General features: G+C 33.7%; 1 protein-coding gene across 1 annotated transcript; it reads right to left on the reverse strand.

Moving 5' to 3' along the window:
- Positions 1 to 6,860: 6,860 nt before the first annotated feature.
- Positions 6,861 to 88,790, reverse strand: LOC129220318 (pituitary homeobox x-like). Its single transcript, XM_054854718.1, has 3 exons — positions 88,547 to 88,790; positions 64,488 to 64,735; positions 6,861 to 7,394 (listed from the first exon to the last, which is right to left on the reverse strand). The coding sequence occupies exons 1-3, from the start codon at positions 88,788 to 88,790 to the stop codon at positions 6,861 to 6,863; spliced, it is 1,026 nt and encodes a 341-aa protein (XP_054710693.1).
- Positions 88,791 to 144,179: the final 55,389 nt, after the last annotated feature.

The raw sequence follows: 144,179 nt of genomic DNA on the forward strand, positions 1-144,179 counted from the left end.
GGCAACGCCGGGTAGTAGACTATTTTATGTAAAAAGCGGATTGTTATTGTGCATAAATATTTCCGATATAGTCTATCAGATGTAATTCAGTTTAACGTGAGTAAAGATTATAGTTGATAATGCATATATTTTCCCCTTTTGTGCTGACTGAAAATGTACTCATAACTTGTATCATTGATAACGATTATTAACGTTGATGAGGTGTTTTGGCAAAAATATGTTTTACTGGTGTTTTGCAAACCTTGCTTTACGCGCATTTATTTATTCCTTAACGCGTTAGAAACAAGTGTCAGTGTACTACAAAAGCATCAACTGGACTGCTCTTACATTTTTTAGGTAGCCCGTGCAACGCCGGGCACGCAGCTAGTACATACATTAATTCCTGTTTCATTAAATTATTAATAAATAATTTTAGTGAAACAGATGCATCTAATAATTTATTATACAATATTAAATGAGGAAATGTTATTTAAAAAATGAAAAGTGTTCAGAATTAATTCCAGTAGTGTAAATGTACAGCTTCATTTCATTAAAATTATACATATACTTTTTGAGATTTATTTTAGAAGAAAAATGTGTTTTTTGAGATGCACATGATCCTATCTTATGTTAGTTGTGATAAGATAGGTGAGTCGAAGGTGGCCAGTGTTCTTAAGTTAGACCATTCACAAAAAAAATAGAATAAATTTCATTTTTTGTCACTAATTGGTGGTACTGCATAGTACAAGATGAATCTGCAGTTCAAATGGCTAACTTTGAAGATATTACTCTGATGGGCCGCCATTGTATGCGATGATTTTACTTTTGATTAGAAGTAGCTCTAATTCCCAGGTACGAAGTATTTCAATTTACAAGCGCTTAAATTCTTAGAACTTTGAGTTAAGATACGTTTTCTGAAACACTATTTCTTTCTCTTTTCTTTTCTCTTCTATAACATTCCCATTAATTCCATTTAACTCTCATAAGTAAATTTAAGTGATTTATATTTTTACTTCATTAAAATTGGGACCATATACATGTTCCTAAGGACCTGAATAAAAAAATATCAAAGTTGGGGTTTAGTAAGGGTATTTTGGTGCTCTTCCGTACTTATAATAATTTTTACATAACACATTGTTCATCTCCGCTATCATTTTTTTTCAAATGCAATTAAGGAATTATAACGTAGGATTGAAAAAAGGTTTATTGTAAACTTTTCTTTTTAACTTTATTGTAATTAAACATTTTTTAAACTTAAACATTGTATTACTATTCCAGAAGTAAAAATAGCTACCATGCAATTTCACATTTTGAAAGAGGTTTCAACATATGGACCGCATTTGAACATTATGCTCTAAATGTGGCTCACCAGCTACAATTTCTGAAATGCATTATAAAAAAATAGTTAAATCTTATCGTTCATAAAAAAAAATGCACATGATATGCATTGTAGATTAAAGTAAAATTCAAAAGAAAGCATTTGTTTAAACACGCTTAATCAGAAAATTATGAAAAATCAATATAGCTTATTTGCAATTTTTTTCAAGTACTTTATTTATTTTTTAAGTTTATGGTTTTTATTTTAGTCATTTTTGTAGATGTAATTTTATATAAATAAACTTCTAAGGTATGAGATTTTTTTTATCTCAAATCTAATTTGAGATTTGACTATGGTAAATAAATTGTTAATTCTTAATAATTACATTACTAAATGTAATGCCTGAACATTTTAAATCCGTAATGAATTTTGCTTTAACCTAATTTATTTCAGTTATTTCTTTAAAAGCGAGTTTTAAGTTTTATTTTTTTTCGCTTTTATGGATGATTTTTATCTAACCAAGATTTAAAAAGAAACAACAAATACGTGAAAATCCGATTTTATACTAAATATAAACTTTAGCGTTTTTTTCTGTGATTGCAGAATTTCAGTTACAATAATTTCTCATGGAACCTCAACTATCTCCATATTTGGTTAGTATTTGTGGTAAAATTAAACAATTTAGAATTCCCCACTAATTTTATGCTGTAGTCAACTTGTTGAGTACTAATTAGTTGCGTGCCACATAAAGTTGTTGAAGGAATTGTCTTCATTAGAAGCAGTCATCAAGGTCAATCAAGTCTTGATCCGCTCTTAATTTACAGTTTTACTCGAAGTTTCACAATTATTCGGCAGATTTTTGGAAGAAAAACATAATAAAGAAAATAACAAGTTCTAAACGAATACTTTTATTCATTTTTATACACACAGGAATTTCTGAAGAATGATACACAGCATACTGGTGCATATTCTGTTGAAACAAAAACAGTGAAAGCAAAAACCTTTGGTTTTCCTGACTAAAATCATATTTACATGATAATGTATGATTTATTTAGTCTGATATGTTTCTTTTGGTGGGCGCTATGCTATAATAAGTACAATCTAGTATAACTTTATAAGAAGCAGTGACCATAAGTTACTCATGTACATTGACATATGTTACACTATGAGCATAAGTCAATGTAATGAATAATATATGCTCATAATGTAGCATATGTCTAGAAAGAAATGTCATAATAAGTAAAAATTATTGATTGTTTAATTTTTTTTACATAATATGAGTACATGTATAATTATAAAATAGTACTTTAATTATTTCAATGGTTTGTGTGTTTTAGAACTACATTAATTAATTTAACATTTTGACATTGTATTAAAATGTGTAATTGTGGTTATTTAGCAGACGATTGGAAATATATTATTTGGCAAACGACTACAAACTAATGCGTTTTGTACTACAAAAAAAGATCAACCAAATGCTATATTTTGGAAAATTAAAACCTTGCTAATATTTCCACGAGTTTACTGAAACTTCCTGACTCAGTTAATTTTTTCTGCTAAGATCTTCAGTTTGACTCTGTTAGGCAAAGTGATTTTGAAGTGGTCAAGAGTATTTTAGTCAATTTAAAAATTAATCTTCAAAAGATTTACTAAAATTGTTCTTTTTATTTAAAAAAGTAGAAAGAAAACACACATGTATTTTACAAAAAGTTCGCCTTGTTAAATATGTTTCTCGGAATTTAAGAAGGAAGAGCTTCATTACATTTGACATAAAAGTTTATAAACACTATGTGAAAAAAAAAAGAAATACGTTTTGTCAGTCGTGGCATTGCTCCGGAAAATATTCATTTTACTGCATAGTACTAATTTTTAGAACAACAGTTCCAATTCCAAACCAAAATATATAAAACAAAATGCGAATTCTTATGTTATAGCGCATGAAACAAATGCGCTATTGATTTGTAGAGACAAACTGATAAAGAAGTATTTTATGGTACACTGCTTCTATATCACTTTTCTTCGTGGTTCAAATCCACTTCCTCAAACAGTTTCATAGAAAAGAATCTTAAACGGTAAAAATGATCACCACGAGAACAAAATATTACAAAAGATACAAACGTTTATTGCTAGGATAGTTGTAAAATATTCATTGCACTAGTTGACTAGAATTAAAATATTGGCACTGAATGATTTCATGTTCAGAAAAAGAAATAATGAACGCTGTTGTACAAAAGAGGTGCAGGAAACACAGAAACACGTTTTCTTCCGTTTTTAATGACTCTATTACATTGATATTTGTTCGGATTTGTTATCTTTGGATGACTTGATTCTTAATAAGTTATTTGCTTGAAGTAAGATTCAGAAATAAGATAGCAATAAACAAACAAATAAATAAAAATACGAGTTCTGCTAGAAAAATAGCCTAAATGATATGAAATGTTATGTTTCAGACTTAACGGGAGTAGTTAAATCATTTAGTTATTAAATATTTACAAATGAGTGAAATAGTACAGTTCAAACTTGAAATAGGCAAATCATTCAGTCATTAAATAATTTGCAAATTAGCTTAATGTTATGTTTCAGATTAAAGGCGAGCAGGCAAATCATTCAGTCACTAAATAAGTACAAATAAGCCGAAATAAGTAGACTTGATTATAAATATATCTCTTAAAAAGAAGCACAAATAGTGTGGCATTAATTCCATTGAATGATTCAAAAATAGTTTAAAATTTAAAAAAAAAAGAAAAAAAACGGGACTTATTACAGCTAATAATAATTTTAGTTTAATTAATAGTTTTTAAAGAGTCAGTCAAAAGAAATAATATAAAGTTTTGCTTTCAGAAACACTTTTAAAATCTAAAATATTGTTTATTTTTATAAAAGAATTAGCAGTTGTTTATAAAATACAATTATGTAACTGAGATCACAAAGAAACTATCGATCAGTAGTTGAATTTTGTAAAGCTGCAGCAATATCAAAAACGTAAAGCAAATGTTTTATCCCTTATTTATCATTATAAAAATCTAACTCTATGGCAAAGTTTTCAAATTTTAATCATAATTTTTTGATAATCTCTTAAGTAAAAAAAGATAACTTTCGAAATTGAAAGGCTGACTTCTGAGTTTTTGATCAGGTTCAGGTTTTTGAGAGAAAAGGATATTATCAGTGATGTATGTTTATCTAACACTTGAAAATACGCATTACTTCAACAGATATTTTCTAAACCGTTTTATATTTCACTTTCTGGAAGGGTTATTCTCAACTGAGTATAACCTAGATAACGTAAAATATAATCTTGTAAATTTTAAGAACTTACTATCAATAAGATCTTCGCCAATGTTTGTCTTAAAGAACTGTAAATCACATTGCAATATTGAACTCTAAAAAACCTTAATTATGACACAGTCAAAAATAAAGCAATGTACCAAAATTTAGCCAAATGAACTGCCAAAGTGGCAGTCTGCATAATGTTTTTCTTATGATAAGAAAAAAAAACGTGTATTTTGCTTGGACAACCTGCCCTCGACGATTTTGAAGTTTCCTTTAAAAAAAAAAAAAAATCTGCATTTAACGTTGACGAGCGTTTAACCACTGATACATAGTTACTTTGTAATTGCCATTTAAAAGCACATTATATTACTTGCAACCAAATGTGAAAGAATTTGTACTATAAAGAAATTGTTCAACATTTTTTTTAGAGCTGGAAATAAAAGTACTACCATCAGTGAGGAACAGGTTTCTGTTAGTAGACTTCTGTGCATGGTGAAGAAATGCATGTACAATCGAGGAACATTGTGGATTTAAGAAAAAAGACGAGTAAATCTGTAACATTTCACACAACATTAACTTTCCGTGTTCAAAAAATACTCCAAATTATTTACAAACTCAAATTGTTTTAGAGTTCAGTTCGCACTCAAGTAGTTGGTGTCAGTGATGAGCACATATTTGATATTCTCAGTTGAAAAGTTGGCAGACGAGTCCAAAGATTGACATGATTCAAGAAATATTTTACAAAAGACCTGGTTTTAAAATACACTCCAAGGGATTTCAATGTAAATAACACTTGCTTCTTTTGCTTTTTTTTTCTTTTGCAGTTATGTCATATGAATTTTTTTTAAGTTCAATTATTTCAAATGACATTCCAATCAAAAAAATCGTTGATCTTATTTTAGTTGAGACTTATTTTCAATGTGATACCTTGAGTTAAGGATCTGCAGTTGGACCAAAGCTAACCTGGCACCATTGTGCCCGGTTAGATTTGTCTCATCTATAGATCCAGTTTCCTTTATGGTTCATTAACTCACAGATATAATATCTGAAATTATGTATCAATATTAAGTACCGCGCAAAACGTGACTAATTTATTCTTCACGTAACTTTTAAATTTGAGGCCTAAACTTGTTGTCATATTAAAACCAGTAGTCTCAAGCACGGTACAATAAGCAGATTTCACCAGGAAATTTATTCCAGTTCATTTTCTTGAAATCATCCATTCTTGATTCCCAGTGTCTGCCACAAAAGTTTATAAGAATTTCTTGGTAAAAAATTGTCGAACTCACTATCGGCAATTAAGTTGTAGTTCAATAGAGTTCAAGAACATTGAACAAGAGAAGATTGTCACAGGTAAAGAACATAACGCCCATGGGTTGAGCAGGATGAGTCTTTGGAAAACAGCATTGCTTCCTAGGTTGATCAAGTTCACTTGACGAAAGGACGATTAGTGAATTAGAATGCAAACAAACAAAATAAAAAAAAGAAAGAAAAAAGGAAAACTTTTCTAATTTCTGTATCTAAACGGGCTATTTAAAATAATCTGAAGATATGAAAAGCGACGAACGATTTTCTTGAAAATGTTAAACTACGAAAAATTAAAAAAAATGCATAATATCATTTTTCTTTAATGCAGAAATATAAAGCATTGTTTAAAATAATTTTATGTTAAAAGAAACATCCTATGTTCCATTATTATTACTATTATTATTATTTGGTTTTGATCATCACAAAAATCTAAATGTGATTTAATATTATGTGAAAAATTATTCCAATACCATTTTCAAACAAGAGCTCATTTTAAACTTTCACTAATGGTTCAACAGATATCGTATATTACCAACAAGTGTGGTAACTTCGATTTTTCAGTCTTTTTTTATGTTCTATGAATTTGCTTTTGGAAAACCAGTCCGGTGATGAGACATAAGTTGTGCCCCGGTGAGATGAAAGATGACCTGGAAGAGAAACAGGCCACTTCATTTTGTAACAGATGGAACAGCGAGAACGCGTTAACAGTCAAGTTTTCGCAGCTTGCGCGTTTTTGCAGATCGTACTCACTGCAAAATGAAGTGGTCTGTTTCCCTTTCCAGTTTATCTGTGCTATCTCTTCGCGGTATAAACATACTGCATGTTTCCAGTCTCATTTGGAATTGTTTAGACTTTTACTGTGCAAAAGTGTTTTGCGCTGTCGAAAGGTACATCGAAGCATTCTGCCAAATCACTACATCGTCAGCTATCGTCATGTGAACTTTTCGTAAAAGGAAACAAATTGACGGTCCACAATTTACGTGCGTTAGACGGTGGTTCTGTCCACAGTGGCATATTGACAAGGGGAAAGCGTTGGCGTCTGTCTAGGGGACATAGGGCCATAGGATCCGAACCCCCCTGCCGTATGCTGCTTCGCCTTGAGACGCAACGTCGCTATGCTTGACGTCATGGTGGAGCACTGTTCACGGTACACGTAGGGGCTGGGAGGGGCCGCGTAGGGGCAAGGGGCCCCTGCCGTCACGCTGCCCGTGGGCATGCTGACATTGGGCACCATGCTCGCGCTGGTGGGCACTGATGCGTTGAAGCATCCCATGCCCTGGCTAGGGCTGACGAGGGGGTTGACGTTGACGGAATTGAGTCCGGGCCAGGGGAAGCTCTTGGCCCCCAGTGGGCTGGGCACCTTGGCCGCCCAGTTGTTGTAGGTGGAGTAGCCCGAGTAGAGCGTGTCGTCGAAGGGTTGCATCAAGCCGTTGAACTGCGTGCTGAAGCCGTTCTTTAGTTCTGCTGCAGCATTTCGCTCCCGTTTCCGCCATTTGGCGCGACGATTCTTGAACCACACCTGGAAGCAAGGGAAAATGATTTAATAAAAATAAATAACTTCTTTATTTGTTCGTTATGCATGAACACTTTATATAAGGCACTGAAAAGCTAAGGTGTGTAAGAACCAAAATTAATAATTTGGAGATAGCCAGTGCAATTAGTAGAAACTCTCATCTGTTTTGAGGTATTATTTAGTAATATTAGCTCTGCAAATGCTGCTATACAACATGATCTTTATCTTTACTTATAATAAAGCTGGAAGTATCTCTGTCTGGATCTCTCTCTGACAGGATCTCTGTTTTTCAGGATCTCTGTGACTGCGTTCGGCCAATTTTCATGAAATTTGGTACAGAATTAGTTTGTAGCATGGGAATGTGCACCTCGAAGCGAATTTTCAAAAATTCGATTTCGTTCTTTTTCTATTCCAATTTTAGGAACGGTTTCCCGAGCAAAATTACCATAAGATGGACGAGTAAATTACCAAGTTATCATAACGTGGAACCGTAACATGGGCAAGCCAATTGGCGAGAAATTCATCATACATTATTTGTAAATATACCGGCGAACCAAAAAAACCTTTTAATTTTCTACTACGGGCAAAGCCGTGCGGGTGCCACTAGTTTTAAAATAAAAGTTCAAAGAAATTCTTCCAAGGGTTTGCATATAGCACCCATTTTCTTTATGTCTTTGAAAAGTCCACTTACATCTCTTTGCTTTTCACTGTCTCATATTATGTTAATTACAGCAAATTATAGATGCTTTTTCCCTTTTTTAGTTTCGTTTCTGTAATCTAGGCTTATAAATAAGATATTTTCTTCTCGGTGACTTATTGGTAACGAACAATACGTAACGATGTTGATCAAAAACGTGCAATTGTTTCCATGTAGCATTATTTCAGCGAGTTGCTTTTTCATTTTCCGTTTAGTTTCGTTTTCAGCACCGTGCTGCAGAATCAAGGATTTCTTCTAAAAAAAAATAGCCTCAGAAAATCACTTCTGTGGAAACTGGAAAACGTTGAAATCACTTCAGCATTCTTAATACATGTGTGAACGTGAGAATATTTTTGGGCCATCCCTTTCAAGCACGATGACCTTAAGCAATTCAACATTAGGGTGTCTAGTAATGCACATGCCACGTGTCCTCATTGTATCCACGGATAATAAGCTCTATATATTTTTTCCCAGATGATAAAACACTAGGTTGATGTTTAGTTAAGTTTGTCTGATCAATAAGCCGGCAGGACTTTCCAAAGTAGTACTATGCTGATAAAATAGTCAATCGTAGTTGTGCTAGCGTTTGCTACTTTCGTTTTTGAACGTCAGTTACTGCTCATTTTATTTAAAAACGTGGTGGAAAGGAACTATGGGTGTTATACCTTGGCGTAGTACGCATAACAACAAAAACATTTCTGATCAATAATTTAACTACAACCGTTAAGAGATGCTCTTTGTTTTCACTTTATGATTATTGTCTTCTGAAAGTTTTTCACGAGCTCTTAAAACTGTTTTGCTGATTGTTACGAAGGAAAATGTTAAAAATAACTAACATTGTTGATCATACTCATAGGTGCCCCTTTCTTGACGCTTGTCCTAACTTGAAAACAATAGTAAGAGTTACTGACTTTCGTAATTTAAATTCAAATTAGCATCGCAACATCGTAATCTTATTAACGTATACGCACCAGTTCGATGAATTGGCTAATTAAGTAATCGTAAGGGTGTGTAAATCAAGTTCTGAATTAATTCTGGGGAAGAAAGCAAAAAGGATGTGGATGGGGGGAAAAAGTATCGACTGTACATCCGAGAAAAATTTCTTTTTTAAAAGTCCGGCATTTATCACTAGGGAGCGCTGCCACCCGTGGTGTTCTGCTCGTCCATCACCGACAAACTGTCGGCAGATCTCTCCAGAATTATCTCTTTTTTAATATTTATTCATCCTTCCCAAAAAGCGATCTGGCGCTCCTCTTTTGTAATTTTTTCTCTGTTTAGTTATTTTACGGCCTGTCCTAAAATACTTTTAAATCCCCCCGTTCGTTGAAGTTATGTATAAAGTTAGAACGCCTATCGAACACAATTGATAGACAGAAGAACGCGACTTAAATTCTCATTAGAACGCGGGAGAGATGTGACGTCATTATTGCAGAGCAGTTGCCAGATCCCCCGACTTGAGATTTGCCGGAGAAGAGGGGTAAAAAGAAGAAGAAACAACTTAAGGCTCGCTCGGTAGCGGAATGTATAATGGTCTCTTTTCGTTTGCCGCCAGCGGATGAAGGCTTAAGGAACCAATAGTTTCGAATAATGGCTAGCAGCAAGCGAGTTTGAGAAATGGAAAGGAGATATAATGGCACATCTCAGCAGCCATCTGTCATTGATTCCAACTGATGTAATGGGTTTTGTGCCGCTCCTTTAGAATAATCTTTTTGGAATGTTTTGCTATTCGCGGATTTTTGCGACGGTGGGGAGCATTATTTTGGATTATTATTATTATACGCGAGGTAGCGATCGACAATTCGCGTATCTGGATCGCGTCGTTTTCATGCACTGTTTTGATTTATGTGCGCATTATGTACTGCGTCATCAATAGATATCTGTTGCGGAAATGGCAACTCATTTAGACGCTTAGATCATTTGGCGGAATATTGGAAAATCATTTTGCCATAAACTAAAGTCACTCATCTTTTGGCAATTTCAAAAGGTCATCAATGAAATACGATGTCGTTTAAAAACCATGATAGTAAATAGCAATACTTTGAAAACCATGGTATAGTTGTTTAATTTTAGTTTGCAATTTTTATCAAATATCTCTTTTCTTTTTGAGAAAGTCTAAAAAGGAGTGTATTATTTTATTTTCTTGGTGTTTAAAACATTTTCTGAATATAGTTTGCATTTTTAACTGGTGTTTAACGTGTAAGAAAAGGAAGCAATCAAAACTCAATTTAAATGATCGGTTTAACTTCCTTAAACCTTTATGAACTCGCTAACATAATTGCTTGAATGCTAATTTTCAACTCTAAAAGTTTCCAAGAAAACGACATAGAAAAAAAGATGGACTTTTGGAAAGTAAGTTCCGTTTTGGAATAAAAGGAAAACATACACAGCATACAGAAATGAAATTTCTTGCATAAGAATTTACCACTTCGACGTAGCCCAGGTGATTTTCTAGGTATTTGTCATAGCGTGGTACATGTTTCTGTGCACCCTTTTCGTAGAATGTGCCGCCTGTGCAGTCAACCATGAGATAACATGTTCTTTCAGTCCGTCATCGCTGTTGTATCGCTGACCGCCAAGATAAGATTTCAAATGGCGAAGAAGAATGAGTGAATGAAATGAAAGTCGCTGAGAGCGAGGTCGGGGGTTGACCGGAGGATGGTCCAAAAGTCCCGACCTAATGGCTCCTACAGTGCTTTGAGCAGTCATTTGACCAGGACGGTTTTGATCATCCTCCTTACAGTCCTGTTCTCGTTCTTAGCGACTTTTCTTTATTTTGGTATTTGAAGTCTTTTTGACGGTCAGCGGTACGACAGCGATGACAAACTGAAAGAACATTTTTGACTACACAAGTGGCACATTCTAAGAAGAATGTTCACAGAAACATTTACCACGCTATGACATGCCTGGAAGATCACGGGACCTATGTCGAAAAATAGTGTAAGGGTGGTACATTTTTGTGCAGTAAATTTCTTTGTTGTATCTATTGTATCTATAAATTTCTTTGTTGTACTATTTATTATTATTATTTTTTTAATTTCAAAACGCATCTTACTGTCTAACCACGGATTGTATGGAAAGGCAAACATCCGGTTTACACGCGGAAATGGAAGCATCTATTAGTTTTCAGGGATGTCAGATTTTGCAGATGTATGTTAGCCTCTAAATAAAGCAGAGTTTAATATCAAATGAGCGAAACACGCGCATAAAATTTTTATTTTTCCCCTCATTCAGATGGAGTCGCCTTAACTGGATGTTTGCCAATTCCATACAATCCGTGGTCAAACAGTATTTTCCTTACAGAGCAAAACCAACAAGATTAGCACAAAAGTGTAAATTTGCACAAAAGCAATGTCTCGAAAGTCTCTTCTGCAGTGCTAAACTCAAATACCGTCTCGAAAGTCTCTTCTGCAGTGCTAAACTCATACCGTCTCGAAAGTCTCTTCTGCAGTACTAAACTCAAATACCCAGAATGTTGATAGATTCTGCTATAAGAAGTTTGCAAAGAAAGTGCTTCCAAAACCTTAGAAACGACTGCTTGCAATGAGCTTATTACACTGATCTGGCAATCGAGACTGAATTCTTCAAAACTATCAACTAGCAAGACTTCACCAATCAAATTTGTCCAGTTTGTGATGACGCACAATGAAATAGAAATTTGATTTTTCAAAGGTTTTAAATGTAATCTTTTTGCACAGTAAGTTTGTTACTCTCAGGATAAGTTTTAAATTTAGCTTTACATCCCAAAATTACATATCAAGCAAATAACGTAATTCATAATTTTGTCACTTCAAAAAATTCCTTTCAACAGCTTGAGATACAGCTTCCAATGACTTTAAAAACAGGTCAAGTTGGGAGGACTTCAGCCGTAGTAAAATATTCATCCAACTATGAATGAGGTCCAACTGCCAAGTAACATAATGAATGAATCGCTGAGATTATCATGACTTTTACTAATCTTTTTCACCAAGCGCCATCACCTGTTTTCTTTAAAAGTCATTCCTATAAACATAATCCACTCTGCTGTTATGTTCTCTCAAAATATGGCTGAATTTTCACTGAAGTTTTGAAGGAATTCGAACAGTAGACAAAATGTTTTTACATCAATATTACGAATAAGATTTTATGCAAACTTTTACAGAACGATTTTCATTTTCTAGTTATGAGAAAAGTAGTTTAAGTTTTCGAAGAAGGCAGAGACAATGTAGAAGAATTCCGAGCCAGACTTATTTGATACATTATATACATTTCTCTGACCCTGCTTATCTGCACTAAATGCAAGCATTCAGGAAAAACTGTTTCGTAAAAGATTGCTTTAAATCGAGCTATTGCTAGCTAATACGAAGAAAATTCATTTCAGTTTTTCTTGATAATAACATTAGCAGATAAAAGGGAAAGGGATGAAAAAAGTAAACGAAACCACACGTACAAAAGCAGTAAAATGAAAACGACTCAGAACGAAGCATTGAAATTGTTAACGTTAAAGGCTTTAAATATTTGTTTAGAGAACATGGTTTTTGGCTAATGCCCCTCTCCGACAAGTAGAGCTATGGCCTTGAACAAGTACATTTCTTTCAAGGGAAAGCAATCAGTAAGAAGAGGCATTGTTAGGCGTATTTGGACTACCATTGCAACCCTTTTATTGGCGAGAAAATCCTGTACCGCTTGCTAATAGTTACGTATACTAATATTGTTCGCCAAATGGGCATACACTGCCTAAATCCGCAATTTCTTAAGCCTTTTTTCTCATTCCTACTTCAAGTAATGTAATCGTTGAATCGGTCGGGCAGCGGAGCTCAACTTGCCAGAGGTGAACAGTACGAGCCGACGCATCAGCTTAAGATTAGCCATTTTGGATCGGAGCGCGTGTTTGAGTGGTTGTCATTTCTGGCGAGTAATCGCGTTTGGTGATTGTTCACTGTGAGCAATTATTAGCGGCACGTGAATTGTTTATTAAATAAAATATTATTTTTGGCAAATTTGACGAAATCCGTAACTTTGCTGTCGAAACCCAGCAGCGCAACAATGAAAAATCCGATCCAAAATGGCTAAACTTAAACTGATGCGTCGGCCTATCTATATAGCGGCTCTTGTTTTGGCGAGATGAAAATAAAATTTGAACATCCAACAGAAATGTCTGTTGTATTAACATCATTAATTGGGGCTTTCGGAATTATTTTGAAATCCATCTAGTGGAAACAATTAGCCTAAAAATGTAGGCTAATTGCTTATAGGCCTATATGTTTACTAAACAATTAAAATTAACGAAATAAAAAATAATTAAAACAAAAAAGTTATTTTAGTTGTGTACAAAATATAGCGGAAAGTCAGATAAGTCATTTGGAATCGTAATATATTCCACTCGAACCAAGAAAATTGCTTGTTGCTTTTGAGAAAAAGTGCCAAATAAAGGTTTAACAAGCATAACTCATAATGCGCATACATGAGCACATCCCCGCTTTCTTTTCTTTCTTTCCTTTTTTCTTTTGTGTATGTGTGTGTGAAATACGTCATTTTCAGTTAATTTATGCAATACTATGCATCAAGCGACTAAATAAATAATACTAGTCCGTCACATTAATTAGTGCATATTAAGTGAGCATCAGACCAGACGACGAGACAAAACGCTTGAAAACATCTTTGCACAGTTCAATTCTAAGGTAAAAATCTGTTCCGCACGCAGTCTCTGATTGGAAACCATGTTTATTACAGAACCCCTGCTTCTGTGCCAGATCATGTTACGGGCTATCTTTAAGTTTTGTCAAGCTTAAGAATATGCAGAGATTGACCAAAACTGTAAATTCTTAGGAGCTTGAAAAACAATTTGGACGCCAGACAAATTATTTCTCCAAATTTATTAGCAAATTCAGAGTTACGTGGCTTATGATAGAGTCTTGAACTTAGGCGCCCAGGCGACCTAGATCCCTCTCTTTGTTGGATTCTGGAAATATAGACATACAAATTAATTTTTATGTCGCTTTTTTCACTCAGGCCCATTTTTATTGTACCCCCAAGCCTCCCTATGTGGGGCCTTGGCTAACTACATGAAATTTTATTTCTGACCCCTTTTTGTTCAAAACACATATTTATACGGTCGACTCCCGCTACAACACGATCTGACTTACGCGAAAGGGCTATAACGCGAGTTTTTCACGAGTAAAGAATTTTAGAGCTAACGCGAATTCCTCGTCGACAACACGATTTTTTTTGGAGGGGGAGAAATATTGGGTATCAGCTTCGTTATTGGTTACCAAATATTGATTTCGTGAATGTTATTACATCCCTTTAGCATCACTGACAGCAGCGAAAGTTCTCATACCAAACTACTCTACGTATCGCGTTATTAGTGCATCAAATAACCATTCAGCATCTTTCTTTTTTTTCATTCTAATTATTAAAGTTAATTAAATAGAATGACGCCTTCGTGCGCTGTCTCACCCAAAGTTTGAAGATAGGAAGAAAAAGAAAGTTCCTGCCAAAAAAAAAAGGGTTAATATTCTCGATATGTTTGAACAACTACAAAACGTCGACGGTAGCATGAAAATAAGTATGAGTGAATCTTTTATAAGTACAATTAAAAGTCAAAACAACAGAACTTGGAACTTAGACTTCAGAACTTAGTTTCAATATTGAATTGCAGAGTAGTGTCTAAGCAAAGTGAATATGTATTATGAAAATGGAAGCTGCTCTTGTACTGTGGATTAAAGAGTTCAGGAAGAGAGGCTGTTGTCATGAAATGGAAACATTATAAAAGACAAGGCGAAGCAATCGTATTTAAAAATGTATTGAAAAAGAATGGAACATAAATCATCACTATCTTTATTTTTAAACTCATGAATATTATTACTGTATCTACTGTACAATGTTATAGTGCAGCATTTTATTATTACTACATACTATGCGTGCCGTGTTGTTTTATTTTACGTCTTTCCCTCCCATTGCATCATTTCCATCATTCATTTTGTGCAACTTTAAGTATTTTATGTTGAATAAAACGGCTTTTTTTATTTTTTAAAAGCAGTAAAAGTTCAGTTCTTTACGGAAGAAACTAATGTATAGTTGAGGAATACTTTAAAGCAAGGGGTGTTTAACAAGTGTGTAAAAGAATTTGTTGTGTTTCTAAGAAACTGTATACGTAACATTTCTCTACAACGCGAAATTTCAACTTACGCGAGGAGTCTTGGAAAGCATCCCTCGCGTAAGTCGGGACTCGACTGTACTTAGAAATACCCCCGCCATTAAATATCAAATAATATAAAATGCTGCTTTTGAAATGTGAAATAAAAAACAAGCTAAGTCAATATTAAAATAAGCAAACAAAATGAAATTCTCCGCGTTTGTATCTATCCAAGTAATTTGCTCATTATTAGGTGTTTCTTCCCTTTAATGTCTTTTTTACTATGCCACATCTAATTCCGAAATTCCTTATGCCACCGACACATTTAACTTTCCCGTCTCCTTTTCCACCGCCAAACCCTTCTCCCCCTTTAATAAACCATTAATTCGCATATTAAATTCTGCCACCATTCGCCTCAACCGGGATTCGTCAAATATTCATGTGCGTGCGATTCGCTTTTACAACCGTGCCTGCTAATTAAAATATATCGTCTGCGGCACATGAAAAATTTATCCGCACAACTCTGCAACACTCGAGCGTCTATTAAAACCGAGGACGCGTTATTTTAAGCGGATTTATCAGCAAACGGGTATTCCCCCTTTTGTTCCACAAATCGGGAGGCGTAATTCTGGTAATAAATTGCGTTTATTGCCACCAAGTTAACATTCGATTACTTCGGCGCAAGCGTTACAAATTACTTTCCGCGAAGAACGCCGTTTTAAATTATGTATATACTTATGTCGAATCACGGCGGTGAATATACGAAAGTAGTTATGAGTTCCCCAAGTTTTGCCGTTTTTAAATAAATAATGGGTCTAAGATCGTATATTTTTTTGCCATCGTTTTATGAAAAATATATGGTGATTGAGTCGATTGTTTGCAGATGAAAATACGAACTATAATTACAAGTCACATTTTTTTTTTTTCGTAACTGTGTGCTATTTTGGGAGAGATAGGAATGATATATGATTTTGGTCATACATTTAATGAATAGTGTGAATTTTTGAGCAAACAGTTTTTTATGTCATCTGGTATCTTTGGAGCAAGTTTAAAAACAAAATCGTAAGGGCTGTTACCACTGGCACGGCCATAATTTTTTTCATGGAGAACAATATCGATGAAGAATTTTCTAGAACTGTCCTTGTAACTCAGGAAAAATGTGCACTCAGTTTTAATTAAAAAATTTTCCCAGGAATTTAACAATATATAATGGAGGTTCATAAATTCTTCTCGCGCCTTCAAAGAAAGGGTCTTTAACTGTTGCATCCGCAGATGAAGAGAATGGATCGCGAATCCAGTCATACTGCTCTATGGTAGTATTCTTGAAATAGTGCTTAATTTTGTCCTGAAGTATGACTAAATGTTCTGCCGCCTCATTAAGCAGCTTTTCTTCCATGCCATTTCCTTCACACACTATGTTGATGGTCCGTTTGCACATGTCCAATGACCCACGATCTAATTCTTCTCTTCACAGCTGAATTTTTGATTTGAACCCGTTTAGCTTGTCCATCACACATGCAACCAAATTCTCTCCTTGTCCTTGCATTTACCGATTCAATTCGTAAAGATGTTCGGAATTGTCAGCCATGTACGCTAGTTTTGCCAGCCAATATTTGACTTGGAATAAACTGGCGTTCTGGATTTCGTTTTTTAAAATCAAAAATTGTCGTACCTCGTCCCTCAATCCAAAAATTCTTGATAGTACCTTACCACGTGAAAGTCAGCGAATCTTTGTATGTAGAAGTCGCAAAGCAAGGAGAAATTAGAGAATTTAGTCGCCTCGATTTTATGAAATTCACGATTTTCACGACGTCAGCCAAAGTTGACTTCAGCTCATCTGGTAAGTTTTTTGCCATGAGAGATTCACGATGGAGAAAACAGTGTATGGTTTGAATGTACGATTTTTCAGTTTTGACAGGAACCCTATGATAGGTCCTGTCATTGCAGCAGCTCCGTCGGTGCGATGCGAACACTTGTGCAATTTTGCCAAAGGATCCCGTTGCTTTTCAGATATTCATCTGTAAGGCGGAATATCTCATCACCAGTTGCACGTGGAGGAAGTTCTTTGCAGAAAGATACTGACCTTTAATGCGTCCCTCATCATCAAAACGCATAATGTCTATGAGTTGTGTACAGCTTCCGATGTCTGTTGATTCATCAACTTGAAATGCAAATTTTCCAGTTACTCGTAATTTCTCTACCATTGTTGCTTCTATGTCACCCGACATGTCATCAATTCGTCTCCTGATAGTGTCGTCAGAAAGTGGACCACCTCCTCTGCTCCGGGTCCTAGCATTCCCCATAGAAACGTTTGCGCTGGCTTTCATGAAAGAACTTTGCTTCGAGTTCTCTTTCTGCAATCGCTTGAAGTAACCGATGTCTTTGCCCACGTAAGACGGATGTTTAGTAGACAGGTGACGTTTTAATTTGCTAGGGACCATCGCTTCATTTGAAAGTTTTTCCTGTAAATAAGACACTCAGGTCTTGGTGATTTTACATCCTTCCCTGGACTGCCTACTCAGCGACTTAGCTTTTTTACTTGGAGGTCCTGTGTATCAGTACATTCAGTCGCAGATTTAGCAGCTGATGGGCCTTCTCTAACCAAGAATTTTTCCATATCACATTCGTAATTAAAGCGGAGGCTTTGCGCCAATCCTAATAACACACTGAGCGTATGCAGACAAGCCAGAATGCCATTGCTGGTGAATTGAGCGTGAATAATTTGTGTCTAAAATAATAATTTAGCCAATAGCAAACATTTTTGCTAATTTGCTTTTTATAGATTAACAAAAAAAAAAAAAAATCTTCAAAAGCAATACATGTCTGATCATTGGCGCCAACCAATGCAACAGGTAAAAGTAAAGGCAGCTGCACTCTTCGCTTTACTCTCTAAATTGTTCAAACAGCAATTACCGAACATATTCATTCGTCCTAGATTTTATTTTTTCAGTTTCATTTTTTTTCTTTTAATTTCTATTTTACTAAGTCTCAGAATCGAGCTTTGAGAAACTACGATCAAATGAAATTAGTTTTGGAACTAGAAAAGAGGAAAACAAAAACTAAAGCTGAGCTTAAATTTTGGGTGGGAGGGCACAATCCCTGCCAGGATGACGGGACGATACTCCCTTTTGCGAAAGAATTAGAAAAAATTCTGTATAATTAGTTGATTTCGTGGAAATTAGAAACCGTTTTAAGAAACTGAAAGTAATAGGATCAAGAAGTTGTAAAGAGGTGGGGCAGCAAATCCCGCCTCTAACCTTGTTAGGTATGTCTGATTGCACACGATCGACTGGGTGAATTGAGAAGTTACAGAACGATACAAAAGCTATTCGGTCGTTACTTTAAAATAAAATACATCAAGGTTCTTTCTTTTTATATAACTATGAAAATTCAGCGCCACACCGGTTGCGAAGCCCTGATCTAGAGAACTCGGCACTCGATAATCGAAATTACAGTTCAAGAATCGTAGTTTTAGATAATTTCTGGTGATACATATTAGAGGGAAGAGAGATTCGAAGCTCAATCTGAAAACTTTTCGTAATTGAAGCTCTAAAAATGTTATTTTAGCCCACCTTCGATAATGATAGGGAAGACCACCTTTCGGTCCACATTAGATCAGGTTTTCGGATCAGGATGAATTCAGTTCGAAACGGTTTGATGAATGTTTCTTCTAAAGTCAAGTGAAATGTTATTCTAAATTAATCGTTCCCTCAAAAAATAAAATAAATGAAAGGAAAAAAAACATCATGAAATTGACAAGCCCGAAGTCAAAGAAAACGGATTTACAATATGAGAAGATATACTCCTAAATGTTTGTAGACAATAAAAACCAGCTTTTTTTTACAATCCACTTTAAGAGCTTTGTTTTCATTGGGTTAGTAATTTTAGATTGCGATGCTCTCAATTCCCTAAAAAAGCGTTTTTCCCCTCCTCCCGATGACTTTATCAACTGCTTACTCCTTGAAATATTTCGTCAGCTCCAAGCGAACAGCATTGCCTCAGAACACGAAGTCCAATCGTTTTTTATCAGCAGGAGCTGCACTACTCAGATATGCACTTTCCGGCCATAAAACACAACGCTACATCTGTTTATTCTGTTGACACGTTCGGGAAGATGAGAAAGTGACTCTATAGTTGTCATAACCTTGTGACACGTCCGAAACGCTGTATATCATGGACGGAACGTCGGTCGTAAACGCGGTAGCGATAAACGCCGCCAGTAAATCATTGGCGTTTTTTTGTATTTTCATTAGATGTCCCTTTTGCTAACAGTGATTTTTCACACATCATCCTAGTAAGTGGCATCGTTATAAACTTTCCGGAATTTTATCATCCTGTGTGCCAACTATTTATACCCTGGTATCGTTATTATCGTTGCACTAGCAACTTGTCCCAATTCTTTAATTCTTAACTTCGATGATGTTAAAAGTTCACAAAAGAGGTAGTTGTTATTCCGCTATGATGGAAGGTTCGAACTCACATAACTGATGCGTAAACAATATCCATTTGTTGAACTATTCAAATAGGACAGGACTTCTCCTTTTGTAAGGTGTCAATAAGGTAAAACGAAGAAAACTTCCAGGACAGTATATAACTTTTAAATCTATGGATCACATGAAAACTTAATATGTCATGGGTGTATAGCATATGTAGGCCTGGTAGTAGAAACAGCGTGACGCTGTGACGTGTGTTGAAAAAATCTGCTGACTATTTCTTACTTGGGAGAGTAAAAAAATATCATTTTTTAAAGGATTTTTTTAAATTTCTTTTTGTAAATTTGTGCTGCATTTTTTACTATAAAATCCACAACCGGGTGCATGTACATGTAATAGCAACTTATTTTACAGCATTTTTCTGTGTAGATTTTGTTTTTACGATTGAGAAAAATGTTGATTAATTTTTCAGACAGTTTTTTTTTTTTTTTTAACCTGCGTCGTAGTCTGCTGAACAAAGTTCTGCTTCTGGATAGAAAGGTATACAGTGGCTCCTAAAAGTGTTCGTACACCTGCGACTTTCAATGAAATAGGCCCTTATCCATTGGTTAGAATTAATATTTCGGAATAGGTATTTTATTATAAGATCTATGATCTATTTTTAACAAAACTACATGAAAATTTTTAATAAAACATTAAAACCTAATTTTTTAAAAATCAAAAACCAAAAAGTGCCGGAAATTTTATCTCACAAAAGTCTTCGTACACTTTGAAAAAATGTCAAAAAATTAGTAAATAATCTAACTTTTTACTAAGTTATTATTTAGCAGAATATCATGCAGTAACAACAACAGCTTTTAAACAACTTGGAATAGATTTCATAGTTTTTTCTTTCTTTTTTTGTGCAATTTCTGAGTAAGTGTTCAGCTACACTACGAGTCTTACTGTTTCTAGTTCGCTTTTCGTTTCAATGGTGTATTTTCGTAATCTAGCCACCAGATATCTCCAAATATGTTCCATTAAATTTAAATCTGGTGATTGAGGAGATATGTTTAAGCTTAAGGTTAAATTTTGAGGCACCAAACGCGAACGTGTGCTTCTTATCGTTATCTTGATTAAAAAAAAAAACAAAGTTCTTTCCGATTACCAAATTTTGGGCTAATAGTTTAAAATTATTTTTTAAAATATTTATATGAACAGCATAATTCATTATTTCACCAAAAAATTCTAAATTTCCAAGTCCTGATGCTGAGATGCACCCTCACACGAAAACACCTTCACCGTCCTGATAAACTGATCCAACTATGTTCTTAAGATTAAATTCCTCATTTTTTTCCTCCCATTTACAGTTATACAACAATTTAACCTAAAATATTGAACTTATTTTCATTTCTAAGTAAGACGTTGTGTTAAAACGTTTTGAGCTTATTTATCATTGATTTTACGACGGAAAGCGTAAGCTTACTGTTTTTCCCACGAACAAGAAAATTTCTGCGGGAAGAGGTCCCATTTAATCCAGCTAATCAGAAACCTTGGCGTTAAATTTTAGGTAAAAATTAAACGTGAAATGTTTCATTCAATTCTGCAGAAACTTTTTCAATTCTGAAATGTGTATTTTTCATGTTTTTTTTTTTTTTTTTTAACTGTAAAACTCCGATCACGCTTTGTTAACTTTGCCAGTTGACCTTTTCTTACCCTGTTTTCGATCCGATTCTTGTCTTTAAAGCAATTTATCAAGCACTTCACTATAGAATGGTATAAGTAACCAATTTAGAGACATTTCAAACCAATTTACGGCTACTGTGAAGGAAAAAAATCAAATTTCGAATCGTGTTTGTTGTTTTCTACGCATACCTGCCATTTTAAAATAATAAGCAGAATATTAGGGAATAAATACAGAAAAAGTTAAAGGCAAATGACTTTACAGCATCATTACAATGCAAAAATAATAAAAAAAACCACATATGATAATTTTAATTATGAATTTATTCGAAAATATTTCAGTATACGAATACTTTTGTGGCGTTTCTTTTCTCTGTCTCTTCGTTTTTTGACAAATTTCAAAAATAAAATCTTGGCAATATTTTGAAGAAATCTACTGGATTTTATTCAGAATGGCATAGGAATTTTGTGAAAAAAAAATTGGACTTCATATTCGAATTCAGTTTTGCGTTATTTTGGTTTTACTACAGAACTTCAAGGTGTACGAACACTTTTGGGAGCCACTGTATATGTCATATATATAGGTATATACGCCTATGACATATGTGCTTCCTATTTGTCATGGAGGTACATAATGGGGGAGGATAGAGGGCTATAGATACAGTCCCCAAATTTCCCAATCGGCTCATTGCTTTAAAAAAAATTTCACGTCCACCAGTCCTTACACCATTTAACAGCTATTATGCTGCTGTGGGCGGGTAAATTGAAATACCTGCAGAAATGAGTTTTTGAGCTATTTGAAGAAACGTGTTTTGAATTCAATACTTGGAGTCAGACTTTTTCAGCGGTTTGTTTTCAGTTGAAACCAAATAAGCAAGCTTGTACAATAAAGCTAACGTACAATAGATGACAAAAATGCAAAAAAATGAAAAATTTGCAGTTACTGACTTTTACCCGCCCACGGCAGTAGTTCTCGTGCTATTTTTCTATATGCGCCTATGATATATGTATATGTCACTTGGGTGGGGATGCTCCATTTGATTTTTTAGAGAGGGTAAGGGATTTTTTTCCTTTTCCGAAGCTCTCCTGTTGATTGGTACTTTGTGATATATGAGGGGCGTACTCCATTATTGCTACTGGGGGGAGGGAAGGCATCCCTGTATTTGTTACTGTAAAAGTCCGAAATATGGTAAATGTTGTCATTCGTCAGTAAATGTCAACCGTCGCAGAGTAAATGCATCGGCGAAGGACAGAATATTTAGTTATATTTTTACTCATTAAACAGTGAATGTCGTCATTCATCAATATGTCTTTTCTAGTAACATATAATATTTTCCAAATTCTAACCATGTTAACAACAAAAATACTGCACAGTACCGAACCACTATAAGTAGAAAACTATCTTGATGGTTGTTGGCTATGATAAGGAGAAATTTTCGACGCGTGAAATGCATACCACTTTTAAAACATGATCAATTCAACATAATATACGCAAATGCAAAAACTCATCTTTAAACTTTTAACACTTTAACTTTAAACATTTAAAGCTGAAGTGTAAAAAACTTTACATCTTTAAACTTTAAACACTTAATCTCTGCGGCAGTTATGACTATTACCAGGACGACAATACAAAATGTGTGGTGCGAGTTACTCTGCGTTATGGTCATCACTGCCGTTTGTATACCATCATTGAGCTAGTGAAGATACATGAACAAGGCTATAAAGTTGCCCCCAAAGCACTGCAAAAACAGATGAAAATCCCGCATATTGTAACACAAACAAAAAAATATTTTCTGGTTTTGCCGCCATTTCAAAAGTACTGCATTCCAATTATTACCAGGTTAATGCAATACCAAATCTTGATGAATTTGTAGTTAAACTCATATATTCGTCATTGTTGCTCGTGAAATATTTATGGATAACGTTTCGAAAACGAATAAATCATTCGTAATAGCCATGTATTGTGATGCATGAGAAACAGTGTATTTTTTAAATAGGAATGGTTAATAATGAAGTGATTAGTAGTTTTCTTAAGAAAGCTGTTTGACATTAAAGTGGGTGTTATTTTCTGTAGATAGGACTGTCTTACTTTAATTTTTTGAAATAGAGCTGTTTGTCGTCAAAGCAGCGAGTAGATTTGTTGATAGAGCTGTTAGTCGCTAAAGCAGCGAATAGGTTTGTTGATAGAAATGTTTGTCGTTAAAGCAACGAATAGATTTGTTGATGGAGCTGTTTGTGGTTAAAGCAACGAATAGGTTTGTTATCAGAGCTGTTCGTCATTACAACATCGAATAATTTTGTTCGTAGAGCTGTTCGTCGTCAAAACAACGAGTAGATTTATTGATAGAGCTGTTAGTTGTTGAAGCAGCGAATAGTTTTGTTGATGAAGCTGTTATTAGTCGTTAAAGCGGAAGAGATTTGTTGATGGAGCTAGCTGTTTGTGGTTCAAGCAACGAACAGGTTTGCTGATAGAGCTGTTTCAAATTACACTATCCAGTATTTTTGCAGTAAGAGCTGCTTGACATCAAAATGACTAGTATTTTTTAAGATAGAGCTTTTTGCAATAAAACATAGGCATACGGTATTTTTGTAGTTGCTGTTTAACATTAAAGCGACAATACGCGTTCGGTTAATTTTCTTGCTGCATATTTTAGAGCACATTTCTAAGACTCATTTTAAATTAAAACGCAACAAAATTCACTTTTTTATGCTTGAAACAAAAGGACTGTACTGAAATAAATTTAATTCAGTTGTACAAAAGTATCCTCATAAAGTAACGACTTTAAATGAAAAAGGGAAGGGATATAAAGAATGCTCAAGCAAGTGCTTGAAGAAATCCCTTTATCGAAATTTCCTCCCAATATCAGACCGATCTCAATCAAAAAACAGACACGAGCACACATACCTACCGTTCGCTGGGGGGGGGGGGGGGCGAATATCCCTAAAAATCGATGCTTGCTATCTATTCCATCCAGTTACCATGGCAGCCATCTCGAACGTGACAGGGCTTATCGGACAGAGCTGTATAATTTACGATAGCCCCCTCTCCCTCTTGTAGCTTCCGTATCTCTTGCTTACTAGACCGCTTTGCTAACCGCTTTATAGAGATAGAGGTGCATAAATGTAAGGAAACATACATGAGGACAGAGTCGTTCTTGCTGATTTGTTCGGTTAGGTAACAGTTTATTTTCAGGATTATTAAGAAAAATGTTTTTCCTGTTGTACTTTTAGAACGTGTCTGAAGGATGCGATTGTTATCTCGACTTCGCAAACAAGTTTTTCCAAAGAAGTTTTATCCCAACTTGGACATTTGCATAGATTACTTGCGCGGGTTTTATGTTAATTTCTTCATTATCTAACCAAGGGTCGAAGTCTACAAAAGTATATAATTTACTGGTGCATTTTTTAGATGAGTTATGACTTCTGATGAACTAGGGTGCGAATGTACGGGATCGTTTTTTGAGGGTCATCATGGGAACCATGTAGTGACGAAAATCAGCATTTCTGCCCATTTTTTGGCAAGCTTTTATTAGCTTTATCTACGTCTGTTTATTTATGTATGCTTGCAGCGGAATCTTTCAACTCATCTTTTACCCACTTCCGCTTTTTGAATTCTTTTGAAATTTGGTAGACGATCTCAAACCTAGTGACAATGCAATATTCTATCATCAAATTAATGAATTAACCTCTAGTTATTAGTTTATTCCATTTTTAAGCAACATTTTTGTATAAATGGGTAGTAATATGAGGATGAAAAAATGCTCCCACGGTGTTAGAATTATATAAACTAATAAAAAGTCCTAATTTTTCTGCATAAGAGGGTATTAATTCGAATTCTCCGAGGTCATTAGAACGTGAACTATAATTATTACTTCCTTTTACAAAAAAGGAAGTATTGTATTCGCGAAAAAATTTTCACTCAAAAATCGCCCTTAATTTCCATTTTGCTCACCCCCAAATGAATGTTGAGTTTTTTTTTCGATTCGACCACATGCGGAAAAGTGCCTAAGAATGTATAGACACGCGAAATATCCATTTTGACCATCACCGAGGTAATTACAACGACTTTTCTCGTGACGTCTGTATGTATGTGCGTATGTGTGTATGTGCGTATGTGCGTATGTATCTCGCATAACTCAAAAATGGTATGTCCTAGAAAGTTGAAATTTGGTACATAGACTCGTAGTGGGGTCTAGTTGTGCACCTCCTATTTTGGTTGCATTCGGGTGTTTCTAAAGGGGTCTTTTGCACCTTTTTGGGGGGAAATCATTGTTAATTTCGATGCAAACTCAAGTGGTGTTATAATTTGGCGGTCACTTGGCGATATATCGCCAGTCTTTTGGTTGCCAAGTTTTGTCGCCAACTTGGCGAAAAATTTGGCGATTTTTTTTTTTTTTTTTAAATCTGCTTTCAATGTGGCCATTGCTAGTGATATTTAAAGAGTTAGAGAGAGAATCCCATTAAAATTGCAATAATAGGGAAATAGCATTAAATTGGTGTAAAAGGAAGTCATGTGATGCACACATCAGCTCGTTTTTATATAATTTCAAGCTAAAATGTGGATGAGCTTTCAATTAAGAATAGTGGTCATTGTTAAAAAATACTTTTATTAAAATTTATCTCAATTTTTAAAAATGTATTTAAATATGGTTTTTGTACACATAGTGGAAAATATGGAACATTAAATGAAAAAAAAAGCATCGCTTATCGGACTCATCATTTAGGGAAATCAAGGGTGAAAGAAGTGAGTGTAGAGATCGCAAACTTAATTTGTGATTTAGCTTAAAATAATAGGAATAAAATTACATTAGACCCTCGTTTTATGTGGGGGTTATGTCCCATGGAAATGTCGCGTAAAATCGTAACCGCGTAAATTGAGATTTAATAGTTGTGTTAAAATAGGGATTAGGTTCCGTAGATAAAAAAACCTACTTCATTCTAGTGATGACTAATTGTATAATAAGTTTAATGTGTACTTATATCGATTTTTTTGCACAACATGTATAAAGAAAACATAAATTTCGTATTCTGTTTATAAAGAGGAGCTGGCAATGATAGTCTTTTGGCAGTCATAAAGAATTTTTCTCTGTAATTCTTTCCTGAGTATTAAAGCGTCCGTGACCACTCGCTTCATTTCCAAGACAGAATCTTCCCGCACTAACAAATCAGAAAGCTCATATCTATCGTCTAAGAATGGCTCAAAATTTTCAATTTGAACGTTTTTGGTTGTGTGTCACCAATGTCGATATCCTCGTTGGTTTTGACCGCCTTTGTCACTCCTAAAAGCTCTTCTTCCAGTGAGTTCTGAACTGTGCGAGTTTAATGAATTTAGTTCTGGAAAAAGCTTTGGAACCAATTACATAAAATGTCTCCGGTGGTCCAAATTCGATTATTATCACGCCAAAATGCAGTTTATTACGTGTAATCTGCAATCTTTAGGAGTTGAGATTTTGAAAGAGGGGGAAATTTTATCTGTTTGCATTGCCGCATCCGCGTAAAACCGAAACTCATCCACGTAAAATAAAATAAAGCTGTCAAATCTTAAACCGCGTATAATCGAAACCGCGTAAAATAAACCCTCGTAAAACGATGGTCTACTGTACTGAGAGTAAACAGCTCATGATTTTTTTTTTTCACATTAAAGTTAATTTTTTGGTAGATTTTTTATTCTAGTTAAAAAAAAGGACATACTTAGTTATGGGACATCCACTCGCTGCTGAACACACTTCTTGCAACTTTTTAGTTCATATTGTTTCCAAAGCGTGGTTTTTTGGTTATTTTTTATTTCTTGCATTTATCAAATGTCTTACTAAAAACTGAAAAATATGTGTATATACAGTAAGAGTTTTTTTAATTTCAATTTTTGTTTGCCCAGAGTTCCAACAATATTCAGTAATGAGCTCTTTTGTTTTTTTACTAATTTGATTACGTTTATGCTACTTTCGCAAGAGTTTCTGTTCAGTTGCTCTCACTAACCCAATTTGGTGCTAAAGGGAATTTTTATGAGCTTAGCATGTACGGGACGACGTTTGCAGAAAAAAAGCAACATGAATAAGATATTGTCTCGGGAAGCTCGCTAAGCATGAAGGATCTTTTAATTTTTTGCTGCATCGTTTTTCCTGATTCTACTAAAGAATTAGTTATATTTAACAGCCACAGAGGCATCAAATTTTTTCGATTTGCAGTTTTTTTTTATATCGATTAAGTTAGCCATACAAGAAATAGCAGTGGCGTCGCTATGGGGGGGGGGGGTCCACCCCAGGTGTCACCCGTCTGGGGGTTGACATCCAAAGTGTAATTGCAAGTTTTTGAAAATATGAAGCTAAAATGCATTTTTAAGACAAAAAATTTGAAAATTTTCCGGGGAACCCCCCCCCCCCCCTTTAAAAAAAATCACGTCAATAACTGAATACTATACTCAGGATTACGTTCATGTTGTCAATACTTTGACTTGGTATCGACTTCCTCTTATACCAAAGCACTGGAACCCATTATCTTTGCCTGTGTTTGAGATAAGTTTGGAAAAAGTAAAGAGCCATTAATGTAATACACCCTCTTACTTTTTTGACCTCTCGACGTACACATGCGTCTAGGGCAAGTTATATAAAAAAGGGTTCATTGTTTTTATTTGTCTTTTGTACATTAGCCCACTTAAAAAACACAAGTGTAGTTGTTTCTGAAAATTGTATAAATTTCATGGATTAAAACCTTTTTTTTTTTTCGTATGTATGGGGGTGGGGTGACACCACAAATTACCGCCTCGGGTGTCACCCATGCTAGGTACGCCACTGGAAATAGCGATAGTTTCACGCTGCCAGATGTTTTCCCAGATATCCACACCAACACCCTCATACGTACGCTTCGTTTTTTTAACCATCCCACAGACATCAATAGAAACATCACTCTTGTTTTGATGTCTTAAACGAATTATAAATATTGTCGTTCTTGGTGTATAAAAATAAAAATTTCCGAGGAATATAAGGTTTGTGTGTTAGGGTATAAAAATAAAACGGAGTAAACAACTTTAAGCCGATCTAATAAATGCATAAAATGTTTTAATTTTCAGCTGTATTCCGGGCACTGAAACGTGTTTAAGAGAGACCCCCTGCCAAGAACTCGACAGAAATCTTCATTAATTAGCAAACCAGTTAATATCAAGTCGCATAATAGGGCCGCGAAGCCATCTTCGGGAAAGGAAGCAAATTCGAACAAAAATCAAAGCGATCCGAAAATTTCCGTCAGAGCTTAATCACGGAGGAAGCAATTAAAGGACCTGACGCTAATTTAAACCTTGCCGCTCGCTCACTCGCCTTCTAAAATCGAATCCTCGCTCGCTTGCATGTCAATTAACACTCCTCGCAAAATTAAAGACAATTCGAACGAGGCAAATATTTACTGGCAAGGTCCCGCAGCCTTTTCGCCTCCTGTATAACGTAATTAGAAACTTAAGACTCGATGCCAACTCCGTGATTAAAACTCTTTTCCGCCAAACCTAATCTCGATTGAAGCCCGAGGATTAACAATCTGTAGAGTTTCAAAAAGGACTGCAAACGTAAAGACAATCAGGACTGTGGTGTGTGCATATCATATGAGGGCGCCACTATATTCATCACCGTATACATATATATATAGTATATGTTTATACATATTCAATTCGTCGAATCTTTGCCGAAGAGCCTGATTTGAATAATTAAACATTGAAACTGTGTCTGTTGTTCCGAAATTTAGTATACTTAAATATTCTTCCCTTTTCCAATTTAAATTTTGCTATTAGAACAGCGATTTCCAAATGCATACTAATTCAAGTGCCTTTTGCAAATGGCGCTAATTCATCGCAGGTGCGGAATGGTAAACAATAAACGAGTATCTCTGGACTGTTTGGTTTGCGATTAAGGAAAAGCTTTTCCCAGCGCGAGCTTTAGACGCTTGAATGCTTTTGATTTTTGTTGATTGTCCGGGTGTTTGTCGAAGAATGAATTCTCTATTGGTGTCGGTAATATTGAATAATGATTCTGCCTTTTGAAAATTGCCGAGCAATTCGAAGTGAGCGTTTTAGAATAATTTCTATTCGAAAAGTCATATTGTTGCATATATTTTTAATCTGTTGCTATTCAAAAATAGGAACGAAATTCTTTGGCTGTTTGATTTGTATCGTATATCATAGGAAAATGAGTAGCCGATAGAATTAATTAAAACGAATTCTTTTTAAGTTAAATCATTTAATTCGTTTATATTTTTGAAGTAATTACCATTTGACTCCATTCATTTACTTAGGATATTTTGTAGAAATGTCTGAAATTAAGATATTAAATTTTTAGATGTTAGTCTTTGAGTATTGTCTAGCCACGGAGTAAGAAAAATTGATAGTGTTCTAGATTAAATCTTTGTAAAACAATGGAATTCTAAATGTTTTATTTAATATATCATCGAGTCTTAGAATTTATAGGCTATTATTGGTTAAACATTAGTGAATATGAGAAGTCATATATTTTTCGCGACTAATACATTCACAACTTCATGAGAACAGCAATAAATGAGAGATGCATACATACTACATATGTAATATTTAGAAAATAAATGTGGATTAACGAAATGGGCAGAGCTAAGAGAATCATTATACATTTTTATTCACGAAAATCAAAAGTAAAATTTAAAAAAAAAAGTGAAAATATGTGAAAAATGTTCAAAAACACGTTTAATGCTTGATACGCCAAGCGTTTGTAAGAAGTCACAAAGTTTTCAGCACAAAACAGCACACAAATAACTAAAATCGCTTATTGAGAAAAAATAATCTCTGAACTATCATTCTACTCCGATTTCTCTCTCTCTTTTTTTTTTTTTTTTTTTTTGTTGCATTTAAGCTTAAATTATTCATTTATTAAGTTTAAAAATAGCTAGACGAATATTATTAGATTAAATATTACTTTTAAAAAATACTACCAAAATAGACAACCAACCATAATTTATTAATATTTTGTACTTAATTTTCTATGAAATAAGTTGAGCCGGAACCTAGCTTCATTTAAAAGGAGGGAAAACTTTTCTGGATTTTCTAAGTTTAACCCGAGTGATGAAGAGGTGAGAGAACCCTCTTAATAAAAATTATACGCAAGCTTGAATTAATCACAAATGAATTACGAAGTTATAGTGCGAAATCATGTATCTAAATAATTATAATCATTCTCAAGTGTTATACAAATCGGTAACGCATTAAAGTTCATTTGCTTTGATATTTTCAAGTAAAATATTAAGTCAAATGGGGTGGGGGAGTTTAATGTTAGTGTTCACTGAAAATCCGTGTAAAATCTAAAACTTTGAATACGTTGTAAATCGAAAACAAAATTACTATCGCCGAAATTCCATAAATTTAATGCTGAAACTCTCAACATCATTCAAGAAAAGACCGCAAATAAATGCAATTCGAGTTTCAACATTTGTGGTTCCAACACATTATTGAACTAAATAAGAGAAACTTGAAAAATAAATGAGAGATACAATCAAATCAAGTTAATAGCAGTTATCTCTGAAAATAATAATTTTACTTCATTTCAATAAATCAGAGCACTTTAAAGAGTAAGAAAGATAAATTTTAAATAATTATTTTTAGCTAGCAAGTTTTTTATTCAAAACTTGTTCAGCTGTCATGAAAAACCAGGGCAGAATTGAATTTTTTTATCCAATGCTTTGCTAAATTCGAACTCGAAATAACTTAACTTCATTGTATTTTGAATTAAATTTCAAAACAATATATGAAATTAAAATAAACAGCTGTTATCTAGTCACAGGCAACCAAAAGGAAACTTCAAGTTCAAAGTTTAAATTGTACTTGTAAGGAGGACTAAGCACACCCGAATATGAGTCTAGTTCTGCCCCATTACCAATTTAGAATGAATCAAATAAGAGCCCGAACGAATAAACTTACGAAGAAGGAAGCTCATATTAACTATCATGATCACAAAAAGGGAAGGAAAAGAATCATAGAAGACAAACACAATCATCAAAATTGCTTCTTCTGCGGTATTATTAACTTGATTGTATTTTTAATTAAATTTCAAAACACGAAACACACACACACGCACAAAAAAAAAAAGAAAGAAAAGAGAGGAAAAGAGCAGAAAAAAGTATTTCTTACATTGTCGTCATATGGCAATCAAAAGGAAACTTCAAATTTAAAAACAAAAAAAGTTTAAATTGTCCTTGTGAGGAGGAAGGCCTAACTGAGCACACTCAAATATGATTCTAGTTCTGCACCGTTAACAGTTTGGAATGAATCAAATAAGAGCCCGAACAAAAAAGCTCAGGAGGAAGGAAACTTATCATGATCACAAAAAAAGGAGGAAAATAATCTTTCGAATACAAAGCTAATCATCAAAATGGCTGCTTCTGCGGCATAACTAACTTGATTCTAAATTTAATTTCAAAACAAGAAATACAAAAAATGAATTAAATAAATAAATATAGAAAGAAAAGAAATGACAAAAGACAGCTCTTATCTTGTCATAAGTGACCAAAAGGAAACTTCAAATTGAAAAAAAAAAAAAAAAGAAGCTCAAGTTGTCCTTGTAAAGAGGAAGATCCAACTAAGCACACTCAAATATAAGTCTAGTTCTGCCCATTAGCAATTTGGAATGAATCAAATAAGAGCCCGAACAAATAAACTCAGGAGAGGAAGGAAGCTTATCACGATCATGATCATAAAAAAGGAAAAGAATCTTTCGAAGACAAAAAGAATCATCAAAATAGCTGCGTCTGCGGCATAACCGGAAACGTCAGCTGCTTAAGCAACCTCAATCCAGAGGGATTTGATGCTTGAGATCCCATAATCCGAGCCAATGATACCTTTTCTACGCTTTCGGGCCCTAATTAGAGAGTTTTCTCTCCTTTTTGGAAAAGCCCTCCTAATGCAGGACGGGCTTAAACACATTACTATGCCTAATTAAACACAGCCTATGCTTTTGATCAATGGTTTGCGATGGGGCGGGATGGAAGGCGCTTGCTTTGATTTTTGTCAGCTTGTTGCGCTTCTCCTGTCGATGTTGCCACTACTTGCACTTGGTTTGAAAAACTCCGGTTTGACTCCAGTCTGGGCTGCTGTGGGTTGGCACTACTGGAACCTAGAATAACTTGCGACCGGTTATCACTTAAGAGAAACAACCACCATCGTTCGAATCTAGTTTCGTTTTTTTTTTTAAATATTTTTTAAACTATTTAAATATACTTGGTAGTTAAATCACCTACTACGAAATGTACTCATTTCAACTGAAATCATGTTTCCTCGCTAGACCAGTATTTAATTAAATTTATTTAAGTTAGGGTTGTTATAATATCGCTTTAAGTCGCTAAAAGCGATGAACGAAACTGAAACATTCTGTTTTTCATCAATTCACCGACAGCTATTAAAGCTATTTTTTCGGTTACGCCTTCTAAAAGAGAGAGTTGTTCTAAAATGCAGTTATTGATTGATTCATTGATGGTAGGACGCAAAGTTACCCTGCAAACTGCAGAACATACCAAGATATTGTGGTGTTTGCTGGTGCTCTTGCCAAGTCTGGATCTAAGCTTTCACGACCAGTTTGCTACCGTGTCATCAAAAGAATAATCCCGACCAGATTCAAGATCCGTCAACGTGAAGTTATTTCCAACCCAGCAAGGGAAAATACTTAGGATACTTGTTAAATAATCCCATTCCAAGAGAATTTCTCTGATCTACGGCAGTTGCAAAGTTTTGGATTAAACGGGACATGGTTATGTTAGGAAATATCTACATAGAGTTGGACTGGCAGAATCTCCACCTTGCCCACTGTGCGACTTCTTGATGTAGTAGTTGAAAATACTGCTAATAATTTTGACAGCTTTAAGTTTCTCTAAACTATATTCGGATACTGTTGGCGGTTATGCTATTTGATGTAGGCTAAAAAAAAATATTTTATGGAATGAAACTAAATGACTTCTTTAAACTCATTGCGTTTATCAAGAATTCGTCCTTTTCTGTTCTTTCATAGCAGAGCGACAACGCCATTTGTTTTTGGGTTTCGTAATTTTTATTGTTTGGTTACTTATATAGTGTTTGATTGCAATTAAGAAAACTAAATTTCTTGGAACTATTTTCTAAATTTCAGTTTTTTTTATTGAAGAATGTTCATGCTTTACAGTTAATAAAACTTCTCATTGCACTATAACATCAGAACCTTGAAATGATCATCTTCATCAAGAAACAGATCAATTTTTTTTTTTTTTTTTTTGTAAATTCAGTTCAATAATTTCTATTACGAAACATATTAATTGAAATAATATTGTGCAACATAACTTTTTTTTTAATTTGAAAAATGAACCTAAATTTGCCCCTTTGAAATATAGAACTGTAAAACTAGTTTCTCTTTTCAGATGTCATACCTACAATTTTTATAGGATGGAACCGATGTCATAAAAGACGTCCAAGAATCCAAGAAATTTTCCCAAAATCAAAATAAGGCAAGTGGTTTTACCAACTTGCCGACTACCCGATGCAACACAATGTAAAAAAAAAAACTGACAATTGCTGACACCTTTTTTTTTTCTTCGGGGAAATGTTGTGCATGTGTTTAAATAAAAGAATACACTTAATCCAGGCTGTTAACCGTTCTATGCATGAAAATCTCTTGCAAAAGTTTCCCTAAATACTTGTGACAACTTATCAAATTCAAAACTCGATTCAAGTAGTAAAATTCGAATTTTATTTTCCTTTCGCCTCGTAATAAGACACTTTATCTTTAGATTTAATTTTAAAATATAAAACTTTAAGCTTTTCATCTTTTCAATTTCACTGGCATATAACTACGCAACTATTTATTCGATTTCAAGAAATCAGTAAAAGAACGAGATGAGCAAGTCATTTAAAACAATACAGTACGTGTACATTAGAACATTTAAAAAAAAAACGGAAGCAGGCCATTAGTACTTTGATTTAAGTTGCCTTATTTTACTACTCGTATTTTATCAGAAAGCATAGGCTGCTCGTATTGGGGGAGGGGGGGGGGGCAAGGGAAACAACTGCCTCCTCACTTAAGGTAAAAATTAACGATAGGTTGAAGAATGATTTTAAAAAGAGTGGATTGATTTATTTCACGAAAACAAAAACTAAAAATTACAAATAAATGAACTTTGTTAATGTTAAAGAGGGGGAAGTTTACGGTGGCCGTCCGTCCTAATTTTTGAGGTCATGTTTGATATTTTTGGGCAATGTATAATCATCAATGTTTAATTCCAATAATATAGCTTCACGATTCAGCTTCACGTGCGCCGCCCTCTAGCTCCCGCATTTCTTTGGAGCCCTCACTATTTTGGTGCACCAGCTGCTTATGGCACAAAGAGTATAAGTTGTTTCTGCAAAAAACTTTCATATTTATTCCTTGAAGAGAAGTAGGGATTCACCCGTAAAGATATGACGAGTTAAAATTGCTTCTAAATTTGAACAATACAATTGCCTGTTTGGTGATATTTTGATTATTAATATGTTAACACTAACTACAGTGGATTAACCCTAAACCCCAGTAGGTAGCGTTGATTGTTGACCGCTTTTTCGTTTCTTCATTCCCCTGAAATGACAGTCTTACCAGTGAAACAGTTAAGTTACTGGATCGAATTCAGCCTTGTCACAATAAAGCCTTTCCCTGCATGTTAAATAATACCAAAACATATTATTAAATTATCATGCGTGGCTCGAGTTTCATTGTTGATTACGTCAGAAGTCTTACTCGATCATTGGCTATTATATAAATGAGGATAGGCGAACTGTATATCAAAAATTCAAGAAAATCGGCAGACTGCAGTTGTTCGTAAAATAACGTGCGTTAACTATTCCCGCGTAGTTACTCTTCACAGAAATAGTTAATGCATCTGATAGTTACTCTTCGCGCGCAGATAACGCATTCAAAAGTCGTGAATTATACATTGCGTTGGAGACTCCAAAGAGTCCAACTACAGTAACTGTCTTATAAATCTCCGTGACAAAACTGTGGACGAGAAGCTCTCTGTTTCCGGAGGGCCTCAAAAAGAGATTTCAGAAGCAACTTGAGGAAGGAAAGTGCTGCATTTATTATTTTCTGTCGCTCGCGGTCTGTCTCCGAGGCAGTTAATTCACCAGAACTGTCAGGCGTAAAAGCCACTAAACAAATAGGCAACTTCGTAAGAGTGCGAGGCTCGCCAAACCCCAAAAGGCGAGGCCTCCAAACAATGCTAATTCCTCCCGACAAGGACGAGTTAAAGTGAGTTCCATGTTCCCCAAATATGCATCCTCGCGACAGCAGCAAATAAACAACTCCACTTAAACACTCAGGAAAAGGATTCCCGAGACACTTCTCTCCCGTGCCGGAGCAGGGTGGTGGATGAGTGGTCATCCCCGGGATTAAGCCTTTCTTCTCTCATTGCTGCATCCTCGATTCTAAATATTTATGAATGCCGTGAGACAAAAGCAACTCCGCGGAGAGCGTCAAAGGGTTGGCGCATAGGGGGCGCGCTGACCCCTGTAAAGGCTTTGCTTCCCTTCCGAATAAAGCAAGATAAATTGAGAAGCCCCGGGTTCACGCTTGGGATGGCGCGGTTAGCGACTGTCCTCACAAGAGAGAGGAGGGGGAGGATAAATAATGAACATTCGACTCTGTTCCGAACCTCCCCCGCCGTTTTCTAAATCAGAGGAGGGGGGGATGGCTTCTATGGTGATTCCGAAATCATTAGATGGGACCCCGCAGTGTGTTCACAACGTGTGGAAGAGGCTATATATTACAAGAGCGGGCTAATGCTTTAAACGTGCCTGACATAAAGGCTGGCGACTGACTTCGTGGCGGCTTTTGTAATTGGCTGCTCCGCACGCGCGAAGACGACCAAAGAGTACTGGAATTTAAAGTATTTGCTTAAAAGGATCTGTCCATAACCAACAAGGTACTGCCTACTCTTTTTGTAGTTGTCTTAGATGGCAGACTGGCAGCGTGACTAACTACAGGAATACTTCCTGATCATAAACTTAATAGTCTTGTCCTTCTTAAAAATCCTTTAGTTTCAACAATGTGGCCACAACAATAAAGCATTTGTGCACATTGACATGTGGATGTATCGGTGTGCCCTGATTTTCGCCGACACGAAATTTCCTCCCCTCCTGTTTTTCAGTTTCAACTTACCTTTGATATATTAAGAAGGGTGGAAGTTTTAAATGTCAGAGAAAAGTAGGGAAAACGTAAACCAATATAACATCTTGCTAATTTGGGTGAATAGTTTAAAAATTTCGCATTTGTCATTGATTCGCTTTTCTTTTCAACCTTTGGAGGGTTCCACTAAGATGTTCTAATCAAGACAAACATAAAAACTTTTCGGACACCTACACCTAGCAGAATTAGTGTTCATCAAAAAAAGTACTCTGAACCAAAACATTTTTTATGGATGATTTTTTGCCTCCAGCATTTGTTGGAGAAACATTGGTGACTCAACGCTCTGGAGCAAATTATTAAGGCAAAGTAAGATTGAAAATATTGCCCATGTCATAATGGCAAAGAACAAATTACTTTCTGAAAAAATTTGCTCAATGTTGCCTAAAACTATTAACAAAAAAATTAAAAATCTTCTGAAACTCATGTTCAGTTTCCGGCAAAAGATAAAGTTCTATAAAAATTAACAATATTATGAGACTTGCAGAACACGAGACTCATCTTAATGCTACTTCGACAAAACGTCTAATGTATCGTTGTACATAAATCTCTCCCAAATAAGACATTAGATGAATATTCTTAAAGAGTTTAAACTCGTTAAGAGAAATTTTATAAGTTCATAAAAACATAATTTATTATGGAAAAATTCATGTACTTAAAAAACATTTTCGGTTTTTCTTTCTTATTGTTACTTATGAAAAGAAAAAGAGATGAGGTTAAAAGGCAAAGCTCTACAAAATTCTCTGTTACATTTTTAAAAACAGAAGATACAATAATTAATTTTTATCCTTTAATTTCATTTGTGATTGAATTTTTTGGATTTCAATTGTTTTGTTTGAAATATAGTCGTGTCCATGTATAACAAAATCTAAGGTAACAAGTAAAAATTTCTTTATCGCCATAATTTTGTTATAAAAAGTTAAATAACACAAAACAAAATGTGAAGGGGTGCTGGAGTTATTACGTTATAGCCTTAAATTCTTTGTATACTGTTTCGCTGTAAACGGGAATGACAGTAGAATAAGGAATAAACATTTTAAAACCTTATTCTACTAGGGGAATAACTGCACCTGAGAGTTTTTAAGAAGGATTCAAATTCTCATTTCTGTGCTAAAACCCTATTTTAAGGTTCACAATAACGCTAGTTGTTTTCATATTTTTTTAAAAAATATTTTTGATAATATTAATTGTTACCAGAGTTAAATTGAAAGAACTATGAATTTCATTGTGTTCTACTGTCGAAAGCAAAAAGCAATTTGGGTTCGATTTTCAATTGTTTTGAAATATGCGAAAACTAAATTAAATATATTGAATTATATTTTTTCGTAGAAAATTCCACGAAAAAACTAAAACTTACGCATTTAATTAAAGCATGATTCAGCATATAAATATATCGCTTTTGCACTCGATACAAAAGTGTTCCAAGAGCAACTGTATCAGAAATATTCTCCCGCACTATTGAAATTTCATTTTTACTCCTACCTTCAAAATATTTCCCCAGTATAGAACTCCAAACGATAAATTCTCTGCATGGACATATATGACAAATAATCAGGGAAAAGGTTTTTTCGCGGCAAAATATTAGTTTCGAATTCCAAGTTTTTCTTCATTATGTGCCATCCGGTCCTCAAGAGAAAAACTGACCAGATGAAAAACAGGAAAAGAGCCGAATAAAGAAACCCGGAAGGATCTTCTTGCCATTCCCAGAGGGAGGAAAGGAAGAAAAAAAACGAAGGAAGAACAACCTCGTAGATTAAAGATCGACAGAGCAATACAAGATTCGATGTGACAGCTCGGACACTGCAAAATCCAAAGCCTTCTATTGGACAACTAACAAGGCAGCACATACATGCACATAAAAAGTCGTCTGTCTTCCAGCCCTTCTATAAACTTCAACTTTTTCTGTGTTTCTTTTATATTTCCCGAACCTTGGCGCTGTATTGCGTCGCTGTTCATCAATATCAACTTTGGGCGATGGAGGTCCTGATTTAAAGAAGACCAAAAAAAAAAAAAAAAGGGAGGACGCATAGGGAAAACAATTTGGCAACAGGAGTGTGGACATATTGTAGGGTCTCTCGGGACGTGTCGCTAATACGAGGAGGTTGCCGTTCATTTCTTTCTAGTTCAATGTTGCGTTGTCTCTTGCAGCTATTCATAGGCTTGGTTCAGCAATGTGGATAAAAGTTATTTTTAGATTTTGTGTCAATGTTTCATATTTTTATCTTTCCATTAGCTATTTATCAGTTAAGATAAGCAAAACTACAATGTGAGAAATATACGAATAGATGTTTGTTTGTAAGCGGGATAAATTGATAGCTCAAATCCATGAATGATACTTTATTCCAGAGACATTTTGAAATGAAATTCTGTAGTCGCAAAAAGAAAAAAAGCGGAAACCACTTTCATCTTGGCTTACAAGCTCCATTATAAAACTTTAAATCACTTTATTTATTTTTATTTTTAAACACTTAAAACTTCTTCAAATTGATTATATAGTATTTTCTTTATTTGGAATTTCAGAATAAGATTTTGATGATTTTAATTAATTTTACCGACATTTTTATTATGTTATTCGCAGTATCCGACGGCTTTGCACGTAGTAGAAAATTAAAAGGTCATTTGGTTCGCCTGTATACTTACAAATAATGGATAATAAATTTCTCACGAATTTCTATGTTAATTTGCTCGCCCTTGTTATGGTAATTTGCTGTACACGTTATGGTAATTTGCTCGTCCACGTTACCGTAATTTGCTCGTCCACGTTATGGTGATTTGCTCGTCCATGGTACGGTAATTTGCTCGTTCATGTTGTGACAATTTGCTAGGTAAAAGGTTATTAAAATTGGAATAGAAAAAGAACAAAATCGAATTTTCAAAAAATCGCTTCAAGGTGCACACCCCCATGCAGCAAATTAATTTTGTGCCAAAATTCATGAAAATCGGTCAAACGGTCTAAGCGCTATGCGCGACACAGAAATCTAGACATCCAGACAGAAATCCAGACTTTCAGCTTGATAATTAGTAAAGATAAAGATGCATATTTCTTCCTTTTTTTCCACATGCAATTGAAAACTTATTCTTGACAGACGATTTGCGTTTATATATATATATATATATATATAAATATATATATATATATATATATATATATATATATATATATATATATATATATATATATATGGGAGGGTGACCCAAAGTAGGTAGGCTTTCGTATGCCCTCCCCCCCCATCGTGTGTGTTAGCGGCGACGAATACGTATGTCGTGTTTACCCAAACACCCCCGAGTAATTATCAGTCCCATCGAAGCAGCAGTGAAGCGGCATGGCGCAACCAGGCTTAAAATTTAAAAAAAAAAAATGATTTTTTAAAAAAATGAAGTTTTGTAACTTCTGATTAGTCGAAGACCAGATTATTATTATTTTTTTTTACTGTCAATAATATGAACTTATTCTAACACTATCCATTTATAAACTACGATGGTCATTCCGTTTTTTCTTTCTTTAATTGATAATTTAAGGTTATAATTATTGAAATAAAAAGCGTGGGTTTGGGAAGAATGGATATAGGATTTAATCATATATTTATTTAAAATTTCTTGACTCGTGTGCTGACTTAGATTTTCTTTTTCAATAGGATAAGTCTCACTGTAAAAAGTTATTTTTTAGGATGGCAATTAATTAGTCTTTTAACTAACTCAGTTATTTCTTTATGTTTTATAAACAAATGTACTGACTTTAAATTGGTTAAGTACAACTGTTTTATATTTTTTTATATAATGGCAGGTATAGCTAGTCAACTATTTTAATCATTTCTTACTTCATATTTGATTGGAAAATGTACCAAACCACAATTAGTGAAGCTTACCCGCTTTGTTTTCAATGGTAGGGCAAAGCGAGTTTTTCACACGTTTGTTAAGTTTGATAATAAATAAATATTGGGTTTGAAATAATACAAAAATCACTTTTTATTTTGAAGTTCAAGAACCCTGCTAGGAAATAAAACCAAAGTTGTTGAGATTAAAAATCCAAAAACTACAATTTTCGAGCGTTCTTCGAAAACCTAACCCGCTTTGGGCCACCATCCCCTATATTTCAACAAAAAACGCAGTGAGTTTGTTGGTGAACTTGAATCATTTCTGTTATTGATGTAAGAAATAAAAGTGTCTTTAAATTACAAGCTCTTTGTATCTATTTTCAGGAGTTTGATATCTTTACTCGTAATAGCGTCAAGTAATTTTTTAGACGCATTATTTTTCTTTTCTTTGTCTTTTTTTCATTTTCATGCTGATTTATCCGTGTGATGACGTTGTTCAACTATTTAGTAATTAACTACTTTTATTATGATAATTAATGAAAACCCTCTGATTGTGAGAAACAGTTATTTTGTTACCTAAGCGTTTAAAACGAATTATCCAGTATTTCAGAAATTAAACATTAGGAAGTATCTTTTTTGTAAAATAAACTTATCTTAGTTTCAGGGGGGGGGGTTAGAATTAATTGATTAATTAAGAATAAATATTTACCAGCTTATATTTATTAGTATGAAAAATAAAATTAGTGTCTTTTTTGAGATTAAAGATTATCTTCAGCAGAAAAACGCACCAATTCATTGATCTTTCTTTTTTAGATTTTTTGAGAAAATTCTAAAAAAGATTAATTTTATTAAAAATCTACTTAAAATAAATCTTTTAGCAATTTCCCCCCGGTCAGTGGCAATTAAAATAGATTCAACTTTGTACAAAGCATGCATGTAAATAAGAATTTTTAACAATAAAATGTTGCAGTTTTTTCGTTTACGAAAATGAGATTGAGATTTAACACTTACTGTATGTAAAGGTTATATCACTAATGCAACTTAAACAAATACTGTTATCAAACAAAATATTCTCCTTAATTATTTTAGTCTGTATTGCAAGTTTCATACCCAGAATGCTTTTATTTCAAAATATTTTAGGAAATAAATCCAAATACATTATCAGTAAACATAAAGATGTAATAACAAAAATTAACGATTTCAATAGAATTTGATTTGAAATTTCAATACTCGTTCTAAATATGTATGGCAGCAGAAACATTTTGATGCCATGAAAATTTAAAGCAACATTTAATTTTTCTTCTTGAGATCTTAAGATTAAGCAAATTTCCAAGAAAACTAAATTTTTCTTATTCGATAATGACTGCTTTACAAAATGACTCTGTTATACATAAGGAAATCACATGAACACCAAGAAGCTAAAATTAATAGAAACTAAAAATATTATTTTTACTAAACAAGTTTTTCTCTTCAGGTGCTTTTTATCTAAGTTATGTAAATTTACAATTCGGCGTGTTTATTAATTATAAAATATTTGAAAAATTAAAAAATCGAAGTATTTAATGGATAACTTTAAAGATCGTGCTCCATCCTTATATATTATTTCTGTAGCCTGTATTTGGTTTCTACGCCAGATTTTCCTCAATTCTTGATCGATTTCTTTGATTTACACCTTATTTTAAGGCTTATGGTGCTGGCTACTGACGGAAAATAGACCCACGGTCTAAAAATTGTTTTTTTTTTCAGTCGAAAAATCTGTTTTAAAGAAACAGAATGAGATTTTCGGTTAAACATATAACTTTAACTTGCACTATGACCGACAGAGCTGAATAGCTTGATCGGCAGAGCGTTCTCCTCGTAACCAGGAGAATGCGTGTTCGGGCCCACGTCCGGACAATCTGCATCAAAAAATTAGAGAAATATCGTGCATTACATGAACACTTAATTAAGTAAATAACAAATATGAAGGAATAGAATAAATGAGTAGGAAACGCACTAAGCGAAAATATAAGTAACAGGTTTAAGATTTCAGACTACAATAGAAGTGTTTTTTGTTCAAAAAATAATAATAAATCGTATATTGAAATACATATTCTTCTAATGAGTTTTTGACTCTTTGTACAAATAAAAAAATTACTACCTCAATTTGAAGGGTAAAATATATATTTTTTTCTTTTTTTTTTTTTTTTTTGAAAAAAAAAAAAAAAATAGCTTATCACATTTTTACTACATTCGAAAAGCTACGCTTAAAAAATAGCATAGTTCAATTTATTTTGTATTTTAACCGTGCTGTTAAATGATGAACACGTGCTGCCATCTAAGTTATGACGGTTCAAGCAGCCTGCGGTAACAAATTGTAAAAATTTTCAAAAATAAAAACATTTCTCTTGAATATCTTATCTTATATATTATTCCCCTCTCATTTTAAAACTTAACAGTCTGGCTAACGACGAAAAATAGACTTACGGTCGAAAAATCAAGTTTTCGGAAACGCCACTTGCTGTTTGAAAACCTTGATGCAGCCTGTAGTTCTTAAGCATTTTTTTTTTTTTTTTTTTTTGTAAAGTTCTAATGCAGTTTTCCAATTTTTTACGTCGCTTTCGGCAAAAAAAAAAAAAAGCCTGTGTGTGTGTGTGTTCATATTTTAATAAAGCTTAAAAGTATTGGACTTAGTTGTTCGGTTAAATTGATAAGTTTTTTCCGGTAGAACGTTCGGCTATAAACTATCTGAACTTCGGGCAAGCTTGGGCTGTCCGACATAATATCAAATTTATATTAGTATTACGCATTATATGTACTCATGACATACACACGTAATAAAATAAATGCAATGGGAATGCTATTTGGTGTTTCGACTCCTTTATGCAGGCTACAGTTGTCATTCGGATAAGTTGACTGTTAATCGAAGGGTGTTCTTCCTTTTTTTTTAAGCTTTGACTACATCCAGATCACTCAGCATAATGTAAGCATAAAAAAGTATTAGATTTACCTAAAGGAAGTTCTTTTTGTGCAGAAAAACATTTTCATTGTATGCTGAAATGTAGATGTTTCTAATAGCAGTGTTCCACCTTTTGTACAAATGAAAAAATACTACGCCAAATTAAAACTACGAGTTTAACCCAGTAAACCTTTAATTTTTTATTCGAGCGAATACGATATAAAGCATTAAAATTATTATCAACTTCACTAGCAAGAAATCATTTTCTACTCCTCTGCTTTCTGCTGAAAAAAAAAAGACATTTTGTCTACGTTCGAAAAATTACACTTAAAAAACGGACTCAGTTCAACTGGTTTTGGTTTTGAATTTTAAGTGTTCGATTAAAAGAGAAACATGTGCGGGCATTTAAGCCGTAACGGTTAAAGCAACCTTCTATGCTAAATAGTTCAATATTCAAAGATAAAACACTTATTTTCAATCTAATTTATTACTTCTCTTGAATGTTTATTTCAATCGCTACGTGAGATATTCGTCATTCTTTGATCAAATTCCATGCTTTACGAATAATTTTAAATCGTATCATGCTGGTTAATGAAAAAATATAGAAGCAGGATCTTATTATTTTTATTTTATTTTATTTATTTATTTATTTATTTTTGTCAAAAAGCTTTTTTGCTGTTTTTTACTACGTATTCCTTCAATGAATAGCTTTCGAAAAGGAAGGTGCAATTGCTAGGTTTGTTGGGGTGTCGGGCTGTTACTCAGAATGGCGCCAATTCGAATCCGTGCCAATAAATATCTCTTTAATGTTTCTTTTTTCCCTGTCAGATGCTCACATGGGCAGGACTGTATTTGCTACAACCTGTTTTTTTCACATGCACAATTATTGCTTTTTCACGAGTCACTACTCAGCCACTTTTAATAATATTTATGTTTACATTGAAAATATATGTACGACCAAAAGGTGAGCGATGATCAAATTATCACAATGTTGTATTTAACGAGGCTTTCGTTACAGATGTCTTTAAATTACATGCCTTCTCTTCTGCGCTTACTTTTTTTCGGTTCTTCTTCATAATGTTCTTTCTTTGAAATTTTTAAAGAGCGAAATGCCTCATGAAACAATTCGAAGCACAGTGCGGAGTTCCGCACGGGTCGACTATAAAATGATGAATGCAAAAAATCTTGGTTGGCATCGATAGTTCAGTAATTCTGCTAATGTGCTCGTAACTAGTAAATTAAAAGCAAGGTAGGTGCGGGTATTAAGGCCTGTCGGCTAATGAGGTCTAAGCAACAAAAATACAATTTTAAATGTTCGTATCCACTCAAGAATGCACTCGTAGGTAGCTAGCACTCATAGATGGCACTTCATACTGTTCGTGACATGTTGCTCACTTGTTGCGACGCGATTCATTTGCGCTTAGCGGTTGTGCAACACGAATGATAAAAAATTGTCCGACTTGATGTTAAACAATTTTTGTAATATTACACTTTTAGATATAGTTTTGCGCTCCAGTTTTCTGTTGTCAATAATGTCTATCTATCGACCTTTGATGCCTGAATTATATATATAAACCAATTATTGTACTGAGGTATACTTCTTTGTACACAATGTCAGCGGCTAATAAGGATTACCAAATTTGACCGCAGGTCTTATTATACTCCTTTGTTTTTGGAACAATGTTTGTCAGTTTTGCATCTTATTTTAAATATTTCTCAATGTATTATGGATGTATCTATTTATTTCAGTGTTATAGTAGTACCCCAAGCAGACCTTCTAAGAAAGTTTTACCACTTGGTTTACGGTTCTAGTTCGGACGATGAAAAAGACAATATGAGGCTCGCTCCATTAAAAAGTACAGCATTTCAGGAGCTCATGTCTACACCGAGAAAACTATTAAAAAAAAAAAAAAAAACACCAATTGTTAGAAGAGGAGCCATTAATTATGAGAGAACCCCAATCATAAAAGACTTGTTTGACAGAAACAAGAAATAGAAGAAAATTTAAAGCACCTAAACCCTCAATGAAGGAAATGAGACTAAAGAAAACGATGCTATTTGGTACTGTCACACACTTGTGAGAGGATAAGGTGAATGACATGAGCCTATATCTAAAATGCGGCAAGTGGTGAATGCGGTAGAATGAATTCGTCGGTGTGACGTCGATGACACAGATAATTTTGTGTGCCCTGACGGTTGTTAAACAAAGATTTTTTTTTTTTGTCATTTTGAAGACTTTAAGCATGATTAATGCACATCTATTACAATTAACTTTAATTATCAATGTTAGAAGCTTATTTTGGTTATATAAGAGTGTTAAAAGTTCTTAGGCCTTATTATTCTACCATAGTATAATAAGGCTTAGTGACAAGGTTTTAAAAAATGTTTTATTTCATGCTTATTTTCTACAAAACTGGTGAGTTTTTGTTAGTTTCTTGTAGTAATTGATCTGTATGTTTAATTAATATTGCAATTTGTTGAATCGGATACATAGTTTTTACTTTATTTCAAATCTCCCTTAGGTAGGCCTTATTACCCGCACCTAACTTAAGTATTTTAGTAAAATAGGTCTAATTAATTTAATTTAATTAATGTTTGTTTTTGTTGCTCTGACGAACCTTTGAAAAGCGATCTATCTGTAATATTTTTAACATTGCCCGAATAGGTAAGTCAATACACTTTTAGTTCGATTATATTGTAAAACAAATGGTGTTTTAATACTGTTGAATACTTTTTTTCACATGTGTATTTCCTAAAAATAGTTGAATTCAGCTAGCACGACCATTACAAGTTTTAAGGGTGCCCATAACTAAGCGAGAGTGACAATAACTGGTCAAACCAGCGTACTCCAATCTATGTCAAAAAATATATATAAATCATTGTTGAAAATGAATGAAACTTTCACTGCTATAAAAGTACAATTTCTACGTTCCAACATCGTAAGGATTGTTTTTTTCCATCAACTACAAATGCAACATCACAGTTCAACAGCTATGAAAAATTAAAAAAATAATAGTTTGAATTTTGAGACCTTAAATTCTCAAATTATGTTTCTCGCAAGCACTAATTGCGATGCGACCCTACTCGTTGGGTTTCTGTTTCTTCTAATGGCTCTTATCGCAATCATAATTTGAATTGAAGACGTCAAAATTCAAATGTGTGTCAGGGGCTGGATGTTATGTGTTGGATACTGGATGTTATGTGTTGGATACTGTTTTCGCGTAAAAAGGATTGTGTAAAGTCGACTAACTTGGCTGACACACTGCCGTGTGTCTAAATAAGGTCGTTTATAAATACACTGTAGTCCTGATTATCCGTACTAATTAATGCACGGGTGTACACGGATAATCGAAAAACACGGATAGTCAGAAAATGACCAAGCACGCAGAAAAGTGCGTATTTGGAGGCTTTAAGTAAAATACACGATGATATATAAAATACTTCGAGTTTGATTGCGATACTCTACTAATACAAAAAGTAATACATTAGTACTAGTAATGAAATGTGCAATAAAATTTGGCATAATTTTTAGATTTAGCTAATTTTCAATTTTTAAATTTACGTTTTTGTCTGCACGGATAATTTACACACCGGATTTTCCGCACACGGATAATCAGGAGTACAGAAGTCGATTCCAAAGCACATGTACGCGCAGACATCATAAGCACAGATAAATAAAAATCAAAAAACGCCAACGGAGGCGGACGGCATTCAACAGTTAATTGAAAACCATATGCAATTCGTGATTGCTCAAAAAAAAAAGAAAAAAAAATTCTTAACCATGCCTATAACTAGTCATTTACCCTAAGAAACTGGTAAAATCACATGGACGCTAAGTTGCCAATATTGGCCACATCACGCCTCTCCCAACGTGCTGTAGGCGGGGAAAAAAATATTAACTTTTGATTAGAATTGACGCCGGAGCCGTGATAAATGGGATGCCGCGTTATTGGAAGCACCCGATGATTGGAAAGACGGTCCGAGCGGACAGACGGACACGTGCGGAAAAGCCGGCGGGCGGCAATTGTGCCGGGGCGGCCGCCCACTGCGACCGTTATTGCAGCAGGTCCCCGAAGCTGATAAATATGGCAATAAAAAAAAATCATCCGCCTCCGTCGATAGATGGTTATCTGGGAGCCGTGACAATGCTTCCGATGGGTTCAATATGGTAAACTCCCGCTTTGGACAGCGCAGGAGAGACATTCGATACTTTTTATTATTTTGTAATAAAGTTTTAGGGTCCTCAGCCCAGCAGGCACCTTCAATACTTTTTGATGGATTTGAAAAACATGTCGGGATCGTCTTTGAGAAGAGATTTACGAGTCTGAAAAATTAAAAATTGCCGCTGGTTTAATTATGTTTCATTCTCCCTTTTTGATTAAATTTAACTAATCGCTCACCAGCGACAAAAGAAAAGTTGCACATCTGGGGGGGGGGGGAGAAGTAAAAAGAAAATTGGAGAAAATCAAGGTTTTAAGTCATACTGCAGCGTGGTAGGAAAATGGGCGTACCCCCTTTTAATTTCCAACAGTATGTCAGTTAGGGTTGAATGTTTATTATACACAATTACCTTGAAATCTTAAGAGTCAGAAACATTGGTAAAACAATGCTCATGTCGTAACACAACCGAATTTTGAGCCATGTTCTTGCAGTTTTGCGGAGTTTGGGGGATTCAGAGATGTTTTACCTCAAATCATCTGCTATAACATGGTGCAGAATTCAGCTGTGTTACGACATGGACGGTGGTGTTTTGCCAATGTTTATGATTCTTAAGACTTCAATGTAATAATGCTCATTCCACCGCAACTGACAGAATATTGAGAAAAAAAATCGGGGGTATTCCTACTTTCCGATCACTCTGAACTTTCAAATGATCAATTGATTTCTACAATAATTACAATAAACGCAAAAGCATTATGATATGTTATGATCAATAATTAGTTTTTATAGTCTAAATGGATAGTGTATAAAAATAGTTAGTACATTTTTCTTCTAAATCGTGACATTTTTAGGACTTACCGCTATTTGCACTTCTAGAGTTTGAATACGCCACCTTACGTCGAATTAAGAGATTAGCCACGGAGGTAAAACATTTAAATTTTGCGCGGACAAGGCGGATGTCTCATTGGACAGGGGGTCGGTTTTGATTTTACCTCTTTCAGCCGCCATTAGCCATAGACTATTGTTTATACATTGCCACGTACCAGTTATGTAAACTTACATTGTGCTGAGTTTAAGTTCTGATTTAAAATCAAATCATTATGTTTTAAATAAACCTTTATCACTGTTGTCGCTGTTGAGCGATATCTTTTGGGAAAAAATTCATTTTTGTTAACATGTAACTCTTGAAACTGTAAATAATAATATTTTGTAAGTCAGGTTTCTGATTTTTGAAGCGGAAATTTCGTGAATTGCTTTATGAAATGCGCTAATTAGGCAACTGATTCAAAAATCTTTCTTTAGCTTCTAGGAATGTCTTGAGTGCTGAATATACTCACATTTATTGCACTTCCTGTCATAACGTGATCTATACTGCCGTGTGCTGGTAAAGGGCAGTAACTACAAATTTTTCATTTTCCATTTTTTTGCATTTTTGTTATCTATTGTACGTTACCTTTATTGTACAAGCTCGCTTATTTGGTTTCCACTGAAAAAAAAGAACGAAAAAGACGTCTAATTCCAACATTTCCCTATTGTTAGTATTGAATCCAAAACGCGTTTCTTCAATTATCTCGAAAACTCATTTCTGCAGATACTGCCGTTTACCTGCACACGGCAGTATATTTCTTTTTTTAAAAGAAAAAGAAAAGTCTTAAGTGTGTACAAATGATCAATACTTAGATGCGAACAACTTGGACTATTTCGGAGCATACAGACAAATTTTAGTCAAACTAAATAAAAGCTAAACAAGAAAGTTACAGCACGAATTTTCAAAGAAAAATACAAGAGACACATTCTTTTTTTCTTAAAAAAAAACTCGTAAAAGCGTAAATATTTGACACAGAGTCATCTGTCAATATGGCACGCCTGACAGCGAAACTCAAGACTTGGAATATTTGACCTCAAGAGAGCAAACAAGACATTGAAAAATGAACTGTCATATCTTGTTTACAGACAACAACCCGCGTTTACAACAATCTCTCGATACGATCCTCTCAGAAACGACCGGGGACCCTTTGTTGCTTCTATATCGCTGCGATATCAGTCTCTGGTGCTAATTGAGCGTGCCCGCAACCCCGACATCTGGAGGTGACGACAGACGACACCCCCCAAATGACTCGCACTCCCCCGAGACCCCCGAGTATGGTGTTGTAGAGGGGTGGTCTCGTTTTCATTCCCAGTTATGATTCTCATTACGGGTTCATTCTTTTTGCGTTATATTAGCTTGTCGGTCTCCCTTTTCTGTCGCTGCTTTGGAAGGGAGGTGTTGAATCCCGCGCTATTGAGTGTTTGTTAGATTGTGATTTATGCATTCTATATCGGATGAGGGAATCCCAATAGAGGAACAGTTCATGAAACGTAGTTACACCACATTTATTAGGACTGAAATTTACGGGTATATGTCGGTGGTAAAAAAGTTTACGACCTAGGGAAAATGTAATTTGACAGTAGAAATAGGTTTTATTTATTTCTCTTTCTCTCTCTTTCTTCTTTTTTTCGAAATTTTTTCAAGGACTATAAAACTAGAAAGGAACAGATGCGCTTGAACTCGCAATTTGCACTGAAAGCTTGAAAGGAAGTGAAGTTCTTAGAGAATCAGGAAAGCAAAATTTTTTATGGGATGAAAAAAATTGAGAGAAACAGAGTTTTAGAATGGGGTGGTTTTCTTCAGTCAAAAGTACTACTTTTAGTCATTGAAATGGATAGCATGAGCAAAAGAAAATACATGGACCCAGAAAATACTTTCATTTTCCCAACAGTTTCTTTTAAATAATTTTTTTTAAATGTCCGATTTTTCAAACAAGGTGTGGACTTTATGACGTCACAAATGATGAAATTTGGTGCATCTTTCTACTACGTTTCCACGTTATGATAATCAAGCAGCGAATTAAAATTGCGCTCTACGCTTGCTATCTGCCATATCGTTGCCAATACACGTGAGTAAAGATGCGAATTAAATATTTTGTTCTGTGAATGGCAACATTGAATGGCATTTCATCATTTATGATGTCACACGACAGAAACGTAAACAATGAAAACGCAACGAATTATGTAATTTAAAAATATTAAACTTAAAGAAATTATTTAAAAAATGGTCAGATCCTATGTTTTTAAGCATGCTCTTTCAGAAAAAAATATTTTTAAAATTTTGGAAACGACCCCATTGCAGTTTTCAGAAAATTCCACACCACCCAAGTCTTTCAAGGACGAAAAAAACCCGAGGGGAACTAATAGGAGCTAATGGAACTACTCTTTTAAAACGGGAGAAGTTTTTTTAAAAATTGCACACTAGGTCAAATGAATTTTTTTTAAGTTACGAAAAAACTTAAGAGAAAGATCAACTTTATGAATTGTTAAATCAAAGCGATATTTTTTGTAAATTCGGTATTAAGGAAGAATGAATGGAAGAATGAAAGTAGAGGAACACATGCTTTTTAAAGAGTAGTCTAAAGTGAAGCTTCTAGAAAATTTTGCATCATGGAAGAACGAAACTTATTTATTTTTGTTTCTGAATTTCTAAGATTGCAATTAAAATATTGTTTTTTGCAAAAGCGTAACTAAGTTCTCATAAGTAAAACTACGAAAAATAGTTACATGTCTTCAATTACGTAAAAAATGGAATTAAAGCTTCGATGTGTAGGAATACAAATTTCATCAATAGTTCATTTCTTTTATATAAAGGATCTACAACAAGCATTTAGCTTAAAGCAATCACTTTGGCAAAAAATAATTATTACTAGCTGAGTGCCCGGCGTTGCACGGGCTCCCTAAAAAATGAAAGAGATGTCCTTTTGATGTTTTTGTAACACTCTGACATCAGTTTCTAACGCGTTGAGGAATAAATAAAAATGCGCGTAATGCAGGGTTTGCAAAACACCAGTAAAACATATATTTGGCACAAAAATCCCATTAACGCTAATAATAGTTATGAAATATACAAATTATGAATATTTCTAATTAGCACAAAAGATGAAAATACATGCATTATCAACTATAATCTGTGCTCACATTAAACTGAATTACATCTGATAGACTATATCTGAAATATTTTTGTACCATAACAATCAGCTTTTTACATAAAATGACACATATTGCTTGGTTGATGACGTGAAACTAATGCATCAAGACTTACAAAATACCAATATGCCTTAATTTAATACCAAGTCATCAGATTCCAATTAAGCTTTAGTTAAAATCATTAAAAGCAAACTTTTTTTTTTGTTCAACTTCGTTTCATTTAAAGATATCCAAACAATTTGGAAAAAGAGAATTATTATAATTCAAAAACTCACCCATGCGAAGGGGAAAAGTCCAAAAAAATAAACATAATTAGTCGCACATCCTAAATTTTCCAAAATATCAGACTGTTAAAGATAAACTTTCACTATAATAAATAAACAAGACTGAAGAAATAACTTTCATATGTTGAAAAGAGTTAAGAACGTAGGCTTTAGACAATAAAACGAGCAGACGATAAATAAAAGTTATATCCGAATAGAGCAACCAATTTCTCGGTTGGTTGTTTTGATTACATCAGTTCTACTGAAACAATTGTTAAAATGTTGTTCATTAACACAAATGTAAAATGGCAACAAAAGGAAATATAGATCATTGCTTAGAATAAAAGAGAAACGATGCTAATTTACAATAAATTTCTAAAAGAAAAAAATTGCTTTTAAGTTTAGTTTTAGGATTTATATATTAGAACTCCAGAGCTCGAATACGCTTACGGTGATTAACAATACTACCGAAAAAGGCAAAACATTCCTTTCCACGTATTTTCTTTGGGGTAAATTACTAACTTCAGACAGTTTATGGTGTAATGTAATTTCAGATGAATACAAAATAAAGCTTTCCACAAACAGGACGAAAAATTACTCTCGTTCATTAAGCTTCAAAGCAAGTAATAAGTTACGGCATTTGTTTGTTTTACCTTTTTCATCCGCCATTAAGCAGTGGCTGCAGCGCCCCCTATAGTTAATTGGAGTTGCAAATCAGAATGAAAGAGAAATTAAACTAATTTAAAATAAAATTCTAGATGGAAAAGTTGTTTTAAGATTTGGACAGCCAAAAAATTCCCTTTTAGAACAATTATTAGAATTTTGTTTGCTCACATGCAAAATGGCAACAGGAAAGAAAGAAAAATTCCTGAATAACGTAATGTTAATTAACGTTTTAATTAATATCTCCGTTAATTAAAGTCATACAATTACGAGATTGGTCTTATTGTTTTCTTTGGAAAACTTCGAACCGATTGGTACTTGGTTTGGCTCTCGACACGCAGTGATTCTCGAGAAGTTCAATCTTCAGATGGACAGACAGACAGACGGATGGACGAGAACAGATTTTAATAGTATGAATGTATAACATAGTGAAACGTTAGAACTAAATTATTTCCCCTCAAAAATCAGAATGAACCTGAGTTAAATAGTTTGAAAAATGAGTGGGCATTCTTTAAGAAGTGCCAGGGGCTTGGATATTAATCATTACAGACTCTTTGACAATCTCTACTCGTCAGCACACCCTTGCAGAAGCTACAACAACCCCTTTCTTAAGAGAAAAGAAAACCAAACGGATATAAAATTTTAAAACCATTTTTAATTGGTAAATTATTTATTTTTATAAATCTTATGTAACTGCTACAGAAATTTTACAAAAAGGACAAAATCAATCATTATTATTCTGCCCAATTTGACCACCCATAAGACGCTGTTTCTGTCCCTAGAATTTGTTTTATTTATTTTTTATGATCACTTTTTAATGTCTTTGTTAAATAAGCGCTAATTTCTATAAACCAAATTAATTCAGTCTGAAATCTTGTTTTGCGTGGAAATTACCGACTTTCAAGCTCATACTGGGATGAAGGCATCGCGTTTTAGTCGCTTTTTCGGCAATTTTTCATCCAGCAGTTAAAGTGAATTCTTAACATAGTAAAATTGAGATATTGAAAAAAAAAACTAATAAGTTCATAAATTTTAAGCCATGAAAGTCTATTTGAGTTTATACATTTAAATTTTTCATAAACAGTTCGCCCAGACTGACGTGAGCCTACTCCTCCGTGGGCAGGTAAACGGCAGTATCTTTAGAAAAAAGTTTTCGTGACACTTGAGGAAACGGGTTTTGAATTCAATACTAACAATAGGGAAATGTTAGAATTAGCTTTTTTCGCGCTTTTTTTTTCAGCTGAAACGAAATAAGCAAGCTTTTACAATAAAGTCAACGTACAATAGACAACAAAAATGTAAAAAAAAAAAAATTAAAATTTTGCAGTTACTGCCCTTTACCTGCCCACTGTTTTGTATACCAGCTTTGATTCTCAAGAGTCAGATAAATCTTTCGCTCTATTAGCTTAGGATAAAAATTCTACATCATATAAGCCGATTTCTAAAACATTTATGTGTAAAAATGCAAACTATCCTTTTAATAAAAATATCAAAATCACTCTGTCCTAGTTCTTAGCTTTATGTTTCTGGTAATTCTATCTGTTAATAAATTTTTGCTTTGGAAAATTTGCTATATTCAACTACTTTTCTTTACAATATTCTTGCATACACTGTTGAAAATTCAGAAAACTTTTATGGTAAATATTACTGTAAAATGTAGTGTTTACAGTACAGAAAAAATTTACAGCGAATTGTACCGAAGAAAATAAACGATTGCAGCGTCAATTGATATACCACGTGACTTACAGTACAAAGCATATAACACCGTACTTCCCTTACTCGAAGCGTCTCAACTCGTATGGTGGGCAGCAAAGCCACTTGCCTTTTCGAAGGTCCCGAGATCGATCCTACAGTTCGAATTTTGAGTCTTTTAACTCTCGTTTATTCTACTGTAAAATTTTACAGTAAAATAGGATTTTACGGTAATAGTTACTGGCAACCTGGATGCCAGTAACTTTTACCGTAAAATTTCAGGAACTTGTTTAACATTGTACAGACATAAGCATAACAGAAAGAAATTATTGAACTGAGTTACAACAGGGGGAAAAAAGAATTAGGGAACCGCTTCGCGAATCAGCAACTAGCTTTGTAAAACAGCCGATATCGAAGGCAAGATTGGCAGAGAAAGTGCCTTCAAGTGAGAGAAAGCTTGTCAGCATAACCAGCTTGGAGAAAGCAATGCCGGTGAAATATTCATTCAGTGGGAGAGGAGGAAGATGACAGATAATTAAAATTTAGGAATAGAGTGAAACCTCGATTTTACGTTTCTCATGGGACTGGGTTTAAACATGTAAAATACGGGAAATAAATAGAAAGAAGAAATCAAATAGAAAAAAATAAAGGTAGAAAAGATGACCCTTTCAAAAGATATAAACAGTAACAGTGACATACCTAGCATGGGGAACACCCGGGGTAGTAATATGTGGTGTCCCCCCCCCCTTATAAATGCAAAAAAAAAAGAGTTTAATCTGTGTAAACATGAAAACAAGAAATTCATACAATTTTCAGAAACGACTACCCTTGTGTTATAACGAAATTTTAAGGAGGCTAATGTAAAATATACAAACAAAAACTATGAACGCTTTTTATATAACTTGCCCTAGATTCAAATGTGCAGACCGTCAAGAGGGTAAAAAAGTAAGGGGTTATATGAATCTGATGGCCCCCCTAAGGATTTCATACGTATCTTAAACACAGGCAAAGATGATGGGGTTCAGTTTTTTGGTAGAAGTGGAAGTCATTACTAGATCTAAGTATTGACAATATGGACCTAATCCTAAGTAAAGTATTCACTCCATGATGTATGGTTGGAAAGACGGGGCGGGAGGGCGTGATTCCCCACGGATTATTTACAAATTTGTAGTCTTAAAAATGCCTTTTAGCTTCATATTTTTCTAAAACTTGCAATTCCACTTTTAGTTTCAACCTCTAGACGGTTGACACCCGGGGCGGACAACCCCCGCCCCCCGTAGTGATGCCACTGGTATAATATCTGTATTTTCTGAAAAAAACATTATTAAATATACCATTTTAGCATTTTTACGCATTTAGTTGCGAATCCGGGCATTAGGCTGAGAACTGTCTGTCATAGTGGATTGTATTTTAGTCGTTGAATTCAAAGTAAATGCAGCATCTTCCAGGACTGAAATACTTTGCAAGATTTTTCCTAGTCTTTATAAGAAAGAAAATAGTTTTTCACTATCTGAAAACTCTTCAATGCAATATTGAAAAAGGAACAAGCTTCCAGTTCTGATTGTTCATCTGCATTGTTGGACAAAAAGTCCATAAGATCGGCTACGGATGGAGCAGTAGCATTTCTGTTTCCATAGATTAACTTTCAACAGTTTTAATTTTCTTTTTTTTAAAAAAAGCACAAATGAAACATATTGCTTATTTTAGAACACCCCTCCCCCCCCCCCTTTTTTTTAACTTCCCAGGGAAAATAGAAAATGCAGGAAATTCATAAATAACAAACTTACAATCCGGGTTAGATTAGTATTATAAGTATACGGAAAAACTGGAACCTAATGAAAGCAAAACGGAAATGTTGAAAAAAACGTAGTTTCAGGTTAAATAAATACGGAGTTTTACTACGCGCGCGTAAATAGAAGGGCTTTCAAAATGAAAGAATATTTAAAGAAAATATGACTGAAATAGGGTGCATCCAATGCTGAGATAGTTTCATAGTAAATTATACACCGGAAAATTAAATGACCATAATATTAGCATTTTTTACCGTAAAAATTTATAGCGAAACAGGATTTTACGGTAAAATATGTTGGTAACGTGGACGATACATCGTAAATTTTCAGGAAATATAAAAATTAGGATGTAACTTAAAATACCTTTCTGACAAAGGATAACTTTCACTTAATTAGTGAACACTATTCAAAGAGTGTAATGCAATGTTTCTAAAAGTATGTCTCTGCTGAAAATTTTAGTAGAGCATGGCATTGTTTAATTTCAATGTTAACGGAGTCTTTGACATATGGAAGAAAAAAAAACTCTACTAAAACTAAACGAAATCCCGAATTTTATTCTTTACTTGTAGACAGTTTTGGTTTGTATACTATGACCGAGGTGTTAATTTTCTTACGTAAAATACATGAAAGTTCATTTTTTCTCGAATTTATATGTACTGTTCTTTAGAACTTTGGTACTATGTGATGCTGAAAGAGATGTAAATAAATACTTTGGTACTATGAAGAATATTATTTTCTTATTTTTTCCAGTTATCATTATATTAGGCTGGATTTCAAAAAGTTGATGGCAGTGTTTAGAAGCTTTGTAAACCCTTATGGTCGGGCAGATTTTTTATTTATTTATTTTTATTTAAACTCTTGGGGGAATATTGGTACTTAAAAACTATTTTTTGTTCACTTAAAACTTCATTCCATAATTTCAAGTGATCTACTTAAAGTTCGAAAATAAAATATAGTATTTCTTTACAAAGTATTAAACAAAAATACGTAACGAAAACTTAAAATACATTAAGAAATAATTTAAAATAATTATCAACATTGAATTAAGAATTTTTTTATGTTTTTTTTTTTTAAATTAATAATTATGCAACGAAAATGCATTTTTATTTTATTTTCTTTTATTTATTTATTTTATTTTATTTATTTATTTATTTTTCAAAATGAGATATAACTTCAAGGGGAAATCGATAAATCAAGATGAGAGAAAACACCATCCATCCATCCACTATAATATTAAAATCTGTTCGCGTCCGTCTGTCTGTCTGTCTGAAGATCTATCTTCTCGAGAACCGCTGCGAATCGAGAGTCAAACGAGATACCGATCAATTCGAAATTTTCCAAAGAAAACAATAGGACCAATCTCGTAATTGTGCGACTTTAATTAGCGGAGATATTAATTAAAACGTTAATTAACATAACGTTATTCAGGAATTTTTATTTCTTTCCTGTTGCCATTTTGCCTATGGGTGAGCAAGTAAAATTCTAATAATTCTTTTAAAAGAGATTTTTTGGCTGCTGTCCAAATCTTAAAACAACGTTTCCATCTAGAATTTTTATTTTAAATTAGTTTAAAATTGGTTGCACTATTCGCACATAGCGTTTATTTTATCGTCTGTCTTTTTTTTTTAATTTTTACATTCAACGTTCTTAACTTTTTTCAGCATAGGAAAGTTGTTACTTTAGCTATGTTTATTGATTGTAGTGTAAGTTTATCATTCACCGGCCTCATATTTTGGTACATTTAGGAGGTGTGACTAATTATGTTTATTTTGTTGGACCTTTTCCCGTCACATGGGTGAGTTTTCGAATTGTAATAACTCTCTTTTTCCTTCCTGTTTCTATTTTTGAAATACAGTTTGTATCGTTAAAAGAACATGTTAAATTAAGATTGCTTGGATTTCTTTAAGTGAAACAGAGTTAAACAGAAAAAACTGTTTTTAAGGATTTTAACTCAAGCTAATTTGGAATCTGATGACTTTAAATTAATGCATATTGGTATTTATTTAGTCTCGGTGCTTTAGTTTCACGTAATCAACCAAAAAGTGTGTGTCATTTTAAGTAAAAAGCTGATTGTAATTGTACATAAATAGTTCAGATATAGTCTATCAGATGTAATTCATTTTAACGTGAGCACAGATTATAGTTGATAATGCATATATTTTCATCTTTTGTGCTAATTGAAAATGCTCATAACTTGTACCATTGATAACTATGATTAACGTTAAAGAGGTTTTTGCCAAAAATAAGCTCTACTGGTGTTTTGCAAACCTTGCATTACGCGTATTTATTTACTTCTTAGCGCTTTAGAAACTAATGTCAGAGTAATACAAAAACATCAATTGGACATCTCTTTCATTTTTTAAGTAGCCCGTGCAACGCCGGGCACACAGCTAGTTGATAATAAAATTTCGATTTTAACTCTTCGGCAGAGAAGGCGAAAAGTCCGTGACCAAACATGGTGGGAAATGTATGAACCGATTTCAGAAACTACCTCCTGTTTTTTTTTTTTTCCGTTACCACATACACGTCCCACCAGACCTAAAGGGAAAGAACACCCCCTCCGAAAGAAGTACACCGCGCCTGGAATCAGTTTTCCCGACCTCGAGAGTCGGGAGAAAAGCAATTTTTTGTCCCTCTATCATCCCTGTAATAGCAGCATAACTGCTACACAACCGCCCCAGACGGAGAATGTCGCCCGAGGGACCAAGTGTTCGTCGACGGGAATATATATTTCACTTACTAATGAAAAACAAAATGGTGGCTTCCGAAACGGAAAACTCTGGTCCCGACTTTTCCGATTTTTTTTATTTATTTATTTATTTATTTTATTATTTTTTTTAATCATTTGCAGAGATCAAGGGATCCCACAAACTAAAATTTCTTTTGTGGCTTTTTTTTTTTTTTTTGCCCGTTATGAATAACTGCTTCTGTTTTTGAAAAGTGATTTTCATTATTTTTAAATTGTAATTGCCTGAGCTAACTACAAATTGCGTTGTCTAGTCATAGCGGAATGGGAAATGAAACAAATAATTGTTGAACGGTATTTGACAAAAAAAAAATATCTATTTGAAAAAAAAAAAATAATAATAATAATAAAGCACATAATTTATTTGATGCATTTTATATATTGTGAAAAAATCATTTCATTATTTCGTATTCCTTGTTTTTTCTTCTTTTTAAAAACTTTCTATAGCATTTTGCAGTTTTTTTTTAAACTCAAGGATTAATTTCAAAACTAAAGAACTGTTGTTTTTCGTTCCCTTAATGCTCAAACAGCTCATTTTTTCAATAAATCCTGAGTAATATTGTAGTTTTAATAAAATGAAAGTTGAAAACACCCTCCCTCCCCCCCCCCCCCCCCAAAAAAAATTATTAGGGTTATTAGAGGGGTATAATAGAGACACTGTACAACATATCTGCGTCTAGCGCCATCGAGTTTTCATAGTAGTTTTTATTTCACAACCACTTGGATCATGGGGGGGGGGGAACGTACATCATTGGTAAACTATTAGTGATAAAATAATTAAACAGTATGTACTCGAGTGTAAGTAAGTTCGTTTGTGTATCCTTAATTCTTAACCCCCCTAAAGTCTTGAGCAAAGATTTGGAAGGAAAAAAAAAAGAAGCAATTTTTGTGCATAAAAAAAGAAGTGAGTAAGAAGTTTCTCCAAAGAAGTTTTCCTATATCCCGATCAATTGAGGCAGTGAGAAGCAAAGGGATATAAGTGGACTTATTAAAGTTTTGAGTAAAACGCATTTTATTTCAGATAATAGGTAGACTTTCATTGAACTTTTTTTCTAAACCATGCTGTATAACAGCCAATGGCGGATACAGGGGCAGGGTCATGGGGGTCATGACTCCTTCTAAACCGTCAGCAGTATTATACATCCATTGTGTTCAAACAATACATGAGTAAAATGTAAAAGACTGCAGTGATCTTTTTGATTCATTAAAATTTTTTTTAAGTAAACATTTGAAATACCTCTTCTTGTATCAAACTCACCAAATATGACTGTTCTGTCTCGCAAGGCCGAAACTTCGTTAAGTTTATGTCTCTATTTTGCATATTAGTTTTTTTTTTTTTTTTTTTTACTGTGTTAACTTTTTTTTTACTCTGTTAGCCCGGTAGCGCATTCACATAATCTTATTCTTATTTTTTTAATTAAAACAATGGAAGAAATGACTGTTTCTTAAATCAAACTCGCAAAAGATGTTGTTTTTCCAAGCAAGGTTCAAATTTAGTTCTCAACTTAATTTCTTTATTAGCATACATTGGTAATTTTTTATTTAGTTAACGCGGTAACACACGCACGTAATCTCATTCTTATTTTTTAAAACTAAAACGTTGAAAGAAGTGGCTTGTTCGTGAATCAAACTCGAAAAAGATGTTGTTTTTCTAATCAATGTTCAAACTTCATTCTCGAATTTATATTTCTATTATTACACATTTTTATCTTATTTACTTAGTTAACCTAATAACACACAAACACATATAATCTCATGTTTATTTTTTAAAACTAAACGTAAGAAGAAATAGCTAATTTTTGAATGAAGTTTGCCAAAGATACCGTTATTCCAAGAAAGACCCAAACTTTGTTCTCAAATTAGTATCTTTATTATTACACTTTAGTGTTATTTTTTACATCGTTAACCCAATAATACATACATGAAGTCTAATTCTTAAATTTTTACGCTAAAGTGTGGAAAGAAGTGGCTGACTCAAACTCTCCAAAGGAACTGTTCTGCAAAGCATAGCCAAAACTTCGTCCTCTTATGTATTTCCTTATTATTAGGTGCCTTATCCTTAGTTAACCTGGTAAACCACGCATGCAGTCAAATTTCTAAATTTTTGAACTAAAGTATGGAAATAAATGGTTGATTCTTGAATCAAAGGCAAGGCCAAAACTTCATCCTCAAATTAACTCACTGCTATTGCCCATTAATATATTTTTTTACTTAGTAAACCCGGTAACTACCGCATGCAGTCCAATACCTAAAATTTTGAACTAAAGAGTGAAAAGAAACGGTCGATTCTTAAATCAAACTTCACCAAACATGCTATTCTTACGAGCAAGGCCAAAAATTCGTTGTCAAATTTACTCCCTGCTATTGTACATTAATGTCTTTTTTTTACTTTGTTAACCCGTTAACACACGCATGTAGTTTAATTTTAATACCTAAATTTTTGAACTAAAGTGTGGAAAGAAATGGCTGATTCTTGAATCAAGCTCACCAAAGATGCTGTTCTGCCAAGCAAGGCCCAAACTTCGTTCTCAAATTTATGTCCCTGTCACTACAGCTAAAGTCCGATTTATAGAGTTGCTGCGAATTCGAGTCCGTAGGCACTGCATCACTCTTCTTTTCCCTTTTTCTCCCTCCTCTTTCTGTCGCTTTTTTCCCTTCAAAGCAGCGAAGGAGAAAAAAAGAGCAAAATCTTTAGAAAAAAAGTAACTAAAAGAGACGGACGGGACTTGTGCCTTTCTTAATTGACGAATGTAGGTTTCAGTCAAGTATGGCAGGGGTGATTTTCTCGTTGTTTTGCCTTGCTTCGGTCCCACCCCTTGGGGATGCTAAGCGAGTTGATAGGTGGAAAATTTTCCATCGGTTTTCGGGCGAGCGGAAGATGGGGAGACAGATGGGATGCTAGACTTCTTGGGGTGTGTAACAAAAGACTGGATCAATTCGGAAGCTGATGAAGTGATGGAAGATCCTCAAAAGCGAAACTTGAAACGAATTTAGTATAATAAATGATTTTATTTTAAGGGTGAAAAATTCCAGAACAGACGCGTCTAGATGTTTTGATTGCAAAAATTGGAAATTTTTGTGCTTCAAGAGGACTTTTGTTTTCTCTCAGATATGAACGTAAACCTGAAAGTCGTAGTTACAGTGCTGGCCAAATTATTAGACTAAGACTGTTTTAAAAGCAAATTCTTTATTGATTACATAACTATAGACACATTAACGAACAGTGAAATAATTATCTAATATTTAGTATGCATTCCTTTGTTCTTGATGAGCATTTAAAGTCTTTTTGACATACTTTTCACAAGCTTTACACCATTCCTTAACTTTTTAAAAAAGGAAGTAAAAAATTGTTTATACTCACTATTATATATACTCACATACACATACTCACTAATTACCTAAAACTAACTTTAAATATAACAGAACACACTAATGAAAAGAACCAGTGAACTGTTTAAGCCGATTGAGGTTATGTTCCTGGTAGGTAGATAAACAAAGCAGACAGTGCTGCCACCTGCAAACATTAAATTATGCTAAAAAAATGTAATAATCAGCGTACAGTATGTACTGTACTTTAACAGTAAAATAAATAATATTTTAGTACAAATAGTATACAAAAATCGAAACAAAAAAAGACTCTTTAGGCTAATAATTTGGCCAGCACTGTATATATTGGAGTAAACCAACTCTGCAAAGCATTTATGCGTAATGTAAAATTTAAGGCCGTTAAGCACAGAGATAATGAACAATTTCTCCCCAGTTTGGCCGACACGAAATTTCCTTCCCTCCTGTTTTTTGATTTCCAATCATATCTTTCAATATATTTAGGGGGGGGGCGGATTTTAAATGTCGGTGAACTTGGGGGAAGAGGTTTAACCGCAAGTAAAATATAGTGATTACTGAAAAAATTGTTAGTGTATTGTAGTAATGTATAGTAAACTAGTATATTGCGAATTACTTAGTACATGTGGTAAAAAATTTGAGTGGTAAAAAACAGCGATTTAATTTAGTAGAATTTGCGAAAGCAAAATTATTGTATTTCACAACTTGTTTTCGTAACTATTTTTTCTACGTTTCGTGTTCTCTGCAAATTATTCCAGTAACACTATAAATTATTTCCCAAACACGGTAGTGGTGTTATACCTATGCGATAGCAAGGACTTATGGAAGCTTTTATCTCAAAAGCTTAAAGTGTTTTGGGGAAAAACAATTCACTAAGTATTAATAAATGAAGTTTCGATTTGTAGATTAAATGCTGATGTACTATTACATGTTAAAAAAATCTTAATCTTTATAAATTCGAATAACTTTATAATTGGAGAAAAAGTTTTCTTGACTAATTAAATCAGCTAGGTCCTAACTTCCAGCGACTTTTTCTCATTCTTGGTTCAATTGTCTTTATTATTTAAACATTTATTTTTACAGCCAGTAGCTTTTGATTTTTTGCATGGGTATGTAAGCAATCAATTTTGTTTCTGGCATAAATAAGCAACGGGAGTTAATCTAAAATTCAAGTGAAAAGCAAGCATATTTTACGGTTTTGGGTACTTTTGGTATATTTGACTTGAATAAACGGGTTGACTATGTAATGTATTCTATAGAATTATAATTACTGTAAAAAAAATGTATTTTTTCAAAACTATTTCAGTTTGAAAAATTGCTCAGTATCAGCGATAACTATTATTCTAATGGCAATGTAAATATGCAAATATGTTAACGTACAAAATGTGACAGATGAACTAAGAAAAAAAAAGCACGTTTGGGTTACCTTCAACACATTTCTTGTAAAAAAAAAAAGGAGTTGAAATCTTGAGCGAAAAAAAAAACATGGAAAATTTAAAAAAAAAAAAAAAAAAAAAAAAAAAAAAAACAAGGTGCACCAAATTAAAAACAATTTTACCAAAGCTCTTCCATTCTCGAATACAGGCAAAGAAACAAAGTCACCACTCGATAAACTGCTGTTCAAGACGTTTCGCAAACTAAGGAGGGAGACAATCGAAGATTAAAAACGAGATTAGGAGCGTAAAGAACGGATTAAGGGAGGAGCTTATTGGATCGGTGTCGTTCCGTTCCCACGGCAACGACGGCAAGTCAGCGCTCCTCCAGAGTTAATCAGAGGCATAATTCTGTGATGGCCGAAGATTTAGGGTCAGGAGGCAAGATTTTGAAAGATGCGGTTGGCGCCTGCTAAAGGGGTTGTGGGTAATTAAATTAATATTGTAGCGTTTTGAAGAGTCTTTTTGCTACAAGGAGAGATTTATTGAGGATTGATGGTGTTAAGGTGGAAGTGGTGTTCATAATTTTCTGCGAAACTGGTTGAAAGTTATTTACTCTGAGCTACTTTATGATTGGTACTTTTAGGGAAAGTTTGTACCATATGGGACATCGAACTATTTCACATTTTTAAGTATATTTGAAAGAAATTGCAGGAGGTGCAATATTGCACCCAGTAAGCGAGCTTACAAGAAACGTTTTCTTACAAAAATGAGTTGGTAACACTACACTTCTATTTGCCTGTATAATTGTGGAAATTATTTTGAAGTTAATTAGCTGCTCTTGAACGCTGATTCGCAGTAATTGAAATCTGTCGTCCTACATTGTAGTAGTCATTGCAGAACGGGTGTTATGGCGGGTTTTGGTTCAATTGAGAATCAATTGCCCAGAGTTTTTTCAAGTGGCAAGCACTGCCCAAATTCGTAAAGAACACTGTCGAACACAACTGGGCACTCACTTTAACTCTTGTTTCGGCCAGGTTGGTCACGTTTAAATGAACCCTGAGTATTCCAATTGAGGTATTCCCTGATTATTTCTCTCCAACTGCAAAACTAATACCCTGCATTTTCTTTTTCAAATGGGAAACTATTGCCCTGAATTTCTCCAAGCGGCAAGCATGGCCAAAAAACCGTAAATAACAAAGTCAAACGTAACTCACCCTGACTCTCGCTTCTGTGAGGTTGGTCCACATGGCGATCTCCTCCCTCGTACTCATGTCCGGATACCTGTTCCTTGCGAAAGTGGCTTCGAGCTCTTGGAGCTGTTGACTTGTGAAGTGCGTCCTCTGCCGCCGCTGTCTCTTCTTCTTTTTGGGATCGTCGTCCGCAGAGGGGTCAGCGGGACTGTCCGCCGCGGAGACACTTTGGCTGGGCTTCTCGTGCTGTTGACCCAGAGAGACGCCGCCGTCTGGAGGAAAACATAATATACAATACTTTGCTGTGCAAGAGTTTTAAACACTTCAACTTTTAAGTTAAATATTTACATAAAATATTTTAATTTAAAAAATTCAAAATTATTTTTTTCATTAAAAAAAACGAGCTGATGTGTGCGTCACATGACTTCCTTTTACTTAAATTTAATATCATTTCCCCATTACTGAGTTTTAATGTGATTCAATAGTTTACTCTGTAAATATCAGCAACAGTGGCCAAATTAAAGCAGATTTTTAAAAAAAAATTGCCAAATTTGTCGCCAGGTTGGCGAAAAAACTTGGCGACCAAAAGACTGGCGATATATCGCCAAGTGTCCGCCAAATTATAACACCACTTGAGTTTACATCGAAATTAACAATGATTTCGCCCAAAAAAGAGGCAAAAGACCACTTTAGAAACACCCGAATGCAACCAAACGGGGAGGTGCACAACTAGACTCCACTAGGAGTCTACTTACCAAATTTCAACTTTCTAGGACTTATCGTCCTTGAGTTATGCGATATACATACGCACATACGCACATACATACGTACATACAGACGTCACGAGAAAATTCGTTGTAATTAACTCGGGAATCGTCATTATGGATATTTCGCATGTCTATACGTTCTTAGGCACTTATCCACGTGTGGTCGAGTCGAAAAAAAAAACTCAATATTCATTCGGGGGTGAGTGAAATGGAAATTAAGGTCGATTTTTGAGTGAAAATTTTTTCGCGAATACAATACTTCCTTTTTTTGTAAAAGGAAGTAAAAAAAGGGTTCAAGATTTTTAAACGCTTTAAATCTTAAGTAAAACATGAAAATAAAAGATTTCAATTTAGAAAATGTATATATATATATATATATATATATATATATATATATATATATATATATATATATATATATATATATATATATATATATATATATATATATATATATATATATATATATATATATATATATATATATTTAAGTTAAAACGATAGGCATCTTTATTCAATGTTGTAATTGTTATAACAGTATAAATGTTGAAATAAAGTTCTTTACTTATAATAAAATCAAAAGATGTGTTTAAATCTGATTAGCATAGCAAAGCAGACAGGAATATATACACATAAATTTGACAATTTTTCATGAACTTGATATCAAAACTTTTGGGACATAAAAAGGTAAATTAAAATGCTTTTCTAAAATCCAACTTTGCTCTGTTTTGTTTAGAATTTAATCTTTTCTTTCACATAAAATTGGTTAAAAGGTAGCGAAGAAAATTTGTACCTTTTCACTTGTCATAACCCTTTTGAACTGAATGAAAAATGCTCAAAATGAAAGAAAGTAATTTAAGTTCATGTGATAACTGTTATTATTGTTCAAAACTGAATACTTTTCCAGATTTGTAATAACAGAGAAGGTTGAAATAGATCACAAAAATAGTAGCTAAAAAGAAAGCTATTCTTATTAGTTTTTAGTTAAATGTTCTTTGTCATGGTTTTTGGATGTAGCAATGATTAAAAAACTTTCTTTACGATTGAAACCACTGACAAATACACTTACAGAGAAGGAATTCGCACCTTTAAAGATTAAGAAAACAGTCAACTCTCGATAACTCGGAAGTCATAAGGGACCGGCTAAAACCTTCGAGTCATTGGTAGTTCGAGCTATGGGAAGTTTCTACAACAGCCTCAAGAGTTTGGGACTCAAAGAAAACTTTGAGATAAAGGAATATTCAAGTCATAAACTTTGAGTTATAGAGACCCGATCGTAATTTAAAAGTAACTTTCACGCCAGGACGGATACAGAAATTTTTCAAGAAGGGGCGGTTCATTTTTTAACTTAAAAACCCATCTCAGTGACACGGCAGCCCATGGGAACCAAAGCCTACTGTCTCAGTCTTCCTGACCAAGGACTCTGGTTTGCTAGGCAGATGTTCTAGTTAGGTGGTGAGCCGAATGCGGAATCCCTGGGGTTTAGTTCCCAAGCACGCTTGATACTCATTTTATCGACTCACTGAAGGTGGTGAACGGCTGAGTCGACCATGCCAGATCCTGGTATAGAATCTGGGCCTGCGACGTGTAAGCGCGAAGCGCAACCACTGAGCCACTGGGCTTCCTATTTTTAAACTTACTTGCGTACTTAATTAAAAAATGCTTGTGAGGGGGATTTTTATCTACCCGAGGAAATATCCACTCCTAACATCGCCAAATATCGTCTGATAGTGTATCTTTGAAACTTCAACTCCGAAAAAATTACGAGAAGGAGATTCAAATTCGAAACCCATTTCTTTCATGAACGTCGTAAAATATAGCCTACATTTGCATTTTAAAACTTCAATCCGGAAAATTTGCCGGTGAGGGGTTCCTCAAGGGAAGCGGGGCGATGGGCAAGCAAGGGGCGATGCGGGTGATCTCCTTTCCCTTGTATCCGCCTTGCTTTCGCATTGAATAAAATAGCGCTCCTGCGCCAAGTTTTGAATAGTCTCAACTGATAATAAAAAAATGCCACAGTTAAGTAGTAAAATTGAAAAGTATTATCTAAAAGAAATTTAAGGTAAAAGAAACTCTATGAGTAAAAAGGAAAAAAAATTTAACTTCATCAAGAAAATGTTTAATGCAGTTTTATAAAATCAGAGAAAATGAATATTTATTAATTCTATTAAATTAATAAAATAATGAAAACGTGCTATAATGTGGGTACAAAGCTTAATTTTTTACGGTTGGGTACCAAATAAAATATTTATAGAAATTCTAATTTATCTGTGTAGTAGATTGTAAGAAATGAAAGACACAGATTTGCATTACTCAAAAGCGCTGATTTTTAAATCGAGAACTGTTGCTATCATCAATACATGCTTTTTTTTTTAATCAATACGAAGTTTTCACCAATTTTTTAGAAACCAATTTCTAACCATTTGGCTCCAAATTTGCTACAATTATTCTTAACACCAAATGAAGATTTTTTTTTTTTTTTTTTTTTTTTGAAGTTTCTAGAACATAGTTTTTGATTCGTGACATTGAATAGAACGACGGACCACATGGATCAGCTTCGTCGGTCGCATACAGCCTGTAGGTCATATGTTTGGCACCAATGCAATGGACAAACAATACGTTGGACATAAATAGTGCTAACCCTATTTGAAGGCACCCAAACAATTGTGGTCCATTCTATCGGAAGGTTTTGCAGTTATGAAAACTTTAATAAAATTAATTCGAAATCCGTTACTTTTATGTGTTTCGCTGTATAAATAAGTCAAATAATAATTTCTTATGATTTAAGAAACTAATACTAAACGTTATTTTAAAACAAGGAAATAAAAAAAAATATTGATGTATATTCCCTTTGATGTAACTATTCTTGTTTGAATAAAAATCTTTTAAAAGAAAGGGGGAAAAGCTCACATCTGCATATTAATGCAATTTCCTCTACGCAACAAATACTTTTGCGATTTAAGATTTCGTTCTGAAACATTATTTTACAATTGTTTTCAGCTCAAACTAGTTCAAAAATAGTGCTTGAAACTCGTTGGGGAGTTTTAAAAACACACGACCTGCATTTAACTTGGAATTGATGATAATAAATCGTAATAAGATTTAATGTAATTAGTTTTGAGAAAGTAAGTTCCCTAAATTATGAGACATTTCTGTTAAATTAGGTACGTGTCCTCGCTTTAGAAAACTTGAAAACTTCCTCAAGAGAGAAGGAAATTCTGTAAAAAAAAACTAAACTTATATCCACACGCGCGTTTCCCTTTATCTATAAAACTTTCTCCAAAACTCAATTTTTAAGCTTGAACAATTCCATTTTCGAATCCCCTTTAGTGTTTTATAACCCTTTGGTTTTGTCTTTGTCGGAGTACCACCTTGGCTTCTTCAGCGCTCTAATTGATGCGACAAAACGAGGCGTTTTAATCCGTGCTAAAGCACACTTAAGTTTTAATTACTTGAAGAGAGCAATTGGAATAATCTGACTTTGGTAATCTGAGTTTTTTTGTCTTCGTTTGTGCCTCAAACGTACAGCCATTTCGTTTTGAACAAACATGTTGTTTATTAAAAGGGCTGTCTTAGAAAGAACTACGGCTTGTGCAATTAAATCACTTTGTTTCCCCAAAATGTTCCTCCAGAGAATATTCGTTGAGTGCATTTGTTGTTTAGAACTAGAAAAAGAAGTATTGGAATGACTCCAATACAGATTTCTAGACGCCTAAAATGCTGAGTTTTATTGATGTTGCAGTTCGACTTAGTGCTTATGGGCGATTTTATTGCAGCTTGTCTTTTTGTAAAATAAAAACATACAAACTCATTGTTAACGAAATGTAGATCTTTTCATTCAACCGTGATCGAAAACATACCGCCCTCAGACATAAATATGTTTAAAATTATTGGCATAGACATAAAATTTAAAATTATTGGTATTCAAGTTCCAATAAAGTCCGGGCGACTAAAAAAGTACGTTTTTTCTGTACAAGAATCTTTCAGAAGCTATATTACATTGAATTAGTCTATAAACTCTGAGAAATATTCTATCTAGATTCTAGAGCCTATTTTTTTCCTCTGAATCGCAAGAATTTAGTTTTTACAACACTCTAGAGTCTGGAAATTTTTGAAGCGATTGTTCTCAAAAGGAGTTCATCAAAATTTTCAAAAATTATAGCGTTTTTGCGGAAAAGATAGCAGCACACATTTAACAAGTACATTTTTCATGCAAAGTTTAATCTTGCTTTAAACAGAAGAGGAATTTTGTGTTTCCTCAACCCCACCCATAAAATAGTCATAAGTAAAGTTGTAAATGATGAAGTCAAGTGTAACCGACTCCACCGTGCTTTGATATCACACGGTTTGGCTCACGTTGATCGCACGAAAATAGAATGTTTTCATGTACTAGTCTGAAATAAATTCGAAAAACAAGAAAATGAATAATAATGAGAAAAATGAGATGTTTTGAAATTTTATGAAGTTATGGGAATTCTCAGATTGCAAGAATGTTTTTGTCACTAACAATCTCGCAATGATACACCTTACGCTTACATAACTAAAAATATAATATTTTTTTACAGTAAGAAACATATGATTTCTGTTGATATTTATTTTATAGCTATTAATATTTATTTAACAGCGCAAAATCATGAAAAAAGCTTAAATTCATAATGATAACAATTAAGAACACAATTTTTAAATAAAGATTTGTGGTTATAACTTTCCAAATCAGTGCGTACAAAATGTAAGCTGTATTTACATAACAAAATGATTTTATTACTTTCGAATGAAAGTAAAGCATTTCATTTTGTTATTCGATTGAGCTGAAAGTGCTTAAGTCGTGTAGTTTTGTCCCGTTAAGTCATATTTTTCATTTTTGTTTCTAAATAACTAAACCTTCAGGATTTTTTAACCAGATAATTTAATGCCATTTTCATCCATAGATTAGAAAAACGTATTTTTACCTTAAAGTTAATAGCAAATCTTACATAACAAAATTTTGTGAAAAATTAATTACTTCTTACATAAATTTTGTTTATAAAGGTACAACATTCTCCAAAAATGTTTCATAATTTACAAAATAATTATCCGGTGCAGTTTTGTTAACTACGGAGTTGCAACTGCAAAAGTTTTACTTAAAAGGAATATCTGTAATTTAAAAAGAAAATTAGAGGTTCGAATTACATGGAAACACGCACATGCACAAGAATAAAAATCATTGAGAAAGCACTTTATATTTTTGCATTTGTTTTAGATCATTTAGTGGGCATGACCTAAAACCGATCATAACTCTTTAAATACCCAATCTAGTGCGTTTAAAATGCTTTGAAGTTTTAAAATAATCAACAATAAATCATTTATGGTGATTTAAAAAAAGTTTTTTTTTTAATGTTTTAATACTTTTTTAGTTATACATAAAATAATCTCTTAAAAAAGAACAAAATTCTATTAAAAAATAAAACTAGTCGACAAACAAATTATACCATTAAAACAACGTTCGCCGTCTTAGTTTAACAACATTAAAAACTGTGCTAAAATGTAAATTAATCAAACAAATAAATATATCAAGTCATCAATAAACATTAAAAGTTTCATCAAAAAGTATAAAGCATGAGGGGCAAACATGGCGGTTACATAAACGATATTTTTCTGTTTTTACCATGGTGGAAAGTAAAACATTGGTGATACACCAATGTGTCATATTCTACTCCTTACCCTGCAACGCTTTGACTAATAAGTATATTCGTTTTTGGAGCTTGTCAAGTTTTTAGTAACTAATAGCTTAAAGCTTGGAGAGGATTCCGTAAACAAATCATTATTTCCTCGCATATTTAAAATAATCGTAATCACATAACGCATTTGGTGAAGAACCCTTTATACGTTTCTCCTTTATACGTTCTTATAAATTATACGTTTTTTAAATTGGTCCCTGCAGAGTCGAATGCATATTAACGTATACCTATTCAACGTTTCTTCATTTGTACGATTTTTTTCATACATTCCTTTCAATAACGATAAACGGTGCTTCACTGATGAAATTGGCAAATTGTTTGAACGATCTTGCTGTAAAATGATGTACCCACTGTTTGTCATAATGCATTCAGAATAAGAGGAAGATTAAATGACATCTTTCGTAATTTGAACTTCCTGTACAAAGTTTAGCTTGACACTTTATTTGAACATAATGCATGATTTTTTTAAACGAAAGGGGAAAAAAAAAAACATTTTTGCATACAGTGCTTAAAAAAAGTAAATTTTCCGAGTGCGATTTTTTTTTCAACAGTAGCATCAAAGCGGGAGTGTTTCTATGAATGCAAATTTAATCTTTCCAAAACACCCTCTCTGTTTTTTGTTTTGCACAAAAATGATGTTTTAGAACATGAGTTAAAAAATGATTCTAAAAAAGATTCTAAAAAACAAGAATGCAACAGATATTAATAAAATTCGACACTGAATAAAGATAATAAAAAAAAGTTTTATAGCTCCACGACAAAAAAAAAAGATACACAAAAAAAACGAGATAAAGCATTTTTTTCATTTAATAAAAAGTTGTCATTAAAAATTTTAATCCAAAAAACGATTAATTAGAAGTAATTCATTAGTGTTTCATGTAATTCCCAGAATCTTCTACTTCATTTTAAACGCTTTTCATCTAATTTCAGTAAAACAAAAGCTGTAGATTATACAACAAAGAAACTATTTTTTTCTGCATTAATTGATTTTTTATGCCAGCTTATGACCGTAGTTCTTTAAAAAAAAAAATAGATAAAGGAAAAAACTTTTTTCACATGGGGGAGAAGAAAAGATATTAACTGTTAACAATAATTAGATTTCATTATTGTTTTTCTTAAGCTAAAATAATCTAGCTCTTTGTTACATGTTATTGAAAAAGTTATTATTTTTTATGGAAAGGGTTTTTTTCATGTTACACTATGTATGGGTGGAAATGTTGTTGGGTTAGGGAAAAAATATGGAGTGTAAGCAAAAAGGTTAAGATAGGAAAACTTTGGTTAAATCCCTGAAAAGTGTACTTAATCTTCTTTAATAAGAGAGACTTTAGTGACATATCTTTTAAAAATTGAATTTATGTTAATAACTTTTCATTTAATACAAGTCAAAGATTAAAAGCGATACATTGGAGATTTTAATGTTATAGAAATAAGAAAATGAAATATATGAAACAAAAAAGAAAATAATTTAGAAGATTTCCAGCAAAATATAATCCTGCAAAAAAATAAATAAATAAATAAACTAGAAACTGCAATATTAGGAGCTTTGTACTAAATATTAATTTAAAAATATTGCAATTAATGAAGATTTTTTATCTTTAATTACAGTTAAGTTATTGAATGTTTTATGTTATGCTTTCTACTTAGAAATGGTATAAATGATTCATTTAGAAAAAAATTAAAATGCTAAAATTACATAATTTTTACATCAAATTAAATCTTGCTTATGTTTCAGATGCATTATCGCACAAATATTTGCTTTGCTTTCTGCGGCCTATATTGTCAAATCCGGTTATCGGAATATCAGTTAAAAAAATTTCTCGCTTACACTGTAATAAATTCTCAATGTACCAAACCGTTATAATTTGTCCTTTTTATCCAGGATAATAGAATATTCCGCTCATTGGAATAATATTTCGGGTCAAATTGAGTATTCCATTAAGCTATGCCGACTGTGTACCAATTCGCTTTTCGAGATAAAGCGCTTTTCGATGTAGCTAAGTATTTAGGGGGCTTTCCCCTGAAACTTACAAAAATTTGATGCAAAAAAAAAAGAAAAAATGACATCTTTGTTTTTAATATATATGAAAGCTAGTACTAAATTCGTACAAGTAAAACCAAAAAACTTTATAAAGGAATCATTAGATAAGTCCAGATCAAAATTCAATTTTAACGTAGTTTACTTCGATAAATGCAGTTTTTTTATCAACAAATTAATTAATTCGTGATCTTAGTTTGATCAATATAAGTAACTGATTCAGTTTTAATTGTTTATTTTTTTCATCTTGTGGGGTAATATTTTATAAGACAAATATTAGTATTTTATGCATTTCCAATTTTTGAAAACTTTTTGGGGTATTAATGTATAATAAATATACGAAACAGATTCATTGTTTGCATTTTAATTTGTATTATCTATAGTCCTCTGATTGTTTTGTCCATTAATATTTAAAAAATACATGTATGACTCATTCACTAACGTTATAACTAACTTGATCTGTGTGGGGGGGGGGAGGCGACAGGAAACTTTCGCCCCGGGCGCCGTCAGCTCTTCGGACGGCTCTGACTCCGGGTGACAAATGAGGCAGTGAGAAGCCAAGGGATGTAAAAGTGGACATAAAGTTTTGAGTAAAACGCGTTTGAAGATAAGGTCCTAGGTAGGCTTTCATTGATTTTTTTTCTAAATCATGCTGTACAGCAGCAACCACCAGAGCTACTAGTTTTATCTCTTGCCTAAAAACAGAGGAGAGGTTCACCTCCAATTTCTACTGGTTATCTCCAAACTTTTAATTTTGCCACTTGCATCCCTTTGCTTCTCACTGCCTCAAATGTAATGTAGTTCTCATACAGCACTTTAAATGAAGGCTCCTTTTTGTAGTTGACATTGGTTGTCTCACAAAAAGAAAACACTGTCTAAGATGGATTTCAAATCTCTAATCGGATTTTCGTCCTGCTGTTACGGGTTACTGTAATAAATTCTTATATACATTCAGTATACATATTGGATCTCTTCAATATTAAAGTTTGGAATAAATATTGATATTCAGCGGCACATTGCGCATTCTGACTAATTATGCAATACATTTAATAACTTATCAAGCTTTTATTACGATACATGCGTAAATCATGCGAGATTGTATAAGAATGTAAATCATGTATGTAAATTGTGAATGTTGATAATATATATATATATATATATATATATATATATATATATATATATATATATATATATATATATATATATATATATACTCCCTTTTTAACTTAAATTATTAATTAATCATATTCAATGCGAGAACACTGCCCCATAACAATAATAAAGTGTTTCCCAAGTCATTTACTTCATCATTGGCCAACGAAATGACCTCACAACTCAAAGTTAATATGCGATTCTAATTGTATCAGAATGCTCCATCGGTGATCGAGTAGGAAAGCTCACTGTACAGTAAGAGGTTTGATGACTTTATTAGATATTACAAGTTGGCTATATGGTGCTCGCTTAACCTTATTTGAAATTACCCGATGCAGACACTATCACGCTCTCTCTCTACCTGTTTAGAGGCACAAAATCAGAATCACATGCACTTAATATTTATTTTAGAGAAAGCACTTTCTACAAATAACGTAGTTTTGTCAAAAATTAGTTTTTTGAGTATATATTTTCTCATTATGTTTCGTAAAGAAAAGGTTGAAAATGATTGTACTATTTTTATTACTTTTTACCCCCTTTACTAATTTATAAAGCCTATTTATGAGTTTCATAAAGTACATTCATGATTTTCAGTTAAAGTATTTAAAAAGTTGTTCCGAAAGGTGTATTTCACATTTCATACGTAAATTGGAACATTTAAACTGAATGTTAAGGAAATATTTCACTTTTTGTATTGAAATAGTATTTACAAATTTTAAATGTATTATTATTATTTATTTATGTATTTATTTATTTATTTTTTTTTTTTTAGTTTGCAGGAAACCTTGATAAATTGGTGTCCAGTGAATTTTGCGTATTTATTATGTTATCCTTGGAAAATGATACCATGAATGAGCCATTGGGAATTATCGCTTTTGAGCGTTACTCTCTTGATGGGAGTTCCGTATTCCACTCTTGCTCCCTCATCAAGGGGGCGAAATAAGAAGGCAGAGATTGACGGCTATTCCCAAGTTGACCGACAGAGTTCGAGCAGTTAGAGCTCTGGACTTGGGCCAGCACAACATGACACCAGGTGCGTATTAGTATCCCTTTCCTCTAATTGTGTTTAGTAATCTTTTACTTATCAGTTATGTTTCAATAAACCGAAGATGTATGGAAATGAAACGGGGATCATTGCTGAAACTCCATCTTCAAATGAACTATGGAAAACAGCTTCGGTTTATCTGGTGCCATGACCATAGGTAGATATTACTTGCGCAGCCAGAATTTATCTTTTGGGGGAGGGAGGGGTCATAAATCTTTCCATATATTATAAATAACATGTTAGGATTGGAAGTATAAGTTAAAACCAAGCCCCCAGGGGCATTCAACTCCTCCTCCCAATGCTGCACCACTGATTTTGGGTGCGTGTGTGTGAGTGCTCTTTTTTGCTGAATAGCCGCAAAATGGACCTTGTTGGAAACCGCATCCCCCATATGTCGAGAAAGAGCAGATACAATTGCTAAATTACAAACAAAATTTTTAATTTGTATGCCTAATTACACTAACAGAGAAGTTCAAAACTATTGCCTTTAACAACTATGTATACAGGGGCGCCTCGAACTTAAATTTTAGGGAGGGCAAGAATAGGGAAGTTGCAACCTATTAAATGTTCATATTTTGGCTATTGGATATTGTTAATTGACCCTCAAAACTAAAAAATTCACCATCGCCGAATTTTAAAACACCGTGGTTGATTTTTAATGAATTTTTAAAAATCCACGCGCAAAAGTGCTCGCTTCTGAAACGTCACGAGCCTACGTCACAGGGCGCGAATGGGCAGCCTTCCGCCGAAGATCCCTTGCTTTCGCTAGGGACATTTTGAGCGCGCTGATATTAATATTTTTTAGAAATTCAATAATCCTTTTGAACACACTATGGAGGCCAGATTCGTTAAAGCACAATCTAAATAATCTTCCTCAAGTAACACCAATGAGATATTCGAATATTTTCGAGAGGATGAGAGGTTTAATGTTCCAGAAACGCGAGGAGTTAAATGCGAGGAGAAAGCCTTTTACGTTTCGCCTTCGAAGTCGAATGCGTGACCTTCGCTTCTCCCCTATCAGAAGAGGGGATGACGTCACTTCCTATGCCATTTGACGTCACAAGAGCTTGAACTTTAAAAATTAATTTAAAAAAAAACTACTTATCGTATCGCAAAAATTTTTTCACCTATGATGTTCATACATGTTACTCTATCATATAAAAATAAAATTGAAAAATCGAAAACTTCCCTATTCTCAATTTGCTGAATGGAACTCTAAATTTTGCCGAATGGACCCCAAATTTTGCCAAATGATGATAATTTTGCCGAATTGCTCTAATATGTGCCGAACGGAACTCCAGATTTCGCCAGATGATGATAATTTTGCTGAATGGAACTCCAAATTTTGCCGAATGGTCTGACAAAAATTGCCGGCTAAAGTAATTTTTGGAAGGTCACAATGACCTCCCATTGTTGCACCCCTGTATGTATAGCCGTTATGTGGGCAATTACATCTAAACATTTCGAGGAAGAAAAAAAAACTCGGAAACGGCACAAACGAAGTTTACTTTGAGGCTTATCTCATCGCGCCTGAAGGTCAGGACACAGTCGACCTCTTTGCCACTCGTTCGTTACTCCATGTCCGAAGAGGTGGTATCCGACTCCGCTGTCGCACCGCTTCCCATTTATCTCCGTCCGTCAGCGACTCGGACTTATTTACCAGCCTCAAGTTCGTGTTATTTACCGCTTCTTCGTCCTCCCGCCCTCGTGCACGTGCTGAGCGCGAAAAAGGGGAGGCCGCGAGCAGAAATGGAGGGGGCGTCCTAACGAGTCGGTGACAAGGGAGCAGCTGCCGAAACGCGATCGCTTGCGGGATGCGGTCAATGGGCCGTGGAGAATGCGGCGGGGATACCGACGGTGGTTTCGTTCGACATTATACTCGGCGAAGCAAGGAGGAACGATACATTCCATTGTAGTGAAGATAAGTTGGTAAACTTGCAGCCTTTTGGGGTAACTTTGAACCATGTTGATTGACTTTACACCACTTCTTGTTTTGAAAGTAAAAATATTGTAAGTCTTGTTTGGAATAGGGTTTCCAATCTCGCACCGAATTCAGTCCCGCGGGGTTTCGGGATTGTAAGGAGTCAATCCTGGGGTCCCGCGGGAATGACTTTATTCACCTAAAAATTAAATTTTAATGCCAAAAACAAAAATTTGTGTTTTTTAGGAAAAGTTGCTTTCATTACTTGAATTAGTAGTCTTCTTGAATTCCGTGCACCAATTGTAGATCACTACAAAGTCATGATCCTAAGCAGCAATTATCGTTTAGTAAGCAAGAGTTTGACGCTCGAATGGGATGGGAAAGGGTTTTTGCTCTAAAAATAATGCGCTTGATAAAAACATGTGCTGTGGCTCCATTGTAGTTGGTTTTACTGAAATTAAATAAATGTGGACATTTACAAAAATATCCCGATCAACATCATCACCTTCTGAACTGGATTTTTCTTTTCTTATGCTTCGTTTTTGCTCAAGAATGGCAAATTTCGGACAGAAGCGATGTCCATTGAATATGGGTTTTGTTGTTTCAAATTTAACTTGCATTGATAATACCCTTGTTACTACATTAACGTTGGTAATTGTATCCATGGGCGTCGCGGCCGGGGGGGGGGGGGGGGTCCAAGGGGTCCGGATCCCCCCAATATTTGAGGACCGGACCCCCTCAATATTTGAAAATCGGACCCCCTCGATAATTGTCAAGATGAAATTCATTATTTTGGGGAAATTATTTTTACTTTGAAGACTTTAAACAGTTGCATAATACATAATTTACCTTGTTTAATTCATATCAAATAAAACGAAATGAACATCGAAAAAAATGAACTAAAAAAAAAAAACAAAATAAGGTGATGTGTATAGTGAACGGAAAGTCGGAAGTGAACTCCAATGACAAACCATTGCTCTGCTCTCTGTCTCTGCGCACGCTAGTCTAAGTGGAGCATAGAGATGAGACGGGCTCAGCCCGGGCTCGGGCGAACTCGGGCTCAAGCACAGATATTTAATCGCCAATCTCCATACAAATTCAAAGCAAATACACATTTTCCCACTGTGAGAAAATGAAAGAAACATTTAAATCAGTTCAATCAATGTCAAATTTACCCCCTACTCCCGCCCAAATCAAATAAATAAATTAATTAACGCTTATTTATAGTGTTTTTTGTGATTACTATTGCAATATGTCATACAGAAATGCATTTGAAGTGGAGCATTTTAAGAAAATTTAAAAACTTCTCTCTGTTAATGAAGAACATTTGACGTAACATTTTTTTATTAACAGAGAGATCATGTCAGACTGTAGAAGGCTAAGTTTTTTATACAAGAAAGTTTCCATCAGGCTCGGATTTTGGTCCGAAACAATATCACTCGAGCTCGGGCGGGCTCGGTTACAAATTTTTGGGCTCGGACGGGCCCGGACTCTCAAAAATAAGACCGAACTCATCTCTAGTGGAGGATGCTAGAAAGGGGATACCTTCTCCCGAGTGCAACCATCCATAGTCGTGTCGCCGGCCTCCCCAACTTGATACTGAAACTAGATGGACAACCCCTCCCCCCCCCCCTTTTTTTACAACTCTCGTGTTAATAAGTCAACAAAAGTCAGACAGGGATTTGAGCTTCTGCCCCTTTATTTCTTATCTCGTTTCTCGGCACTTCCAGGTTTCTGTTTCAAGTTTTGTAGTGTTTGTTTCTCCAATTCGATTTAATTTATAGCAACCCCGACGTTACTCAAACAAAATGAGACACCAGATCTCTTTGGCGGTTTTTTGCAGCTGGCAATAACACCCTGGCCAAAGGATGCACAAAAATTTAGAAGACCACTTTTAAGCTGGTAAAAGGTTAAGTTTGTGGTAGAAAGCAGAGAGCTCAATGATAGAAAGGGAAAGGAGACGTGTCATGTGTTTGACATTATTCAACACGTGGCTTCAAAGTACCTTACCGAAGCGCGGTTTCTCAAATGTGTTTGCGGCATCTCAAATTTAACCAAAAGAGCGTTACGTTACAGAAAAAAAAAGTGGAGGAGTCTAAAAATTAACGCGCAATTTCAAAAGCAAATCGTAAGCCAGCATAACGATGGATACTGTGATGTCACTTCCGGTAGACCAACGAAAAAAGAAGCGCAAGATGACCAGAAAAAAAAAAAGACAGAAATAAAAGGAGTTTCCCTATTGGGAAACGTTCTGACAAAAATAAAGATAATTTCATGTGGTCTTTTGGTCTCCTTGAGAGTAGGTGACCTGAAGAGCTCTCCTATTTAAGTGAAAATACTTCTTTTTTTACATATTCGATTACGGCTATGGAGAGGTGGCTTGAAACGGGAAAATGTAGCAAACCTTCTACATCAAATGAACCTGAGCAGTTTTTAACTATTGAATCATCATCATTGTGATAAGTAAGTACCATTCTGTTTAGTGTAATACATGCAGGGGCTCCCCGATTTTATACTATTCAGATGGGGTTACTTCTCGATTTTCCTAATGAAATTATATAAATACATAAATTTATATACACGAATTTTTCTTAATGCAAATTGAAAATGAGAGTCAGAATGGTCCCCCCCCCCCCAATAAATTTCAGCTGACGACGCCAATGATTGTAGCAGTGATTTTGATTAATTACAGCAAGGGGTGCAGGACCTGATTATCCAAAGGCTCAGGAAGTTTGAGCTTCTCCTCGGAAGTAACAGAAAGTCGTAAAATGACTTCGAAATTTCTGTTTTTGAATATATTTTTTAAAGTATTCAAGCATTGGAGCTCGCTAAAGAAAATTTTTGTAATAATTTTAAAAAGTGAAGTCACAGTTCATAAAACGTGGTAGCAAGCTATTTTCATCTGTAGAATTTGCCCCAACGTGCTACAATGTAGTTTTATCACACTTGATAAATTTCATGAAGTGATCAATCTGAAACAGCAACTAATCACCCTGATCTGCTGTAAATAGGAGGTCTGTCATCCAGATTTGCAATGTTCGATGCAGTAGAAAAAATTAGACATTTTGTGAGGCTATGACATTAAATCAAGGAGTTTTAAACAATTAAAACTTTTAATTTTCTGGTTCAAAGTTGTACTACTTTTAATTAAAAAAAATCATTTCACATCTTATGTCTCACACGGTTCAAAGTGACTTTCCTGAACGGGTAGGATAATTTTTAATAAGGTAAGCAATTGATTTGAAATTTTATTATAAACTTAGATGTTTTTAACATTCATAAATTTTAGTTTTCTAATTTAAAGTTGTGCAGCTTTTAATTTAAAAAAACATAGTTTACATCATGCGTCTCATATGGTTCAAAAAGAGTTTTTCTTAATTCTAGATACAAAAAATTGTTTTTTTTTTTCTTTTTTTCCAGATTTATTATCATTAGGTGGAAATACACAGTAGAAATCGTTTTCAAATTTACTCTAAATTAGTTTCTCTCAACAAAACACAACTATACTGTGAATCATAGCTTACTGCAAACGTATATTTCGATTTTACACATTGCTCCCTGTGGGAGTAAAAGACATAAATTTATGAGTAAAGGATCTGCAAAGCGGTTCACGAGCGAAGCAAGCAGCAGGCAGAGCCGGAGTCCCCTAGTACAAATATATTTTAGCGTTATAGCCCCTAAAAAATTGTGGCACTTTTTTTGTAGGCAATGCGAATGTCTTTTTTTCTTCCAATAATCATTTTAATACTCTATTACAGTGATGCACAGCCTTTTTTTTCCCCCCAGAGGGTCGCATCTTATATTAAGATAAATCTCGCTGGCAGGAACATATGAGGCAGTGAGATGCAAAAGGATGTAAGTGGGTTCTTTAAAGTTTTGAGTAGAAAGCGTTTAAAGATAAGGTCCTAGGTAGGATTTCGTTTTCTAAATCATGTTGTATAACAACACCTACCAGGGCTACTAGTACATAGTACAATCTTCTGCCCCAAGACACAGGAGAGGTTCACCTACTATTTGTACTATTTATCTCGTTATCTTAATTTTGCCACTTACATCTCTCTGCTCCTCACTCCTTCATATATAACAGTCAAAGATTCTTTTTATTTTCCTTAGTAACATGGGAAAACGCGAAAAATCATTGAAAATTCAAAACTGAGAATGGGATTGTTTCCTTCAGTCAAAAGTACTACTTTTAGTCATTGAAATTGATAGAATAAGCAAAAAAAATAAATAAATAAATAAAATAAATAAATAAATAAAATAAAATAACATAGACCCAGAAAATATTTTTATTTTCCCAACAGTTATTCTTTAAATAATTTTTTTAAATGTCCAGTTTTTCAAACAAGGCGTGGTCTTGATGACGTCACAAATGATGCATTTTGGCGCATCTTTCTACCACGGTTCCACGTTATGATAATCAACAATCGAATAAAAATTGCGCACTACGCTTGCTATCAACCATGTCGTTGCCAATACACGTGAGTAAAGATGCGAATTAAATATTTTGCTCTGTGAATGACAACACAGAATGGCATTTCATCATTTGTGATGGCATAGAGCAGAAACATAAACAATGAAAGCACACCGATTTAAGTTTTTTTTTTAAATATGAAACTTAAACAAATTATTTAAAAATTGGTCATATCCCATGTTTTTAAACATGCTCTTTCAGAAAAAAAAAATTCTTTTAAAATTTCGGAAACGACCCCATTGTTATCATTATTACAGAAAGCTTATTTTATCACCACAAAGTGTCTACCTTCTTCTAAGAAACTAATTTCTCGTTATTTGACCCCAAATTTGCAATACCGAATGAAAAGGCAATGTTATTTTGGATGGTTCAGAAGCTCGTTTTAAATTCGTAACATTACACATAACATGGAGAAACATTGATCAGGTATGCTGGCCTTATATGGCCTGCGGGCCGTAAGTTGAGCACGATTACTCTATTATGAACAATACGACGCTGGTTTAAAACTTAAATGCAATTGCATGTAAAAAGAACAAAATAGATACGTTTTTTGTCTTCTTATTTTTACTTCAAGGACATTTACTATCCAAAATTTAGCTATGCAAGGATTCCATAAATTGCTTTGATAGAGCGCACCTGTAGTTTCATCCTGATTGTTCAAATATTTTAGACAAAGAAGAGTCTATAAATTTCAAGTATTATAGAACTTTCAACGACAGATGAACCAATGTTGATGTTGAGCTTTCTTTTTTTATGCTGTTTTCGTTAGGGATATTATAACAAAAGTCGGGCAGTAAAGTTAGAAGCAACCATAATTCTGACAGATATTTAAGAATTACAGAAAAAAATACAAGGATTAAAAAAAAGGCGAGTTAAGTTTCTCGGAAGAACAGAAGGCTTTCTTTTTTTAAAAAAAATTGTTTTGATTGTTACAGTGAGAACACAGTATCGAACAGCTACGCTCATTTTTTTTTTTTTATGTAGTGAGGTTATTTACTTTTAATAACACGTGAAAGTTGTACTAAACGGACTTTTTGAATTGAACTGGTTATTATCTTCCCTTAATTCCAAGAAGGACATTTAATGTTCTAGATTAGTGTCTTGAATTTTAGCTTATTTTTCCTTATATAATTGATGTTTTTTTGTCTCTTTTTAGCGATTTTTATTATGAAATTTCTTTTCTTTATTCCTTCATCTATTTGAAAAATAAAATGCAAATGAAATTTCTTTTTAAATTAATTACTTAATCTTTTTATTTTTTTTAAAAAACCTCTTTCGAAATCTTTATCATTAAAATCTGTATAATATATTAAAGTTCACTAGATTTAAGTCTAGAAATAGCATAAATAAATCGATACTTATGGTATACGAAATTGGGTTGCCACTTTTTGATGAAAAACAAATCCTCAAGGTGAGTTTAAAATAGTACTTCAAACAAAGTAATTTTCTTTTAACTAACTTTAATTTCTCCAGCTTATTAGTTTATGTAGTACTCAACAGAACGGTATGAGTAAAAAAAAAAGAAAGAACTTGGACCAATTTGTGGTGCAAAAAAATAAACGATTTCTCACGGCAATAGTTACCGATTAACCAGTATATAGTCAGGAACAGACAAAAAAAAAAAAAAAAACCTGGGTTTTTTCTTTTTTTTTTAAACCCGGCCTATGTGGGTTATTGGGTTTTAATGTGATTTTTAGGTTTTTCAGGTTTTATATAACAACACTGTTTGGCAGTTTTGTATAACACCACGTTTCTTGCCTCAAGAACTTTTATTGCAAAATAATAATAGAACTTAGCTCAAAAATTAATTTTCTACTACTTATTAAATTTTCTTAATTCATTATTTTAAAGCTTAATGCAGACAAAAGCATTAAAAAGAAGCTGGATGAAAATGTTTGTTACTTTCTCAGTTACTTCAGTATATTCTAACCATTGATGAAATTTTTAATTGAATAAAATCGATCGGGCTAATTAATATTAATCATTTTCATTTCCTTTCATTGCGGACATTGTCACCATTTGAAATTTATTTTCTACTTCTCAATTAGTAAATTTAACACGATTAACTGGTCATTTTAATCATTTCATGGATGTTTTTTTTTTAAATCTAACATAAGTTTTCTTGGAAGGTTCCTGAATTATCCCAGAAACGCTTTTACTGGGAAGGGTTTTGAACTTTTCACAAAGATTCCAGCTGAATTTCAGGAAAGTTACTGACTTTTAGGGGACAACTTTCCTGGTTTATGCCGGATATGTTACTGGCAGAATTTGGGCAGAGAAGCTGCCTATTATTGGCCGTTCTGGATAATCCGCAAGCCGATTAATCCGATTCCGGTTAGTCAAAAGTCTACTGTAATGCCGAACTTCAAAATAATTGCGTCATAAACGTTTATTAGGTAGTTTTAGGGCTGCTTCTTTAGAACATAACTGTCTGTGCAGTCTGTAAAGGCGCTATTGAATGGGAGGGGGGGATATTATAACGTGTGCTGTAGGAGTAGAATATATCATAGATAAAGCAGATGTAGGGCTACAGTGAAAAACATAAATTTCAAAGTATTTAAATTGCTCTAATTATAAATCGACATTGAGTAATCTTAAAATTGTTTTCTTTGCACAAGTACTGCCTGTGCAGTCAAAACTTTTCTGAAGGTTACGGTGGGGATTTTGCATCATGAAATGTGCGTCTAAGAGCATAAATATCCCTATGGATCATTGTAGGGAAAGGAGTTCAAAAAAGAAAGAGCAGGACGAAGGGACATAATTCCCCCTAACTAGGTTCTTTAAAGTTGTTTTCTTAGCCCGTATACTGTCTGCGCAGTCAAAACTGTTCTACAGGCCCAAATTCGACGGTTGTCGAAAAAGGAAACTTACCTCGTTGTGTAACATAAAGGAATGAAGGGGAAAGACAGAAGCTTGGGGAAATAGAGGACAAATAAACCGTGGAAAATAAAGTTTTATTTTTATTCTTATAACAATATAAAAATGAAGTGTCTTCTTTGGAATGGGTTGTTTCCTTCAGTCAAAAGTAGTACTTTTAGTCACTGAAATTGATAGAATAAGGAAAAAAAAAATAATAATAACATGGACCCAGAAAATTCTTCCATTTTCTCAACAGTTATTTTTTAATTAATTTTTTAAAATGTTCGATTTTTCAAACAAGGCATGATCTTAATGACGTCACAAATGATCTTTTTTGGCGCATCTACGCACCGCGTTTCCACGTTACGATAATCAAGAAGCGAATTAAAATTGCGCTCTAGCTTGCTATCAACCATATCGTTGCCAATACACGTGAGTAAAGATGCGAATTAAATATTTTGCTCTGTGAATGGCAACACAGAATGGCATTTCATCATTTGTGATCTCATCGGCAAGAAATATAAACAATGAAAGATCACCGATTTAAGTTATTTTTTTTAAATATTAAACTTAAACATATTATTAAAAAATTGGTTAGATCCTATGTTTTTAAGCATGTTCTTTCAGAAAAAAATACTTTTATAAAATATTGGAAACGATTCCATTCATTGTATTTATTTTTGATTACTCATTTCTTTCCTTTTGTTTGATAACTGCGTTACAAATTCATTATTCGGTGAAAACATTTCCTGCTTTTTAGTTTTATTATTGATTAAGAATGCAGATGACACCAAAAGAATCTTCGCTGCAGGATTTTCATGCAAGTTTATTCCCGAAGTTTTAGTGTTAAAAACATTGAAATTCTCCTTCGCAGCATAACAAAGACACAACTGATGCATATGTGGCTATGAGAAGGTTTAGTAAACAAAAGAGTGATGATAAAATTTTTGATGTGTATGAAGGATAGAGATGATTATATTTGCATGAATGGAAATATTTAGTTCTTAAAATGGATTATGAAGAAATTTAGATTATTTAAAAACAGTTAATTATAGCTTGTTCTAGCGAGAAAGGATGAAACAATTTTAGAAGGAAAAAAGGAGGATAAAACAAGTTAATGTAAACCCTTAGTTTATAAAAGGGGTAATGGAAGGATTTAGTATCTGAAAACACTTATGTATAGCAACAAGTGCATGTCAGAAGTGATGAAGCTTAGCCTTAAAGAAATATATATTTTATAAATAAATTGAAATATTTAGTTTTAAAACAGGATAATAAAGAAGTTTAGTTTGTATAAAAATGCATAACTAGTGAAATAAATGTATAAAAGTGCATATGTTTTAAGATGCATACTTTTTTTGTTTTTTAAGTCGTTGAAAACTTTTTTAAAAAGAAAATAAATTAAAATTATATAAATAAACTGGACATACATAATTTTAAAATAGGAAAATTAAGAAATTCAATTGTAAGAAGATTTCAATTATACTTTATAGAAGTGAGAAAAGATGAAACTCAAAAGCATTTTAGGATAATTGCAAGTTTAAGAGAAAAAAATCCTTAAAAAACGAAATCATAATAAAAAGTACATCCACGTTCTAACTATGAACGCTTTTCCTCCGATAGAAATTCATTTTTAAAACAAATTACAGTTCAAGAAACAAATAAATGTACTCCTAGTTCATTTTGTATTAAAAAAAGAATAATAATTGCTGCAATAAAGTTTAGATGTATGTTTAATGCATGTGAGACATTTTTAATAACTTTTGTCACTTTTTTCAACTTCATCAAGCAAAGAAAAATGGCTATGATTTTAGGGAAAATCTTTTATCACACAATGATTACCTCTTGTTATAAGTTTTCCTAAAAGTTTACATTCTTTATATTCAATTTTCTTTTTTTTATTTTTGAAAGGATCAGCTTATGTAAAATACATTTTAGTTATTTCTATGTTTCCTGATTGAAAACAAAACTCATTGTATGTAAGATAACAAATGTTTGACGTCATTAAAAATGACATTTTCTGTCGTTAACAAAACAAAATTTATAACTTATTACCACTTTTAGTATGCATACAAATACCGAATAACATAATGAATGAACCTAACTGGAAACAACACAAAATGGAAACTAAAACGTACATAAATGCTCAAACTGATGAAAAATAATCAAGTAACAATAGTAAGTTACATCATTTTAACTATTGAAATGTCCATACAGGAATTTTAGAAGTGGAAAACAGAAATCTCTTAGTAAGATTGTTGAATACTATCATTACAGCCAAGTTGATAAATTTTATATGCGACTTGAAATAGAAATGCATGCCTGTTTATAAATACAGTGAAATCACTTTACAACGAGGATCAATACAACGAAATATCCATTTCATCGAAATAAATTTTTAGTCCCGATTAATTTTCCATTATATTTCGTGTGAATGCCATTATAACGAAAAACAATTTCTCTCCCTGGTAGTTCTTTGTTACGGGTTTTCCCTTATTCTATTTGTAAAGCATGTAAAAAATATTTTTTACTAATAAAATAAATTATAAATTGCGATTAAAATTGTTATAGATTTTGCAACATAATTTTATTTTCAGTGGAAGCAAGTTCAATTTTAAAAAAAATATTTAAAAAAAATCAGTCGAAGTGTGATTTGTATTCCTTACAGTTTACTTTTTTTAACTACGTTTTTCTCAATAACTAATTATTGAACGACGGCAATGCAAAGTTATGTTATTTAGAAAATATTTTCTCAGAAGATACAACGCTGAAAAGTATTAGGGATGCTAAACTTATATACATATTTTATCAGCATGTGAAAACAGCTGAATTGGAAGCAAAACAATAAAAGACAGAAAGAAGAGAAGTACATAAAAATAAATTTCTTTTTATTTATTTCCTTCTTCTTCAAAGTACTTCTTTCTTTTTTAAAAGAAAGAACAAACAATAGCAATTGTTACAGCCAAAATTGTTATTGTTTGTGCAAAATATTCACTTTTTAATGCAAACAAGTTTAAAATGTAAAAAGTGAAGCACTTTTCAAAAATCAATTTTCAATAAAAATATTACCTATTTCTTGAGTTCACTTTGTCTCAACTACATATACTCTGCTCAATAACGAATTATCCAACACTCACAATAAAACAAACATGTTATTAAGAGAATACTTTCTCTGAAGATACAAAGCTGAATATAATTAGGTTTTTATTTTTTAAGTTTTCAAAGTTTATTTAATTTATTAACATGTAAAACGTTGAATTAAATACACATCTAAAAAAATAGAGAAAAGCGGAAATCGAAACTTCTGTTTTAGAGTTGTGAATTCGATAAATATTTGTAACAACCATTTTGTCTACTTTTGTATAAAAAATTTAACGAAAAGCTTAGCAGCATGAAAACTTTTTCTTGAAATGAAGAACACGTCGACGATAAAAATACCGTAACAAACAAATAGATGAAAATTTTGCAATGCATTTAAAATATTGAATTTAAATAAAGTCAATGCACACTACATTAAATTAATATCTAGTACATTTACAAATATAAGTACATTAGTCAAATTCAGAATTATAACTTTAAAGGATCAACACAAGCGACTACCCCCAAACTTTTTTTAAAAATATTTTTGAAATTAAGAATTTAAAAAATAAGAAATATTTATTAAACTAAATGAATAAACGATCGTATTACATAATTTAATTGAATTTCAGCCACTTGGAAACGAATTCTTTCAAAATAGGACACAACATAAGATGAACGAAAACTGACATAAATTTTAAAATATTTACAACACGGCTCAAATCATATTCTCTTACATATTTACACAATAAGACAGATTACGAGATTACCACAATCGCATTTGAAAGAATTTGACAGATAATAACTTTTAAATTTGATCATAAGGTGAGTTTTTAAAAAATGTAAATAATTTTTAAAGCATGTTTTCCTACTTTTTTTAATCCACTGAAGTCAGCAGAAATAAACTGAATATATTGAACTTGGAAAACTTTTTTAACTGCTTACTGCCATTTGACAAGTTGATCCACAAGATTCAACTTTTGAGGAGTGGCGAGTGGCAGAAAGAGAGAGACAGACAAAAAATATGCATACCTCTTTTTTTCTTATCAGACGCCGAGTCTGGTAAATGGGGTGCTGTGGAGCACGTGACCACTGCCCCATGGTCGACGGTCATCGCGGACCTCTGGGTAAGGGATGTCTGGTGGTGGTGGTGGTGATGATGGTGATGCCCCAGGCTGACCATGTGGCCCAGGGGCCCCATGGGCCCCCCAAGCGAAGTAGGGTCCGGGGAGCCGACGAAGTCCTGAAGGCAGAGTGATTCGTTCAGCGTGTCCATCTATCAATTAAGAATGCCACAAGGAAGAAGAGGGGGAGCGGGGGAATTACAAGCGGGTAGTTAGGCGGGGCATGCCTCTTTCCCAAAACCCCCAAATCTGTATAAGCCTTTCCTTTTCGCCCGGATCAAAGCCGGGATTTGGAAGGACGGACGCGCGAGATCTACCCGGATCTAGTCGTACAGTCGTTTTCGGCGCGAAATAGCTATCTGGGGTGCTCCGCGCTCTTGCTGACGGCGGCGGAGTGAATCGCCCGATCACGCGGCGCGGTAAATCCTGGCCTCCGCCGCCTCCCCATTCGGTCGCTCAGTCCCCGCCCACCCAAGCCCCGCCCCCTCCCGACCGCGGGAGCAAGTGAGTGACGTCACTGTGACGTTTATTTTGCCGCGCTTCACGTTAGGTTGCGCGGTCTGAAAGGGGCATGGCCGGCGGGCGGCGACTTTTTTTTTCCACCGAGGGGGTAGGAAGGCTCTCCGTTTTTCGGTTGGGGTCGCATCTGTTGCATCACGTGGAGAACGCCTCCCTTTGGAAGGCTTCAGGTATGTTTCGTGTCTGATTTTTAATATTTTGTTTTTTGTAATAAAAGCTAGTTTTTGTTTACATTTTTCCCCATTGGGAAACAACCACGTGTCACAAACAACGTGGTTATCAATCATTTTGCTTCTGCTTGTCAACCGATCACAACTGTTAGATCAAAAACGAGAATCGAATCTGTGTTTTTCTTGAAAATTAATAAATAAGATATTAAGTCAGTTGTCTAATTAATTTCGTTTTCACTTTCGATTTCAATTTTCTCTTCTTCACAAAGTGAAGAGAAATGCAGAAAATGAAGAGGAAAATGAACTGTGTAATAGAAATATAAAAACTATTTTTCCAATATCCAACTACATAAACTCCTTTCAGGAGAATGGTAAAAGTACGCCCCCGATGTGAGAATGTATTGTTCTCGTAGTCATGTACATGTGTATGCGTATTGCTGTTCTTTAATTGAACATATACCATTGTTTACTTGATTGGTATGTCCACTTCTTCGGAAATTGGAAACCACATTTTCTTTTCTTTGGCACTTAAATCCCGACTCTACAATTTTTATTTAAAAAATTTAAAAAACTTTCGATTTCATAATTACATACAATAAAAATGTATTAGCAACGAGCAACAGTGTAAATTATGACATTTACATTTTATGAAAAAAGTCTCTCTATCTATATATATATCTATCTATCTCTATCTATCTATATATCTGTTCAGTTCTGTCCCACCCACGGAAGAGGGCACCACCTCCCCCCGACTAAAAGAACCAAACTTCTGTCTCCTCGGAATAACGGGGAGACTGGATAGGATCGTCCGCCTCTTCGGACGCTTATGTAAACGCTCCAACTCATTCTTTAATTCCATCAAGTAATAAACAAAATCCATTAAACCAATTCATGTTTCCTATTTTTGATGTATCCTAACCATTATTCATTACCCTTCCAGCCTTCCAAATACGCTCTGCGGGTAAGTCATCAGCATTTCTTAACTATTTTTATAGGCAGTGCCAGCTCCTTAAGATCTACATTCCATGTTAACTATCATACATAATATTTTTTGGTCCGTCGATACCCTGAGCCTGCCTTTTTAATTCATTTTTCTGAGTCTGTATCAAAAGTTTTCATTTTCTAAAATGCCACCCAAGGCAAAACCAACGGAAAATAAATTTAATTTAATCATTCGTGAAATTGCTAGATTTCAGACTAAAATAAAAGAAGAGCTAGATGATTTATGCCTGTTAGAGGTCCTTAAAGATGAAATTCTTAATCTTGACATTGAGTTAAATGATTGTTTTAATGCTCTTTTTGAAGCAGACTCAGACACTGAACTCTATGATGATTATACAGAGCATAAAGATATAATTCTGACTATTCGCTCAGCAATAAATCGTCAAATTTCTAAAATCAATGAATCTCATGAGACGCCTAAAGAAATCAAGTCTCAAATAAACATCAATTTACCGAAATTTGATCTTCCATTATTTTATGGGAACATTCAAGAATGGTTGTCGTTTAAAGAATTATTTACGACATCTATTATTAATAATTTTGAGTTATCCAAAATTCATAAATTGCAATATTTACATGCTTCTGTTAGAGGTGAAGCTTCTAGGCTGATCAAGGGATTCAGTATTTCTGATGCTAATTTCTCCCAAGCTTGGGAAACACTTACAAACAGATATGATAATAAACGTGAATTAGCATTCAGTCTAATTTCAAAGGTTTTTGATATAAAGAAAGTCAAAGTCGTGACTGCAAAATCATTGCACGAAATATTAGATGTATGCAATGAATCTATTAGAAATTTGAAAACTCTTGGTTTCGAAATCAACTCATTCGTCGACATTATTTTGATTTATATATTAGAATTAAAACTCGATGATTCATTACGCCAAAATTGGCAGTTATCTCTAGATGATAAAACTCTCCCAACTTATGACTTATTTGTAAAATTCTTAGAAAGGCAAGCGAGAAGTTTGCATGCCTTAAAAGACAATTCAAAAACTGATAATTATTCTAAGAGCGAGAATAAACCCACTGCCAAGAAAGCAGTCATTAATAATGCTATTGCGAAGGAAGAAATAATTGAATGTGTGTTTTGCAAGCAAGGGCATAAATTGTTTCAGTGTCCTCAATTTACAAAATTGCCGATAAATTCCAGATGGGAATTTGTAAAATCAAATAAACTATGTTCAAATTGTTTACGTCCAAACCACTCAAAGGAGTCTTGTTTTCTATCTGCTAGGTGCAAGGTCTGCAAATTAAAACACCACAGTGTTTTGCATTCATTTCAAGTCACTTCCGCAACTGCTCACGCCAGTGCAGAGGGAAATTCAGAACGACCTTCAACCTCCGCTTTAGCGGGTACCCTAAACCCAGAAGGGAGTTTAGCCTTGGGGGGGACAGCTTCTTCTACATATACACTCTTGTCCACCGCTGTTGTGAAGGCTAAAAATAGAACAGGAGCCTATGTCGATTGCAGAGTCTTAGTGGACGGAGGTAGTCAAAATTCTCTCGTTTCTAGAGAGTGCAGTGATCGCCTAGGGCTGACTTTGACAAAATCGGTGCATTGCATTAGCGGAATCAATGGCGTGAAAGCGGAAACTTCGCTCTTTGAAACGGAGTTAACATTTACTCCGTATGTTCCAGGAGAAATCTTTACAACTAAGGCATTAGTAGTAAATAAAGTTACGTCAAATTTGCCTAATTTTGAAATTCCGGTAGCTAACTGGCCTCATATTTCAGGGCTTACTTTGGCAGATCCGTTATTTTTTAAACCTGCGCCTGTTGAAATTCTTATAGGAGCTGACTTGTTTGCGGAATTAATTCTAGATGGAGTCATTATGGTTCAAAGGGAGAGCCTTCAGCTATAAATTCAAAATTGGGGTTTTTGTTAACAGGTAGAGTTTCCACTCAAATTGAAAGGAAAGACAATGTTTCCAATTGTAATTTATTGCTTGATGAGAGAGAATTATTTCAAAAATTTTGTGAGCTTGAATCAATTCCAAATGATCATTTACTTTCGAATGAAGATCGAATTTGTGAAGAAACTTATAAATCTACAGTAATTAGGAATTCTTCTGGTAGATATTCAGTAAACCTACCATTTAAATCTAATCCGTCATTTGGTGACACTCGCTCACAGGCTTTAAAACGTTTTGAATGCTTAGAGAAAAAGTTGAATAAGAATGAATCGTTTAAAAATCAATACGTTTCGTTTATGAAGGAATATTTAGAATTAAATCACATGGAGAAAATTCCTTCCGACTCATTAACTTTTGAAAATTGTTTTTATTTACCTCATCATGGGGTTTTTAAAGAAAACAGCATCTCAACTAAACTGCGCGTTGTTTTTGACGCTTCTGCAAAATCTTCTCTTGGAGATTCGTTAAATGATGAATTATTAATTGGTCCTAAATTACAAACTGATTTATTTAGCCATTTAATTAAGTTTCGAACTCATAAAATCGCATTCTCTGCAGACATTGAGAAAATGTTTCGCCAAATCAATATGTCAGAGGAACACTCAGATTATCAGCGCATTTTATGGAGATTTTCTCCTGATGACCCTATAGAAGATTATAGACTCAAAACTGTTACCTATGGCACCGCAAGTGCCAGCTTTTTGGCAATTCGGACACTGAAACAATTGGCGCATGACGAAAAACTGAATTTCCCATTAGCCTCTGAAATCACTTTAAATGATTTCTATGTTGACGATTTATTGACAGGAGCCAATTCTGAGAATGAAGCTTCGGCTATAATTAATGAAATTAATAACCTAATGCAGAGTGGTGGATTTACTTTGAGAAAGTGGTCATCAAATTATCCTGAAATTCTTAATGATCTTCCCGATAATGTAAAATCTAATTCTCATTCTGTGATGATTCACGATGACTCTCTAAAAATTCTTGGAATCATTTGGACAACTAAAACTGATTCTTTTAAAATTAATGTAAATTTAAATCTAGAGGTTATTTCTAAACGTCAGCTACTTTCGGCTATAGCACATATTTTCGACCCCTTAGGGTTTTTATCCCCCTCCACTATTCTTTTAAAAATTCTTCTCCAGCAACTTTGGAAGGATAAACTTTCTTGGGACGATCCCATTCCAGTCAATGTGCTAAATGTTTGGAACAAATTCAGGGAAGAGTGTTACATTTTAAATGACATAACGATTCCCAGATATATCAGTTGTTATAGCTCTTCACACTTAATTATTGAGATGCATGGATTCTGTGATGCCTCTGGAAAGGCATATTCTGCAGTGATCTATACCAAAGTAATTAGACCAACAGGAGAAATAAAGATCAACCTCATTACTTCAAAAGCTAAGGTTGCTCCTGTCAAACCAGTGACTATACCACGATTGGAACTTTGCGCTGCCGTCCTACTGTCCAACCTTTATCGGGCAGTTTGTTCAGCTTTGAATATCTCAATTTCAAAAAGATTCTTATATACCGACTCTGAAATTGTTCTAAGCTGGTTGAAAAATCCTAGTGCAAAACTTGATAGTTTCGTCAAAAATAGAATTGCGAAAATTCAAAACCTAACTGATGACGTTACATGGAAGCATGTATGTAGTGAAGACAATCCTGCGGACTGTGCCTCACGTGGTATATTACCGAGAAAATTACAAAATCATGAACTTTGGTGGTCAGGTCCCTCTTGGCTATCTGAAGAATCATCCTCACCAGAGAACAAAGAACAACCTGTAACCCATGAACCATGTGATCCCGAAAACTCTATAACCGCACATGCTGAAGTTCAACAAATTCCTGATTTTATGCTTCATTATTCCTCATACACTAAACTCATACGAGTAGCAGCATGGATTCAACGATTTATTTTCAACCTGAAACATCCAAATTCAAAGCATTTAGGTTTCCTATCTGCTGATGAACTACATCACGCTACTCTTACTGTAATACGAACTGTTCAAGGAAGTGTTTTCCACAATGAAATAAGCTCTTTAAAATGTAACAAAGTAATCCCACGCTCAAGTAAATTAAATTCTTTAAATGCGTTCTTAGATCAAGGAGGTATCTTGCGAGTTGGTGGCCGACTGTCCAAGAGTCAGACTCTCTCCTACGATCAAAAACATCCGATGCTGCTGCCAAAGAACCACGTAATTACAAAACTTATAGTTCGGCATTACCATCTTACATACTTGCATGCAGGCCCACAATTGCTTCTGGCAATACTCCGTCAGAAATTTTGGATACCTGACGGAAGATCCGTAGTGAGAGAAGAAACAAGAAAATGCCTGACTTGTTTCAAATTCAAATCCAAGGCGAATCGGCAGATAATGGGAGACTTGCCACTTTCAAGAATAACACCTTCTCGAGCATTTCAACAAGTCGGAATCGATTTTGCTGGCTCCATCCTCACAAGACCTAACTTGAAGCGCTCCAAAATCAAGATCAAGTCTTACATCTGCCTAATAGTTTGCATGGCAACAAAGGCCGTTCATATTGAACTCGTGTCAGACTTAACTACTGACGCTCTAATTGCTTCCCTTCGACGTTTTTTTGCAAGACGAGGAATTCCATCCGACATTCACTCCGACAATGGCACCAACTTTAAAGGTTCTGCAAAATATCTAAAATATTTATTCCTGACTTTCGGGGGCGGAGGATGTTCAGTTCTGTCCCACCCACGGAAGAGGGCACCACCTCCCCCCGACTAAAAGAACCAAACTTCTGTCTCCTCGGAATAACGGGGAGACTGGATAGGATCGTCCGCCTCTTCGGACGCTTATGTAAACGCTCCAACTCATTCTTTAATTCCATCAAGTAATAAACAAAATCCATTAAACCAATTCATGTTTCCTATTTTTGATGTATCCTAACCATTATTCATTACCCTTCCAGCCTTCCAAATACGCTCTGCGGGTAAGTCATCAGCATTTCTTAACTATTTTTATAGGCAGTGCCAGCTCCTTAAGATCTACATTCCATGTTAACTATCATACAATATCTCTATCTCTATATATACAGGGTGTTCCGTTTTAACCTGCAAGACCTTTATTTTCGCAACCGTTAGTCCTAGATGTATACTTCCAAATGCAAAAATGTTGAAAATCAGATGCAGGGTTAAGAAATTAAAAGTTTGAATAAAAAATCAAAATAAGTCAAAAAATACGAAATTTAACTTTTTATACGGGCCCTAGGTCCCCTAACTAATATTTAGAGAAATAATCTCTATTGAAAACTGTTACTAACACAAAAAACTTGACATTTGTGCGACCAAAACTCAAGGAGATATTCCAGTTTAAAGTTTTAAGGGACCATACGGAAGATGAGTTTGGGTCTTATCGCTTTTTTAGAAGAATGACAGGTCGTCAAAGTAAGAAAAACAAGGTTTTTACATTTTTCATTGCTATTCAAAAATAAATGCTTATGTTATGCCATGATACGCAAAAACACACTACGAAACCTCGAATAATTTGAAAAATCACTCTCTATGCGCACATGTAATTTTAAACACTTGTTAACCACTATATTTTCCCCCAAAATGCGTTATTGAAGGCGACTGAAAATTGGTGTAAGTCACAAAACGCTGCGTTTCATATCTCGGTGAATATTGGTCGTACTAATTTCAAACTTGTGTTAGAATTATTTTCAATTGAGATAATTTCCCTAAAGATAAGTTAGGGGACCTGGGACCTGTATAAAAAGTTAAATTTTGTACTTTTTGACTCATTTTTATTTTCAGTTCAAACTTTCAATACCTTAAACCTGCATCTGATTTTGAACATTTTTGCAATTGGAAGTATACATGTAGAACTAACGGTGGCGAAAATAAAGGTCTTGCTGGTTAAAACGGAACACCCTGTGTATCTCTTTCTTTCTCTCTCTCTCTCATTTATTTACTTACTTATTTATCAGTTTTTTTAGCGTTACTATTTCAAAAAATTAGTTAAGATAATAGACGAGGAATGAATGAAATAATATCAATAGCAAATAAATGCTAAGTGTTTCATTCGACAAATAAATTAATAGAAAATAAATGCAAAACATTGCAGACGATAAATTTACAGATAATGGTGGTAAAAACATCCTTTTCTCTTGAAAAAAAAATCGAATCCATTATAAGGCAAGTCGTCACAATTAAGAATTTTAAGTAATTAGTACTTTAAAGGTTGAAATGACAAGTTTATGAAAGAAATTCTTTGCTTTTCAATGCTTAATTGGTTTTATATACAAGTTCTTTTCTTAGTAGGAAAATAAATAAGAAATTTAATGTTAAAGAAAGTCATTTAATTGCGGCAAATTCCCACATATAATGAGGAAGTTGCCACCAATACGTTTATTCATCGAAGTAATATGGAAACATTTATTTTATTTTTAATTATTAATTTTTTTATTAACTTTAATTCTAATTGGTTCCAAATACAATTTTTATCATTATCCTTAATTGCGTTTAATTATCATTAATTGTAATAATTATTAGAAATTACATTTATATTTTATTCTACAGTACATATTATTTTGAAAAAAAAGTTCATTTTATTTATATCTGAGCCATCTGGTGTCCACCCACAAGTATAGGGGGAGGATGCCACACACGCCTTTTTCTTTATTGCTACAGTGCTGCTACATGTATCTTAAGTGTAACATGATGTGTACGTCCCTTTCATTGCTAACATCTTGTTTACCAAAAGAAGTATGTTAATAAACTTGAAATAGGATTTACGGAATACTATAAAATTGTTACTCACCACGTATTACTCACAAGATCCGAAAAAAAAAAAAACGCCGATTAAGGGCGATTAAGTCAAATTAATTCACAAGGCCCATCCAATGTCGGATCAAACTGTTCACAATGCGGCTCAATATTGCCAACTATCAAGTCATAAAAATACCATTAATAAACTTGCGCCTTCCCCAGCATTACCTTATACAATCACTGGAAAATATTGTAAATCCAGTAGTAATGATCTAGCGAATGTTACTCATTCAGATATTAATCAATTTGCTAAGATACTGTCGGAAATATGAATCTTGATTTGTAGCAAAGTATAACATCGGAAAATATTGGAAACCAAGTAATATTAATGCCTGCGAATATCGCACAGGATGTAAAATTCCTGAAAATTTGTATCAGTTCTTCAAAATAATCTTATTAATCAAAATTTCCGGTACATGATATTTTCACGCTTCAAGAAATAACTCAATTATCTTTCATTTACTTGCGTTCCATCAAGTACTGAGAAGTTTTGCATGATCATATCGATTTTTTAAATTAATATTTTTTTCAATCCGCATTTTTTAAAAATTTCTCCATTTAAAAAATACCTAGTCAATTGCTCTTTGTTAATGTTAGTATTGTTTTTTACTGTTTAACGGAGCGTAAAATATTAAGTAAGTATAAATGGATTAGAATTAAAATTTTAATTAATAACTTACTTATCACTTAGCAAATTACATACACATTGAGTAGTAGGGGAATGTGGAGCAAAATGAAATGGTTATAAACCAAGAGCTGACCCCCCAAAACGCGATTTATCTCTTTTATGGCTTGTGGCCGGTTAAAATAGTAAAAAATGCAATGAAAAAACTTTGGCTCTAATGCCCCCCCCCCCCCCCCCACTAATTTTGGGTCACACGGCTGCGTGGATGGATGAAAGGTCAAAAAAAAGAAAAATATTAAAGTGATGAGTTAAATGGCTAAAAATTATATAATAACATTAAATTAATAAGGAAAAACACGTAGCGAATTTCTCCCCCAGCTATGTTGGGGCGAACGTGGTGCCCCCCAGGGATAAAGTATCGATTATTAAGCTAAAAAAAATGATTACTTTCGTGGGGGGGGGAATTTTACAGGGTATTAGTTTCATTATTTTGATTGCCAAAAAAAATCCCCCCCCCCCAGTAACTATGGGTCAATTTGTCAAAAAAAAATTTTTTTGTTCCTCTTTATTTGGTCCAAGTCGAGTATTATTCGAATGTTTAAGTTGCAAAAAAACCCCCAAAAGTTTGAACGTTTATTCGTTAAAAAAAACTCGTAGCAATTCCCCCCCCCCACACACACACCTATGGAGGGGGCTGCTACGCGGTGCGTGGTTTTACAACGTGGTGCCCCCCCCCCCCCAGGGGTGAATTATCGATTGATTAAATAAAAATGATCACTTTCGTGGAGGGAATTTTACAGAGTATACATTTAATTGTTTTAATTGCAAAACAAAATCTCCCCTCCCCAGCAATTATGAGTCTACTAGCTGCATTGCCCGGCGTTGCACGGTCTACCTCAAAACTGTACGTGTATTCGGCGTTCCAAACATTTTATACAATTATATAAATTTTCCCGTTTTCATTACATTTCTTATTGCTGCTCCACTGCTATTAGTCAAAGCGCAATGTTATATAGCCTATAGCCTTCCTCAATAAATGGACTATTCAACACAAAATGAATTTTTCAGTTCGAACCCGTCGTCCCTGTAGACCAAGAGCTGAGCCCCCAAAACACGGTTTATCTGTTTTATGGCGGGTGGCCAATTAAAATAATAAAAAAATGTAATTAAAAATTTTGACTCTAATCCCCCCCCCCGCCCACTATTTTTGGGTCACACGCTGCGTGGGTGGATGAAAGGTCAAAATAAAAGAAAAATATTAACATAAGTGAAATGGCTGAAAATTATATAATAACATTAAATTAATAAAAAAACACGTAGCAAATCCCCCCTCCAGCTATGTTGGGGCGAATGTGGGAGCCCCCCCCCCAGAAGTGAATATCGATTGTTAAAATTAAAAAAAAAAAAAAAGATCGTTTTCGTGGGGTTGGGGATGGGAAACTTTACAGGGTATTTGTTTCATTATTTTGATTGCCAAAAAATCTCTCCCCCTCCCCCCCCAGTAACTATGGGTCAATTTGTCAAAAGAAATTTTTTTGTTTCTCCTTATTTGGTCCGAGTCGAGTACTATTCGAACTTTCCCATGACCTCTTCAATTGCAAAATAAAATTGCAATTATTTATTCGGTAAAAAAAAACAGGTAGAAAATCCCCCCCCAGCTATGGGGCGAACTTGTTGCCCCCAGGAGTGAAGTATCGATTGATTAAATAAAAAAAAAAGATTACTTTCGTAGAGAGGGTGGATTTTCTCAGAGTTTACATTTGATTGTAGCAAAAAAAAAAAAAAAAAATCCCCTCCCCAAAAACAAATTTTTAAATTTAAATTAGAAATTTTGAAATATTTTTCAAAATGAAAGGAAGCAATTCATCGTCCGTACATCCGTGTTCAACTGTAGCCAACACAGTGAAGTCGTTATAGCTGTTGGTTTTTCTTTTCGGAGCACGCTGTACCGAATCCTTAACTGAAAACGTAAAAAAATCCTTTTTTCAAAAATAAATTTTGATGTTTTTATATTATGAGTGTTTTAAAGGGTAATTTTAAGTGTAGCCAGCCATTAGATAAAAGATTGAATGTCTTGACAGAAACTTTATTTGAAGGAATAAAGGTTTCAAAGATTCGAAAACACTGAAAACTGAGATTCCGTGATTTAGATATTTCCGAGTTCTTAACAGAAGCAGATCATCGAGATTGTAGGAACATTTTTATCAAACTAGATAGACACTATCACAACCAATATGATGAAGGTAAATAAATCTATATGAATTACCAAATTATTATTTTAAAAATTCTTTTAACGCATCGGATTAACGCATTAAAATTTACAAGTAAAAAGAATCGTTATTGCAATTTTAACATTAAATCACTTTTGTTTGTGAAATAAACTCATAATTACTGGGGTAGGGGGAGTTTTTTTTTTTTTTTTGCAATTAAAACAATTAAATGTATACTCTGAAATTCCCTCACGACAGTTATTTGTTTTTTATTTAATCGATCGATAATTCAATCATCCTGGGGGGGGGGCACCACATTGTAAAACCGCGCACCGCGAAGCAATCCCCCCCCCCCACAAATAGATGGGAGGAATTTGCTAAGAGTTTTTTTTTTTTTAACGAATAAACATCCAAGCTTTGTTTTTTGCAATTTAAGCGGTCAGGCTCAAGTTCAAATAGTACTCGACTCGGACCAAATTAAGAGGAACAAGAAAAAAAAAAATTGACAAATTGATCCATAGTTACCGGTGGGGAAGGGGGAGAGATTTTTTTTTCTTTTTGAAATTAAAACAATTAAATGCTCTGTAAAATTCCAACAACGAAAGTGATCATTTATTTTTAATTTAATCAATCGATAATCCACCCCTGGTGGGGGGGCACCACGTTGTAAAACCGCGCACCGCGTAGCAACCCCCTCCATAGGTGTGTGTGGGGGGGGGAATTGCTGCGAGTTTTTTTTAACGAATAAACGTTCAAACTGGGGGTTTTTTTGCAACTTAAGCAGTCATGCGTAAGTTCGAATAATACTCGACTTGGACTAAATAAAGAGGAACAAAAAAATTTTTTTTGACAAATTGACTCATAGTTACTGGGGGGGGGGGGATTTTTTTGGCAATCAAAATAATGAAACTAATACCCTGTAAAATCCCCCCCCACGAAAGTGATCATTTTTTTTTAGTTTAATAATCGATACTTTACCCCTGGGGGGCACCACGTTTGCCCCAACATAGCTGGGGGAGAAATTTGCTACGTGTTTTTTCTTATTAATTTAATGTTATTATATAATTTTTACCCATTTAACTCATCACTTTCATATTTTTCTTTTTTTTGACCTTTCATCCACCCACGCAGCCGTGTGACCCAAAATTAGTGGGGGGCATTAGAGCCAAAGGTTTTTCATTGCATTTTTTACTATTTTAACCGGTCACAAGCCATAAAAGAGATAAATCGTGTTTTGGGGGCTCAGCTCTTGGTCTATTAGAATGACTAAGTTTTTTGAAAATGAACAAATCGGAAATTTGTTTTGAAAATTACAGTTCATAAAGAAAGACCATTGTATTTTGTAATAAAACTTACGTTCAAACAGTATTTTTTATTTCTGGCAGTAAATTTGAGTCTTCAAAAAAAAAAAAAAAAATAAGGATGGAAATTGTTCACTTTTTTTTCCATGGGGCAAAGTGAAAAATAAAATATTTTTCTAATGAAATATTTTTTATTTGATTATAAAACATATTTTTGACCAAAAGAATCAGTAAATAAAAGATTGAATGAATAAATAAAAAGATAATGAAACAAAAAACGAATAATTAAATTAATAAATCTATTACTATATGAAGAATAAATTAATAAGAAAATAAGTAAATGAATGACCAAATAAGTGAATTACTAAATGAATGAATGTAAATGAATTGATCAATAAATGAAACCGTAAGTGATTTATATAAAATGATAGAGTGAATGAACAAACTATTTCACTTTGCCCCATCCACTTTGCCCCTACTTGACTAATTGTACAATTTATTTAAAATACAAAAAAGCTCAATATTAACTAAATTTTTGCTTCATTGAATATTAGGAGGTCTCAATCAATATTCAAAATGTTAATAACATGTATACTTTATCGTTTTATGGCAATAGAAATAATTTTTGACTTACGACAAAATATTACAATATGAGTATCATTTTTTTAAAAGTTCCCTGTATTACCAAATGCTTTAATCTTCGGCGGTATTTTTTCCTGACTGTAATAGACTACATATGGTAATATATAGTTGAAGTAATACCATATATGTAGATCAAAAAGCTAAGTAAATATTTCGCCTTTTCACTTTGCCCCGCTATTTCACTTTGCCCCACGTTCCCCTAAGAGCGACGTAACGTCCTCACATTACGTAGCTTACTCTATATATTTACGCTTAGCATGTTTATAAAAACGTAGTAGTTTAATAAACAAATTACGCCTCTCACAGCCAAATTTCTAAATGGGCAGACTGATCAGTTGCCTTGGGTGGAAAATTTTATTTCAGTCACAATTTTTTACTTATTTTGAAAACATAATTTCAACATTATTTTTTCTTTAACGTCATCGTTTTCTTATCCTCATATAAATAATAGCCGATGATAAAGTAACCCGCGAGTTTCAACAATTAAACTTGCGTCACGGCATGACCTCTTGATAATATGTTTTGGTAATGTTTAGCATGCAGGGAAATGCTTGATCGTGACAAAGCTGAACTCGATCCTGTGACTTAACTTTTTTACTGGTAAGACCCATTTTAGGAGAATAAAGAAACGTAAAAATTGTCAACAATGACCGCTATCTACTGGAGTTAATGTTTAATCCACTGGAGTTAGGGTTAAACTGCCAAATTTAACTTAAACTACCAAAATATCACCAAACAGGCAATCGCTGCGTTCAAATGTACATAGAAGCAAATTTTCACTCGTTATACCATGACGGGCAACTTTATAGTTGTTGAATAATATTTACTTCCCTGTAGTTTCCGAAACTGAAATGTTTAAGATAATTTCATTCTCCGGTTATTGCTGGTTTTTTCATTTCATTTTCATATATCATTGTATTTTTACCACACATGTCTGAATAATGCTATTTTTCATTTTTTTACAATAAATAATCTTGATTAGTATTATGAAGAAATGTTTTAGGGAGTCAAAGAATGAAAGAAAATAAAATTCATAGAACTGTAGGGCTATGAGGAAATAATGATCATAATCATCTAATAATTTATCTATGAAAATAGGCACAATTTTAGATACATACTTGAAATAGTTCATTCATTGTAAACGAAGAGTAACGAAATATCTATTTGCATTAGGGTTACCATAAAACAACAGTGTTACCAAAATAAATTTCCCTAGCAAAAAATTTTACCACCGCGCCGCTTCCTAAAAATCGAAACATCCCCGAAAAAATAAAATCAAAGAGCGAAAATTGCAAATCATTTCAAAAGCCTTGATTATTTTAATTGCAAATATTTTATTTGTTAAAAAGTAGAAAATGGCAGCAGATAAATATTTTACATCCTTGAGATTTTTCCGATTATTTGACAACAATTAAATTGCGTGCCAGCCTTTGTCAATCAGGCGATTTATAATGTGCTTTATCTTTCACATTTTTGCATTAATTAATTTTTAATGATTTAATGATGGCAAGAGTCAGTCCCTTTTGGAACGATTAACGCCAAAATTGAATCAGCGCCTGCTTCTGTGCAGGTTCACATTTACCACAAACAGGGCCGCGCCAAGCCTGATCGGCGCCGTAGTGCAAATGTCTTTTGGACGCCTTTATGTTCTGGCGTTCGTGGAAAATATAGTTATCACCTGGAAAGAGGTTTTGTAAACAAATATAAAATGGGAAAAAATAAGTTTGGCATTTAATTTATTAAAAAAATCATGTGTGAATGTTACATTTTGAAATATGGTGTACGTTTTAACTTCATGTCTCGAAATTATTTAGAGTTCAGCAGCTCCTCTGATATGCTAATAATGCATTTTAGAAAAAGGAAAATCTAATAATTTGAAATATCGAAGTTCACGCCACTGTAAGTATCTATCTAATCTCCAAATGATAAATAATTAATAAAACAGTTATGCCTGTTAAACATGACAGCAGGAGCTGTTGCAACTGGAAAATAATTTTAGAGGGTACATTAAAAAAAATTCTCTTTTAAAATTTTTGAAATTTGTAGTTTTAAGAAAGCAATTTTAGACGTTCTTTGGTGGTGCTATGGGAGAAAACAGTACAAGGGGCTCCGCGGAAATTTGTAGAAGTTGAAGCCTTAAAACGCGATTATAAGCCATATTTATTGACGTTAGAATAAGAGATGGAACTCCGGGATTCTACCCGATTTTTTCCCCCTTTTTTTGTAAAACAGATAGAAATCAATTCCTTCTCTCCCCTACAATTTGTTGAAATTAAACTTCCAAAAACGCAATTGTAGACAACTTTGAAGATTTTTACGGGAAGGAGATTTTGGAGCTCCCCCCTGGAAAATTTTTCAAAATTAAAGCCCTAAAAACTTGAGCAATATTCTATGATATTAGGAGAAGAAGTTCAGAGGCTATTTCACTTAAATTTTACCTAAGTCAAGTTTAAAAAACCTAAATTTTAATGAAATTAAAGAAGGGAGGTTTGGAGGCCCTTGCCCGAATGTTTTCTGAAATTGAAGCTCCAAAAACGCAATTTTAGGTGATTTTCGAAAGTAACTTGAAGCGATGTTGTTTGGTATTCGAGGACTTTCCCTGGAAATTTTGCGAAATTGAAGATCTGGAAATGAAATTTGAGGTGCTCCATAATGCTTTTGGTGGCGGGAGGGTACTGCGGAGGGGTAGCATTTTGAAAACAATTTTTTATTTCAGACGAACTAGAAAAAAGAAAAATACTAAGGAAAAAAGAAAAGAAATAGGACGAAGAACGAGGAGTAACTGAACAATTAGCTTTAACTACTGAAAATTTTCAATTCAAGGATTTCTTTCTGAAAGAAACTTAAGCTTTTCCCCAACATCATTATTTTTTTCTTATCAAAATCACTTTGTTTTCCTAAGACGTGTTTTTTTTTTCTCTTCAATAACAAAGAAAATTTTTGAAAAGCATTCAACTCAGCATTCTGGAGGTGCATAAATTACAATACAACATATTCATTGCAAGAACCAAAATGGGGAATAGAAATTTTCTTGTGCTTCGTATGCTCAACCTTGTGAAATTATAGACATACCGAAATAACATTCACTGCTACACATATGAAGAAAAATGCTCATGTATGCATAAATTAAAATCATGTGTTCAGTGTAAAAGATTGCGCTTTTGAATAGCATGCTTGGACACAAAAAGGCATTTCTTTTTTTCCTTTTAGAAAGACAGCGAGGAGGATTGCTTGTTTTAATGAGCAGTATAATTTCACCATCACTATTTGATATAGTGAAAAGTTCAATTTTATTTTTTGGTTGGGATTTTTTCCACTCATTTGGAGCATTTTTGATTGGTAGAACTTGGCGCCGTTTTGGCCTTGGCGCCGTCGTGCGTCACACGTCCTTGCACATAGGGACGGCGCGGCCCTGACCACAAATTTCATCAACAAAAGTAGCATTACTTCGAGATATAACACTCGCAATGAACAGAAAAGAACGTTCGATTGCACCACCCACTTCAAAGCTATTGGAGCCAAAATCGAATCACCTCTTGTACACTCTAAGTTCCACCTGTCGATCAATTTGTGTTCAATTCTGTTCGTTACTTCGCGACATACAGCAGTCAAAAGCAACGAGAAAAGAGTTCGATTGCTCAACCCCTGTTTGATTTGCACCAAAAATTAATCAGCACCTGTCCCCCTCTACAGTCAACATATGTGCCAAATTTTGTTCACCAAAAAAATTCACGAACGAAGTCCCTCGTGAGATATAGCAGGCACGCATAACTGGGAAAACGCTTGATTGCTCAACCCTTCAGGGAGGAATTGGTGCCAAAAACTAATGGGCACCAATTCACATGGTGTTACCCATGTCTACCAAATTTCGTTCCACTTTACGCAGTAGTCGGTTTTTTCTAGAGGGACTAGGAAAAACGGATCATACAAATGCACACAGACAGATATTTTCCAACAATGGTCAAAATGGACTCAGCCCACCTCAAAACGTGCAAATCCGTCAAATCAAAAATAAAAATTCGAAAATTTTCTCGAATCCATTACTTTTTTCTATATATTAGATGTAGAAGAAAGTAAAAAAACTAAAACTATCGTCTGAATATCTTATTTTCTTAATTTTAATTAATAGTTCTAAGTGTTAGTTGTTTTTTTTTAGATAAAAAAGAAGTTTTTTTTTTAGATAAAAAAGAAATATTTTGAAGTACAATTTTTTTTTCAGTGTTTAAGAAATGTCCTATAAATTCACTTAAAAAAAAAAAAAACTACATTTTATACGTCATACGTTCATTTTGACCAGGCTTGTCGATATCGTGTCTGTTTGATTATAAGGCTCAAATTTCCAATGTATCTTGAAGGTTTTTAAAGCTGTTCAAAATTAAATAGAAAATCGTTCAATTAGAAACAGAAAACATAAGAACGACTAATTAGTATATGTGTACTTGCCCAGATCATTTGAACAAGAAATATTTTGTTCAAATTGAACTTTAGGAGAAAGGGAAGAGAGATCTTCAAACAGAGATTTCCTAATCTGATGACCATATACTATAGATATATATTTTTTTAACTATTCTTTTTAAATGATTATTGAATAATTTCATTTTTGATCTTTGTATTGATATTTTCATGCTTTAAAAAAATTGAATTACGCTTTTTTAATTGGCGAAACATTATTTGAATTTTAAGAAAAATTTGTATCTCGAGACTTAATTACTTCCCTAAGTTCTTGCATTCTCCCCCCTTTTGACAAAATTCCATTGACACTTTGATGACACCAGACCTGTATACGTTGAGAGAATTACCCATGCATCTTTTTGACTTGTGCAACTTCTAAAATAGACGATTCAGCGATACTTTTTTTCCACCAGACTTTCTCAGTAAATAACCGAGAGAGTGTTGCCATTGCAAGACTGTTTTAAAATAGCCATGATACAGCAAAGTTAAACATAGAACTAGTCCTCTGGTTGTATTTTGGATGTTTCTCAACACCTGGCTTTCTGCTAATTTCCTTTTAATTCTTTCATGTTGCTGTTATATTGTTCTTCGTGCTTTTAGGTTTCTCTAAAATCAAAACAAATTTAAGGAGTTGGATTTGTTAGAACTTATGTCGGAGCTTGCTGCCAACGTAAGATTTATTTAAGAAAGCTTTCTTATTCTGAAGATTATGCGATTTGTTTGATCGAAGTTTTTTTTTTTTTTTTTTTCCTCTTCGATATTATGTTAAAATTAAGCTTGTTTTTTCATGAGGAAGGAAATGAAATTATTATTTATTTTTTCGTCTGCAATACTTGGTTTATAAAATTATCCTAAATCTGCCATTCTGCTGCCATGAACATTTTTAATTTGCTATATTTAGGAGGTTTAGTTGAATCTTTTTGAGCGGTAATATTTTATTAATGAATACTAACTGCGTGCCCGGCGTTGCACGGGCTAATTTAAAAAATGAAAGAGATGTCCAATTGATGTTTTTGTATTACTCTGACATTAGTTTCTAAAGCGCTAAGGAGTAAATAAAAACGCGTAATGCAAGGTTTGCAAAACACCAGTAGAGCTTATTTTTGGCAAAAATCTCTTTAACGTTGATCATAGTTATCAATGATACAAGTTTTGAGCATTTTCAATTACACAAAAGATGAAAATATATGCATTATCAACTATTATCTGTGCTCACGTTAAAATGAATTACATCTGATAGACTATATCTGAAATATTTATGTATAATTACAATCAGCTTTTTACTTAAAATGACCCACACTTTTTGGTTGATTACATGAAATTAAAGCACCAAGACTAAATAAATACCAATAAGCATTAATTTAAAGTCATTAGATTCCAAATTAGCTTTAGTTAAAATCCTTAAAAACAGTTTTTTTCTGTTCAACTCTGTTTCACTTAAAGAAATCCAAACAATCTTAATTTAACATGTTCTTTTAACGATACAAACTGTATTTCAAAAATAGAAACAGGAAGGAAAAATAGAGTTATTACAATTCGAAAACTCACCCATGTGACGGGAAAAGGTCCAACAAAATAAACATAATTAGTCACACCTCCTAAATGTACCAAAATTTGAAGCCAGTGAATGATAAACTTACACTACAATCAATAAACATAGCTAAAGAAATAACTTTCCTAGCTGAAAAAAGTTAAGAACGTTGAATGTAAAAATTAAAAAAAAAAGACAGACGATAAAATAAAGGCTATATCCGAATAGTGCAACCAATTTTAAACTACTTTAAAATAAAAATTCTAGATGGAAACGTTATTTTAAGATTTGGACAGCAGCCAAAAAATCTCTTTTAAAAGAATTATTAGAATTTTACTTGCTCACCAATGTGCAAAATGGCAACAGGAAAGAAATAAAAATTCCTGAATAATGTTATGTTAATTAACGTATTAATTAATATCTCCGCTAATTAAAGTCGAACAATTACGAGATTGGTCCTATTGTTTTCTTTGGAAAATTTCGAATTGATCAGTATCTCGTTTGACTCTCGATTCGCAGCGGTTCTCGAGAAGATAGATCTTCAGACAGACAGACAGACAGACGCGAACAGATTTTAATATTATAGTGGATAGTGGATTTTTTCAAAAAAAAAAAACTATTTCTATCTTAAAAGCCTTCTATCTAAAACAATTATATCTTAAAACACACTTTAAATTACATTTTTGTGTCAAACCATCGAAAAACTTACAGAGATGCGAAACAGTTTTAGTTTTCAGTTGTGAGAAATAGAAAAAAAAATGTAAAAATCAAAACGAAACTTCTGCAGAAACGTAATCTTAACAAAGGCATTGCATTGATTGATGGAACGTTCTTATTCAGTGCATTTAAAGCGCTTTAATTTTCACACAAAAGAAAGAACTGTAAATGATTTTATTCCTGCGAAAAATAATTGTTAAAATGTAAATATCTCGTTCTGTTTTTTTTTTCCTTCAATTGTAAACCCTAATTGTGATATATGTTAGGCAAAGGTTTGAAAATAAAAAAAACAGTTTTTAAGGGGAATAAAACTGTTGCAGTTGCAGTTTGAGAAAAATAGATCAATTTTATTTTTATAACCACTATAAGAGCTTTCTGGTTACAGAAAGAGAAGAAACATGTTTTTAAAATAACTTTAACTGCTATTGAGATATTTCTTAAATAATTGGGAACCTAAGTCAAATAAAAGAGAGAAGAAAAGAGAGCGAATATTCAAAATAAACGTTTTCTGAACGAACTTCTGGAAGATGAAAATCTTGAGATGAAATTTTTAATTTTAAAACTTTCAGCTAAAATTTTACTTTTCTTAGAATGATCTTTTTTCTTTTTTAAAAGGCCAAAATCAATTTAAAAGACATGAAATACACCGCCATGGCGATAATGTACTGAATATACCATGCCTTGCCTTCAATCTTCGAGTTGAACCGAACCATTGCTTCGGTCACTCGTCTGGTCTGTGCTAATTCTACATTAGCTACCAGTTTGTTTGGCACTCTTGGCTTCCTTAAGAGGTTTTTCATCTCCAGCTCAGTCACTTTCCTATGCCGAGCTGATGAGCTTTAATAAGCACGAAACTGCAGTCCTCGGCTGGAAATGACTGAGCTGGCGGTTTATTTCATGTATTTCTGCCTTAGCCGTGGCTAATGGACAATAATGTACTGAATATACAATTTAAAAGACATTTATTTTTCTTTATTTATTCTTTTTTTACAACTGCTTCTTGTATTTACTATTTGATGCTCAATAATCTTAAAGGATTTTTTTTTAATTTTTTTGGAGCACCCAATAATAGATTTTTTAAACAAAACTGAGAAAGTTTGCATAATTTAATCGCTTGAGGAATTTCATCTACCACTTGTGAAATCTCGAAACTATATTTCACAGCTTTTCAAGCTTTCAATTATTATCTTAAGAGTAGATAACCATGCTGTAGATATTAAATGGCAAAATGAGATATGGTATCTACCTAAAAAGAAAAAACAGCGATATAAACCAGGATAGAGATAAATCCATTTTTCTTTTACTGTGGGTGCAAAAAAAAAATGTTTGCTTAAAAAACTTAAAACGCTTTAAAATTATTTCTTCAGAACATACATTGCAGTTCATACCTTTCCAAAACCTAACAACAGTACAAATTTAAATAATTAGTTAAACTAATTAAGTATTCAAGTAGAGGGACTCGATACAGCGACATTATGCACACCTATTTAACGAGTATAGCAACGTAAGAATGTCGTGACCACGAACGGTATTTTAAAAAGCAAAAAATAACCACTTTTGGTAGTTTTACTTTGGTGAAGTTAAGAGTTTTTTAAATGTATTAAAAATATCTAGAAGTCAAAATAAGATTACATAATTAGTTGAAGTTTTCTTAATTGGCACACTGAAATCTTTAAGATATGTATAATTACAGTTTTTATGCATTCAAAATAGCCAAATCAAAAGATTTCAAACACGACACAAAATTCATCTTTTCATGTAGATTAAAAGTAAATCTATTTAAATATTAATGGATTAGAAATGTATTAAAATCTACAAAAAATTTAATTTCAAATACGATTTTCTCAAAACGTCAATTTTAAAAACTTATGCTCCTTTTTCTAGAAAGCTATTTTACATATTACTTTAAAATCTTCAACACATTTTTTTCGATGTTCATAATTACGCTGAAGTGAACAGCTGTTTTTATGGTCAAAACAGGTTTTTTTTTTTCATTTCAAAAGTGACTATTGGTTAAAATATAATTAATTATGAAAAAAGCTGAATCGCCTTAAAATTTCACTTTAGCAGACTCTTCGATGTCTTACGAACACGGTGTGAATTTTTTTAAGTTTCAGTCATTAATGCTTTGTGAGAAAAAGGTACATCAAATTTAGCAATTTAACGTTACACGTGTACAGGGTACCGATTTCCCTAATGTTTCTGCATACAAGTTTTACGCTCACTTCTTGTCACCTTTCGTATATGTCTCCTGAAAATAAATTAGCTTGTAACAAAATTCACTTTCGCAATAAATAAATTAAATATATTTCGGGTCAGTTACCTACCAAAACAACAAAATGCATAATACTCATATTAAAAAGGATTATGACAGTTTAAAATCTAATTTTTGTCTCCGCCAACACTTTTCTTTCACAACTTCTGTTTTATCCACAAAATTAGTAGAAAGTGTTTTTACATAGACCTTATCAGTGCACCCGTATGGGATGAATTCCGTCCTCATTCTCTCTATTTTCCACTGCCCCATTCGTATTTCAATAGCGTTATTGCAGCTATTGGCATAAAACTAAAGAAAAACTCGAAAGGATTGTAAAGTTGTCCAAAAATCAAGAAATAATATTTATCAAAACTACAGTCTAATTCAATGGTTCCCAACCTTTGTGAGCCCATCACCCCTCTCTAGAGGTTGACTTACACCTATCCGTCCCCGACCCTTTCTTCCTTGAAAAAACTATAAATTAGCACTAGTAGACATCGATTTTGTTAAAAATATAAACGCCTAATTATAATTTGAAGTAAACCGTACACAATATATAAAGCAATTTTATCCAATCCCTCTTAAACTAAAAATTACATACATAAAAGAACTTTCTTTCTTTTTTTTTTCATAAAACTGATAGGTATTAGAAGGGAAATACTTAACTATAGATCAATAACGCACTTTTCAAAAAACAAGTACAATTTTCATGAACCTATTTTCTGTTTTAAAATGGAATCTTGACGAATTAAAAGCACTGACACTTAATGGTACATTTTTTTTTTTAATTTAAAGTTCATAAGCTTGGCGATAAACTATTCTCTTATAGTTCAATTGAAGTCTGAGAAGGAAGCTCCTGAATTTTAATGTTTCTTCTTTAACTTGTGGTTCCTTGTCTGAACTCTGAACAACCGGTTTGGTATACGTTTTCAATTCGCTAGCTTTTAATTATTATTAATATTTTATCTTTTAAATACTTATTTCTCATATCGCTTCCCTCCAAAATTTATCGCCCCTTCGAGAACCAAATCGCTCCCAAATTAGGGACCATTAGTTTGAAGGAATTATTACCCTGGTTCAAAGTTATCCTTTTGCATAGGGTCACTTTGAACAGCTTGAGAAATGGAATTAAAATAAATTAGTTTCTCAAAATTGAACCACTTTGAACCGGAAAGTAGCATTTCATAATGCTTACCTCTTCCCCTCCTGTTTTTCATTGCATAACATTATATCCATCATTTATTACATTGCATAGAATATTACAATGTACGACAAAAAATTGCAATATCGAACTAGCATTAAAGTTTAGCTTCCAAGTAGTAACTTCGGAATTACAGGATTACAAAATGAGCTGATGATGGTACAATGTTACAACTTATTTTCTACAATAAAATGTATAAAACTGATAGCATAAAACTTGTCAACAGAGTGCAACTTTGGATATTATTCTTTTCTTTTCATAGGTAAATGTACTAAAAAATATGAAGGAATGCAAATTTCACCCGCGCAATTCAAGCTTACTTTAAATGCTTGTAAATTTTGAACCGTTCCCTTAAAAATTACTTCCATATTCTTCTGAAAAGAACATCACTTCCAGCAAATTAAAAAAAGCAATAATAAAACAAGAGAAATTTTATCTTCGGTTAAAAAGAGAGGGGGAAAAAGAAATCAGAAAAAGCGTCGTCGCCGAAGTGCCGCTTGACAGACTGTCCGCTTCTGCCTGCAACGATCCGTTAAACCCAGCACGGCTCTAGTTGGAATCAAATTGCCGTATCAATTAGGTTAAAAATTAAGTCATTTTCAGGATTAAGCGCGTAAAGGACGGTTTATTTTAAGAAGTCGGGGAAATGACAGATGTTAGTTGCGGTTGTGCCTCTTCGGACGGCTTATGTCTCCGTCTTAGTGGGCCTCCGATGGCTAAGCCTGCTGAAATTATGTTCTCGGCAGTTGAATGGCGAATTAGTTAGTTCGGCGTTGGCAACACTTTTCATTTCGCTGATTCAAACGGAGAAGAAGCTAATTATAGATTGTCATGAATGCGATGGAAAAAGCTGAATGAAAGAGTTTGAATTGGTCTTAGTTGAATTACTTAAGTGACCTGCAAGCGCTTATTTATGTTTTTATTGAAAGTGATATAGTTGGAATCAATAAATTTTAATTTTGTTTTCATTATTAAATAAAAATTGTATAAGTAATTGTAAGAAAAGTTAAGAATTAAGTATATTATCTGATGGTCTACCTATCAAAGGATTTATATATGGACGGGTTAGAAAACTAGTGGCAAAGGACAAAAAAATTTCTTGATATAAAACTTACGTTGCCTGATTATTATGCAGATGTTTTCAAAAAACTTTCAATAACTCGAAACTATTCTAGAATGACTTACTCCTATCTCATTTTAACCACGAAGTCTATTATACCTCAATTGTTTAGTTGAAAGCAAATGTGAAAGGTAAGCTAAGAACAATAACTTGCCCAAGTAAAGACAGCAATACATTTCTGAAGTAAAACAATAGATGACTACTCATGTATGCTGGTTAGAAGTTAGACTTCATAAATTACTACTTCTAATGACTTTCTTTTTTGGAGGAATTTTTTGCATCAGTCAGACTAACTTCGAAACAAAATTAAAGTTGTGCACGCCAAGAACACTATTAAGTCATTTAACTAAAATTTGCAAATAATGGAAAAGAAACATGAAAATGCGTAGTTTTTTAAGTCGATCAAATAAAATGTGAGCATTTGAAAAACATTTCGCTAATAATGTTTTAAATAAAAGCAGCATGTTTATTTGCACAAATACGAACGAGGTTTCCCTCCGCCTAAACTGGAGAGTTCAACCAAACATGTTCTAGTTCTTTGGCATTACAAGCCATATTTTCAGAATCTCGGGCTGATAGGTTGAGCTGAGTTTAAAGTTGACATTTTTTTTTAAATACCAAAAGAAGAAAACTGATAATACGAGTATAACCTTGCCATCGGAATGCACAATTGACCCTTCGACTGCTCCTTTGAAGTCAAATATACAGAAAAAAAAGTTGAAAAAAGTTAACCCACTTGCTTTAAAGTTACCTTAAATAACCACAGATTTTAGCTATGAATTTTTTTCTAAAAAAAGTAAAAATCACTGTAGTGAAGCACCGCATATACGTTTCATTTTATACGTTTTTATCATTTATACTATTTTTTTGGTCGCTGCATAGTTCAGTACATAAATAAGTATACCTATAATATGTTTCTACGTTTATATGCTTTTTCATACATTCCCTTCGAACTTCAAAAACGCATAAATGGCACTTCACTGCATTATTTCAAAATTGAAAATATGTTTCTACCAATCTGAAAAAACATTACCTAATTTCTTTAATTTTAAGTTATGTAGCATCCTAGAAATATTGCCACATTTGAAGTGACGATTTATGTCATTGAGGGTTCAGTTACTAACTTCAGGTGTAATCTCCTGGATCCCATAAATAATTCGACTTGAGATTTCCAGCCTGGTTGGGTCTCACAGACTGTCGACCGAAGAACGTGGAAAAGAAGTGAGATTCATTGAAACACGACTGAAATGGAACTCTCCGAAGTCGCCACAAATCATACCGTTAAGTCCTCTCCCGTCATAAACGGCAGCTGCTTCTGCCATTCCCCGCTTGGCTTTCCCTTCCCTCACCGTCGTCGGAGGATTCGTAGTTAGGCCTAAAGAAGTCAGGAGAGGGGGTTCGTGGAAAGTCACTTATAGGCAGGGCCTGATTACCGCATAGGCCTGGGCCTGGGGCCTCATCTTCCTATGGGGTCCCAAATTACTAAAAGTATTATGAATAGCATCACAACTATGTGAAAAATGTATGTTTTGTTAAAGTAATAATGAAAAAATAATGACTTTTTAGTTGGGAAAGATTTTCCTTCAAGGAAATATTTTTATAATTTTCTGCCAGTAGCGAATTTACCATGTCACAATTATTAGGTGTTCCGAAGGAGATTCGTGTGAATGCACATAATAAATGGTTTACATAGTTCTGTGATGGACAATGTGGCCCCCTGAAATGCATTCCGACTGAGCTTGAGTCTTTATGGGGCCTCGAAGTTTTTGCGGGCCTAGGGCATCAATTTTAGTTAGTCGGGCCCTACTTATAGGCTGAAGAAGTGTGGAAGTAATCACAGAGCAAGTTGCGAATAAGTAGGATTTGACTTTAGTTACCATTGTGAGAATCGCTGTTGTGAGGATTACATTTTGAAACGCTTTATTTGAATCTGTTTTATCGTGTCCATTTAAAACATACCAATTGTTTGAAGTCCCCCCCCCCTCCCCTGCCTTCTTTTTTTTCTTCTTTTTCATTGCTTGAACAATTAAGGATTCCCTAGTGTCTTCTTTGCTTTGTGAGTGGATATCCGCTTGTTTTTTAAAGTCAGATCATTTTTATTACGTGTGATGAATAAATTTTACTAAAATAAGTTTATTTAGAAAAATAGCTCTCGCTTCCGGTGGTAAATATTATCTTCTGCATGTTTCCCAAGAAAGTCGTTTTTGACATTTCGTCGTTCGAATTTGATTTTCTCTTTCTTTCTTTCTTTTTTTTTTCTTTCGTATTAGTAAATATTTCTGTACACTTTCGGAATATTATTTAAATTTAAACCTTTATATAAGAAGAATATGAATATTAATATTCTTTGAAAGATTATTATTTACATTTATCAAAAGTAAGACGTTATTCTAATATACTTAATTGAATTTATTTCGAATATGTTTTTTACATTTTCATGTAACCAAACCAATTTTTGGCGAAAATGTATATAAAAAACGTGTATTCAAGAGACTTTCGTATGATTAATCAAAAACCCATGTTTCTTATGACGCAACTATTTTTTACTAATATAAAATGACGATTTATGTCAAAAAAAAGGCGGGGGGGGGGAGAATTCGTTTTATATGTAAGGGAATTTCCGAGGTAAATTGCGGATTGTGGGTTGCTTTTATGTAATAAGATCGTTACGACATTAGAATACGTCCCAAAGTTTTCACTTCCTGTTGATTTATTTTTTATTTGTTTTGTTTTGTATTTTTCATTTATTTCGTGGAAAGCCAAAAAAGAAAAAAACTACAGTTGAGCCCTAGATGAATAAACCTAACGAGATCAATATTCGAGTACTATACGAGTCAATATACGATCAATGTACGATATGTAACGGAGGTTTCTCTTCATCAAACGTTTTTACAGATGCATATACCTCGCATAAAATATTTACTTTCGCTAAAAACATAATAACATCGGTAAAATTGAACAAATAGCTATAAGAATTGTAAAAGCGTTTTGATGTTGCAAAGATCTATTTGTCAATAGAAAAACGAGCTGATGTGTGCATCACATGACTTCCTTTTACACCAATTTAATGCTATTTCCCTATTATTGCTATTTTAATGGGATTCTCTCTCTAACTCTTTAAATATCACTAGCAATGGCCACATTGAAAGCAGATTTAAAAAAAAAAAAAAATTGCCAAATTTTTCGCCAAGTTGGCGACAAAACTTGGCAACCAAAAGACTGGCGATATATCGCCAAGTGACCGCCAAATTATAACACCACTTGAGTTTGCATCGAAATTAACAATGATTTCCCCCCAAAAAGGTGCAAAAGACCCCTTTAGAAACACCCGAATGCAACCAAAATAGGAGGTGCACAACTAGACCCCACTACGAGTCTATGTACCAAATTTCAACTTTCTAGGACATACCATTTTTGAGTTATGCGAGATACATACGCACATACGCACATACGCACATACACACATACGCACATACATACAGACGTCACGAGAAAAGTCGTTGTAATTACCTCGGTGATGGTCAAAATGGATATTTCGCGTGTCTATACATTCTTAGGCACTTTTCCGCATGTGGTCGAATCGAAAAAAAAACTCAACATTCATTTGGGGGTGAGCAAAATGGAAATTAAGGGCGATTTTTGAGTGAAAATTTTTTCGCGAATACAATACTTCCTTTTTTGTAAAAGGAAGTAAAAAGGAATCTCATTGAAGGAATAAGAAAGCTTTTGTTGTATATCATTTGATACATTAGCTCATTTTATTGTTAAGAAAAGGTAAGGAGGGGGTCAACCACGAAACATGAGTCTACAATTCTAATTGCTACTTGGGCAATTAAGGCCTTATGCATAATACAATTTCGATATCTGCAGTGGAATTCTTCTTCCATACGATGAAACTTACATTGATAATATTTTATTGCTTGGAACTAGCTTATTTTATTGCCATGAATATTAGAACCAATTTCTTAACATTTTTAAACCGCGTTTAGTATTAGAAATAAACCAAGTTTGCAAAAGAAACCTAAACATAACTATTTTTAAACCACTACATAATCAGAAGTCACGACAGGTCACTGTGATCGTCCGAAAAATCTCCTTGCTTGGAAATTTTGTCAGACAATTCGGCAAATGTAGTGACAGCGTTACAATATCGCATTTAAAAAAAATACATTGATACTTCAAATTACAATAATGCTTTAATTATAATTATGCATCATAATAATAAAAATTATAATCGATTATAACTTAGTCTCTTCTCATTTAGACCGGGGCACCTGTTCGCATGGGGCACGTTTACGCAGTGCCCTTTTTGCAAAACTAATTGCAACTGGAGAGCCAACAATCATAACAAATTGTTGTTGCTCCCTAGCAAGTATCCTCACAAGTTTTTGAGCATCAGTCCAGCTTCTGTCTAGCATGCAGAAAGAATGTTGTTTTCTACCAAGCCGATTACATTTTGAGTTGAATGTTTTGAAGCTTAATGTGGATGAATAATACTTAGTTAAGAAAGAACAAATATATAAAATTAGCGGAATTTTATTCTTTTTTGAAAATTGTATCTGTATGAACTGAAATGGTATTAAATATTTTTGTACGTTAAAAATAAATCCAAACTTCGAGACGAGTCAAGTTTACGCTTTGACGTTTGAGCACCTTTATGCACGTTCTTACTATGTCTTACTTCTAAACGTGCCCTGACGCTTTTTTTGCTCCGGACTGTCTCAAAAATAATTAGTATTTTCAGGCTATTAGTTTTGAATTTCACCATTTAATTTTTAACTGAGTTACAAACTAGACATGAATAAACACCGCTACAAATGCGTAGTTTGCAGTTTGCTGCCAAACAGTGTTTTTTCTCACCTTAAAACAACATATTTAGCGTTTAATTGGTTCCTGAAATAAACGGTTCAATTTCAATTTAGGTATAGGGTAGATCGGGGCACGTTTACGCAGTGCCCTTTTTTCAAAACGAATTATTAACTGTAGAGCCAACAGTCATAACAGATTGCTGCTGCTCCCTAGCAAATATCCTCTCAAGGTTTTGAGCATCAGTCGAGCTTCGGTCCAGCATGCAGAAAGAATAATCTGTTTTTTACCAAGTTGAGTAAATTTCGTGTTGAACGTTTTGAAGCTAATTGTGGATAAATAATGCTTAGTTAAGAAAAAACGAGCTGATGTGTGCCTCACATGACTTCCTTTTACTCCATTTTAATGTCATTTTCCCATTATTGGCAATTTTAATGTGATTCAATAGTTTAATCTCTAAATATTAAAAACGATGGCCAAATTAAAACCAGATAAAAAAAAAATCGCCAAATTTTCCGCCAATCTGGCGACAAAACTTGGCGACCAAAAGACTGGCGATATATCGCCAAGTGTCCGCCAAATTGTAACACCACTTAAGTTTGCATTGATATTAACAATGATTTCCCCCCAAAAAGGTGCAAAAGACCCCCTTAGGAACATCCGAAAGCAACCAAAAGGGGAGGTGCACAACTAGACCCCACTACGAGTCTATGTACCAAATTTCAACTTTCTAGGACATACCATTTTTGAGTTATGCGAGATACATACGCACATACGCACATACGCACATACGCACATACGCACATACACACATACGCACATACATACAGACGTCACGAGAAAAGTCGTTGTAATTACCTCGGTGATGGTCAAAATGGATATTTCGCGTGTCTATACATTCTTAGGCACTTTTCCGCATGTGGTCGAATCGAAAAAAAAACTCAACATTCATTTGGGGGTGAGCAAAATGGAAATTAAGGGCGATTTTTGAGTGAAAATTTTTTCGCGAATACAATACTTCCTTTTTTGTAAAAGGAAGTAACAAATGTATAAAAATTAACAGAATTTTATCTTTTTTTTTTATAATTGTATTTGTATGAATTGAAATGTTATTAAATTATTTTCCATGTTAAAAATAAATCCAAACTTCGCGACGGGGCAAGTTTACGCGTTGAACGTCGGAGCATCTTTACAATCGTTTTTACTGTGTCGTACTTAAATGTGCCCCTGACACTTTTTTTTTCTGCAAACTGTCTGAAACATTTTTAGTATTTTCCGGCTATTTGGGTTTGAAAATTACCATTTAATTTTTAATTAAGTTACGCATTCGTATCTTATAGCTTACAATCATGTACTGCAGTCTTCATGTTCGTTCAGCTTTTACTTTATACACTATTCAGTCTGTAATAACTTTACTTTAACGATGCATACTACGTATGTAAATATACGTAAACGTGCCCCGGACACGGTTTTTGCAACCAACTTGGATTCAAAAATAATTTTTTTAACCGTTAAAAACACAAACTGAGCAACAACCGAATGTACCAATTTTGACACAAGTGAGGCAATAAAATAAATGAGATGCAAACGCTCCTTACTGTTACGGAAACTTGATGTAACCTGTAGTTAAATTGATTCGTAATTGTAAGGTTTTTTCGTTTGTTTGTCTTTAAAGCTTTGGCTCCAGTCTGAAAACTAAAGTGTAAGCGAAAATATAAGTATAAGGTTTAAAATTTCAGACACAATGGAATAATTTTTTGTTCAGAGTAAAATGTTAAATGAAATGTTAAATGCTCTCTAAGCCATAACAGTTCAAGAAGCCTGCGATAACAAATTGTATAAATTTTCAAAAATAAAAGCACTTCTCTTCAATATCTTATGCATTAATTCTGTGAATTATTTTTCAGTCGATATGCGAGATCTTTCTTATTTCTTGAAGAAATTCTCCCCTATTTTTCAGCTTATCAGAAAATTAAGCATAATGTAAGCATCAAAAAAAAAAAAAAAATTAAAAATTCAGACGTCAAGGGAATAGCGCAAAAGGGAGGGCGCTATTTTATCTTTCTATGCGGAAATGCAGATTTTTCTAATAGCATTGTTCGATCTTTTGTATATATGTATAAAAATTAAAAAAAATAGTGCTCCAAATTGAAATTGCGTGTTTAACCCAGTAAACCTTTAACTATTTATTCGAATACGAAGTAAAACATTAAAATTACTATCAACTTCCTAAGTAAGAAATTATTTTCTCCTCTTCTTTCGACGAAAAAAAAAAATTAATTCTCTACGTTCGAAAAATTACATTTAAAAAAAGGACTCAGTTCAAATGGTTTTGAATTTTAAGTGTTCGATTGAAAGGAAAACGTGTGCTGGCATCCAAGCCGTAACGGTTATAGCAGCCTGCTATAAGAAATTGTATCAATTTTCAAAAGTAAAATCACTTCTTTTCAATCTTATTAATTATTTCTCTAGAATTTTTTGTTTCAATCGCTACGGGAGATCTTCCTTATTCCTTAACCAAGTTCCATGTTTTACGAATTTTCTTAAAGCGTATCATGCTGGCTAATGACAAAACATAGACCCATAGTCTTTTTTTTTTCTTGCCAAACAGCTTTCTGCTGTTTTTTTACACATTGCTTCAATGAATAGCATTCGAGATTCAGCGCATTTCCTCAGTTGGTTGGAGTGTAATGCTGATAACCAGAATGTCAAGAGTTCGAATCCGTGCCATATAAATATGGCTTTAATATTTCTTTTTATTCCCCCGTCAGAGGCTCACATAGGCAGGTTTGTATTTGCCACAACCCGTTTTTTCACATGCACAATTACTGCTTTTTTACGAGTAAAAGCTTTTGATGATATTTATGTTTCCATTGAAAATACGGACAAGCAAAAAGTGAACGATGATCACGTTATCACAATATTGTATTTAAGGAAGTTTTGTTACTGATGTCTTCAATTTACATGCCTTCTTTTGTGCAGGTCCTTTTTTCCGTTTACTTTTTTCTATTCTTCTTCATAATGTTCTTTCTTTGAAAATTTTAAAGAGTGGAATGCCATATGAAACGATTCAAAGCACAGTGAGGAGTTCCGCACGGGTCGGCTAGTACATAATATTTCAGTTCAGTGTTATAAAACAAATGAATGCTTACGGTGGGGAGAAAACTAGATACACCCTAGGGTGGTTCAAAAATGCATCTTTCAAAAAAGAAGTTTCTCCTAGATGACAGGACACCCCTCAATGTTTTTAGACTTGTAGATAGTAATAAACTGAAAGAATTTTAGCTTCCTATGTCAACTGAAAGACGGTGCTCAAGCCCCTCCCCCAAACTTAAACAGTATGGGGGTTGGGATTAAATACATACATTGAGCTGAAAAAACAATGCTTATTATAATATACATGAGTAATATGCATACACATTGCAATAAAATAATTATTTACGAAAAAACAGCTGGGGAAATTTAATGTTTCTAAATTTGTGACATTTTCTATGCTACAACTAATGTTAAACTAAGGGGTCACTGAGCACCCTCTTAAAATTTGAGTAAGAAGCTAAAACTTTTACAGCATAATACTCTTAGTAAGTCTAAAAAAAGGGGACTATACTCTAGCTGAAAAAAAAAGTTTTTTTGAACCACCCTAATACATCCATTACAAAAATCGCTGCATAACTATTTTTAAAATATTGTGTTTAGCTTTCGAAATTGAATGAAACATGCTTGGCTTGCAAAGGAAACGCAAACATCAACTCAATGAAGAAAAAAACAAAAGCGGCTGATAGAGTAGAAGAGAAATAATAATGATGAGAAAGGCACAGGAGGAAAGCAAACCAAAAAAAAAAAAGCTCCTTGCCGATCGTAGAACGGCAGGTCGACACATTCAGGATCGGGGGGCTTAGCTGCGGGGATTATTCCCGGAGCTCTGCCGATATCCCTGGGCCTAGCTGCACGGCTTATCGGACCCAGTGTATATATCGGCGCAATTTGGGGGGAGGACTGCGGAAGATTTTGATACTGATTTGATGTTCCCAGCTCTAAGAGGGCTGAAAAGGATTCGCCCCGTCTTAAGCAAAAGGTCGTAATGTGCTTCTCAAAGTCGGAAATTTAACTTTTCTCCGCCAATAAATGCTTGCTCACAGATTGTCTGCCGGTTCATTATCGCCTCGATGAGCGGGCCCGGGAAGAAATCTGGCCGTTGCGTCGTTCGTCTCAGGTCTGATTAATTCTGATAAGATAGATTTTTACTTCCTTTTACAAAAAAGGAAGTATTGTATTCGCAAAAAAAATTTCACTCAAAATTCGGCTTTAATTTCCATTTTGCTCACCCCCGAATTAATTTTGAGTTTTTTTTTTTCAACCCGACCACATGCGGATAAGTGCCTAAGAATATATAAACACCCGAAATATCCATTTTGACATTCCCCGAGTTAATTACAACGACTTTTCTCGTGACGTCCGTATGTATGTATGTGCGGATGTGCGTATGTGCGTATGTATGTCGCATAACTCAAGAACAGTATGTCCTAGAAAGTTGAAATTCGGTACGTAGATTCCTAGTGGGGTCTAGTTGTGCACCTTCTCTTTTGGTTGCATTCGGGTGTTTCTAAAGGGGTTTTTGCCCCATTTTGGGGGGAAATCATTGTTAATTTCGATGTATACTCAAGTGGTGTTGTAATTTGGCGGACACTTGGCGATATATCCCAGTCTTTTTGTCGCCAACTTGGCGACAAATTTGGCGATTTTTTTTAAAATTTGGTTTTAATTTGGCCACTGTTGGTGATATTTAGAGAGTAAACTATTGAATCACATTAAAATTGCCAATAATGGGAAAATGACATTAAAATTGGAGTAAACGGAAGTGATGTGATGCACACATCAGCTCGTTATTTTTTAATTAGAAGAGTGGTAGAAAATGATCAAAGATAGCTTAAAAATTGTCACCTGTAAAGTAGACGCTTATTGTAAAACAGACTCAACCCCCTCCCCTTTTTTTTCACAGGACAGGCCATTTCACTCTTTGCCCACTTAATTTTTCCAAACTATTTTTTTTTTTTTTTCGTTTGTAAAACATTCGGTTTGCGACTTTAATTTTGTTTTCTTTTTAAAATCATGAGTATTGTCTAACTATTTACAGATTTAAAAAAAAAATGGTTTGAGCAGGTTTTGGTAATTCGACCTTCTTTTTTCCTTTACATTTGATTTTCCATTCTAATTCCAATTAAATCCTTGTGATTTTTTGATTTTTTGCCGAGTAAGGGAATGTAAAGTAAACTGAAATAGCGGGGCGAAGTAAAATGATGAAATATTTGCTTTGCTTTTTGCAACACCTGTCTGGTAATATTTTTTTCTGGTAACATTTAATTATCTGGTGAAAACTTTTTTGAAGGTACATACAAGTGAACTGCCAAAAATTAAAAATAATGTTTCATTGTAAGTTTTGTTATGAAATGCGTTACTCGTTCTTTACGTACCATACTATTCAACGCATTATCCTTTTAGAAAAAATAAGTAATCTTGATTATTTCACTTTGCCTCATATTCCCCGATATGCAGAATAAAAGATAATGAGTTAACTAAACAATTTATTATAATAATGTTGATGCTACCCGTACGTTTTAATAGTGGTGATATGGTAAAAGCATTGGTTGAACAGGTTTTGAAGTAAAACCGGTTTGTGGCAGCGGTTTTCGTCCTGATTGAGAGAGATTCGTTCCAAATGGCTTTGCGGCGTGATAGTATTGACAAAAAAGTATCAAATTACAAAGAAAAAAATACTTCTCAAAAGTCATGGTTTGAGTTGGTTTTATTATAAATGCCACGAATATTTCTGTTATACTTACCTGAAATAGTGAAATCCTGTTGCAATGAACTTCATGGGGCTGAAAATTTTGTTCGTTATAATGGAATTCAAGTAATGTAATAGAAATTAAATCGGGACTGAAAATTTATTTCGTTGAAACGGATGTATCATTGTATTGCTATTCGTTGTAACGGGATTTCCTTGTATTCGAAAATGACAAAAAAAAAATTGTTTTTTTTTTTCTCCTCAATATTTCTTTTTTCTTTGTCTCTCTTTTTTATGGAAGATTTATTAATCCTCTTGGCTACAAGCCCGAATGCACGTGGGCTGTTATATGGAGTTTAAAATTGAAAGGGAGTGAGTGATCTTGGCGCCAAGAGGGTCTATAAGGAAATCGAAAGCAAGTTTGTCGTTAGCGTAGATCTAAAATCATTTTACAGATTTTCCCAATATTTGGCACAAAAACGTTTAGAAAGGCGTTGAAGTGTAATGCAAATTGATATTTCTGAATCTCAAATGTATTTGCAATTTTTCAATTCCAAGAAAAAAATTTCAAAATTAATTAATAAGGAAGAAAAAAAAAATTTTAAATCTTTTACACTTTTTATACCATATTAAAAGCTGTATAAACTACGCAAGGTGACTTCTATTCGCAGTTTTTACGATGATTAGAGCATTTGTAATAAATGGTTTTAGCAATCAGAACCAACAGTGGCATGGATTTGAAACCAGTAGTCTATCATTGTAAAAATAAACCAGTAAAAAAGAAAAGTTAAACATCGCATTTGTTAAAATATCTTCTGTTTTTGCTGTCATAAATTAAAGGAATCTGTTAACAATGATAGTAAAAACATAGTCCATCTAATCTGAAAAAAAAATGAAATATTAGTTCTTAAAAGCGTAAACACATAGTAGCTTTAAATTATTTTCACGCTTAATAAGAGCAAGAGCTTTTCATTTATCCAGACAGAATCCAACATTTATCAGATATCCTAATATATATAATAGCCAAAATCACTGATCGAGTAACGCTCTGACGTCATCAACAATGGAACTCGCGCCATAGCATGCGTGACGGCATTAGTTCATTGTTGAAGCACCTAAACTTTGTATGTTATCAATAATTTGATAATATTTTTGGCAATGTTTGACATGCATGGAAATTTAGTAAGTTACCGCCCCGTAGCCAGGGCTAAGGCAGAAATACATGAAATACACCGCCAGCTCAGTCAATTCCAGCCGAGGACTGCAGTTTCGTGCTTATTAGCACTCATCAGCCCGGCATAGGACTAACTGAGCTGGAGGTGGAAAACCTCTTAAGGAAGCCAAGAGTGCCAAACAAACTGGTAGCTAACATAGAATTAGCACTGACCAGACGAGTGACCGAAACAATGGTTCAGTTCACCTCGAATATTGCAAGCAAGGCAGGTAAATTTAGTAAGTTACTAAATTTAGTAAGTTACTAAATTTCCTTAGGTTCGTCTCTACGTTTTATTATGCTGCGTTTAAGCAAGGATTACAACAAAAACTAAATTATAGAAACATGGTTAACATTTTCCAATGCCTTTCCGAAAAAATAAGTCAGTTTTGATTTGTGATACTCGTGCATTAGCAGAATGATAAGACAGTAATTTTGTTTAAAAAAAACAATGGCAAAGAATAAATTCTTGCAGTCGTACAATAATTACCACACATTTCCTATTTTTCATCAATCAATCCGCAAGGAAATCTTCACAATTGAACAAACATATGATTATTTGTGCGATTAGCGTAGATTCGTCAATACGTTTTATTTTGCTGCTTTTAAGCAAGGATTGCAATAAAAACTAAATTACATAAACATGGTTAACATTTTCCAATGCCTCTCCGATAAAATATGTCAGATTTGATTTGTGATACTCATGCATTACCGTAAGGATACGACAGTAAGTTTGTTAAAAAAAGCAATGACAAAGAATAAATTCTTGCAGTCGCACAATAATCACTGCGAATCTCCTATTTTTCATCAATTAATCGCAAGGAAATCTTCACAATTGAACAAACATCTTGTTATTTGTGCGATAAGAGCTGCTTTGTCTCTACGTTTTATCAACTCCTTCCATCTCTCCTAATCTGGTGTGTGTGCCTTGTAAATGATATGGACGCGCACACCACGCGCTCCATTGATAACTCGTGTCCCGCAATAAATTTCCCGCCAATTAGCCGGACGGTAATGAATGCGTTCAGGTAAACCGGAGCAAACCGGTACGCGGTCCCATCCCTCCCTCTCCCCTCCCCCATCTGATCCGCATCCTGATGGAGATCGTTAGAGGCAGGAGTGGGGAGGGCCACCCGAGAGGGCTTAAGGCGCCACAAAACGGCGGTCACGTGATCTCATTTAAATAATTTCCTGCCCCTCTTCCTGCGAGGAGGAGCGGGGGCGGGAAGACAATGTATCGCTTTCCTAAGCTTCTAGAAAACATTATGCGGATAAATTTTCAAAATCAAACGCGTTAGGAAAGATATTCTCTTTTTCGTTTTCTTCTCTTACCCTCCCTTAGTGTTTTGGTTTGGGTCGGATGTTCCTTTTTTTCCCCCTCAAGTGGGCACGCGGGAAGGAACCATCTGTTCCCGGGGAAATATCCTGTTTTCCCTTTTAGGAAGTTGTTAAGTCCAGGATCTTTTTTTTAGTATTTTCTTCTGTAGTTTAATGTGAATCATAAATCTGTGTATGAAGTGAGTGATTCTGAATTTTGGAGTTGAGCGGCGATGAATATTCAGCGAAGAGATTATTTCGAGAGATCGGTGGATGAGTTGTGTGATGTTGGATGCAGTGAAAAAAAAAAAAAAAAACGCTTGGAGGAATAAAATTTTGAGTGAGTGTCCATACGAAAGCACAACTCATTTTAATGCAAGTTTTATGAATGAAAGCTGGATTTGATTTTTTTCTTTCATTTCTAAATCGTTTGAATTGTGCGAATTCTACACTTTTAAATGAGTGCATCAGAAAAATAATGAGTTAAGTCAAAATGTGAAACTGCAATCTTGAAATAGTGTGATTTTTAAGAATTACTTTAAACAATTGTTCTGATTAACTATTTGAGATGTATGTTCTTAGGAAAGGATGAAAATATGATATATAAATCGTTTTTGGCTTTTTTTTTGGCGAAAAAATTCATTGCATATGAAAGTATGTACAACCATGTAGTGCATCATTAGTCTTTTCTTTTCACTTGCCTTCGTTTTGTAAAATGATAAAAAGTATATATTTTTTTTGCAAAGAGTAAAACGAGGGGAAAGTAAGATATTGCACATTCGTGACAGTTTTCAAATGCAAAATCAAACAAAAAGTGACAAGAAGAGAAACATTGTGTTTACGATGCTCTTGTGCAAAGGCTTTATCATCGGCAGTGTTGACATTGGAGCAATGAGTAGTGAATTCTGAGGTCTGTTTTATGAAATTAAAAAACCAGATGTATAAGTTAGTTACTGACTCTTTTAAGCAATCAACGATTTTTTTTTTTTTTTTTGAGAAACAAATAAGTAAAACTCTAGTAGTTGCTTTTTTATCTCACACCGTTCAAGGATAAATATTTTAAACAATCGAGTAGGGATAATGTTTTGAACAAGTGACTTCTGATGATGTTTTGTCAAGTTTGACCCAACATTAAAAAAAAAAAAAAAAAAAAAAAACTCTGAAAATGTATGTAGAATTCAGGATTAAAAAGAAAAAAAACTAATTTCTTCTTTATTGAATCAAAATTATTTAGAACAAGCATGATTCATATATAACCGGCGCTCACTGAATCTGCAAAAATTTTCACTTTTCTTTCTCTGCATTTTTGTCATCTGTCGTACTTTAACTTAAATGTACAAACTTGCTTATTTGGTTCCCGCTGAAAATAGAGCATGAAAAATAACGTCAAATTACTATATTTCACTATTGTTGGTGTGGAATCCAAAAAGCTTCTCTTCAAATATTTCAAAAACTCATTCCTGCAAATATTGCCTTTGACTTTCCTAACCGCAGTATGTACGTTTCTATGCTCATCGTGTAACAACCTACTGACATCACATATGAGTAAAATGAAAAATAAACGTGAATTAAGTGCTAATTGTCAATACAATGCTGCAATGGGGTCGTTTCCAATATTTAAAAAGTATTTTTTTCTGAAAAAACATGCTTAAAAACATAGGATCTAACCATTTTTTTAAAAATTAGTTTAAGTTTAATATTTAAAAAAAATTACTGAAATCGGTGATCTTTTCTTGTTTACATTTCTTGCCGATGACATCACAAATGATGAAATGCCATTCTGTGTTGCCATTCACAGAGCAAAATATTTAATTCGCATCTTTACTCACGTGTATTGGCAACGATATGGTTGATAGCAAGCGTAGAGCGCAATTTTAATTCGCTTCTTGATTATCATAACGTGGAAACGCGATAGAAAGATGGACTAAAGAGCATCATTTGTGACGTCATCAAGACCATACCATGTTTGAAAAATTGGACATTTAAAAAAATGAATTAAAAAAAAAACTGTTGGGAAAATGAAAGTATTTTCTGGGTCCATGTTATTTTTTTTTTTTTTTTTTTTTTTTTTTTGCTCATTCTATCCATTTCAATGACTAAAAGTAGAAATATGCGCCAAAAAACAGCATTTGTGACGTCGTCTAGACTACGCCTTGTTTGAAAAATTAGAATTAAAAAAAATTAATTAAAAAGTTGTTGGTAAAATGAAAGAATTTTCTGGGTCCTTGTTTTTTTTTTTTGCTTTTATTCTATCAATTTCAGTGACTAAAAGTACTACTTTTGACTGAAGGATCCAACCCCATTGCTATTTCAAGGCTTCAATGGTTCCCATTTATCAGTACAAAAAGTCCTTAACCAAACAATAAAGTCGCAAGTGAACCGCAACTTGCCTTCGAATTTCTCGATATGTGTAGAGTATTTTTCCCCCTGTTGAAGGAGTTTAATCGTAGCTATGAAGTTGCTGCCTCACATTCTTATTCTTTCCAAGCAGTGACTGCGACCCTTAATTAAATCCGCAAAACTTATGATTTGTAAACTTACGTATAACCACTGGTCCACGATTGAGGCCGCTCTGATCTGATTGGTAAGGCATTGAACTCGTAACAAGAGGGTCGTTGGTTCGATACCAGATAGTAGGAGATCATCCGTGTCCACTAATGGTGACAAACCAGCTCCTGGTCTGGATCAAAAAACAGAGCTGTCTTCAGGACCTCGTTAATTGGCTAACCACGCTTAGTGGTTAGTACGCGAGATCATGGATTATTATGTTGTGTAGCGTAGTGCACCTCAATATGAGTTCTATTGGTTTTACCTTAAAATTGGTTTCATTGAAATTTAACTTAAGATACCGTAAAATGTATTCTCAGAAACAACTTGAACTTTTACGCCACAGCTGCTATCTCCAAAGAGAAGATTTTACAGAAAGATGATGGTAAAAACAAATTACACGAGTATGCTTTATAAACAACTGCTATAGAAAACCGACCAGATTTTTTACCCCATAAAAAAGATATAACCACTAAACATGCACATGTCTAATATTTGCTGAGGCAGCAAGCTTGCGTCATTATGTCCCCGAAGACCTATCCCTTCCATTACGCACGCATCAAAACTAAATCTTGCTATGATCCGTTACGTCCACACAGGAACAGTGTGATCATGCAAGTTGCTTTGACACACACACAAACCACCAGACGGGACAAATTTGTTCGGGAGTCCCCCCTTGATAGAAAAAAAGAGTCAGGGAGAGAGAAGAAAACGTTGAGCCCACTTGCTAGGGCTATTAATTCTGCATCCAAACATCTCTTTATCCAGCGGATCATCCTTTTCATCCTATTATGTCGGTAGCGTCGGGCATAAATGTGTTTTTTGTTGCTGGCATTGTTTTCCATTCTTATGTTAATCGCGGTATCATGGAAAGAGCCGGGGATACTTAACTTTCTTGCCAAGCTGGATAGCGCGGTTGCCAAGATTTTAGTCGTAATCGCTCGAAATGGCGCCTATTTTTACTGCAAAAATTTCGATCAAAAAAATTCATTTATTTTAACTTTTTAACTCAAATTGAATTCTCTTACATGTAAAATAATATTTTTAATTTTTTTTAAATAGTTTTTTAAGATTTTTTTTTTTTTTTTTTTTTTTTTTTTTTTTTTGACTGCTCTTTGTCTTCCTATAAAAGACTGAGTTTTTAATCTGAAGGAAAAAAAATCAAAAATACGCTAAAATTTTTCAAGCTAAAAACTCATTTCTAAAAAAGTCTACGCTCAGCGCTCATAAAAGGAAAGGAAATTTTCAGATATTTCTAAATTATGACAAAACTTGTCATTTATCACTTTTTACTTTAAATTCAGTTCAAACATTAATAGTTTTATCAATTTTTTAATCGATTGTTTGTGCTTCGCAATGTTTTACAAAACATAATTTTGAAATTCCTTGTGCTGAAATAAGACTGGATTGCACGATCGGCATTCAAAAAGGGGGGAAATGTAACATGCATGCCTTGTAACGCCGTGACTGACTTCTGTGTCAGTGGAGAATTTTCAACAAACAAATACGGGTTTTTGGGAGAACTTAGATGCGATAGGAGAAACATTTTGTCCTGGGAAGATAAGCAGCAGTGTGCGGCACATTTTTCTTTTCTTATATTTAGTTTTATCTTGTTTATTTATTTATTTGTTTTTTAATACTTTTATTTATTTATTTATTTATTTATTGCATTTTTATCATGTATTTTACTTGAGCTTTATTGCGCAAGCATGCGTATTTGCTTTACGCTTAAAATAAAGCATGAAAAGAATGTAAATTCCAAAACTTTACTATAGTTTGTGGGAAATCAAAAACGCGATTTTTCGAATATTTTAAAAACTCATCTTCGTATAAATTGCGGTTTACTTGACCATGGCAGAATTGTATTTTTACCATTAAATATAAAAACATCGACACCCACTTCATAAACACCATCAACCACTTACTTTTTATATACATATCCTGTATTTTTATATTTCTCTTTTTTTCCATTGTATTTTCTCTCACATTTCTGATCTTCCGTTATAAGATTTGCACAGATTAAAAATGTTCCTCACATCCCTGAACATTTTATTTTGCGCATTTCTGTCTCAAGTTCATTAAAGTACGGTCAAGCTCGCTTGTAAGAATATCGGTTAAAAGATTATCCTGCTTAATGTTATACATTTTCAATGTTCCAAACCGTTGATTTCTATTGTTTTAATCATGTATAATGGAATATCCCGCTTATTAGAATATTTTATCGTGCAAAATTGGCTATTCCATTAAGCGGGTTCGACTGTAGTTGTATTTTACATTAAAGCAGGTGATTCAAATTAGTCATAAAAAGGTTTTTTATTAAAGTTTTATGGATCCTATTTCTTTTCTTTTTATTGATTTGCTTGAATATTTATTTATTTATTGTGAAACAACTGGAAGAAATTTACTTCACTATAAAATATTTACCTCAATAGCATTCTTACTAATTTGGGAATCACTTAGTGCGCCAGATACTCTGCAATGTTCAATAAAACCCTAATTCATTACCGAGATGAATCAAAGCACTATTTCTAAAATTATTGTGAATTATTTTAACTGAATATTGCAATCGTGTATTTTAACTATTTGTACAAAAATTTATAGAGATTTCATAGAGTTGATATCTTTTTAATCGAGTAACTTTGGCTCACTAATCTAGTTTTTACGTTTTTTGACCCACAAGCAAGTTTGAAAACAATAAACTCATGTAAAAAGTTAATCATTGTACAGTTTAGCCGCTTTTAAAACAGAAAATGTTCGGGCAAAAAAGTTTTTCCCTGTATTTTTTCAAATCGTATAATTAACGAAGAATTTCATAGACTAAGACCTTTCACCGTTTTCTTGTTTCTTCGGAAACACATTTATTATAAAGGAATGCTTTATTGTCTTATTTTGCTCCAAATATTGTATTATTTCAAAATCAGGATGCTTTATTGGAAAATAGGGTCGTGGTAAAATGTTTAATTCCTGAAAAATAAAAAGGTTTCTCGTGAAAAGAAACATTTTTTTTCCATCATCTAACGGATAATATTTTTTACAAAGCTCTTAGTGTAGTTTTAATTGTGACAAATAAAAGATAAACGAATAAAAATAGCAAGGCTGCCTATTCCCTCTCCCAAGACCAATGGTGCATCCCCTCCTAAATGTTACAGAGCTCCCCATCAGGAACGAGATTCACTAAAAAGCAAACTAAGACCCCGTTAAAATACTTCTCCCTCTTAAAAGGTTCAACTGCGCAGCCTGAGTCATGCGCTTCTCCTTCATGGTTGCCCTTGAAAACAGTATTCAGTTTAGTGACATTTATTATTAATAAATGAATAAATAACTTCTTGCAACTAAGTCGCAGTAGGGAAACAACGTTGAAACTGCACGAATAAGCGACTGGGTTTCAGACACGTGTTTCAGGCTTTCTTTTTAGTTTAGAAAAGTGCGAGCTTTTGGATGTAGAGGCATTCAACAAAAGCTACAATGGGATTACTATCGTCTTGCTTTGAATTTAGAAATTAGCTTTTATTGGATAACTTTGCAACCAAAAGTCGCACATTTCTGCACCGAAAAAGGGGGTCCTTAAAACAATGAAACACGTGTCTGGAACCAGTTGCTTATTTGTGCAGTTTCAACGTTATTTTTCTACTGTTACGTCGTACTATTATTTTATTCTTTTTTCAATCCTCGAGTTTATTCTTTTAAGTTCATTTTTGAAACTTATTCTTATACTCATTAAGCATAGTTTTCTTTTTAAATCCTGTCAAGAATTCATTTACAAGTTTTCGTGTGTCAGTAACATCCACCAATATAATCTCAAACGAATACCAGCGTCGATAATTTAAAAAAAGGATGACTTTACAAAGATGTCAACCCAAAACTAAATCTCAGGTATCTGGTAGCCAACGAAACGCGAACCAAATCCTTTCTTCCTCGTTCGAAAGACACCTTTCTCACCCTCGGAGTTCAATGTCAATTGAATATCTGACGCTGTGTACCTCTCAGAATTCATTCTCTTTGCAGGGCCTTAAATCCACACCGTAAGACCCTGTACTTTATCAAGGATTCCAAACCAAGAGGGAGGTTAAAGCTTCTATAGATCTTCAAAGCTTTAATCCTACTCCCGAGATTTGCTTTCATCATTGCAGATTTACTTTTCTGTAGCGAGCCGAAGGTGCTATGGTTCTTACTTTAGGATTTTTTTTTTCTTTATAGGTTCAGTGTTTCTTCCTCGGCTGTTTTCTCGTTGATAGAGAAGAAACTGGGGATCCCAGAAAAGATTACGGTCCACAATTCAATGCAAACAAACCATTTTTTCGATTTGAACGCTTCCATCCCCTTAAGGACAGCCTGCTGTTTGTTTTCTTGCAATGGGACTGGCGAGGAGATAGCGCGAGCGCGTAAGATGGAACTTTTTCTCTTTGTTGTAAGAAAGGGAGTAAATATGTGGATTGTTTTATCGGATGAAGATGGGTGTCTCGCGAGATTTCATTCTGTGAAAATCACTTTTTTTTATATTTGTTTTTAGAGCTGTCCGCGCATATGCGATTAGATAGGTCTTGTAATGAAGTTAAAAATCCAGAATGGAGAAGCAGAACTTCTTTTTCGAGCACTGTTATTTTGTTCTCTTGGTTTTTAAAATTTGATTGCATGCAAATGACTGTGCAGCAAACTCAGAATCAAGCGAAAAATCTTGAGTATTTTAGAAGAGATTGTAATTGAACTATTGTTTTAAGTAGGACTGTACCACAGTTTTACGATTTAGCAAAAAGTCTAAGATCAAGGAATTCAACTTTTACTTAAATTACCTGTAAAGCATTTTTGTTATCTTAGCTTTAAAAAATAGTTGCATGTAATTTATTTCATAGTAGCAAGAAAGTGATAGATGCGGAATATTTGAGGGAAACACGTTTAAATTAGAGTACCATTCAAGATTCAAGCATTTTCTTCTCTTAGTTCATAAAACGAAATTGTACTGGAATTTTTTGTTAAATATTAATTTGAATTTTCTAAACACACTCTAGTTTAATATTATTTCAAATTTTATAAGCATACATTTGCTGAGTACTAACTAAACTTTCACAATAATACACTAGTTCAGTGTTATTGAAATATTATAAACCATACACTAGTTCAATATAATTTTGAATTTTATAAACATACACTAGTTCAGTATTACTTTCAAATGTATAAACATTGCTCGAATAAAAAATGCTTTCTATTTTTTAAAAGCCCTAGTTCAATACTGTTTTGAATTTAATAACAGACATTAGTTCATTATTAATTTGAATTTTACGAAGTACACTTGTTCGTTATTATTTTGAATTTTGCTAAATACACTAGCTCGTTATTATTTTGAATTTTACTAAATACACAACTTATTGTTGTTTTCAATTTTACTTAATGCCCTTGCTCAATATTATTTTGCGTTATGTAAACATACCCTAATTCAATATTATTTTGAGTTTTATAAACATACTCAATCTCAATTTTATTTTGTACACCTCCCTGATAGTATCAGGTATTTTATTTTCATTTAGGATTTGAAATGATTATCAAATCAGCATTATATTTACACCTTTACATCATGTAGCTTAACGTGGCTTATATCTTTCAACGTTCCGCCATTTTTTTTAAGCCGTAAAATATCAGGAGAGCAGGCAACCGCTTCTTATGCCTTAAAATTCTCCACTAACTTTGTCTAACACGTATCGCCATAACTTTTAACGCCCGAGTCTTCTTATTGCGGTTTTTGAAGGCGCCAGTCCTCTGCGCGGGGGATTAAGAAGGAGCAGGGGCGCCCCGGGGTGCAGGGGCGTCGATGATGAAGTTGATTCGGCCGCTTCAGGTGAAATAATCGTCATCTAAATGCATCACGTAACCGGGCACTGAGGACCATAAAAACCGAAATTCTCTTCGCATTGGGCCATAAACTTTGGCGCGGTTGGGGGGTTGCCACGGAACACATGGTTGCTGAGGATTTCGTGCGGTGGCAGTTTCGGTAGTCCGGGATTAATCGCCAACTGTGACGTCACGCTCTTATTTTTTACATATATATACAGTGAAACTTGTGTAAGTTGACCACTTGCGGTGTACTATTTTAGTGGTCAACTTAAACCGGTGATCAACTTACAAAGGTTGATTTATATAAGAAGAGCTAATTCCATGCCTTAAAAAAGCGGTCAACTTAGACAGGTGGTCAACTTACAAGGGTGGTCAACTTCACAGATTTTACTGTATTCTTAAGATTCAGATGCAGTATGTGTTGCTGAGTTCGAGAAAAATCAGCTGTTGACGTAAAAACGATCGTTTTTTTTTAATCAAAGTATTTTAATCATACCCTCAGTCGATTTTTAAATAATCAGTCTACTTTTCACTAGAAGGAAAAAAAAAGCAAAAGGGAGAACTTTATGTATCATGTAAATTTCACCAAAAATTAAAAAAAAAAAGTTTTGAAAAATTGATCCCAAAAGAAAAAACTACGGAAAGAAAATGCAGGGTTCTGAGATGGGGAAATGTGTATCTGTCGGTCTGCCAGTCTGCTTGTCTGTCTGTCCCCTACCCTCTCGAATAACGTTTGAGAGAATAGTATAGTTTGAACAAACTTTTTTTACTCGAAAGATGTCAGCCAAGACTTCGTTCCCAAATTTCATTTTTTAATTTGAAAAATTTTGAACAGTTTAAAAAAAAATGAAAAAAAAAAAAAAATTGCTCGGAGAGATCGAACTGAAATAAATTCTAACAGAGATATTACTTCGGAAAATTTTTACCATAATTTCAAACAGTTCAAGAAAATTGAACTAGATTTCATTAAGGCATATATGGAACCTGAATACAAAGGTGGATCTGCATCAAAGAAACTTGATTTTGGAGAGCTTTTAAGTTAGAATATTTTTATAAAAGAATTTTTATTATTTTGTTAGATCGAAAGGTTTTTTTTTTTTTTTTTTTTTTTTTTTTTTTTTTTTTAACAGCTCAAATTTTTAATCATTTCGGCTATATGAGTAATTCAAACTTTGTTATCGAAAAAACCAATAAGGTTTATAGTTAATGTGCAAAAAAATAAAACGCAGAGATTTTGAACATATTTTAAGATTTTTATTTCCAACGACAGAAGGAAAAAAATAAACAAAAAACGAAACGCTGTTTCCAATTGATTAACTGATTTCAGGTAGACAAACATTATAATTTTTGAAAAAAAAAAAAAAAAAAAACGATTTGAGACTTTGAGAAATTTAGAGAGCACAATATTCTTCTTTCTCAATTCCGCATTTTTAAAAACTGATTAATCATTCAGAAAACTGTACGAAATTTAATGAGCTCAAATAAACTGCTTATAATTGAAATTAATTTTTACTTACTTTATTTATTTTTTTTTTTTCATAACCGTGCTTTCAAAGTTTTTACTGACGCCAACAGCTCTATCAAAAAAAGTATAACTCTATACATTTTAAACTTTGCAAAAATAATAAGTGAATAATATTACTGTCATCGCCTGTTCATGTCGTACTGTGTGATAATAAACCTCTAAAATATAATGTACACGCAGTTTGTGGCTTTGAAATAATAATAAATTAAAGTTAGGGGCAAAAATCCCGGGTTATTTTTCGGGAGATATTTTCCCAACATTTACCAATAAAGCATGTTTTCATTCGATTATTTCAAAATTGGAGATTCATTAAATTTAGATTTAAAATCAATTAGTAGAATGTCTTCCCAAAACTTAGAGTTATACCACATTCGTTGTCGGGGTGAAACTTGTAAATGAAAATTTTTTCCCAGACAGAAAATGAAGCACCAAAGTTTGTATGTAAAAAATGCTTCATTAAACCGATGGACGAAATTTATTTTATACTTTTTCATTGTTCAATATTTCTTTTAATAACTATTTATAAAAATATTGCTTTGAGTTCATTTGGCTAAACAACTAAGTATGTGTTGCTCATATTTTCTTAGAGGCTGTCCACAAATGATATCACGCGTTGCGGGGGGAGGGAGGTTCGAGAAATTGTGACAGTTTGTGGCAATGAGGGGGAGGGAGTAACAAGAACTTTGACATCACTCTTCGTTTATAAGAACATGTTTGTGAAAAAAAAGCGTTACACGTGACAAAGAGGGGGAGGGAAGAGGGTGAAGTGTGACACTTTGTGACAAAAGAGGGAGGGGGTTAAAAATGTTGAAAAAAGTCTGACATCGTTTATAAACAACTCCTTAAAACTTTCTTCAAGTATTTGATTTCAAAATGATACTTTTGAAACATTTAGACGAGATGGACAAATGTCGAAGTAGTAAAAAGATGGCATCATGATGTCACAATTTCATTCAAGACATCGTGCTTTTATTTTTTACTATCCGAAGCTCAATCCATATAGCATCCTTTTCTCTATCTTGGTAAATTTTAATTAATCTACCTCTTCTTTTACTCCCCCTTAAATTTACTTCTCTTTCTTTTGTTAAACATTTTCGTATCTTAACTTCACCCGCTAAACTCGCCCGACATTGCGACATCTGATTTCTCTTTCTTCCGGTCTCTATGAGAAAAAAAAAAAAAAAAAAAACTTCAAAATTTGGCTCACATCGAAAATACCATCTCCAAATTATATGATACAAAACCAATAGATTTTCATCGATATATTTCATTATCGAAATTTAATCACTAAATGCCAAAAAGTTGTTGATAACGAAGGTTAGTACATACGGCATTGGTTAGAAACAGAACCATGTTAGAAATTTAGGGTGTGAAAAAAATGACATTAATTTGCAGTCCGGCTAATAATTGAATTGTACTTATCTTCTTGATGTATTGTTCATCTTCGAATTTGAGAATGGGTTCAGTCGGGACCGCCGCGAATCTTAGAGAGAAGGGGAAAAAAACTTGTGGGCCTGGGCCAAACCGGTTAAACGCCATCTTAGCTAACGCTAAGCGATGGGGGATCTCTTTCGTCAAGTATAGCCACATGTGGATTTCTTGTGTTCTTTAATCTGCATATCGGCCAAATTTTCCAAAAACTATCACATTCAACTTGATTTTTTAATGCCGTAAGCGTTCATTGCGCTTTGTATTTTTTAATATTTTAATATGGATTAAGTTTTTTACCCGACTACACGTGCGCGACGCAAAGGAGGGTAATGTGTTTATAAGTATATGTAAGTATGTTTGTTCCTATGGGGCGTTGTACAGGCCAAACGCCTTTGCCAATTTTGGTAATTCTTACGTCAATCGATTTGATTTAATCTTGGGAGTGTCACTAAACACATAGCAGTAACCAAAATTCACCATATCAACAACCGTTACAATTTTGTCTGTTCGAGATCGTGTCGCGCGCTACCTGCGTGCAATGAAAATTAACTAAAAAGTGAAAAATAAAAAGTTATTGAATAAAAACAAAAAAAAAAAAAAAAAAAAACTGACTAACCAAACAAAAAAAATAAATAAATAAAAATAAAAATAAAAAATAAAAACAAAAATGTAAGCCCAGTAGTTTAGAATGTTATTAAGTTCTACTGAATAACTATACCATTGAAATAGTTTTATAATGCTACACAGATAAGACAAATCATAAATTCAAGAGCAGAGTAGAAGGATCAATTGTCGGGGCCCATTCCTTTCTGAATCAAGGAACCCCGTAATAACATCTTAAATTACTTGGCTTACATTTTTCTTTTTAGTTTTTTTTTTTTTTGGTTCTTACGCAGCCGGGTTTTTTGTTTTTATTTACCTTTTCTTTCCTTCTCTTGCCTTAGTTTAAAAAAAATTTTTACTTTAAGACAAAATGATTAGAGCATGATTAATTGATTTAAATTCAAAGTAAATGGATTGAATTCTTTTAAATGTTTTATATGTTCCTAGACCCTCCTCTTTTATTGTTAACGTATGAGGATACGCTAATTTACTTATTTTATGCTTTAATGAAATTGTAAATGATGTATTCTTATTTAGGAACTAACTTGGTTAATCTTGCAGCGTTTGTATCAGAATACGTTTTCATATGAAGTAAATGAAAAAAATGTATGAATGAAATTTATCTTTGCAAAATTATTATTTTCAAAATTGCGAGCAACTCACTTTCGTTCAAAGTATCTGTCAGTATATTACACTTTATAATATCAACTTTAATATTGCTTTATTTATTAAAGATCGATGTTGATTTTTATACGCCACCAAAGAAAAGGAAAATAATGTGCCCTTTTACATTTATATTCCTGGATATGCCGTATATAAATTAAAAATCACTTGCAGTGTCACTCTTGCGTTAAATTTTTAGCTTCAAACAAACCAGTTTTGTTTGTGGAAGAAGAAACAACAAAAAACTATATGCTTGACATTAACAGGGGGTGATTAACCTATCCCAATCCAGAAATTGAGAAAGCTTTTGTAATTTTTCATGAAGTGTTTCAGTTTATTTTGAGAGACCAAGAAGAATTATTGTTTTTGCCAAATGTGAAAGGTGTTTTAAAAAGTGTGGTTAAACAAAAGCTTCTAGAATTTGACAAAATGAATGAAGAATGTGAAAGCTTTAATCGTCCTATGATGGAATTTGTTTTAAAATGAGTTTCTGCCTTTTTCAATATACACACACACAGATGAACAATCATCCAAATGTAAGCGGTGGAACGAAACGTAAGTGCACGATTGTAAAGTCTAGTGCTGTAGAATAATATTTTTTGATGTTAAGTTATCAAGTAAGGAAAAAAAAGCTAGTTAAATTAATGAGCGATGAAAAATCATTTATACGCCTAATAAAGTCTCATCGAAGTTTGTTCAGTTCAGTTCATCTTCAGTGACGCCAAGTTCAGTTAATAGAAACAATAGCTCAGTATCATTTTACGCTTTGTAACTAATTAGAAAATTTTAAAAAATTACTCATACTTAATAATTAATTGTAACATGAACGTAATTACTTAACTATAATAAGAGTAATAGTAATAATTATATGTAGATTTTCAAATTTACTTTTTTGTTACCGAGTTTTATGGGTTTTTTTTAGTTGTCATAGATATTGTTTAACGACAAGTAAACTGTATGCTAATGAGTGAAGTGCTTTCTTGATTTTAAAATTAGTAAAGAAATAGGTTTAGAGCAAGTTCAGTTGTATCTCTAGGATTTCGACATCATCCACCACCATGACAGGAATTTACTTTTAGGTTTAATTGTATTTAATCAGCCACACACTCCCAATCAGTTACATTACTCTAGTCGCATTTAACAATTTCTCGAACACCAGCATTCATTCCCTTTTATACACGGATACCGCCCAGAATAGCAGTCTCTCATTAAAAGAAAACCAGCACAGATTTCCTGAGCATACACAAAAACTGCTTTTTCCGCCCATTGACAGCGTTCCAGGCATCTCTCTCTCTCTGCAACGAGAAAGAGAGAGAGAGGCAGGCTAGGGGCGAACCGAATTGCCAGGGCGGTCGATAGCATAGCAATTGCGGCCGCCCTATCCTGTCCAAATCCCACTTTAAGCCCCTGAGCCATTACGGGAAAACGGAGGGCTCTCCCGGCCTCGAATGCCAATCAAGGAAAATGCGCGTGCGTGAGGGCCATCGCGTGTAAAGTTGCTCGTAATGCGGGACCCGGAATCGCTCTTTCGCGCATAAATGAACGTTATTTAAGGACCGTGGTTTTCTAGTAGTTTTAGAGGAAATTTTCCGGCTCCTTTTTTTTTTATCTTTTAATTTTCTTCTTCCTCTTTTTTTTTTCCTTCTTCTGAGAGGGTGGAATGTTTTTCTCCTTATTCTCCCGCATCGACAATTCTGGGTTTCTTTATTTATTTGTTCGCAGACGATAACGTGAAGAGGGCTATTTCGTTGCAGAATTTTAAATGACACGGGCGCTGCTCAAGGATAAATCATGGTACTCAGTTATTAATATCCGAGCATTGGCGTCGAAAATGTCAGACAATTACGCACGCAATTTGTGGCTAATTTGTGTAATTTTTTTAAAGTTACTTGACTTTTAAAGCAGTCAAAGATTGCCTTTTGTTTCCGATTGATTAGAACGGATGTAAACCTTCCTTTTCATTATCTGTTATTGCAGGATTGTTACGGTCAATTAGTATTACAGTAAAATTAAAAAGTTTCTGGCAATGGTTTCTTGGTCCCACCCCCCCTCCCATTTCCTTCTATTAATTCACAATCTCATACTACCTGAGATCGGATTTTTTTGAAATTTTACATACGACCTCCAACTCGATGACAGGACAATATTTTACAGTCAAATTAATTAATTAAATATTAATAATTTGTTTACTCTAAATTTTATCAATATTTTTGCATGAATCGGCTAATATGAAGAAGAAAAAATGCTCTCAAAAACTAGGATTAAAAAACAATAGAAGCCCTTTGTTTTTCTGCACCAGATACAATTCGTTCCAATGATCTTATAAAATAAACGTTAAGGTAATTAAAATGTGAATTATAATTATAGTAAATTACCGCCCTAAGCCGGGGCTAAGGCAGAAATACTTGAATACACTGCCAGTTCAGTTATTCCATTCGAGGACTGCAGTTTCGTGCTTTTTAGCACTTTTCAGCCCGGAATGGGAACTACCTGTGCTGGAGGCGAAACACCTCTTAAGGGAGCCAAGAGAGTCAAACAAACTGGAAGCTAATGTAGAATTCGCACACCAGATGAGTGACCGCAGCAATGGTGTGGTTCAACTCAAGGATTGATGGCAAAGAATGGTTGATGGCAATACCATGCGATTCATTTTTGGCCACGGTTATTGTTGAACAATGCTTTTATAAAAATGTTATCTCCAATTTTTATGCTGAATTTCGTAATCTGTGTGGCTCTGGAGAGGACATGGACCGCGCCCACCTACTGCAATGTACCGCGCTTCGCAAGACCTCCCTCGCTAAGAGCTATTGGGAGGCTAGAAACAATATGGATTAATGAACTTTCTTGCAATATTTTTCGTTCTCTGTTCCTCTTTTCTTTTTTGTGTCATGTTTTTATCATATTGTAACTGTTCACAATCTGCCAGTGGAAATAAAAAAAAAAAAATTATGCTGAATTCTCCTTAGAAGCAAAAGCATGAGCTAAAATTCTGTCGATCATGTTTTTAATCCAAGTGGTTGTGGAAACAAATGATCGTTGCGCAACTAATGCGGAATTATACAATCTGAGTGACGGAATTTTGGCTAGTTCTACTATCGCTTTGAGTCCAGTTTTACTTTAAAAAAAAAAAAAAAAACTAGACTTCTAGAGTAGCCTAGGACTGCTTTGTTCCCTGTTAATTGAAATGGATACAAGAGTCACTTTTCATTTTCTATCATAGCAGCTTTTTTTTTTTTAACTTTTAATTTATATTACGCTAAAACAAAAAGCTGCTCTGATTTTCTTGATTTCTAATGCTGAATTTATCCCAGAAGCTACAGTACAGACAAAAAAATCTGTTGCTCAAGTTTTGAGCCCAAGAATTATTGGAACAAATGATAGTTTACAGCTAATGTACAACTATACAACCTGAGTAATGGAATTTTTGCTGATTCGGCTACAGTTCTATATCCAGGTTCATAATTTTCATTTTATTTGCATTAACTCTGGTTCCAGCTTCTTCCTTCCTATTAATCTAATTTACTTTACTTTTTGGATTCGAAAATCAGCATATAAGGATAAATAATAAGATCATAATAACATTTTGATTTTTGATTTTGAAAATCAGAGTATCATTGTGATATTTTTAATCTGAGAAAATGTTTATTTCTTACCTTTTGCTATTTTGATTTTAATATGAAAAAGTTGTTCGAACATTTATATGGTGATCTTCATTCCTATCCTCTTATTTTGATTTACCAATTCCATTTGGGTTGGAAATCCTTCATTAGGCTCTTGATTTGCCCTTTTATTGAGTAACTTCTTATACTCCACTATTAGAAGTCGAAAAGTTTTATCACTATCGATGTTTTTTCCTATCCATTTGCTTTGATCATTTTTATTTTAACATTTGTAATCTGAATCTTTTCATCATTATTTTCTTTACTTTGCACCATGCATCATTTTACTTTGTGATGCCTCTTATTGTGATGCATCAAGATCGAAACCATTTTTTACGATCTTCTTCATTTTTGACTCTGTTATTTTAATCCTTTTAATTCTAATACTTTGATTTGAATCCTTCCTTTATGATCATCTTTATCTCCTCCCTTCTTATTTCGATTTATTTTAATCAATTGTTTTGGAATTGGAACCCTTTTATCATGATCATCAGTTTTGATCCTTTAATTTTGATTATTTTTGTCCTTTGACCAGATCCTTAATGCCATTTTATATCTTGACTTTTTTAAATACATTTAATTCAGTTTTTAGAATTAAAAATCGCTTACTATAGTGTTTGCTATTTCTCTTTGTTTTACTTTCACCCTTCTGGTTCCAATTTTAAATTTAAACTCTGCTATTGTGGTTAGTGATGCATAATCGAGATCTCTGGAATTGAGTACTTCTTGTAATCGAGTGACTGACAATCTAGGTTTTCGAAACCGAGAACTCAAGCGATTGATATTAAAGAACTTTTGAAATCGAGAACTCGAGCGATTGCAATAGAGATCTTTCAAAAGCAAGAAATAAAGCGATTGACAATCGAGATCTCAAGCGATTGACTTCACAATTATTTTGAATCGAGATCTCGTGACGTAATAATCGAGAGCTCGAGCTGTGATAATTGAGATCTCGTGATGTGACAATTGGGAACTCGATATGTAATAATCGAGAACTCAAGATACGATAATCGAGAACTTGAGCTGTGATAATCTAGGACTAGAGATACGATAATCGAGAACTTGAGCTGTGATAATCGAGATCTCTAGACCTGATAATCGAGTTCTCGAATGATGTTGAATGATCGAATGATTCGATTATGAGAACTCGTTTATGCCCATCACTAATTGTGATTTTCTGTATTTCTCTTCTTTCATTTGGATCAATTTTAATTGCAGTTTTAGAATTCACGGCATTTTACTACAGTCTTTGTTATTTCTCTTAAGAGACATCAGTTATAGTTTCCTTCTGATTCGTGTCTCTGAGACTAAACTTAAATCGTACTTACAGTGCCCGCTTATGAGCAACCTTCTCAGAAAATCATATTTAAACGCCACCCTTCGGAAGAACTTACTGATTGAACTTCTAAGTAGTTTTCAGCGAAGATACGGAGGTGCGAAGAGAAACCTCATTCGGCAGCTGTAGGAGCAGCTTCAAAATACGTAATGTATCAATCAGTTACTAAAGGATGACGAACGGTGGAAAGAGGATGGCGACAGCCTAAGTGACAGACGATAGCACGCTCTGACACTTACACGTTCCACCCTGATACTGGGTCCCGAGTCTTCTGGAAAACATCAGATTGCTCCTGGTGGCCTCCCTCTCTGAAGCGTGGGTTGTTGTTTTTATCTGCTGTTTTCCGAGAAGATCGTAAAA

This window comes from Uloborus diversus, chromosome 4, assembly GCF_026930045.1.
Source record: "Uloborus diversus isolate 005 chromosome 4, Udiv.v.3.1, whole genome shotgun sequence".
In the NCBI taxonomy this organism is placed as follows: domain Eukaryota; kingdom Metazoa; phylum Arthropoda; class Arachnida; order Araneae; family Uloboridae; genus Uloborus; species Uloborus diversus.

Coding starts and splice junctions, on each gene's coding strand:
- LOC129220318 (XM_054854718.1), bottom strand. CDS start 88,790: ATGGACACGCTGAACGAATCACTCTGCCTTCAGGACTTCGTCGGCTCC. Junction 64,736..88,546: donor GTCTGATAAGAAAAAAAGAG/GTATGCATATTT, acceptor GTTTTCCTCCAG/ACGGCGGCGTCTCTCTGGGT. Junction 7,395..64,487: donor TCACAGAAGCGAGAGTCAGG/GTGAGTTACGTT, acceptor CCTTGCTTCCAG/GTGTGGTTCAAGAATCGTCG.